The sequence below is a fragment of the Rhipicephalus microplus genome, chromosome 5 (assembly GCF_043290135.1).
Source record: "Rhipicephalus microplus isolate Deutch F79 chromosome 5, USDA_Rmic, whole genome shotgun sequence".
NCBI classification, from domain to species: Eukaryota; Metazoa; Arthropoda; class Arachnida; order Ixodida; family Ixodidae; genus Rhipicephalus; species Rhipicephalus microplus.
In genome coordinates this window covers 24,550,321-24,694,499 of record NC_134704.1, presented here as the reverse complement: position 1 = coordinate 24,694,499, position 144,179 = coordinate 24,550,321, and the positions used below count along the sequence as shown (strand labels likewise).

Genomic DNA, 144,179 nt, shown 5'->3' with positions numbered 1-144,179 from the left:
TGTCTTTCCGAATAAACACGGTGAGGTTTATAGCGGTGTATCTACGTGATAACACACGCAATAAAGATTAGAAGAGCTTTTGGCGAGGGTGTATTGCACATAGAATATCTATTTAGCAATCTCGACGTGAGCACGTGTGGTGAAGGTTCGTCAGAACGTGTGTCACAAGAAACATTTTGCAAGAAAAGTTAAATGAACAATTTTAATGGTCTAAATCAGGAACTCTTGCATGCAATCGCCTGACGTTCGGCTTTCTTTCTTTCTTTCTTTCTTTCTTTCTTTCTTTCTTTCTTTCTTTCTTTCTTTCTTTCTTTCTTTCTTTCTTTCTTTCTTTCTTTCTGTCTTTCTTTCTTTCTTTCTTTCTTTCTGTCTTTTTCTCTTTCTTTCCTTCTTTCAGTTTCCTACCTTTCTTTTTCTTTCTCTCTTTCTTTTCTGCTTATTTCTTCCTCGTTCCTTTCCTCTTTTTTTCTTCCTTTCTCTTTCCTCTTTTTTTCTTCCTTTCCTACTTTTGTAGCGTAGTGCCCAATGTTGCTCCTTAACTGTTTGCATACTCATTCACGTGCTTAGCGACGCCACACCACTTCAGTTGCGCCCCGCCGTGGTGGTCTAGTGGCTATAAGGTACTCGGCTGCTGACCCGCAGGTCGTGGGATCGAATCGTGGCTGTGGCGGCTGCATTTCCGATGGAGGCGGAAATGCTGTAGGCCCGTGTGCTCATATTTGGGTGCACGAAAGAACCCCAGGGGGTCGCGATTTCCGGAGCCCTCCACTACAGCGTCTCTCATAATCATATGGCGGTTTTGGGACGTTAAACCCCACATATAAATCAATCAACCACTTCAGTTGCTACAAGCAACAACGACGTTCACGCGTTCATATCCGCGTAACAACGAAATGTGGCGATGCGAATTGACAAGTTACCTTTGTAGAAATATCAGGGTGCCATACCAGAGACGGCTGATTGCCGACAAGCCCTTGATTGTTAGAGCATCAGTTATTGGAAACGACGCATACCACTGCGCTTGTAGCCGGTTCACCTTTGAAGACCTTATTTCTCCACTCTGGCCAGCGCTGGGCTTTCCTTGTATACGACGCTATCACTGTAATCTAAAGGACAGAACTATAGTGCCTACGGGACTTCTCGGCCTCTTAACGGCCCACGGGAGGGCTTACGCTCTCCCATAGTAGAGTACCTCATGCTCTAAATCATTAGCAACTTTTTCTAAACACAGATAGTGAACTATAGCGCCAGAACAGTCAAAGGAATGATAGCGTATGGCATAGTGTCGCGAGTGTCATTGGTGCCGACCTTTTGACCTGAAAGGCTTTTATGAGACGAGGCCATCCGGATGCCATTTGCTTTATCTTTCATTCTTTGTTCCGCGTCGTCGGTGGCTCTTCGCGAGAACTTGGCCAGCTCGTCTCTGTTTGTGCAGCGACGGCTCTTTCTTTTTATCCGATAGCGGGGCAGTCTCGACAAAATGGATCGTTACGTTTCGAAAACGTCTGGCCGTTCCTGCATGCATACGGTGATCCCCCAGTACCCGAATGTCTGGCACGGAGCAGATTGCACTCTCGGATGCTAACGCGCATCTTCGAGAGTTTTTGTGCCGCAAGAGAAACATATCTGCATTTTAAGTTTTGACGTAAAACGCACATCGACCTGGCTGAGGCCATTTAAAATACGGAACAGCCGCTGCTGCTGATCTGCGTACGCGAATGGGGTCGCGTGGGCTTTGGTAGTTTTTGAAGTATTTATGAAGCAATTTTGATAGTTTTGAAGTCACCTTGTTAACTCCTGTTAACGTAACCTTGCTGATTGTCATTTTTGGACGCAGTGCTTCCCGTGAAGATAACTGTAAACGTAAAAGTAGGATGGACTCGCGAAGTGAGGACAAATTGATGAAAGTCTTTAGAACCAATGTTTCTATTAATATTACGCGTTAAACGATTCTGCCCACGCTCGATATTGCGAAGTCGGGAAGGGGTGTGGAAGCGGAGGGCAAGTGGCAGAAATTTCGCCTCATCTGCAGCCATATCTTATGTGACCCGACTGCGCGGGAACAACTTAAAATACTGTGACGTCGCACTGCGTTTCTTATGCTCCACGTGTATACATCCTTAGAACCGGCTTTATAAGATACCATGACTCTGCAGGGCATTTCACGAGTACCACTTCACTGGACGGCGTTGTGCTGTCGCGAATGTTGGCGCGCGTCACATTCGCCATCATACACTGGGCTCTTTTGACGCAACACTCTTATTTGTACCATTTTCGCAATGCCCTACGCGATCACTGCAGACAATCATTGCGTGAGTGAAATCGGGAAACGCGCGAAGCTTGTCTCACCTATCTGCCCCATCCACGCTTCAGTGCGGTCATTATCCTTCTATCTCTCACTTGGAAGCACCTTCAGCGATTCGAGTGGTTTTCGCGATCGTGTGCTCTTCCCGAGACATTTTCACACTCTCTTTCGCCTGACAGCTTTGTCCTTTTACCTTCCGACCGGCGACGTGTGCTGCGACTCGGTGCAAAGCCGTCGGGGTGGCGTTAGGGGCTACGAACTGGCGCTTCCGAAACCGAACCCACGACGACGCGGGTTAGAGTCCCAGTCACTGCAGCAGCATTTAGACGGGACTGTAGTGACCGGATATCCTGTTGCGTAGATGGAAACTTGCGTACGTAAAGTTAAGTGCACGTAAAAGACCCCAGGCGACTAAAGATAATTTGTTACATTCCGAAAACTTCCATAATTTTTGTTTTCCGGTTTACCTTTCCGCATCACATGTCCCTCTCTCCCTTAAAGGGCCAGTCAACTGGCTGCAACATTTCTTACACCCTCTAGACAAGCTCGCGCATTTTTCCTGCGCGTGACCAACCTTCTTCCTCGCGCAGGGATGCCAACTCTGCGATCGGCGACGTAGACTTCATTACTGTTTCAGGCAATTCGCCGTGCTCCCGACCGGGTTGCAGAAATTAGGCGCCTTCTCTCATCTTCTAACCACTACCACCACCATTACTGTTTGTTGAGACCTGGTTTAGACCAATGGACGAGCTGCGTCACGTCACTGATCGCCGAGTTGACGTCACTGCGCGCGAGGAAGAAGGTTGGTCACGTGCAGGAATAATGCGCGAGCTTTTGCTGCGCGTTTCAGAGCCTGTTGACTTGCCTTTTAACCTGTGTGCATAATATGCGTGGCTCATGAGAACAATTGCCTTCTAAAGAAATGAGTTGTGCGATAAAAAAAGTGCCCAAGTTCTTTGGGAGCTGGGAAGTGATTAGCAAGGACGCTGACTGAAAGAAAGAAAAAGATCAAAGGAAGAAGGGATGTAAAGAAGCAAGCTGCTTTAGAGCACACGGTGCAAGTTGAGTAGCTTCACCGCTTGAAGCAATGCAGAGAAGAAAAAGACGGTAAGAATTCTTCGGCACGCATACTTATAAAGACAGTGTGTGTTGAAAGGAAGGCAGGGTAACCGAAAATAGTTCCGGTTGACTGTCCATGATGGGGAGGAAGTAAAACCAGAGAAGGAGCGTGGAAAAGTGGGACAGACATGGAGATGAACAGAAAACAAGTTGCTGTTCGTCCTCTAGTGACTGTGATTTACCAGACTACCATTTATTGATGCCACTTTGATGTTTCCAAAACAAATGTTTTTTGTAAACAGTTGTTTTGTACTGGTCATGCGCCTACTGTAGTACGCATTCATGTACGTAGTGTTTTGTAAATATGATTACTTTGATTTATTTTAATTTTCCTTTGACTTGTAACATTCGGATAACCAGTGGTCAATTAGATTTGGCTGCTCATTTGTCAGATTAACATTTGTCTTCACTTGATTTCGATGTATCGTTTCTGTATGTATAAGTGTACAATAAACTTCCCTTTTTCAATCCACGTGGACTCTATGTTCGGCGGGACATTGCCCACGGGCCGGCTTTCAGCTCTCCCAATGTAGAGTACCAAGTACGTCAATTCGTGAAACAATTTTTCTAAACATGCTACGCATTCGCTTCGCCGCTATATTCAGTTACTTGATCTTTTACGGGGACGGCTTTCTAACTTTATAGCTTGCCCATGGTAAGAGGGCGGTGGTCTGTCTTCACTTTCTTTACACGCGACGCGCCACGAAGTCACCTTGCACTACCGCCTCTCTCACCTCACCTTCCACACGCCACTCAAATATCTTTCTCAGCATCATCAACATTTGTGGCGCCGACTTGACGTCCACAACTTTCTTACGTCCGCACGTCTTGCGCTCTTCCATCCGCAGAATTCAACAGCCTACCGCTTATGTGGCAGCTTCATTACAAACTAGGACCTAAAGTTCTTCCTCATGCCAGGAACACTTGCCACTTGCGTCTTGGCACCTGAGAAATCCGCAGCTGTGGGAGACTGCTTTGTATAGCCGAATATCCATGCCGAATATACCATGCCGAATATCCAACTACGGTTGGCAACCTGGGTTGAGGACTTAAGTACACCGACCAGGCACGGCCTGTACCTCGCAAAAGGCAGTCAGAAAGCCGTGTGAAACACTGCGTTCGAGTTTTTTCTTTTTCTTCCTCAGACCACCACCGAGTGCTAATATCCTCTTCGGCATTTTCGCAATTCTCTTGGGCCTTGGATTTACAGCTGTCAGAGGACTGAGCGAGGGGGAGGGCAAGAAAGTTGGGGGGTGTACTCACGAGGTAGATGATGTAGGGCATGCAGATGCTGAACGCCGACGAGAATGCCGAGGATGCGCCCAGCGCGAATGACCGCAGCGGCGTGGGCATCACTTCAGCCGCCTGCTGGTACATGATCATGAAGGAGGCGGAGCACGCGAACTTGGCCACCAGAGATGCTGTGACGCCGGCAACGGCCGCCTCTGTAACAGAGGGGGGTATTATGATAATGCTCTCTTTTGTTTTGGTGAAAACGAATAAACAAATAAATAAATACATCAAAAATAAGAAAAGAGCAAGCTAGCGGGGGGAAATGAAGTATGGAAGGATTTCAACATCCACTGATCTAAGATTGTTCGGTGTATGTAGAAGAAAACGGCAGTGTTTCGGCGCGCAATCACACATACGCGGCATTACTGGCTGTGATATTACTCCCGTATATCTTCAACACGCTTCTCAAACCTTATGAAGTAACGTGCTCATACAAACAGGTGTAAGTTACGATCTTACTAGCGTTAAGTTTCTCTCGCTTTATGTAAACTCGTTGAGGCAGCACCACGGTTTTCGTGGGGCACGTTGAATCATTGGGCGCAAAGGAAGTGCACCACACGCATAAATAGCCGTAGGAAACCCGGTAGGCTAAGATCACGTGACAAAAACATGAATCGCTCCTGAAAATTATCATTGTAGGATCTGTATTGCTTGTATGAAAGTGTGTTGTTGTAGGAGCTTAGCTACAAAGGAAATCGCCTTCAATATAGATCACTAAAGCTCTATCCTCGAATAAGCTATATTACAAATATACACTAGCATAAAGGACAATAAATTTGTTACCCAATAAAGTTGTTACCAACTAGCATAAAGGTGACCACCTGACAGTGTATTTCACTGGGTAAAATGACGAAATAGTTAAAGGGACTTTAAATGTGCCCGTGTTATAAGGGTTTTAATTTATATGAAGGAAACGAAAGAATCCACTGTTGGACGAGCTTGTAGTTCATGATGGTTAAAGTTATTTGTGACAAGCGTATACAGAGAAATAAGGTATAGACACCTCGGGACTGGTCATGTTTAATCTAGTGCAGTGTTTAATCTAGTGCAGTTACATTTCCAGTTCAAGGTACTAAAAATGTAACTTAGAAAAACATATACTGTTTGGCGAGCAGGTAGCTAAATTGTATTTATTGATGCGCTATGTCTCGCGTAAGTTGTCGCATATAACTCTTCCAGAGAAACCTGACCCAGACATAGACTCAAAGTAGTTGAATTTCATTCCACTAACAGCGTATGTTGTTTCTCATTTTTTTTGCCACTGTAGCAGTCATAGACCGAGTTTTTTTGGTGAACTCATTGTTGTAAATAGCAGAACTGTTCATAGAACTCATAGAAGGAGCTGTTTGATGCGGGCAAATGACACTCTGCTGTTCTTTTTTTTTCCCCTCTTTCGCTCTTGCTGTACACTGTTTGTGGAAATGATGAGTTGTGAGCAGCTATTATAAGTTTTTGTCTTGATATGTAAACTTCGTCTTTCCATATTGGTTAACATTAGTCTGTTTGTAGTGAATATTAGCAGTGTGAAAATATTGCAAATGTCTTTCTAGACGTGTAAATTTTTTACACGTGGAGCCTGTATTTCGTTCGCATTACTTCTTATTTGTATTTATTGTATATGGATATGCACCCACCCTTGTAATGATCCCTGTGAGGAATTGGCAGTACTTAAAATAAAAAAATAAATAAAATTCATAATGATGAAAAATGACGCAAAACATGATGACGAATAAGGCCACAAAACAGGCACACTATTTCGCACTCATTTTAATAAATTAGGAACAGAAAGCGTTGGGAAGATGCTCACCCGTAGGTATGAAGCAGGATGCCAAGCAGGCGACGCTGACGAGTAGCTGCAGAGCCACGTTGCTCCATCGGCGGCCAAAGTACTCCATAGTCCACCAGCCCACAACAGAGGCCGGAAACTCGACCAGGCCCAGCAGGAAGAAGTTCAGGAACTCGTTGCCGCTCATGTTGGTTACGTTAATGTGCAATCCGTAGTAGGCGCAACTGTTGGCCACCCTGAGTGCGCGCAAGTGAGAGGAAAATTTGAACGTGCGAATGGTACACGAGGACACAGTAACGAAAAAGCATGGAAAACAATTCCAGCGTTTTTTTTCCTTTGAAAGTCCTTGCGTACACCATGCCATGTGTACACCATGCCATGCGTACACCATGACAGCATGCCACTTGACCTTTCAAGTATGAAACAACTTGCGCGGAGACAAGTTTAGTTGAACCAGTGAGTGTTTCCTTTGTTATGGCAAGTTGTTAAGCTTGCAAAGTGAAGGAAGGTTTATTAAAGAAAATGCCACCAGAAAAAAAAAATGTCATCCTCTCGTTTTTTTTAGCAAAGTTATCAGAAAAAACAACATAGTTGTCCAAGAGTAATTCATTCGCGTCCCTGATTCGAACCAGAGACCCTGCAACGCCTTTTTTGGGACATGGTGGTACCACCGGAACTTATCACGCGGCTCTCAGATATCTGCGCTATAGGGCTTTCATAATGCCTCCAAGGGGCAATATTTCTTAAAAAAAATAAATGCTTTGAGGTAGCTTGAAGGGTTGAGTAACGGTGCGAAAATTGTTTTGGTATAACAGCTCTAAAGATATATTTGAGATCAAATACAGTGGTAACAATAAAGAACCGCTTACCAGCTCACTGTGATGATGAGAATGTTTCTACGAATACGAGGCTTCAGAAAAAGGTCAAAAGTCCTCGCGGCTGCGATTTCCTTCTCTTCGGCAATCTTTTTTTGTACTTTCTTGAAAGGAAGAAAAAAAAACGAACATTCCGGTGAGCAAGACATTGCGAGGAAATGGAAGGAACAGAACAAAGCTGCATAGCTTTATGTTTTAGGAAGGCGATTGAAGTTTTAAATTTTTATTGCGATAGGAATTATACGAACGCTCGAAGCTAATTTTGTCGTCACTATCAATTTCAGTGTACACTCCAAGTCAATGACGTCACCTCACGCGTAGTATGTGCTATGTGGGAGCGAATTCATGCGGAGGCTGCACACGGCCGCGTCTTAAGCGGCAGGCCCATAGCAAGGGAGGGGCTCTTGGGGGCCCGAGCTCCCCTCGATGATTTGATGGAAGGCGTGTTTCACCGAAAATGAGCAATCCAAACAGATGTTTTTTTTTGAAGTAAAGGTCATCAGCAATTGCCTCCCCCTTTTCTTTCACCCGAAAAATTCCTGACTATGGGCCTATCAAGCAGCGACAAAACTCGGCAGCTACCTTCGTCAGGCGAAGGAGCATAAACGGGTGCCGTTGAGGAGGGGAAGGGGGATGCGTCGTTGGGGCAGAAAGTGGGAACTTTCATCAAAGGGGCGGGGTATATAGCGTGCAAAGATGCGGGTGCAAGCTCTGCAGACATCAGTAGGTGGCTCCTACTCTTGTACTATCGTGTGCAATATGCGCTCGAACAATAGCCACGAACTCTACATCGGCTGATTCGTAGAGGCCGCTTTCAAAAACAAAGCGGAAAGGTTGGTGCACTTCCCCTTGCTGTTGACACTCCCGCCTCAATGTTGGTGATGATTGGTGCTGCGAAATGCAGCTTATAGCAGGTCTTGGGCTGCTAGCGGTCACATGACCTCACATGAACGCGCACAGCCACAACCAATAAGGCTATGCGGCTACGAAGATATTGGCTGCGACGTAGCCTGCCATGATGCACCGGCCATGCTTTTATTGCATCGAGATAGTGTTCGCTGAACATATTGATGGGCATCTTTCACTATTTTTTTCTTGGCGCACTTTCTTTAAGTGTTATCATTGCTAGCGGCCGATGGCACGCGATCAGCTGCTGTTTCACAGCAACAAAAATTGCCCGCAGCTTCCCTCGGGGGAACACTGAGGAGGATGCGGAGCATATAATTGGTTAACGGGGTGTTAAAGTGCGACTTACTTGGGTCGATGGCTAAATTGGTTAACGTGGTTGTGAAATGGGGTGTTAAATTGCGACTTACTTGGGTCGATGGCTAAATTGGTTAACGTGGTTGTAGGAGGGGGTGTTAAATGAGTGAACACGTACACACGTATGCGAAAGGACGGCGCTGGTCGAAGGGACGTCGATCATTGTGTTTGTGGATTCGTTGGAATTCATTTCACCGTGACCTTGGACGTCGACGCGCCGTACAAACCAACCGACGAGCGGCAACTGAGCGAGCGAGCGCCGACCTTGAGTATATATACAGCGCGACGGCGCATGCACTGTCAGCTGTTGAATGTTCTCGAAGGAGAAGCGCGCGCGCGGCACAGATGGCGACGGCGCGACGGCGCATGCGCTGTCAGCTGTCGAATGTTCTCGAAGGAGAAGCGCGCGCGGCACAGATAGTGGGCGACGGCGCGACGGCGCATGCGCGCGCGTCAGCTGTCGAATGTTCGAGAAGCGGTGCCGACGGCGCGGACGGCGCGGACGGCGCACTACAAGGCGCGAGTATAAGATGCTTCCGCATCTAATAATGCGGGAGTGCCAACAGAGAAAGAGCGCCCTCCTTTCCCCCTACTGTTCCGGCAGCGCCATCCAAGCATCGCGTTATTTCGGTTTTGAGGACTTTAGCCACGCGCTCACATGGTCGAGCTCATATTGATCACGATAGTGCGTCCTTCACTTTCACCACTTGGTTGTCGTTGAGGCGAGAGACAGCACGAAAACGGCTTCTCTGCATGGAGAGGCCGTGTTCCCTTACGTGACGTCAGAATCTGACGGAGTCAATTGCTAGGCTTACTTCGTATAATATTCGAATCAGATGCTAACGCAATAATTGTTTCACTCTTACGATGAAGCTTGTTTTTCTTTGTTGGAAGCTTTACTTCTCACAAAATGGCGCGGCTTGTTCCAGCGGTTAGCACTTCGAATGCACAAGTGGTGGAGATTTTAGTATAATGTCTCGGATAACTAACCACGAGATCCGACGCGAGATCTTCGGGGACTTCCACGCCATTGGTTTTCGCGATCCGCTTGAGAATTGTTGTTGTCTCCTTGATTTTGTTTTGAGATAAAAGCCACCGTGGTGATTCGGGGATGAGTCTGGCAAGAGAAATAAAGATCGCGGTGAGTACTAAAACAACTGTAAATGGTAAAGTGTGTTTGAACGACTGCAGATGTAAGTAAGCGCCAAAGTTCTTCAATCAAATACGTCATTGCGAAGTCAGGAAAAGCCCGTGAAGAATTTGCGAAAGCTTGCAAACTGCCACACCATGAAGAAGGCACATTACATCACCTCGATCACTGCAGTTCTCGCTGTCCTTGCGCTATCTACGGCTGCAAGAGAGAACTAGAAGTACTTTTAAGAACGGCCGAATACTTATTTTGGTTGTATCTTCCGCAAAACATAGGCTGCAATTAAGGTGGTGCCATATAAGCTGTTCGCTTCATAAATACGGCGTAATTACCGCAACGCCCCAAAATTGCAACGCACCACCCCGAAATTTCATTTATCAGCTTATTTTACGGTCTACAGCAGACCTAGTGATTCAGCAGAGCTCCCGATTTCGACCAATGGAGACAGTAAAGAGCAGCAAACGTACAGGCATAACGAAGTAAAAAAACAAAACAATAGTCGATGTTTAACGTCCCAAAACCGCGATATGATTGAGAGGCGCCGTTGTGGAGCGCTCCAGAAGTTTTGACAGTCAGGCGTTCCGCACAACTCAATCCGGATACACGCTACTATATCACTTCGCCTCCATCGAAATGCAGCTGCCGCGGCTGGTATGCTATCCAGCGACCATCGGGTTGCCAACTGAGTACTATAGCCACCAGAGCACGCGGGAGGGTAGCGTAAAAAAGGCAACTAGCACAAGAGAGAGACAGAGAGCGGAAAACAAAATATGATACGTATCTATAGGGTTTCACGTGCCAAAACCAGGGCATAATTATGAGGCATGCTGGAGTGGAGGGCACCTGACATTTGGCCTTCTGGTGTTCTTTAACTGCTCAAAATCCCGCTGTACACGGGCATCTATAGAATTTTGGCTCCATCTAAATGCAACCGCAGAGGCTGGCATCGAACCCGCAAGCTCTGGATCAGCAGCTGAGAACCATAAACGCTACACTATCGCGTTGGACATAACGGAAGAAAAAACTGCGCCCATCTTCCTTTCTTGTGTTGTGTTTTCATGATGGGGAAATAACTCTCGAAAGCAACATACAGATTTGCTCGACGTAGGTGGCGAAGGGGATTCGGCATCCTCACTTGTAATAGAACAGGTTCGGTATGGCGCACGAGGAACAGATGATGCCCAGCAGGATCCATGAGCGCGACAGGTACGCGACGAGTGGCAGTATGCACAGGCCCACGGTCCACGAGATGCAGCAGACACCGAGCATCAGGGTGCGTTGTGCGGGACCCACAAGCTCCAGCACTGCGCATGCGCGTGTCGTGAATGATTGATTGTGCAGGTCATCAATGCCCAGCATGCGCGGATTTTATTTCGCTGTCATATGAGAGTGAGACATTATGTAACGCTCTTGAATTCTGGATGTTGTACAAATATTCTTAACGTAAAACTATCGAACACTGGGCGAGTTGACAGGAGTCATTCATGTAGAGCATTGAACAACAACAACAACAACAACAACAACAACAACAACAACAACAACAACAACAACAACAACAACAACAACAACAACAACAACAACAACAACAACAACAACAACAACAACAACAACAACAACAACAACAACAACAACAACAACAACAACAACAACAACAACAACAACAACAACAACAACAACAACAACAACAACAACAACAACAACAACAACAACAACAATAACAACAACAATAACAACAATAACAATAACAACAATAACAATAACTACAATAACAATAACAATAACAATAACAATAACAATAACAATAACAATAACAACAATAACAACAACAACAACAACAACAACAACAACAACAACAACAACAACAACGACGACGACGACGACGACGACGACGACGACGACGACGACGACGACGACGGGAAGGAGAAGGGGAAGGGGAAGCACAACGAGAAGGGGAAGGGGAAGGGGAAGCACAACGAGAAGGAGAAGGGGAAGGGGAAGCACAACAACGAGAATGAATTCTACATGCTTAAATCTCTCACAACAACATTCGTTTTGGGTGCGCCGAATAATTTCCATAATTAAGTCTTACCAACTCGGCCAGTTTTATATACGTTTACAGACGAGGTGTGAACAAAAAAGGAATGCATATTTCATCAATGTGTTGCGTAATGCTGCACCTGCAGTTGTACACCGTCGAAACAAAAAAAAAATTCAGTAACAGAAGGAAAACTTCTGTTTGGGGTGATTTTGCTGAAGTGGCTCGTTAACGAAGGTGTACGTGAAAGCGCGGGCAGACCATCCGTATTTTTTCCTCTTAGTCTTATACGCGCCTATCACAGGTATGCTAGGAGGCAAAATAGAACTCACGGATGATGTAGGGCAGCTGGAATATCTGCGGCATGACGCTTGCGTTCATGAAACGTAGCATGGCGAAGGCAATAAAGTTTGTCACCAGGATGGAAGAGAGTCCAAACACGGTCGCGATGAACACTGTCAGGATAAAAACTGGCTTCCGACCAATTCTGAAAAAAAAAAGAACCACTGTGGTACACCAGTTTTCAATGTTTGATTAGGTTGGGTTGTTGTATGAAACCTACGTATCACTAAGTCCAAACCGTCACTATAGGTACAATGCGCTTCACTAGCAGCCACACAAAGAGGTATAACATGCACACCGGTCACTTATACGACAAGGCAGGGATAATAGAGTACCTTAAGTAATGCATTCAGTGTACTGGCTCAAGTTACCTTGTAGTTTATCACTTGCTGTTTCCCTAGACACAAATACTAGTGTCTCCTCTAGTAACGTCGTTAGAAAATGAATGAATGCAACACGTTTCTTTCGCACCTCATTGCATGCTCGCCCAACATTGCTTCAAAAAGCCGCAGCGTTTTCTCTTTGTGGCGCAGCGCTTTCACCCCGCATCGTTCTAGCCATTTCAATCTCTATAAGTCCAGCTTCGCGTTAGACCACATCAGCAATATAGAAAACTAACCAAAGCCACTACGCTGATAAACCGTTCAGTACTGCTTTATTTTATCGCAGAAAAGTCCAAGCTCTCTGACGGTGGATCCCAAACTCCCAGCCAAGCCTTCATTACCCTTTCTCAGTCTGAGTCCCTTGGAATTTCGGATTATTAAATAAGATTATGCCAGGTCATAGCTGCATTGATATTTTTGGGTTACAAGCTGGGGTGCTACAGTCTATACAATAGGGCCCCCCCCTTTTTTTTTCGCGCGCGTCTATTCCCCTCTTCGCTTTCTTTCCAATCTTTCTTCCCCATCCCCCCTTCCCCTAGTGCAGGGTAGCAAACCGGATGCTCCATTTTCTGGTTAACCTCCCTGCCTTTCCCTCATTTTATTCTCTCTATCTTGGGTTACGAGATTGTGCATCCTTTACCTCACGCGATAGCTACATTTTATTACAGGCTGTTTTCTAGGGATCGTATGGCCGTTTTCTTTTTGCTTGCCAAGCCAACAAACTAAAGATGTCGTATAAAAGAAAAGCAGAAGGACATCGCGGTATGTCGAATGCCGCACATGTCCAGCTGGCAAGGAAAGAAAAAAAAAATCAGCATATTTGAAGAAAACTGAGACCAAGGACTGACTTTGCATAAGGATTTGATTTGCATGAGCTCCCATGTTCGGGGCTCTTAGACTGCGGGGTGGATTATTAAAGAATGTCCTGGTTCCCCCATCGATTGGTATTTGCATGCATTTCGGGAAGCCAGAGACCCCGTCGTTTGAAATGCGAAGGAGGGAATTTGAATAATTTCGTCCCGGCGCAGTTTTGAGACCCCATTCGAGGTCGCGCCCGGTGAACTTCCCTGGTTCCTTTTAGCAGAACGAGCAAGACTAAAAGTAAAAGGAGAAAAGGTACAGCGCGACTCGAAGACGGCCGAAGATTCTCGCATCATTACACGCGCTGCCGTTTACAAGAGCCCGTGTTGCAGCAAGGATGGGAGACTATATGACCGCGCACTAGCTTGAGTGCGCAGCGTAGCAGTTACGAATGGTGGTGAAAATGTACTAATGTACTCGGATTGCACCAATTTTCTGGATAATTGATTCAACACTTAATAATAACGTTAAACTTGATCGCACTCAGCCGCTTGACCAGGCGCTTCCCTTCTCGAAATGTTTCCTGCATCGCATAGCCAAGTACTACCAGAGTCCTTTGGTACTGTCACACGCACTCAAACACGCTAAATTTCTTCACTTCGCGATGATCGTAGAGAAAATTAGCTCTTATAATATACAAAATATTAAAGTTAAACGATCTGATAAGCCCTTATTAGGAACGTGATGGAGAGGCGAGTGTTCCATCTAACGGAAAATTGATAGAGGTTTTCTGATACGTCTACTTTGGTGGTCGCGGGAAGCCAACCGTTTTCAGTTGCAGTTATGTTGGGTCCACAAATTTACTTCGTGACCCTTTGAGCATACTTAGAAAAACTTGTTTTAATACGCAAGTATAAGGTGAAGGACATTGTTTAATAATTAATTGTTTAATAGAATTGTTTAATAATTATTTTTTTTTGCTTTTTTCTTGATTTTTCGGTCACGCAAGGATGACTATTTTTTAATCATAATCAACCACGCCGACATTGACAGGGATGGGAGAATTTCTGTGAAACGAGCACTTTAACGCTGTCTTGTTAAGAAAGAATATCTGTGCAAACCAACCTGTCGGATAGCGTGCCTAAGAGAACGGTTCCTATGGCGCTGCCAACGCTTCCAAGCGTGAAGACGAGACTTGGGAGATGGCCTCGATCGCACACCAAGTCCCACTGGAAACCAAAAGCGTTTGATGTCGAATGAAATTGCAAAGGGAAGGACAGTAAATTTGTTGGGCCTTGCAGAAACACAATCAAATTGCCATCAAAAAGGAAGAGCTATATTGAATCCCCTCCACTCATGAAATCTGATGAGAGAAAGATACTCTTTATTAGAAAAATAGATTTTTGCCAGCGTGTATATATTGCGTGCATTTTACTACGCATAGGGATGGGGACTAAACGATTTCAGAAGACAACATGCATTTTGATAGAATGCCTTGATAATCAAGGAAAAAAAATGCTCAATAGGCAGGGATGCCAACCGGCAGTACGTAGTCTACTGCTCTGCACTGGGTAAAGGGATGTAGGAAACTTCAGTAAAACAAGGGTGTTATTAGCACGAACTTCGTGCACAATTGATATAGTGCCCTGAATGTTCATGCGATTGACGAGTTATCATTGCCAGCAACTGCAGCAACTCTTTCGTTGCTTCCTGCGCCAACTAAGCCCACAGCCATGGCCTCACAACATTCGCTTTTCAGAATGGCCCCGGAAGCAGCTGCGTTAAGACATCGACAGAATGGTAGAGATTATAAAGCTCGTCAAAGCGTAGAGGTGGGTAAGTTGTTACTGGTTCCTAATGTGTACAACACCACAAAATGATAAGGGGTGGTAGAAAAAAACAGGACAAGCGTTGGCTCGCAACTAACTTTAATCATATAGGATGTGACAATAGATACAATGAAACAAAAACTCTGCAGAAAGCAATGCAAAAATAAAACAAACACAAGATCAGAATGTGAGGCACATTAAACATGCTTAAATCTCTCCCGTCGTCCCACTGTGCTTTCTAAATAGGCTTGTTCCTTCTCAGCGCAAGAGAGCGTGCAGTTGGAAGCCCTGGTGATTTTGTTAACCTTTATGCTTGCACCACAGTAGGGGCGACGATAGTGTGCAATAACTTCGGAACGTTCAAGGCCAGCAGAAGATCAAATAACTTTATCAAGGGCTATACGAATCAGTGGGATGGGCTTGGATTCTGCCAAGGCTTCGGTCATGGCTTTCGCGCCCTTGGCGGCTTCCTCGGCTCGCTTGACGGCCCACAGTTGGTGCAGATGCAAGGCGGAAGAAATATTAGGATTCAGGCCATGTTTGTACTAGTTTGCTAGTCCTGGATGCTTTTAACTCTACAAATGGGCAGATCCTACGTACAGTGGGAATCGATGATATGCGAAGCACGAATAAGAAGGGTCACTTCATCATCAGCACAACGTTACGAGGTGGAGGTAAATGATACCGTACATGGAGTGCCGTGTCATGATTATCATGTTTGAATGCGTCATTTACCTTCATCTATTCACGTCACGTGATACCAAATTTTGTATATGTGGAGTTAGCGAAACGGCCGCGAGCACGCTATGAGCGTTGTAAGTTGTCATGTTCGTACATGACACGCGTGTCAGGATTATGATGCTTGCACCAGTCATATATTTCGTCATGCATTGGCGTCACGTAACACGAAATTTGGTGTATGTGAAGCTAGCAAAACGTCTGCGAGTGCGTCATTAAGGTCTCGATGTACGTCAACGTAACGTTGACGCGCGCGCACGCTGGGCACAGCGATGGACGCTAGGCGCGACCGGAGCGACCAGCGTCCTTCGGCGCGGCCCGAGGGCAACCGGCGCGAAATACGACATGCTATACGTTTCACGCCGATGCGTTACCCAGACTACAGTGCCTAGTATATTCTAGGCACTATACCCAGGGAACACTGCGTGTCCCTGTTTTCGTGACGGAGGGACGCCGGACGCGCTGAAACGCGCATGCGTCAAAGCAACGTATATAGCGCGGCGCGTGCCTGCAAGTATATGGCAGGACCGGCGCCTGGAGTGGCAACGCCGGCCCGACGCGACGGAATAAACGCCGGCGAGCACGTGCACCGCGTCACGTCGAAATCTATGGGCGCCTTGACTGTGGCATGTGATCATGTTCTCACAAGACACGCATCTCATGATTATCATGTTTCCACCAGTCACATACCTTCGTCATTCATTGACGTCACGTAATACAAAATTTGGCATATATGTGAAACCAGCGAAACGACCGCGAGTGCATCATGAGTGTGGCATGTAGTCATGATGTTACATGACACGCATGTCGTGATTATCATGTTTGGGTGTGTCATTTACCTATGTCGTCCGTTCGCGTCGCGTAATACCGAGTTTGGTACATGTGAAGCTAGCGAAACGGCCGCGAGCGCATCATGAGCGTAGCATGTAGTCATGTTGTTACATGACACGCACCTGATGATTATCATGTTTGTACCAGTCACATACCTCTGTCATCCATTCACGTCCCGTAATACCAAACCTAGTATATGTGAAGCGAGGGAAACGGCCACGAGCGCATCATGAGAGGGGAATGTAGTGATGTTGTTACATGACACGCATCTCATGATTATCATGTTTGCACCAGTCACATACCTTCATCAATCATTAATGTACCCTAATACCAAATTTCGTATGTGTGACGCTAGCGAAACGGCCGTGAGTGCATCATGAGCTTGACATGTAGTCATGTAGTTACATGACATGCATGTCATGATTTTCATGTTATGGTCTGTTGCTTGTATTCGCCATGCAATAATGTCATACCATACCAGTTTTGCAACATGCCATGTAAACGAAATCACCGCAAGAGCTGCAGGACCATGAAATGTAAATCATGACATTCGTGACATAAATGTCATGATTTTCATGTTATGACTAGTCAAATATGTTCTAAATACAGTCATGTTATGTCATACCAAGTTTGGTATTGATACCATTATCGAAACGGTTAGGAGAGCTAAAAGTCGTAGGCGGCTAGATAGATAGATAGATAGATAGATAGATAGATAGATAGATAGATACGCTCAATGTCACCGAAGTTCACTAAGAAATGCTTCGCATTTAATAACCACGTTGTGTAGCACAAGCAATTCAAGCCTATATTGTATGTAGCTCTTTATAAGGGTATCTCAGAAAGTTGCTGGACTATATTGGCTTGCGGCTTTATAGTGACATAAAAAGACACTTAGGTGCATGAATGGGGTAGGCATTAGAATACCGCAGGGTTGAACATTATAATGCCGCACAAAAGATACAGAGGTTGCCAAAATGAGGAACTCCGTAATCATGTTGAGAATAGGTGGATAGCGAAATCGTGGCTCAAGCAATGGTGGAGGGCTACGGCGCCCGTCTGCACCGACTTCCGTTTCGAGACGCTGTGACGTCGTGCTGGCATTCTTGCCAGCGCTGGCGTTTTTTGCGTGTTCCACCTTGCACTTGCGGTGCCCTTTTCTTTTAAATTGCTGCATAATACTTTGGATTGCTAAGCAGCTTAGTAGGGTAACACAAATGCAATATCTGGGAAATGGTTATAATGGTGCGAGCGTTCATTTTTTCATTGAAGCGGCATGCTTGTTTTGCAGCAAATCCTATTATCGTGCATGTTTTTCGCATACAAATATTTTCTGCACACCATAGGATCACGAAATATCCGTTCATTTGTTTTCATGTTGCACACGTAGCTGTAACATTTTATATTTACTTTTCAGTTCAAAGATACCATCCCGGGTTCGATACAGTGAATGGCCATAGTTAAGTGTCGTACGCTAAAAATGAAATGCGCTCGTAGTTTTGTATTTTTTACACCTCTCAATATCCCCTTACAAGAAATGTCGTCCCTCATAGACTGGAACTTTGTTTTTCAATGCATGCAAAAGTCTCCACAGTCACAATACAGATGTGTAACATAGCCTTTAAGGCTATGAGTCGGTATATAACACAACCTATCGGCACATAACGCTTGTAAGTCTCACCTAGTGGAGACCCAATACCCTGCTACTCGTTGCTTCAAAAGCGATTTTGATCGTTTTACGTTCCTTTATACCGTTATTTGAGTGGCCGTTTTGTCCTTTGGGCCTTTCAGGCTCTCAGCTGTTTCCATAAATTTGACACAGTTGGCGACAATAGGCAAATTGAAATCTACTATATCAGCATACTTGATCAGGCAGGGTATGCGTACTTATCATGTCATCGTACGTGTGTTGACATTTGACAGCATGTGCAAATATGTGTGAGCGATTCTGAAATGGTCATCATATGCGTATGTGCTCGAAAATACTAAATTGAGGTGATTCTGCAAAAGTATACTGCATGTCTCAAAGGGTAACCGCATTCTGTGCTTGACACTTGCCTCTCAACGTTCCTCATCGTTTCCCATTCACACGCTTCGCTTTGTTACCTGAAATGCGCCAAATATTATTCGTTCATTCGCAAAAAGAATTGAAGGGCACGATCCCGAAACAAGCGGCACCAAAAGCGTCACAGAATCGGAAATGTTTCCTCCCCGATTACACAGCGCAACAAGCACTTGAAGCAGCGAAAGAATAGGCCTCGAACCGGAAGTACTGTAGCAGACGACGCGCCTATTTGCTATCCAGCTATTGCGCACGAAGCGTAGTGTTGGAAAGATCGAGCTTGTCGAATGCTGTATATGGAATTCGATGAGCCTTACCTGCGTGGACGCTGTGCTTTCGTAGTTGGTGTCGTCATAGGCAAACTCCGTGCAGGCCATTTTTTCCACACCATGAAGCAAACGTGTGACGTTAGCGCCACCGTCAAGTGCGCTCGCCACCGAGAGGAGACCCCGCGCCAGGCTCTCGTTGATGGAGTCCAGGGCGTACATGCTGCACTCGTCGTCCGTGACTAGGAACTTGCGAAGGATATCCGGCTGGGGGGCGTCCGTCAAGTTGAACGTCACTGCCAGGTCGGGTAGCACGCAGGAGTGCTTGGGCACGGATAGCATGAAGATCTGGTTCATGAAGTAGCCCGGCATCAAGAGGGACGCCGGTGCCAGGTAGACCCAGACGAGTAGCCGCTGGAAGCGGCCGTAGCCTCCGAGCTTGTCGATGACGTCTTCGAATTCCATGGTCCACCGAAGCTAAGCTCGGGGTCAAACACGAGGGCCACCCCGGAATGTCGAAGAGGAGCACAATTTTTCAGCCCGGAAATTTGTTATTTCGTGGTGTCACGCCCAGTGGCAACAGCGGCGCCAGAGAAGTGTGCACTCAAGTGGCGGCACTCTTGGAAGAGGCCTGCGGGAGACAGCGGCTTGTGTGGAGTCGCCGTGTTGCGGCGGTACCATGCGCAGGAGGTGTTCGGAAGGGCTGGAAACAGATAAGCCATTTGAACTCGGAAGGCGCCCAAAGCTGCGAAAGATGACATTAACGGGAGGACGGGATGTTTTAGATAACCCTTTGATTAGTTGCGGCGAGCTTCCAAAAGCGAGCCTTTACTGAAAAACATGAGCCGAACAGAAGGAGGAGATTGAGCGTTGAGCTTGCGTCTCGTACACGTGCGACTAGCACGTGCGAAAATATTCTTGTTTTGTGAAGAGCGAGTGTGAGGGTGAGAGAATAGAAAAATGGAAAGAACAAGGTCACTGATTCGTGAATGACTCTTTGAAGGTTCAGAAAGGCAGCTCTTCCCTTCCTTGCACCGACGCTGTAGCTACAGCTTTAAGGGCATCTCTGGGGCGCCAATGTATGACGCGACCTGGAAACACAGATGCATCAACAGCGCATGTACCAAATGCGAGAAAAATAATGCATACTTGCCACCGCCAAGTGTAAGGTGCGTCTCGGTGACATTCATTAGCGATCGCGAAAAGGGTGCCGCAGTGCCTTCGCGACTCGCATCGTAAACAGAGCTTGGCTGCGCTGTGCTCCGGGCCCGTTATCGTTCGTATATTGACGCGTATGCCATCGCAGCGCTCGTATCTGGATGATTACAGCGAGCTCGCTGAGATTAGCTCAGAAGGAGCGAACCACTTGAGGTCTGCGGAGCTCTTTCTGCTTCTCCTAGAAGTTTCCCGTGAGAGGTGGTCGCCGAAAGCCGCGTTAGAGTCAACAAAAAGATCGCTCTGTCTAGGTCTATAGATACGAACACCCCGGTCTCTAAACATACCGTTCACCGAAGAGCGCTGCCTATACTTATCAATAAATAGAGAGTGGGAAAGAACAGATTTCCCGAAAGGCATTCCATCGCCGATAGATCTTTGTGTGCAAGTTCAAATGTCAAAGGTTTGTGCCGGGAAACGAGGTCATCGCGCATATGTCATAAGGTATTCAAGTTCTCCGGAGTGAATGGATGCCACACGGGCACTGCGTATGGAGTCTTCTGATGAAGCACTTGTGGGTAATCTCACTGAAATGCTGGCAGACTAGATACACTTTAAATGCGATGTTTATTATGTAGCCATTGGACCTTAATACATGAACAAACACTGCAACTCTTTTTTTAGCGAAATGGTGTAATAACATTATCAGTAAGTCAAAGCAAACTGGCGGAAGCATGAGATCACGGTGGTTTTTTGTACTTATTAGTGCTGTGTTTAACTATCTCGCGAATGATATGTATTCATGTCAGCTTAAGTGGACAGCTGAGCCATTAAGGAGGAGGAAAAAAGGGCAGGGTGTCTATTCGCGCATCGTTCTGCTGACCTGCGAAGCATACAGAACCGATAATATTCTCGTCCGAAAAATGTATATCTTTCAATTTGTTCAGCTCGTCGCGTAGAACGTTGCTTACGGTCACAAAGCAGTCACAAAAACACACTGTGTTCTATTGTGTGGTCACTGTTGTTGCGAAACCACCTCCGTGATCCCACCGCTGACCTCCACTGTTGCGAAAGACGGTGACGCCAACACGGTCCCGAAGGCGCCACTGCTTTCAACTCCGCCAGGAAGGTCACCAGCCGTTTGGTAGCGTATGTTTCTCAGCTCGCGACTGCTTCTGCGCAGAGCTGATAAGACGAGCGGACGAGACGACGGTGAGTTAAACAAGGTTTATGTACAGCATATATACAGAGGCGTTACAATTTCGGCACTGGGGCCGACAGAGACTCGAAGAGCCGAGCTCTCCTCTCTAACACATAGGTCAGCTTTTCGCCTAAGATCGCCGATTCACACACATGTCGGCTCTCCGACACGGGGACGCCTCTCACATAGGACCGCCGATCGCGACACGCCGCAGGGCTTCTTTTATATGCACCGGGTCCAACCAAAATGTCCAATCAGAAGCGCCGCTGGTCGTCAGGGCAGATTCCTCCAATGGGGTCGCCGCTGGGCCACGTCAGACCCCCAGACACGAAGACGCCGGCTCGCTGTCACGTGCGCAGCTGACTCACTGCACGTGGGCCAGAGATGCGACGCGCGTGTTTACGCCGTTGAGTTGTTCGCGTCAGGCGGACTGCGGGCTGGCCTTGACCCAGATTGCCTTTTTCAGAGGCACGGACGTTTGACGAGGACTCGCTGGCATAACAGCACCCCCGCCGCCAGACAATGGACCGGAAAGACGAGCTGCTTCCACGGGGCTCGGATGTCAGGTGCGCTCGTTCGCCAGGTCCCTCCAGGTTCGCCTCCAGGGCCATGGGGAGAATACAGCTCCAGACCGTTCCGGGAACACATCCCATTCTTGACGACGGATCCCAGCTCCACTGGCTTGTCGCCACAACTTGCTGGCCAACTTCGCTCGTCTCTTCTGACCATCTTCGGTTTCAGCACTTGTCGATGGTTCTGCAACTTGCTAAGAACGGTTCGACAACAAACAACACACGACACAAGCAAGTGCCCTCGGTCACCCGACAGAACACCAGACAAAGTATAGTACAACATATACCTATCTACGTGTCTATCGGAATTTTGTTCCCTCTACATCAAGAGACACATGTGGGACACAAGACTCTTAAAGTAAGAACTTGAATTTTTCACACTTACAACAACGCAACAAATTAGAATACCACATAAAGTTGGCCCCTTGAGATCACTCTGAACGAGAGCGCTCAGCTCAGGTCGTGATGAGGTCAAAATTTTCCCCCGAGTCGCCAGCGAGAAACCGAAAGGTTGAGAAGGTACTAGCTAGAACGCACTGCTCAATGCACCTGCATTAGCGTTTACCTTTCCTTTATTTTTTTTGATAGCGAACGTCAAAGTTGCGCTGTGGAGCAACATGCTCCACTTCAGTAACCGGCCACTTTTAGGCGACGATACCTATGCGGCACCAAGAGCGGCTCACACTTTCGACGTTGCACAGGGGAACAACGATACGGCTTGCTACGGATTGACTTCTCACCGCTTAGCTCGATATCGTGTTCGATCACCCTCGTGTTTCCGGGGCGGTCCGAAAACACGTCTCCAAACTCGGAACCAATCTTTCTCAGGTCCTCTTTCTCAGGTCCTCCTTCACTTAAGCTAGGCTCTAGGTTTATCTGCTCCCGGATTACTTTCGATCCCCCTTCAATTACCTCACTAGAACTCAAAATTTCTGCTTCCTCTTCCTCTGAAGCATTCAACAACAGATTTACGACCGCTTGATGTTGAACGTATGGTTTCATCAAGTTGTAAATTTTGTCCGGCCGCCTTCCTAATTTCACTTCATAATTTGTATCGCAAGGCTTCGATAATACTTTGGCGGGCCCTTCCCAATCAACCTCAAGCTTGTTCTTTTTGAACGGCTGCAGCAGCATTACCTGACTCCCTACTTCAAAAGCACGCTTCTTCACCGATTTCTCGTAGTGCTCCTTCGACAGCACTTGTGCCGCGTTTTTGTGGCTTTCCACTAGCGCTTCAATCGAGAGGTCCTCACGCTGCTCTCGAACGAGCGTCTCTCGATCAACTCTCGGCAGCTCGCTCCAACTTTCCGCTACGGGCGAGAGTGTTGCAGCCCTCTCGCTCTGATTCAATGGCGCCATGTCGTCTCCCCTTTCTACGGAAACCGCGCCGGTCGGTTCGGCGACGGGCCGCTCGCGTGACTGCTCACATGACTCATGCGGAAACTTTCCTTTCTGGGGTTCCGTCGACCCGCCGACAAGGTCACTTGAGAGTTCACCGCATTGAACCAGATCAAGCTGCCGCGATAGCTTCCGCGCTTGCGATCGCGTGAGGGCCATGCACGCAAAGTTGGGGAAGAACGATTTGCCCTGCTCTTTGAGAAGCTGCTCTGAGTTGTTGGAGAATAGATAAGGAAAACGATCGTTTAGCGCGGCAGACACAGCTGCTTCGGTGCGTAGCTCACCGAACGGGCCTTCAATGACAACCATGGCGATTGGTAAGCGAACACTCTGCTCCTCGGCGACTTGCCTGATCCACGCGCATTCTCCTGTAAAGTCATCCGGAGACACCAGTGAAGGATGGACAACGTCCATGGTTGCCGCTGAGTCTCTAAGTGCTCGGCACGTTTTCTCATTCACCCTAATTTCTTGGAGATACGGCTCCAACAACCGCATGTTTTTTTCTGATTCTCGGATCGTTGCGAAGGCAAACTTTTCCTGACAGTTTCTCGCGATGTGCCCTTCCTTTTTGCAGTTGTAGCAGATTAGCGGCTTCCGTTTGTTTTCCGATTCAAATGCCTGTGTGGTAGAAACCTCACTCGATTTCTCCGCTTCTGTTTGCCCTTCCCCTACACTGTCCTTCGTAAGAGACGGGTCCTTCTTGAAATTACGGTGCGGAACGGGTTTCCGTTGATCAGGTTTCTTTGAAAAGCCCTGTTTTCTCTCATCCTTTTCAACGCGCACTGCCCTGCTGTGCAACTTTCGGCGAGTATAATACTCCTCAGCTAACTCGGCTGCCTTGTTTAGCTGTACTTCACCAAGCCTGTCCTGCAGCCAAAGTCTGACATTATCCTCGATGCAGCGGTAGAATTGCTCCAATGCAACGCATTCCACCACTTTATCGCGGTCGTCATAAACACCTTCGCCCTTGAGCCATTCAATTAAATCGGCTTTAAGACGAAACGCGAAGTCAACGTGTGACTCATTCCCCTTTTCAGCATACCGGAACCTTTGCCTGAAAGCCTCGGGTGACAACTTATAACGTCTCAAAAGCACTTCCTTAACCTCGTCATAGCTCTCAAACGCTTCCCTCGACAAGCAAGTTATCGCGTCGGACACTTCGCCGGGAAGAAGAGCTAACAGGTTCTGCGCCCAAAGAGACCGCTCCAAAACGTTTCGCTCACAGACGTGTTCAAACTTGACGAGGTACTTCGCCATGTCCTCGCCTACTACGAACGGTGGCAGTTGGTCTCGAATTCTAAAACCGCTGACCTGAATCGTCGGAGAAGCTACGCTAGGCGCCTGCGAACACTGTAGGATTGCCAATTCTAGTCGTTTCATCTCAAGGCGCTCCTGTCTCTCGGCCTCCTCGCGCTCGCGACGTTCACGCCTTTCAGCTTCCTCACGTTCGCGAGCTTCGCGCCTTTCAGCTTCTTCGCGAGCTTCGCGCCTTTCAGCTTCTTCGCGAGCTTCGCGCCTTTCAGCTTCTTCGCGAGCTTCTACTTCTCGCCTTTCAGCCTCCTCACGGCGTGCTTTAATATTTACCCAGGCCTCATCGACTTCCTCCGCCGACACTCCCTCATCCTTCATGATCTCAAGGATCGCTTGCTTTCGTTTCGCACGGCCCAAAGTAATGCCGAGTTCCTCACAAATTTCGATGAGTTCCTTCACCTTAAGGTTCTCCATCGTTCACACTAGCCTCTTGCTGTTTGCCCCTGTTAACAATTTACTTGCCGTACCCACTATAAGTCAACAAGCAAGACGCGCAAGCAATTTTTCACTCTCCCGTGTTTACCCCCTCCGCATTAGCTTTGGTTTCAAAGCACTTCGACTTTGCTTGAAACGATCAAAGCTCACTCTAATGCTTCACACAGCCCTTCTCTAAACTACTACAACCTGAGCTAGAGTAGTCTGGTGAACTGAGGGGAAAACATCAGGCACTCACCGCATCGATGTCGCTGACGCCGGCCGATCCCGCAGCTGCCAACCACTGTTGCGAAGCCACCTCCGAAATCCCACCGCTGCCACCACTGTTGCGAAACCACCTCCGTGATCCCACCGCTGACCTCCACTGTTGCGAAAGACGGCGACGCCAACACGGTCCCGAAGGCGCCACTGCTTTCAACTCCGCCGGGAAGGTCACCAGCCGTTTGGTAGCGTATGTTTCTCAGCTCGCGACTGCTTCTGCGCAGAGCTGATAAGACGAGCGGACGAGACGACGGTGAGTTAAACAAGGTTTATGTACAGCATATATACAGAGGCGTTACAATTTCGGCACTGGGGCCGACAGAGACTCGAAGAGCCGAGCTCTCCTCTCTAACACATAGGTCAGCTTTTCGCCTAAGATCGCCGATTCACACACATGTCGGCTCTACGACACGGGGACGCCTCTCACATAGGACCGCCGATCGCGACACGCCGCAGGGCTTCTTTTATATGCACCGGGTCCAACCATAATGTCCAATCAGAAGCGCCGCTGGTCGTCAGGGCAGATTCCTCCAATGGGGTCGCCGCTGGGCCACGTCAGACCCCCAGACACGAAGACGCCGGCTCGCTGTCACGTGCGCTGCTGACTCACTGCACGTGGGCCAGAGATGCGACGCGCGTGTTTACGCCGTTGAGTTGTTCGCGTCAGGCGGACTATGCTGGTCTCACAGCTCGCATTTGACGGGTCAAAGCGTCCGCTATCCAGCCAGTTAACGGTCGAACACTCGTGAACATTTAAACAAAAGTAACTTTAATTTACAGGAATTGGGGTCACATTTCAACAAACATTCACAAGCACTCAGTAAGTCCCCCCGTAAAAAAGCGGTGCTGTTGCTCGGGCAGGTAGGGTGAGTCAGCCCGCCGCTTGGAATTTCTTCTTCCGTCGACGACCGGTGTTTGCACTCTCTCCGTGAGCTGACAGAGAAGATGACAAATGACGCTCTGAAGGTCGTTTGCGGCGCCCGTTTAAAGTGGCCATAACAAAGGAAAATGGGGTTTCAAGACGTGGAAGTAGCCCCTATTAAGGGATTAAGCGTCTCTCCCGACTTCCTTTGGCGGCACTTGAAAGGCAAACACGGCTCCTGGCCGCTCTCTTCGAGAGGGGACGGCACACTCCCCGTCTGGTGTCTGCTTGTTAGACGCCACAGTTTGTTGATGGCGAAAACAAGGGCACCACTTCTGACATCGGTCGGCAGAGTTTCCTTATTGCACCATTCCTTGCAATCTTCACCTCCACCTTGCGCACCATTCCGTCCGCACTGGGCAGGCTTTGGGTGACAACGCCGATGGGCCAATCGTTGCGATTTGCTTCTTTGTCCCTGATGAGCACGACGTCGCCTTCTTTTATATACTTTCATGATGTGCACGAAGCGCTCTTTTGTCTCAGGGTTTTTTCGCAACGTGCGTCGCAGCGAGTACAGGCGAGAGAGAGCCTGTTCTCGGTTATTCGGAAGCCGTCTTCTTGTTGAGCGGAAAGGTAGAGGGGCAACCCAGTTGATTGACCTGTCTTTGTATAATTCCCTATCCATGATATTGAGGAAGGCTCTATCTTCTATAGACAGGGAACGCTCGTTTTCTTCTCGCGTTGTCTCGAACAGGTTGGGTGCCAAGGTGTCATCTGATGCTGTTATTGATGAGAAATCATTCTTGACCTGATGCCTGTCCGCAGTGTAGAGAACCGGCGCTTCCATGACCATGAAATGTTTTGTAGATGGGGTGAAAAGGGATGGTCTTCCGTTGCCCAGAATGTGTGTTTTTAACACATTTATGGAGCCTGTTTTTCGCGTACGACCCAGGCAGACGTTTCCGACAATGACCCATCCGAGATCGAGCCTCTGTGCATAAGGAGCGTCAAGCGGCCCGTTAATGGTCTGGCGAACTTTGTGGACTCTGAGAATGTCTCGACCGAGGAGGAGCAATATTCTTGCCTCTTCGAGAGGTGGAATGTGAGCGGCAATGGCCCTCAAGTGCGAGTAGTTCCGTGCTGCGTCTGCCGTTGGAATTTCTTCCCTGTTGTCCGGAATCTCATCGCACTCAAGAAGAGGCGGAAGGAAGAGCTTGACATTGCCCGATACGCTCCGCACAAGGAAGCCGTTTGCGACCCTGCCGACAACCTCAGTACTGCCGGAACAAGTGCGTAATGTGTACTGGGTAGGTGTGCCCTCCACACTGAACTCTTCGAGAAGTTCTGGCCGAACCAACGAACGATTACTCTGTTCATCGAGTATCGCGTATGCTCTTAATATCTTGTCAGGCTGAGATTGGTGAGTCACATCCACGAGACAGATTTTAGCGCACGATCTGTAGTTGTCGTTCACGTTTGCCACCTCGGTACGCGTAGATGTGACTCTTTCATCCAAATTCTGAGCAGAGTTGTTATCGCGTTCAATAGGCTTCGGCGATTCTGAGCACGTAGTTGATGGGTGAAGCGCTGTTGCATGATTACCGCTGCTGCATATGTAGCATTTTACGACCGCTTTGCATTGCCACTGCGTGTGATTTGAGGATAAACAACATCGTAGACATATTCCTTGCGCTTTAAGAAAGGTCATCCGTTCTTCCAGTGTTCTTTCACGGAAAACGCGACACCTTGCAAGAGGATGAGGCTTCTCGTGATGCGGGCACCATTTTTCGAAGCTCTTCGATTCAAGTAGCTGCTTTGGTGTGGTTTCCTGAACCTGCTCGAAGGCGTGATCTACGTTTGTTTTCCTTGCTGACACAGATGACTTGTGCAGCGGCGTCTTGGTGGTCGTTCCTTCTTTTCGCTGTGTGATCGTAGGCGAGACATATTGTGGTTGCAGGATGAAGCTGGGATCGTTCCTCATGTTTGCCTGGTCTTGAACGAACTTTGAAAAAACCGCAAAGGGTGGGAACGCAGTGTTGTTCTGTTTTTTGTATTTAGTCCCCACTGACATCCAATTTTCTTGAAGTCCAGATGGTAACTTGGAAACAATTTTGTTTATTCCTCTTGCGCTATCCAAATAGTTAAGACCGGCGAGGTAGGGATCAGATTTGGCAGCTTCGAGTTCCAGCAGGAGGTCTCCGAGCTCTTGCAATTTGGCATTATCCCGGTACGATATTCTTGGGAACTCCTCCAACTTCCTCAGCAGCGCATCCTCAATTGCCTCAGGACGTCCGAAGGTGTCGTCGAGCCGTTTCCACACGATGTTCAAGCCCTTCGAGAAGTCATCCACATGAACAGATTTCAACCTTCGCACTTGATTCGATGACTCAGGACCAAGCCATTTGATTAGAAGGTCGAGCTCTTCCTGCGCAGAAAGGTCTACATCTCTGATGACGCCTTTGAAAGATGACTTCCAAGCTCGAAAGTTCTCAGGTCGATCATCAAACCTCGTAAGTCCTGTAGAGACAAGGTCCTTGCGGCACAAGAATTTAAGGACGCCGGCAAGCTCTGAGCTTGAACTGTTAGGTGCTGGCGTGTACGCAGGCGGCTGATGATAGTCACGCAAGTCCGTGAGGTGGTTGGCTACTTCAGCATGCTCCAAGCTCTGGCTTCTCGGATGAACAACAGGCGCCCGAAGAGACGCAAGCTCGGCATCACGTATGGCGGCTTGCTCAGTGATGTAGCTCTAAACCCGTAGTGTCCGGTCTAAAGGTGGGTGTGGGCGCACACACTCCCCGCCATCCTGTTCCACAGCTGCCTCGAGTGCACTTGCCTGCGCGTCTGCAGCAGCTGCCTCTTTTTCATGTTCTAATACCTCAAGCTCGGCCTCAATTCTTGCCTTTTCTAAGCGCATTGCGGCCTCTTTACGCCCAAACTGAGCTCTTGCTTTGACGGCCTCTGCTTTCGCGCGGGCCTGCGCAGCAGCCAGGCTAATCGTGGAGGAGCCCGATCGTCGTGATCGCGAGGAAGCTCTCGAGTGAGCCGATAGAGAGAACTGCGATGCTGTTTCATGCGCCTTGTCGCGTTCTTGTGGCGTAGCCTCTTGTAACTTTTCGCTCACGATCGCCTCACGGTCTTCATCGATTGCCTGTTGGAGCTGTAATTCGTGCCTGGCCTCAGGCGTCTTCGCCTTCTCGAGAAAGGCTGAGTATCTTGCGGTAGCATGTTCGTAGCACTCGTAACTTGCACGAAGCTGCGTTTTGGCGCCGGTAAACTGTTCTCCTTTAGCGCGTGACAGTGCCTGAAGAGCGCTCTCCACGTTTTTCCAAACAGAATCTAGTTTGCGGCAGTGCTCCTCGTGGCTCGTTTGGTACATTTCTTTAGCCCTCGTCGATAGGGTTGTTTTTCTTTGCGGCCGAACGTTTGATGCGGAAGCTTCATCTTGTGGTATGACATTTGGACACTCATGCGTCAGCTCGTCCTGGTCCATTCTTGCTTGCACGTTTTGTCTCGGAGCGGACGTATGTGAAACAATGGTGCTAAGCTGCGCGTTGAGCGTTGAAAGATGAAATGAGCCCACCTTGTTGCTGCCCTTCTGCTGTCAGCTGCTCAACTCCTTGGCGATGATATCCTTGCAATGGGCGTGTGTCTGGGTTCAACCGGGGGTCTTGCCGTGGCGACGTATCCCATTGCCGGCGGACGTTGAGTTGGCGGCCGATGGCAGTTGAAGCGCTTTTTTACTGTGCTGAGCTGCGCGTTGAGCGTCGAAAGATGAAATGAGCCCACCTTGTTGCTGCCCTTCTGCTGTCAGCTGCTCAACTCCTTGGCGATGAAATCCTTGCAATGGGCGTGTGTCTGGGTTCAACCGGAGGTCTTGCCGTGGCGACGTATCCCATTGCCGGCGGACGTTGAGTTGGCGGCCGATGGCAGTTGAAGCGCTTTTTTACTATGCTGCTTCTCACAGCTCGCATTTGACGGGTCAAAGCGTCCGCTATCCAGCCAGTTAACGGTCGAACACTCGTGAACATTTAAACAAAAGTAACTTTAATTTACAGGAATTGGGGTCACATTTCAACAAACATTCACAAGCACTCAGTAAGTCCCCCCGTAAAAAAGCGGTGCTGTTGCTCGGGCAGGTAGGGTGAGTCAGCCCGCCGCTTGGAATTTCTTCTTCCGTCGACGACCGGTGTTTGCACTCTCTCCGTGAGCTGACAGAGAAGATGACAAATGACGCTCTGAAGGTCGTTTGCGGCGCCCTTTTAAAGTGGCCATAACAAAGGAAAATGGGGTTTCAAGACGTGGAAGTAGCCCCTATTAAGGGATTAAGCGTCTCTCCCGACTTCCTTTGGCGGCACTTGAAAGGCAAACACGGCTCCTGGCCGCTCTCTTCGAGAGGGGACGGCACACGGACTGCGGGCTGGCCTTGACCCAGATTGCCTTTTTCAGAGGCACGGACGTTTGACGAGGACTCGCTGGCATAACACTGTTAAACTAATCACATCTGGATGTGTTTGATATTGCTATGCGAAAAGAGTACGGATTCGAGAAGGTGTACCACAGGCGGCTTACCACAGGCGGCTTACCACAGGCGGCTTACCACAGGCGGCTTACCACAGGCGGCTTACCACAGGTGGCTTACCACAGGCAGCTTACCACAGGCTGCTTACCACAGGCAACAGCTTTAGTTGTGTCACGCCGGCACAGGTGCGGTTTAACTTGCAGCTTCCTCGATGTGTCTGACTGATGAAGACGACTGTTCCAGTGAGGTTTTAGACTACGCTAAAGCGCGCCGGTTAGTAGGTGGCTGACGCTGCAGCTCGCTCTATTCACCATAGGTCGGCAGAACTTGTGAAGGTCACCCAGACTCACTCATGAAATAAAGTTTGAAATTTGAGCTCACTCGGGCTCAGGCTCACGAAAATTTTCTCTAGCTGGACTCAGACTCAAATTCACAAAAATGTTGCTCACCCAGACTCACTCACTCACTCAGACTCACGGCTTGATCTGAGCCTGAGTAAGTCTGAGCGAGTCGACTCACGAGCCTGTAAGCCTAGAGTTAGCTTGTTTGATCGTAGTGTCAATGCCTTTTTACATTTATCTCACGCAACGAGTGCTGTTCTTGGTGCAGTTTTGACATAGCACCTGCGAAAACCGAGTTCTGAGTGCTACTGAACCAGTACGATCATTTTGTTTGAAGATATGACATCGTAAAATATAATTATCAAGAAAATTTTTGGAAGAGTTAGTAGAGAGAAGCCAAGGCACCCCCCTACACAATTCACATCTCTACATCATTCCCTACATTTCTTCCTACATCATTTCAATAAACATTGAAATGACGTAGAAACGACACTGCTTTGAAACATGCCCCGCTGTGGTGGTCTAGTGGCTAAGGTATATTCGGCTGCTGACCCACAGGTCGCGGGATTGAATCCCGGCGTCGGCGCGGGATTTCCGATGGAGGCGGAAATGTTGTAGGCCCGTGTGCTCAGATTTAGGTGCGCGGTAAAGCACCCCAGGTGGTCGGAATTTCCGGAGCCCTCCACTATGGCGTCTCTCATAATCATATGGTTGTTTTGGGATGTTAAATCCCACATATCAATCAATGAATCTGCTTTGGAATACCTGTTATAGTAGACATGAGTATAAATGTGAATCCAGGTTAGGCTGATAGTATTGCTGAAGCTAACTAGATAGGAACTTAGGTCGGAAAAAGAAAATGAAACTCACTCAGACTAACTCAAGAAATACATATTGTCCTTTGGACTCACTCGAATTCAGACTCGACAAAAGTTTTCTGAGCCGAACTCCCTAGAACTATGCTATTCACGGGGCTCAACGTCTCAAATGAACGCTTACAGGGCTGTGAAGTAGGTTTTGCAGTTTGGGTGTACAGATATCGATCTCACCCACTTTTATTGGACGTGGACTTAAGTCCTTAAGAATAGACTAGGCAAAAAATTGTATGATAGAAATAATTTATGTACATCAACTGCAACTGATATTCCTCTTCCTTCATCGGGATGCGAACATACTGGTAGGTAATATAGCCTTGTGCGTAAAAGAAAAATGTCACAATCAGAGCCCCACTGTGGCTGGTACATGTTATTGCGAGTCAGGGCACGCTATTAACTAGTCAAGGCATGCTAATCGGGATATGAAATGCCCATGCCGCTTGAAATTCTGCTGATTGCTATACTTTTGTCGAGTGTGCGGAGGCGAATTTCAAACTTACTGCGGGAATACTACGGTGTGCTCTGAAATATTTCCACGTTTGACTACTGAAAAAGCGTTGAAAGAAATCCCACATTAAAAGACGCAATAATGTCGCCCTGCCACTAGCCTAAACATTGATGATAGAGCTGTGGGACGAATGAAACGTCCTTAAATAAGAGGGAAGTTTACACCTTAGCGCCAACAAAACGCAGTGATTGCGTGTATTCAATTCGTACTCTCCGTTTTCTCGTCGCCTTCGCAGCATAGCTTGCAATTGTCCAATGACTTATCTCCTGTTGACTTTTCGCGTTGTTGCCATGTCACCGTATAATCACACCATACCTGCGACGACATATTCACGTGAAATAAAGTTTTGTTTGTGGGAGTGTATTACGGGAACGTACAACGTATAGGCTTGAGGCAGCACTCAAAATCAGAAGTCTACGTTAGTTCTTAAATCTCCCCAAACAATTCGTTAATCTTAGTATAATTACGTAAATGACAAAGTAAGCACTTTGCGACAGCGGGAAAGCGTATTCAATAATGAAGCTGCCAGTTCATAAAAAGGAAAAAAAGGAAGCTGATGTAATGTGCCAGAAGGCCGGAAACATGTTCTGTGTGAATACGGGTGATGCGCATCAGAGAAACGGTCTCTGAAGGCGGCTTTACACCTTGAACGGGACTCGTATTTGGAAGTAGAACTATTGCATATTCTGGGCTCACGGCAAAGCCGCGCCTATGCCACGCTCGCTTGTTCTATAGAAAACGAGCTAACGCCTTATCAGTGAATTGTACACTTTCGTATAGAACACGAGGCCAGAAAAATAAAAATTGCTGGTGTTTTACGTTCCAAAACTGCATAATAACTACGAATAACTGCGGCTTCTCCCCAAACTGCATAATTTTGAGAGAAGCAGCATGGTAAAGGGTTCTGGAAATTCAGAAAGCCTGGTTTTCTTCAACGTACACCTGTTGGAAGCACAAGAACATCTAAAATGTCGCATCCATCTATTTGTTGCCCGGATACGAAACGGCGATCATTCGGGCCAGCAGTAAAACATCATAACCTCTATGCCAGTGACGTTCAACCATACTTCACGTGTCTCCGTGCGTACGTTTGTGTGTGTTCGTGCATATATACATCTGCAAACTTGAAGAAAGAAACATGAGGGAAGTTGAGACTCCGGTTTCCACCTCAAGGCGCTAGAGCACCACGGCGGGTCATAGAGCAAAGGAAAACTTACTTGTCGGGTCACTGAAGTGTCTATCCAAAAAAACGTCGGATCAGGCGGACCCGACGTTCAGCCAGGGTTTCCAATATCGCTCCACGATTGCATCACCGGACGCAGCTCCAATGTGCGGTATAGAAACAAAGAAAGGACCGCGGCAACGCCGTCTCGGGAACGCATGCACGTACGCCTCCGGGCCAAACTGCGCCCGAGTCGTGGCCGATTGGCTCTCCTCCCCACTTGTGCCGTTCGAATAAGGAAATTGCGTGTTCGCCAGCCTTCTCTTGCTGACGTCGACCTGTGATCTAGTTCGTGTGGTGCAGCCTTTCTACTTGACACGGACGGTCACTACACGTTTCCCAAGCGTAACATCGTTGTCGTGGCGCTTTTGTGTCTCACACGTGCGTTCACTTAGTGACGTCGTGTCGCGTGGCGGCATGGCACCAGACCATCACGCTGCTGTTACGGGCGTGCCAGCTGTTTTTCTCGGAGGCGTTGTCCCTGCTGCACAACAGCATTGCGCATTCGAGCCTATTAAGCAGGCGTCCGCTCTGTGTCAATAGCCAGGACTTAGCAAACAGAAATGGTATTTTAGATGATTCTAGAAAGAGAGAGACAGAAGAAAATTACAGCATATCCACGTAGTAAATGATGATGACTGGGGTGAAGAGTCCATCTGTTCCTCCGTCAATCAGTCCGTCCGTCCGTCCGTCCGTCCGTCTGTCCGTCTGTTTGTCTGTTTGTCTGTACCTAAAACTAGCAACATCTAGTTACATTATACGCAACTATATATAAAGAGATCGACAAATATATGTCATCTATTGAACACTTTGTAAAACTACAGGTGACAACGTACATCAACATTGGAGGAAGGACTGACCTACACCCTAAGAAGCTTCGCCCCTAAAAAATCAGTGACTAGCAATGTCATATGAACCATAGTTTTGACAGGGTGAGTTAACTTCCTTCTCTTCGACTAGCTCCTACACTAGCTAAGGAGGGAAGATGTTTGAGGTTCGGAATGGGTCCCTCGATGACTCGAGTGCACGGTGGCAGCTCGAAGGAAGAGCCGTAGTCCAGTGAAGAGACGCTTTATTGCAGCCTCAGGCGTCTGCCCGAGTCCAAGCCCGAACATTCCTCTCTATTTCACATTCAAACAACATTTTTTCAACCCTCGGTTGAATAAAGGGTCTCCACACAAGCCAATCACACGTGTGGGCTCGCATCGCCACAGCCAATCGCAAAAACACTTGCATAGCAGGCACTGCATTGATAAAGATCACGTCACAAAATACAACACGAAAGGGGATATGTTATCCCATGCCAGGCCATGTATCAGCCGACCTCCATCGGTAGCCGTTGTCCTGCTCGAGCTCCATAGTTTTCTCATTAAATGTCGCTTCGTAGAAGCTTCCTTAAGAGCGGTGAGTACACCGTCAAACCCAGTGCACTGACCAGGTGTGCATGCAACAGCGAGGCGCCCCGCCATCCCAACAACTTAAAAGACTTAGAAGTGTGGCAGCTTGGGCTAGTTGGTATGGCATGACGATAGTTATAGCGCGAGAACAAAACGACGACACAGATACAAGAAGGACACGAAGGACACGAGCGTTAACTTCCAACTGAGTTTATTGCGCAGAGCACGAAAATAAATAGAGGAGACAGTATTCATGTGACAAAAACCATATGGCACAAAGAGCAAAACATGAGTAAGAGAAAAAAAACAAAGGCATAGAAAAAGGTAAAGAAAAGCATATAAGGAAACGAAATAGAAAAGTAAAGGTATTTTAACTACTTGCGTGTACCAAAACCTTCGAGGAACCTTGGTTCCTTCTCGGACAGAGACACGGAGGGCTTGCTAATGCTAGACACCTGTTCGCAAGCCATCTGCACGGCCTCGACGATGACTCGGGTGCGCTCATCCTTGTGCTTGTACAGCGTCGCTGTGTACTTGAAAAGGGACACAGTTGCACTCAGAGCAGTGCTGAACAAAAAAACCATCTTTCCCGTTTCTAACATTGTTAGCGTGTTCTCACATAACAAGCACCGCATGAAAGGGGGGTCCTATAGACAACTTCCCGGAAGCATGCCGCATAGCTGTTTCTATGCTGAACTCTGCATTCCGTTGATGACTGCGTTTTCAGGGTGTTTGTAGATTTGGTGAGGCTGATTATTTTGAATGGTGCAGAGAACAGGAGACGAACTGCAACTCGTTTCCCGATTTTTTTTTGAGCCTGTGTGATATCTGGTGTTTGTATGGAACCACGGCCATCCTTTCACGCTCTGTATCCGCGTTGCTCAGATTCTGTCGCTGTCTCTGCTCTGCCTTATTAGTCCGCAGGATAGTCTCAGCAACGGAAGCGATAAACGCCTCAGAGAAACCCGAAGCCTTAAGCCGGGAAACTTGAGCTTTGAAGCTCGCAGAGATGTTGTGGGCGCACGACCTATTTAAGGCATTCTCAAGACAGGTTCGTGCTATGCCTCGCTTAACTAACTTGCTGTGAGCGGAAGAAAAAGGAAGAAAGGAAGAAAGGAAGAAAAAGAAGTCGTGTCCTTCGTCTCCTTCTTGTCTCTGTGTCGTCGTTTTGTTCTCACGCTATAACTATCGTCATTCCATACCAACCAGCCAAAGCTGCCATACTTCTAAGGAACTAAGGTTCCTCGAAGGTTTTGGTGCGTGCAAGTAGTTACATTACCTTTACTTTTCTGTTTCGTTTCCTTATACACTTTTCTTTGCCTTTTTCTGTGCTTTTGTTTTATTTTTTGTTTTTTGTTTGGTTTTTTTTCTTACTCATCTTTTGATCTTTGTGCCACATGATTTTTTTCACGTGGTTACTGTCTCCTATATATATTTTTGCGCTCTGCGCAATAAACTCAGTTGGAAGTTAGCGCTCGTGTCCTTCGTGTCCTTCTTGTCTCTGAATTGTCGTTTTGTTCTCGCGCTGTAACTATCGTCATCTTAACAACACTCGGTAATGACGTATTGCGGGGAAGGACCGGTTGTGCCCCCGTGATCTTCGACGACAGCGTAGCTGTGGCCTACTGAACTTGCCCTACGCTCTCTTCTGACGCTGAAAAGAGCTCTCGCCTGTGGTGCCCCGTCCTCGGTCTCCTGCGACCGTGTCCATCTTTCCTATCTCCTCCGTCGTTTTCCGTCATTCGCTCTCTCTGCACCTCTCTCTCTCTCTCCTTCCTGTCTATCTCTTTACCTTTTAATCCTATCCTTTTAATCCCCCCCCCCTCGTGAGCTACTGTTGAGGTGTCCTCCCACTGAGAGACAGTTACAGGGCTCACTTTTCGCTTCTTTCCATTTAAAATCACTCACAATAAGCTCATCTCCGTGCCGCAACCATGCATGGTCAGGCACTGCGCCGTGCTCCCGATCGGGTTGCAGAAATTAAGTGCCTTTCTCATCTTCTAACTACTACCACCACCATCATTGTGAGCCCAGTGGTCGAGTCCCTGCGGCATTCTCAGTGGCACACGGGCATGCCAACAATGACTTAAACTCAGACGACCACGCTTGACGTGTTTCCTGCCAGGCACGCTTCCGAGTAAGCTTTCCCCTTCTAGTCTCAGACGGGGTGACCTTGACGGCTATGCCAGTGAACCATGTGAACGAAGGAGTCTCCTTTCTTTCCATGCGCGGGACTTCCGCGTTCACCTTCGTGGAATTGATCGGCTATGTTAGTTGACGGGTGGGGAACTGGATCCTCTCTGCATCAGCCGCATTAATTGCGCTACCCACAACACGCCGCTAATGATTGCCTCATACTCACTGGGTGTCTGCAGTTTCCAAATGCTGTCTGAAGAATTCAAGGTTCCTTGTCAACACGTTGACTTCAACGGTATTTCTTGTTCGGCTTTTCATAGTTTTGACGTATTGTGTTCCTCAGAACTTGTTCTTTTTTTAGCATTTATAGCGCGTAGTGACAGTAGAACAGTCTATTGCAATGAACATTGGATCGCATTACATCTGATTTATTTTATTATATAGGGGATGCAAAAAGAGTTCCTTAATTCGGAAAATTGGACAACTCGGATGTGTTGTCTGGTCTCGGCCAGAGGCATTGTTGAATGGCATGAAGCTCTCATTAATTAGGTCGCCCTTCATAACCCGGTCAATTCGGATGATCCCTCGGAGCGCATCGATTGCGAAGCGTGAAAATGTGTGACGCGAAAGAGCGAGAACAGCGTTATCGTTTAACCGAAATGAGGTGGCGTTCCACATCGCTATCTTTATCAGTTAGTGACCTTGATTTTGTCCGCACGTGTATCCGGCACTCTGCGGCTTTGTTACGTTCTAGCTTCATTTTAGATTCATGCAGTGCGCGCGCAATGTCACAAAACATGGCGGAAGCTGTTGAACTTGAAATACTTTCAGCAGTAGTTGGCATGCTGCATAAAACTGGTTTGCTGCATAGCGATGGATGTGATATGGATTGATTTTCCGGCCATTTTGCTTGCGAAAGAACTGTACTCACATGGGTGTAGGGTTGGGGAGGGGGATACATAATAAACGAGGGGTGCAGAAATCGTTTGGTGTTAATAAAGCACTAGTGCCTGGCGTCGTGGTTGCAATTAGGGCGAAGTAGCAGGGTGACGAAAATTGGTACTTGTACACTGCTTTTAAGCAAAATAAATAGAGTTTACTTATTCATCAAGGAAATGAAATTGTACTGATGTGTCAGAAATTTGTTTATTGTTTCATATATAATTTCGATCATTGGGCCTTTCGTTTATTCAAACATATTTTTTTTTCGGTCCCATGATAAACGAGTTAACGAGCTTCCACTGTATATATCATTTCATAAAGCAGAGGCATTCAAGCATCAGAGTCTAAATTGGTGGCGCAGCTCGGTTTCAGCCTTAAGGTGACGTCATGCCCGAGAGCGAAGATGCAAGCGTGTTTATAACCATGTGCAAATTGCAGTGTGAACTTGAACACTTCAATTGGTGGCATCACGTGTGTAGGCAGACTGCCTTCGCATTTGTGGCAAAATTAAAAGGTGACATGTGGTTTCAAGGGGGTCACCACCTACTTAGAACACCTCTTTCTTTTTCACTTGTTTGGGTACACCTCAGGCTCAACATCAAATTGCTACGCACGTTTGTCGTTTAGGTTTAGCGGTTTCAGTTCATACGGGGCCCAAAAAGGCTGTTTGGCCAAAAGTTCGGTCAAATAAACAGTTTCATCTGGGACATATTCTGCTGTCTTCAATGTCGCGAGCACGTGACAATCTTACAAGAAGACAGCCCTTGATTTCTAGGCCTATTTTGCGCAGGCAACAGCTATACCGTCATTCTTGGGCATTTTGGAACACCAATCTTGCAACGATATGCGGTGGTCTTAGCATTATTATGGATATGTATTACTAGTACTGCATAAGCTACGCGTTGTACAGCAGCCCTGTAGTTAGCATATCGTCATTAAAAAGTCAGTGCCCTAGCTCTCCGTACAGATGGCTGGCCAGCGAAGCTTAAACATGTAGCCACAGGTGGTTTCAGACGCGCAGCCGAATCCACAGTGCCACTAGAAAAACTCCCGTTGACAGTGAGCGTTGGCCCCGGAGGACTCGTTTCCGCCATATTGCCACGTTGACGCTACTCTGCCCGCAACGCCGCTTCCTCGGCTCGTCGTTGTCGCTTGCGTTCGGCTCAGGATGTGGCTGGATCCTCGGTCAACAGTTGCTGCTTGTGCTTCACCACCCGGGCCTGTTATTGTTCCCGGCGAACTTGAATTATTTAGAGGGTCAGGGGTCGATGCTGTTCTTGGGCGTTCGTAAGTTGCACCTTCCTGCGACGCTAAACACTTCACGTGACCGTTAGCCCGTCACGTGATGTTTGTTTACATCACTCTGCCTGACGACCGGCTTGATGGCATTACTTGGCTGCATGAGAGTCGACGCACATGCGCGCGGGCAGGTGGGGCCGGATTACCTCCTTTCCCAACCTTTTTAATTTTCTCCTGCTGTCTTTTCTCACTCACTTCATGTTCCTGCGCAGCAGCTTTTGAGGTGACCTCCACTTAGAGAGAAAGTTAACGTTGCTACCCTTTTTTTTTCTTGATCAAGACCATTCGGTTGAAACGGTTACACGTGGTCTCGGCGGCACAGCTGCGAAAGAATGAACGACACCGATGACGGCCCTCCCAATGGCGCGTGCATTTCGGTGTGACGCAGAGAACGACGTAACTTACAGATCAGCCAATTGTGACTTTTATCGTTTCTCGCGGCGAACGGTTTTTCGTTCCGCCTAGCCATATACAGATTTCGCTGTATAATGGCGAATCGCGCTTTTCTGATGTGGCCGCAGTAAATTTTATTTTCCTCGCGATTCACCGTGAAACGAAAGTCATAGGTAAAATAGAAAAATCTTCATTTTCACTATTACTGTATGGCCTGAAGCCAAAGCAGCATTTTCTTGAATGGTGTATCAGCTTATTCATGCCATTTGTTTTTTTTATGAATTTCTCGCATTTCAAACGAAGACTGAAAAATATTAGCAGCAGAATTATCTAAATCCGACGTTCCTAAGAAACGCTAAGACTTTGGTATTTTCTTTTGAACTTCAACATTTAAATGTATTCCACTGTTTAAACATTTACAAATTTTCGTCAAGTTACACAGCTTCACGGACTGAAAAAAAAAACTGTATGATGTGCTCCACATGGCTCAACAACATCGGCACAATGTGATAATACTTACACAAGTCTTACTTTTAAAACGTGAATATAACCACGAGGAAAGCCGTTTGGAGCGCTCCGGTAATGCTTGACCATCTGGTGTTCTTTAACGTGTTCCTAAATTCATGTACTCGGGCGTACAGCACTTTCACCTCCATCGAAAATTCGGCTGCCACCGCCGGGGTTTGATCCCAACCATCGGGGCGACAGTCGAAAACCATAACCGATATACCAACGTGACGAGCGGGGCAAGTTTGTATCGCGCATGTTTGTTGTTTTAATGCTTGGCGTAATTCAGCTGAGACACCCCGCGTATAAACGTGTGAGCCTGATGGTGTGCCTTTTTAGGGGCGAAGCTCCTTATGGCGTGGCTTGTGCGTCCCTCGTAGTACGAAACCACCAGTGGCACATACTCGAAATAGCGGTCCTTACAATTTTGACCTCCGAGGTGGTTCCGGTAAGAGATTTCTTCTGTGCGTTGTTGAACAATAAAAGGTAGTGCTCAATGCACATGTTAATGGCTGCTAAGGGAGAATGAGAGACAGGAGCATTCGGCCTTTAGGTAACGCGCACGCTGCAATCCCCATTAGCAGCTATTGGCATGTACATTTGAGCACGATCTGACAAGAAAGGGTTGCTACGTTATACTCGCTGGGTGTAACCTCCTTGGTTTTAGAAAGGTTTAGCGAGCTTTGGGCCGCATAGCCATGAATACAGTAAACTAGTATATACCATGAACTCTAGGTGGTTAAAGGTGGGAAGTAAACCCGAAGCGCAAGCCGTAAGAAAGTGTGCATGTGCCACCTCCCGTTTAGTCCTTAAAATGTCCGCTGGATGGCAGTGCTTCTATATGGAGAATATATGATGAAAAGATGCGAGATGATGGTACTTGGAGTGCTGAATAGATGGACGAACGGACACACTGACAGATGCATGGATGGGCGCATGAACGGACGCAGGCGCGGATGCATGGACGAACGCAGGGACGGACGCACGAACAGACGCACGTACGGACGGGTGGATGGACGCATGGACGGTTACACAGACGTACGCAGGAACGGACGGAAGCAAGAACGAATGGACGGACGAAGGCTTCGCCCCACTCCCCATCATTCACTCCGTGGATATGCTGCCATTTTTTTTGAAAGGGCCTTCTAATTCAAGAAGTAATCCTCTGCCACTCTAGCGGCTATATTTACCTTTCTCCGTACGCACTTGTCTCGTATAGGGGCCATATGGGTCATGCAACGTGACGTGCCCCGCGTAAAAGCTCGCCATTTGTCCTTGCTCGCCATTCTGGCCTCTCTGTCAACACGTCTTGGCACCGTCCTACCGCTCTATACTTGCCTATCACTCTCCCTTCCTGTCGCGCTCAATCAAGTCATTATCTCACCGTTGCGGACGATAAACCTCGCGTTTCGCGCACTTCACGCGTGCTCAGCAACAGTGTGTTGCCGGGAAAGCGCAAGGTTTGGATTAGTGCATGCAAATCAACAGTAAAATTTTCGTGGTCACAGTAACACCCAAGTTGCATTTGATACCGTTGTGGTGTTCCACACTATCCCCTGGAAAAAGAAAAGTGAGACGAGGGAAGCAGAGACGAGAGGAATTTATTTCAGCTTGAGAGGATTTTAGCTTGATTTGGCATGGTTTGGTGTGGGCTTAGGATCTTCGTTATAATTAATGTACGAAAAATAAATGGGCTAGAATTCGTAACTCATATGAGAATGAGAGAACTTTCTTAGTCGGGACTGGAGGTAATAAGCTGGACGGCGACCAACGGAGCTAAAGAGATGTAGTCCCTTTGATACACTCGGCACTATTCTCCGGCTGTCTAGCACATGACGTCAGTACGGAATGTACGTGCATTGGTGGATGCTTGTGGGCGCCCGCCCTGTAGGAGCATACGCCTAAGACTACTTAAGCGGCACCTGACTATAGAACCAGTTGTTTATCACTCGGGCAACGCTTGTTGTCATTCTCATCTGAACGCAACCCAAGAGGTCACGAATAAATAATCTTAGCGTTTTCTTTGAAAATATTTACTTTTAACGTAAAATGTATTCGCATATTTTGCCGAAACCTCAATATTTGTGAAGAGTGGAAACTTGGCCAAGTGTGTAGGTGTTACAAGCTGCCACTCTAGCGTCGCCAGCGCGAAGTCGGCGACGGGAATGACAGCAGGTCGGTTCGTTCCGTACGCAAGCAGAGACAGTGAAGAGATCAGAGACGTGAGAAAACAAAACAACTTTACTCTAGTGATATTGCAACACATGGGATCTACTACAACACTTCAATACAACTAACAAAATACATCGACACTTGATACAACTAAAGAAATATATAACAGAAACAATAAATCAGCTTACGAGAGAGACTATTGCAAACTACACAAACTAACAAGAATAGAACGACGGAGGAGAAAGTTCGAAGGTATAAACAGGTGAAGGCATACGTGTGATGACCGGCAGCGTTGTGTCCCCGACGATCGGATGCGAGAAGTCGAAGAGAGTTCTGGCACGACTGCGATGTCGGCGGTGTTGCAACGCTGGTGGCTCCGGGAGGCTAGTGCTTGCAGGTGACTTCGAGCAGGTTGAGCTAACTCGAGGCGAAGTCCCGATGTCTACGTTGCAGACGTTAATATCGCGTCACAACTAGACGAACGGCTAAGTTTAGGTGGCCAGCCGATACAGAGCCACACTAAAAACTTCTAGAAGAGATGCTTGTTGATCTGTTTCTACACCATGTTGGTCAGCGACTAGTCTGCCTAGCAGGGCAAATACCTGCGCTTAAATCCCCCTCGTGTCTCCTCGCTCTCTTCCTTGGGGACAAGAGACCTCTACATGGGTCCAATCATGCGCGTTTATTTGAGGGAAACTCCGCCCCAAAAATATTTTGACCCCACCCCTTTTTCATTGGGAGAGGGCCCTCAACTAGCGAGAGTGACAACCTGTCGGGTTGTTGTCATACGGCTTGGCCACCAGAGCGTTTCCCACGCTTTTCCCCGTGGGAACCGTCAACCACTTAGCTCTCAGCCGGGGCGTCTCGTAGTCTAATCCTTGTTCGGGGTATACCGTGGCCTTCTACGACCTTGCAGACGCCGCCACAGTTACAAAAGGATTAACTGTCGGCGGCGACGTTTTAAGAAGAGCACCCCATTTTGCACTGCTCGGCTCCCTTTCATGCGCCGCCGTTTCTCACGGTCAGTCGGGGAGTACGGCGCCCGTTAATTGCCGTGACGCGGTGTCGCCAAAAATAGCCGTCCGTGACATTGCCCCCCACTTTCAGAATGTTATTTATAACATTTGTTCACACGGAGGGGAATTTTTTCGTCTACAAGGAACGAAACACCACCATCAAGGGAGGCATGAGGACTGTCCCTCTCATACACAACATACATAGGCAGAGTGCATCAAAGTAACAACAAAAGGAAAAACAAACAATTGTTAAAGTACCAGCTTCATTTACACGCAACAATATCAATGCGCCATACAACCAAGAAGAGGGAATAGCCGTGTACGGCAGCCATCAATACAGAATACACTGCACGAATGTATACTACGAAACAAAACGGAACAGGTGCGCTCCTCTACTGTAGTGCAATCCTTCAATGATCATTACAGCAAGTAAAACAGCCAATGCACCAAGCAACAAGAAAATAACTCAAACCACACTTCTTATTCAATGAAATACGCACATACAAACAGAAAACAACCGACGGAAGGAAAAAAAAAACAACACGCTCATAGACCTCAAGAACAATATCCGGCTCAAGTAATCGGCTCCCACGTTTTCTCAATTAGATTCGCTTGAATCGCACACGATGGGGTCGCTTTCCCGGCGGCTTTCGAGCACGCCAGAGGTTACAAAAAGCATGAACGCCAGGCTGTGTCCTGCTGTCACGCCTCATTCTGCATTTCGGCCGGCTCCCTTCAGGAATGTGCAAGGGACGCCAGAAACAGGGGGGAAGCCTGGGTAATAGTGCCTTTGTGGTCGCCCCCACGCAGTACTTAGCCGTTGTGCCTTTTCGACTTTGAACATTTGGGCAAGGCCGCTTTCCCGAAGTCGTCGAAATGAACCGCGCGATTCGTTCGGGTGACGCACCTCTCTTTCCCCCTCCACACCTGGCTCGCCGCTTGTGCCTACATGAACGCCACCATTGACGTTTCTTGAAACGGATGAATGGCCTAGCCTTTCGTATTTCTCGAGATATAGTGGGATCTGCCCTAGGCTTACATAGTGCGGTGCGCTTCCGCTTCTTTCGTTTTCGGCGATGTTTGCTTGCCCCCTTTTTCTCGATGTCATCATCATGTCGCTTCGGGACCTCAGAAGTTGGGAAGCTCGTTGGAGCTGGCGCTAGGTCTTCCCTCCCGATAACGCTTTTTGAACCCTGCGTCACGACGGGCTGTCGGGCCAAATTAGCTTTGTCAACATTGATGAAGCCATTAACTGGGCCCTCTCCGACGGCATCGCTGCATTCCTGAAGCGTCGCGTCCTCGCTCTGATTCGCCACTGTGCTAATCATGCCTACGTTTGACGATGTCGAAGCGTACTCTTGAGGCACGAAGGAGGTTTCCAGCATCTTACTGGGCCCATTAGGGCTGCTGGCACTCTCCTCATCCACGCAAGGAGCGTCTTTCGACATCGTCTCTCCCTCCAGACCGGCCAAGGCCTCGTTCTTAGCATACTCTACCTTGATGCATTCTAGAATACGCGGACCCTTTTCTGGCGCGATCTTTGGTTCTAGCGCTTCCTGCCACACTTTAACGTCCATCGCTTTCCGACGCGCCTCGCAAGGCAGAACCGTTAGTAGCCCTTGGCACCATGTGTCTCGCTCAAATGACAGTTCCCGCCGGCATCGCCGTGCTCGCTGCTGGATCGGCTCACCCTGCTACTCTCACTGAGGCGAATCTTTAATTGCAGTAACTGCACTTCCCGTTCTCCGGCTTCCCTTGCCGCTTCTCGTTCTTTCGCCCTTTCTTGGCGCTCTCTCTCCCTTTCTTTTTCCCTTTTCTCCCGGGCCCGTGCCCGCTCTTCTCTGGCTAACGCCTGCGCCTGTTCCTGCTGCTCCTTAACACATTGTCTCAAGTCGGCGCCCTCGAGGCCTAACTGTTTACCGTACGCGATCCACTTATCAAAATCCATACACTCCATACTGCAACTGTCACTATAACGCCACTATAAAACAGCACAATCATATGCAGGATGCAACCGCTTCAACTGTGCGGCTCTATCACCACGCTGTCCGCACGGTTCTCGTTCACCTCTCACTGTCTTACTCTTGTACGGAACGTCCTGTCTCGCGGACGCCAGTTTTGTTACAAGCTGCCACTCTAGCGTCGCCAGCGCGAAGTCGGCGACGGGAATGACAGCAGGTCGGTTCGTTCCGTACGCAAGCAGAGACAGTGAAGAGATCAGAGACGTGAGAAAACAAAACAACTTTACTCTAGTGATATTGCAGCACACGGGATCTACTACAACACTTCAATACAACTAACAAAATACATCGACACTTGATACAACTAAAGAAATATATAACAGAAACAATAAATCAGCTTACGAGAGAGACTATTACAAACTACACAAACTAACAAGAATAGAACGACGGAGGAGAAAGTTCGAAGGTATAAACAGGTGAAGGCATACGTGTGATGACCGGCAGCGTTGTGTCCCCGACGATCGGATGCGAGAAGTCGAAGAGAGTTCTGGTACGACTGCGATGTCGGCGGTGTTGCAACGCTGGTGGCTCCGGGAGGCTAGTGCTTGCAGGTGACTTCGAGCAGGTTGAGCTAACTCGAGGCGAAGTCCCGATGTCTACGTTGCAGACGTTAATATCGCGTCACAACTAGACGAACGGCTAAGTTTAGGTGGCCAGCCGATACAGAGCCACACTAAAAACTTCTAGAAGAGATGCTTGTTGATCTGTTTCTACACCATGTTGGTCAGCGACTAGTCTGCCTAGCAGGGCAAATACCTGCGCTTAAATCCCCCTCGTGTCTCCTCGCTCTCTTCCTTGGGGACAAGAGACCTCTACATGGGTCCAATCATGCGCGTTTAATTGAGGGAAACTCCGCCCCAAAAATATTTTGACCCCACCCCTTTTTCATTGGGAGAGGGCCCTCAACTAGCGAGAGTGACAACCTGTCGGGTTGTTGTCATACGGCTTGGCCACCAGAGCGTTTCCCACGCTTTTCCCCGTGGAAACGGTCAACCACTTAGCTCTCAGCCGGGCCTTCTCGTATAGTCTAATCCTTGTTCGGGGTATACCGTGGCCTTCTACGACCTTGCAGACGCCGCCACAGTTACAAAAAGATTAACTGTCGGTGGCGACGTTCTAAGAAGAGCACCCCATTTTGCACTGCTCGGCTCCCTTTCATGCGCCGCCGTTTCTCACGGTCAGTCGGGGAGTACGGCGCCCGTTAATTGCCGTGACGCGGTGTCGCCAAAAATAGCCGTCCGTGACAGTAGGACATAACTGAATATACGAACAGCGCAACCTAGCAGTAGTTACAGCGTAGCTACGGAAGCAATAAGTTTTTTTTTATCATTGTTTGTTGCTTCCGCAGTTATGTTGTACCTATGCTTCTAGGATGCGCTGTTCGTATAAGCAATATTGGATGATATTTCGAACTTTAGTACATACTGCGTTTTGCAATCAGTGGATGTTATAACACTTCAAACCCTCGAATAAGTTGACAACTATCAGAATATTGTAACCCATTATGTAATCAACTTTTCTGCAAAGCGGTTTCAATGTTGGTACCTAGACGATGGTCGTTACCTCAACACATCACAATATGCTGGCCCGCTTTGACTGTACAAAAGCCGGTACATATGAGCGAAATAAGCAGAAATATTAGCAGCACTTTCACTGCTTCTTTTTAAATGTGAAGCATTTCTTAGCGAACTACGGTGCCTTTGAGCGTATCTATCTATCTATCTATCTATCTATCTATCTATCTATCTATCTATCTATCTATCTATCTATCTATCTATCTATCTATCTATCTATCTATCTATCTATCTATCTATCTATCTATCTATCTATCTATGCAGTTACGTTTGGGTGCTCTCGTGGTTCAGCCCTTAATGTGACGTGAACGAAAATTAGCATGGGAGGGTAAGATGGTTTGACGAATAAGATGCGCTGGTCAAGACATGAATAATATCACGATCCCGTCGCGTACGTCGTCAGACACTTCCCGCCAAACAGTGGCACATACCCAGGGGCGGGTATGTGGTGCTGGTAAGCGGGTATGTGCCACAGGTAACTGACACTTAATATCTACCCAGGAACGACGAGAACACACATAGAAAATTTTAACGCGCGAGCGTCAAGAAATACCCGACATTGGTAGCATCGACCCGATGAATGAAAAGAATAACTGTGAGGGTCCCAGCTGGAATCGAACCCAAACATTCTGCTTGGCAACGAAGCATTTTACCACAGAGCTACGCCAGGTCTTGGAACTACTTTTCAAATAGACGCCAATCTTCGTGAAACGTCAATAGTTGTTGCAGAGCTGCCCACCCAATTTTAGAAGCATTACATGTGTGCTCCTTTGATACAGCCGTCACGTTGGGTTAACGTGAATTGTGATTAGATACCATGTGCTATAGTTGGTTTATGTAGCAGTGTCCAGATCCAGCAATTTCATGAGAATCAGCGCCTCATATCAGCTTCTAGTGTTGCTAATATGCATATCCCAGTTGGCATCGTTGCGCAAGTGCAAACAACTCGTTATGTAAACATCTACAACTCTTCAACCTAGGTCTGTGCGTGCGAAATTTCTACATATATTTAGCGTCATTTCATGACGTGTTCCTCAATAAAAAAAATTGCAACAGAGTCACCGTCCTTCCACATGCTTCGCATAACGTTGATTTTCAGGTGCGTGGGATCTGCCGATTTTTTTTTAAAACGGTGTCATTATCTTTAGCCTCATTTCTGTAAGACGTTAGCAGCTTTTGCTTTTTACTATGACTTAACGATAATTTGGGTTTGCGTACATTTGTGAATCGATGCATCACTACCACCCTATACGTGATAAGGCATAGGTTTGACTGCGGTATTTCTGTGCCTGCTTTGTGCCGTATGGGTAACGACTCGCCGAGAGGCCTTTTAAATGCAGATCGCTTTAGAAGGCCTGCCTGTCGTATGGTGTAGTATGTCGTCATCATCACCGGGTGTAACGCTACATGTGTATCATATATAGCGTGCGCCCGCGCCAAGGAGAACTCTTCGTTCTGTTGTTCTGCGATTGATTATGATCACTCATCATAATAGACAAATAAAATGAACAACCATTTGGAGTCCACGCACGGGAACCCCCGCGTAAAGTAAAAAAAAAGGAATCACGCAAATCGCAAAAAGAGGAAAAGAAAGAGAGTAGGAAGGAAAAAACAAAACCGAAAAGAAACTGAAGGACTTATTTTTTTGTTTACGTCAAGATGATTCACTAGCAGTTAATATGAGTCAACAGTGCCCGAGTTCACGTTCACGACAGAACTTTGATTTAAGCCATATGGGTAGATGTATCCTGCGAAGCTTACAAGAACGCGGAATGGTATTAAGATGCTGCTTTTGTGGTATTTCATGGAAAAAGATATTGAACCTTGATCACGTGTGAGTTCTCGAAGAGAAAGTTGAATAGAAAAGGTGTTTAAGCAGTTCGGCAAGCCGAAGTAGCCACTCTGGTCCAAGGACTTCTAGCGGTCACCTGAGGCACCGCTTCAGGTGACTGTTTGGTGGGAGAAGAGGGTATTAGCACATGCCCCTTCTGACGGAGGGGGAAAAGGGACCCCACTTGCCCCACCTCGTCCGACGGTAACGGCTGGACTTTGAATAAAGTCTATTCATTCATTTATTCATTCAGCTGTTTCAAGAAGTTGCACCTTATGCAGTGTCACAAGGAAGAAATAGATGTTCTTACCTGGCGAATAAGACTTGAATTCGTGGAATGGGTGGGTGTCCTCTCGGGCATATTTAACTCTAATGAGCAGTATCTGTGAAAAACAAACTGGAATTTGCGAAGCAGTTCGTGCTGAAGTAGAGTGTCTGGATGGGCTAGTCGCACCTGCAATGGTCCTCGTCTCTTGTATCCGTGGTCAAAATTTTTGTTCTGAGCAGTTTAATAGCAGTTCGTGAGTTGGCTTAATAAACACTGGTTTCAAGGTTCAGATTAGAAGAAAAAAAAAGAACACAATAGTGATGTAAAATAGGAGACGCAAGCTGTCACGTAATCCTATGATTATTCGACAGCATTAACTTCCCGACTAATTAACTTTTTAAGGGTACTGCATTAAGAAGCGATTATGGTCTTTAGGAAATCTACACAAAGGCCTCGGATGCATTTCACCAGCCCTTCCTAATGTTGAGTGGCAGTAGATATTCTTATATCACAGACGTTTTAAGTCGCCTTGTTCTGGTCAAATTCTGCCTAATCTTGGCTGCTACTGGCTGCTGTTGGTCCAACGTAGGCTAACGCTGCCAGCGCATGGTGCGAGCAGCTAATACTTCGAACACACGGCTGGTCTCTTTGGAGAAAGGAATCGAAATCCTTGAATGTTTCAAGTATTTCAAGCATATTTTTCTTTCTCGTCAGTTGGCATTCGATTTAGAACAGCAAAGTGAAAGACAACCTCTCTTTAATCACAGAAACATGGGATCATACACAGCGGGGGTGGGGAAAGAAATGACATGAAAGTCATGGACACCATGGCACATGTTATGGACCTTATGAAATATTGTTTAATAGTGAATGTTGTTGGAGTTGACGTTTCAACAGGTGGACATGTATACGTGTAGCTGCTCTAATGAAGAGAAGTCGACTCTTCGAAACGCAAGCTGCAGCTACATTACACGCTCAGTCTTTTGTCACCTCCGGTCTCCGTCTCCCCTGAACTTTTTTTTCTTACTTTTCTTGTTTGAAAGTTAGTACCTACAGTAGACGGACATCTGCACTCACTCTGCTTACAAATCAGCGTCTTTATGATGCTTTCTTGGAAAAGCAGTGGTACTGTGCCGTTGGATTCTAATATTCACAGAGAACATCTCGAAGATGCGCAGATCTTTCGGACTTCGCAGTCGAACTTATTAGACAAGTTTTATAGCTGATTCGGGCTCGTAAGATTTTTTTACGGCTTGCCTGTTAAAACGAAAAATTGTTCATTATACAATAGAAACATTCGTTTGACCAGCAACTGTTATTTATAATCATCAGCGCATTCGTTTCACCATTGTTCGCAATCTGGCGTTCAACACTTTTACTGCGCTCTAGCAGCTGCAAGTTAACTGGCTAATTTGAATACCATACTCTTATTATTATTGTGCGTTGGTTTCAATTTCTTTTGCATAGCATCGAACAATAATAAAACGTCAACTAAAGAAAAAAACATATATTACCAGCAGTAGATATCTAAGGGGTGATTATACCGATGTCGTTGTGTTTTGCTAGGTGTTACGTACCTTTACCAGCCAGTTACGTACTAAGTCAACACAGATGCCTTAATCTATGGAAACCGCTTGCCGAGGATGAATAATGCCTATGCAGCATAATTATGTGAATTAAACCGATTTTTCCTGTCTTTCAAGCCAGACGCTTATCACTAACATGCATACGCGGATGATGCCTCATGAATTCACCAATAAAGACAATTAAACTCGGTATTGAACGCTATAAACAGTGGCTGGACGTCAGAGTGTCAGATCAAGGAGCTGAAATGTTGACCGTTCCAGTTCACGGCGCTGGTAGCTTAGAAAAAAAAAAACACATCGGCTCTGAACTTGTAGTATCACTTCTAAAGAGCTCTTCAAGGACGACGACCGTTTGAGATCAGGCTCATCTCTTTCTCGTTTAGTTGGGGGTCTAGACTAGGCTGCTGCTCCTTGGGCCTCCTGCGGTGAAAAACAAACCAACCCGACGGCAGTGTTTAGGCATCTCCAAGATATCACATACTAAAATATTTTGTAAAATAGTAAAAATAGTAAAAATACTAAAACTGCTGAAAGCTCTATTATAGACACGCGAGTGAAGGCATAGTGTTCCGTGATCAATTTTCAAGATAAATATAAATGTTTGAGTTCATGCTTTGCAAACAGACTGAAGCGAAACATTGGTAAATCAGGCGATAAAATGCCGTAAAATTAATACAATGCATACGAATGTCTTTGTTTCAAGTTTACGCCAAGGTGTGATTTCTCTGAATGTTTTCATATGGAACGTCTACATTTCGTGCACGGCATAGCTTTCAGGCTACGACGAAATGAGAAAAGCAATTCTCGTGATTTCTTAACACCAGACGCAGAAGCAGCGATGCCAGGACCATCAATTCAGAGCGATGTTTAATGTTTTGTGCTGAGAAATAAGAGAAGGTGCAATGTAGGGAGAATCGTAAGAACATCGTTTTATACAATAACCTAGAGAGGAAATTGGTGCTGCGAGCTTTGTACCACCATGCAAATGATGGAAAGTACAGGCTTCGGTGCCGAAGTTAACTATCGAGCTTCTACGAATGATTTTCTACAGTCTATTGTTTCAGTCATCATGTAGTTTATTCGCACACTTTGCAATATTTTGAAATGTTCAGCCAGCATTAATGAATATCTTTATAGTTGCGTGTGTCATCAGAGGCACACAAAACGTTTGGGTAAGAAAGTAACTGTTACTTTGAATGAAGCCTGAAGGAGCCCCTAGTATTGCGCCAAAATACAGTGACCTTATTTACGTATATGTCCTGACCTGACTGGAGGAGCTCAACTGCTAATGCAGATTTTCGTAGTATTAAGTGCTATTGAAAAGACTTGCGCAAGAAAAATTGAAAGTAGCAGAATCCACTCGAGCGCTGCGACAAAATATCGGGAACAAAATGAAATACCGACAAGAAAATGAACCCTCCTTTCTGAATATCTTACAAAAGGAAGAAAAACTCTGGCAGCATGTTACTCTCTGTGACACTTGAAGGCGCAAAGTTGCTGTGCTTCTTAATGCATAATGTTATGAAGTGGGGAGCAGACAACCTGCAGGATGTGTAGTGAGTCGCAGTGCGGGAAGCACGCAATAAATTGCACTGACGTTATCCGTCCATTCATATGTTCCTAATCCTCCAACCGAAGTTTTCTGCACATCTCAGGGTGCTGCATTACCGCCGGAATTAGCCAGTAACAAATCATGACGTCCTCGCATGACGTCAATGCGTGTTGTCATGATGATGTCGCCATGTTGTGCCACTGTGCGACTTCCTTATGAAGTCACAAGCTTTGGCAATTTCTCAAATAGTGATGACGTCACCACTATCTCAAATGTCACGGGGTGTTACGGACGGGGCCTTGCTAGAACTTGCGAGAATTGCATGGGGACATTGCTAGACGTTCCGAGGCTTGGTGCCTGAACACTTTAGTTGTTCTCCCATAGCGACACGAACAGATATGCCAGTTTCTGGTCTTTGTGCCTCTCCCGAGCTGTTAATGTAGCTTACTAGCCTTGCAAGACTTTTCAATGTCGTGTAGGCTCTCGTGGATGGGATCGCCAGCATATCCATTTAAGGCTTTAGTAATAACTATTGGTTTGGGCACATTCCTGTAAGCTGAAGCATTAGTCTCACGGCCGGCGTCTTTGTTGTTCAGTTTCTCGCTCGCTGCTCTAGCATGCATGATCTTATGCACATACAACGCGCACCTGTTGAAAGAGAAAAACTTCTGGTTCGCAGAAAACTTCTGTGCGTCCTCCATGTTCTGGTACAGAGGGTAACCCCGGGTTTCAGGCAGCCAGGCAGAAAATCCTCCTCCCAGAGCTGCGAGGGTGGCTATGACTGAAAACGGGATCCAGGTTCCATATTTTCCCTACGAGAAGAGATCGAGGGATAACACGGTGTTACTTATCGCGCGTAAATGCGCGGCACGTCAGGACACCAGTCCTGGATCTGAACACGCGAAAGTGTGCGAAGAAGAGCAAGAAACTCTGAGAATCAGCACGTTTTTTGTGGTTCTGATCTCCTAATACACGGATCTTGGTAGAATAAATAAATAAATAAATAAATGAATAAATGAGTAAATAAATAAATAAATACACCAGTAACTTTGTTAAACGGTTGCTAAAAATTTACCGAGAAAACTAAAAACTGCTCCACGGTAGTAGTAAATTGCCACAAAAAGTGACAGGGCGACGGAGACCTATAAAAACTTCCCAGAATTCACTCGTCTTACAATGTGTTTCATGTTTTCATGGCACTGTTAATAGGAAGATTTCAAAGAATGCACGCGAAGGCTCGTTTTTGGCGTTTGTAGCCACTGTGCATGCGTTACACGCATGTGCATGTGCCATGACTACCCCTGTTATATTTTGAAACACCAACGTTATCGCCGTGTAGATTATTATAAAACTGCCCAATGAAGGAGACAACTTTTAGGTCAGTTATTTGGATCACAAAGCTATAAATAAATTAGTGAGAACTTCCAGTTTAGCGTGCCAAATGAATTGATGGTACTTCTTATCTCTTATGAAGTTTCTTTGCGTACTTCGAGGGTTTCCGCCTAACTGATTTGCGAATTCAGGTGCTGACATTGTTTTTGTATTATAAGAAAGAAATGATTGAGCAGTTTAGCCGAACGTACAAGGTAGATGATGTAAGGCATACAGATGGTGATCGTCGAAGCCACCGACGAAGACGCTCCCAGAGCAAAGGAGCGCACTGGAGTGGGCATCACTTCGGACGCCTGCTGGTACATGACCATGGCTGACGCCGTGCAAAAGAACTTGGCGAGCATCACGAGGACGATACCGGTGATGAGGGCATCTGTAAGAAGAAGCGAAATCGTAGTCCAGCTACTGAAACGAATGTCCTTAATGTTACACCATTTACGCTTGCAGACAAACTTGAAATGTTTGAATGCCGGAAAAAGTTCTTGCAACGCGACATTCGCAAAAACGTTGCAGTCTTGCAAAAAAAAGAAACAGATTACATGATTGAAACACATTTTAATAGCTACTCAAAGAACAGTTCCCTATTTTCATTGGTCCTTTGTATCACAATAAGCATCTCACTCGACCGCGAAGACAAAATTTCACACCTCTGTTATGACTAGAGGCACACGCAGAGAAGATTCTTTTACACTACCATGTGTTGCCATCTGCCGTTATAAAAGAATTCTCGTAGGAGCCGGGTCAATCGGTGTTGCCAGAACAAATGCCCCCAAGACGAGATGTTTCACGACTTTTTAACTAGGGGAAGGACGCATGTGCTGAAGCATCATGAAAGGTCAGAGCAGGATGATCGCACGACGTTGTATAAAGAAGTCAACGAATTGATGCTCGCATTGAGGGCAACGCTTCGTATGCTGAACACACCTGATGTTACCGACTGCTTTAGACGACGAAACATGGCAACGGTGCCCGTGGCAAACACCGTTAACGCATAACGAACGCTCTATTGCCGTGTGGCGTCTCAACCAATTGCGTCAAGGTGCGACACTTACCTTCGGGCGCGAGGCAGAAGGCGATGCACGACGCGCTGACCATGCACTGGAAGAGGACGTTCATCCATCGGCGTCCCAGTTTCTCCATGGCCCACCAGGCGATCACGCAGGCCGGAAACTCGACCAGGCCCAGCAGGAAGAAGTTGACGAACTCGTTGCCGCTCATGTTGGTCACGTTGATGCTCATGCCGTAGTACGCGCTCGCGTTGGCGACCCTTGATGGCAGGACGAAAGCATGACTGACTCAGTGGTTGGGAGCTGAGACGGCTCTCGTCTGCGTGATTAATGAGATTGTGGACTTTTATACATTTTGTTTCGTTTCTTTATTCACTCCGTGAGTGTAAAAGTCTGGTATGGTGGAGAAGGCCAAAGCTTTTTTTTTCACTGTCACTGATTCAACAGTGTATATTCAGAGGTAACTAAAGACATTTTGGTGACAGGTTCAATGCGCTTTTGTATAGTGCTCTGAGGATCATACAAAACAGAAATTAAACAGTAGATTTAGTTTGTGATGGTTATACTAGTAGTACACAATGATGATAGAAACTTTTGTACATCGTTATTCTCGACACACTACTCTGAAGGCTGTTCTATGCCACATTTGTAGCATGACCAGAACGCCCCTGCAAGACAACCCGAACATACCAAAAGTAACACGTGCGGCAAGCATTATTGAAAGCTGATAAAAACTTGCTCGACGTGATTTTTTGACCACATCAATGTGGCACCGTTCACTAACAAATTATCTTATTTGGGCTGAACATACTTCCTTCCCTTGTACGGGTGATTGTATGTGCGTGTGATCATCAAAAATCGAAGTTAGGAGAGGAGAGCTTCTGGTGTGGCCTTCCGACTGTTTTTTCCGCTAGTCTCTTTCGACTTGAATAATGGCCAGCCCTAAAGATACTCGACAAGACCTGAATCTCAGAAAATAAGTGTGGCTCTGCCTGTCAGCCTCTATGAAACTGTACTCTACGCAAATTACTTACCAGCTCAGCGTGATGATGAGAAAGTTACTTCGGACTTTCGATATCCGTATGAGGTCAACAGTGGACGACTTAGCCACCTTTTCTTCCTCGGCGAGTTTCCTCTGGACTCGCTAGCGAGAGAAAATAATAGACCATTAGGCAGTTGATGCTGAAGACATGTTTGTGGCAGACGAAGAACGAATACATCTCGTCTTCGACGTTTGTCACACACACACAAAAAAATGAAGAACGATTTATTTTCTTTATTTCTGAGTTGATGAAAGTAACAGTTGTCGCGTATTGTCTCTCTTTTGAAGTGTTTGCTCTTACTTCCCCGTCATAGCTATCCCAAGACGGCTGGTTCTTGAACCATGCCTCTTTGCTTTCGGGAAGTGGCCTCTGTTTTTCACTCGCTACCCTCGGTCGCAGTTGGGAAACACGAGTTTTTCCTGTGCCATGCGTACAATTACAGCTCCCGCTTTTAGTGACCAAAGGGCTAACTTTGTTTCGCGACTGCACCGTAAGCAGGTCGCCCGCATAACTACTTTTCGCCTGCGGAACTGCTTCTCTCTTACCCTCCTTGTTCCCGCTCTTTTTGATCAACACGAACATCACATCCCGCAGGGCCAACTGGGCGGGCATTATCAGGTTTTCAGTCAATAACAGAGTCAGCGAAGAGCCTTTCGATAACAAAGAAGCGTGTAAATAAAAATGCTCAAATAGATAGAGAGAAGCACAGATATGAGAGAGGCGCTGAGGCACGCTCGATTAGCCAATTACCTCCAAGTCAATGGCGAGGTTTTTGGGTGGGCAAACGCCGTTTGTCCTGGCGATGCGCTTCAGCACGTCGGTGGCTTCGCTGAAACGGTTCCGCGATAAAAGCCAGCGCGGAGACTCTGGCAGCAGCCTGGTCAACAAAGGACAGAGAACACGTGTGACGACGTGAACCGAGGTCACGTGGATACAATGCTGAACCCTTTCAGTATCATCCACCCAAACAAAGCAGTAGGTCGTACTGAAGAAGTAAACACTAAACATGAGTTAACGAACGTTGAGAACTTCGTTAGGCGGCTTTTCTTTTTTTTACTGTGCCTTAGGTTGTTCATGCAAAGCGGGTATAGAGACATTAACACGTGACATTTAGACCAACAGGATGGGCGCCAAGGGGAGGAAAGGCGTAGCTGCTCATGGCACGTGGTGTGAGTACACGAGGAAATGATTAGGCGTAAATCGGAATAAGCTGAACCACGCAAGAGTTACCTTTCTTTCGTCTGGTGGCTGTCTGCTGCACCCATTTACAATTTCTTTATTGACTTAAATGGGCGTTGCGGTCGCCGAACGAGGTGATGCATGACCCGAAAGTGTGTGTGTGTTTGCGTGTTGGACAGACATGCCCAAATTCACATAGATGAATATGCAGAGGGAACGCTATAAGACTCCGCCCTTAGAAGAAAAGACCCATTACTTCCAGTAGACCGCGTTGAGTGCGGCTGCTGCCGAGCACAGAAGCCCGAGGACCGTCCAGTCGCGAGTCAGGTAGGCCACCAGCGGCAGCAGGCACAGACCAGCGGTCCACGACATCCAGCCGACGGCCAGCATAGCCGTGCGTTGTTTCGGCCCCACTAGCTCCAGTACTGCGTGCTCGATCAATCAATCAATCAATCAATCAATCACTCAATCAATCAATCAATCAATCAATCAATCAATGCAGATATTTTGGGCTCCCATATGTCATACGCGAGAATCACATACGGGAGCTAGAATATCTGCGTCCATTGATTGATTATGAGATACGTATCACACGAGGGCGAACGAGATGCGGAATAAATGTATGAATGAATGAATGTATGGATGTATGGATGAATGGACGTACGGATAGATGGATGAATAAATATACGAATGGATGGATGAATAGATGTATTAATTGACTGATGAGTATGTATGTAAAGATGGATGAATGGATGAATGCATGAATCAGTCAGTGTAGCGTTTAAACAAACATGGAACATTTAAAATAAATGTGGACGTGTAAAGAAACGTGGACCAGATACTTTTACTGAATCAAGGCTGCGCCGCATAGTGAGAATGGTGAAGGACGGCATACCTAATGCTGGTATGTAATTAAAGTAGAGGAATTTAGTGCTTTGTCATCATACTTTCACCGTCAACACGTGTTACGATATGTTGGCTGTGACCTTGCTTATTGTGGTGATATGGTAGGGCCTTTGAAATTTGTAACATGTATATACAAACAGTAAACGCAGGCCAATCGCCTCCGCAGTTGAAAATAGAACATGCATGTTTTCGTGAAATAAAGACTAGTGTACGTAACTCCTTCGATAAGTGGTGTTATTGGAAGAGCTTATGCTCATTCGGTTGGTGCGTCAGTAGATTGACAACACAGAGCCTATCAGCACGAAATGTAGTGGATACTCACGTATCACATATGGGAGCTGGAATATCTGTGGCATGATGGTGGCGTTGAAGAACCTCAGGACGACGAAAGCCACGAAGTTGGTCACGAGGATGGACGAGATGCCGAATACGGTAGCTACCACCACAGTGATGAAGAAGGCGAACCGACGACCGATCCTGAAGAATAGCCACCCACAAACTTATTAAATTTATTGGTTGGGTTTACTACCGGTATTTGGATAATCATCATGTGCAACATGGTAATCCAACGTGCTCCATCGCTCTTGCGAGCTACGCAAGCATGACACGCTTTTCTAGTAAAATCAAGTCGCATGGATTTGAAGAATAACGTCCAGACCATCTTGAACGTTTCCACATTAAACCAAAACGCATGGCCATTCTTACGTTTCACCATCTTTGAAATACTGCTGCCATGGCTGAGTTTACAATCTGCGCCTCCGTTTTGAGCAGCACAACGCTCTAGAGGCAACGCCGTTACAAAGTGGACGAGGAAATAGCCGCCGTAGTAGCTCAGTTGGTAGAGCATCGGACTCGTTATTCGATGGCCGCAGTTTCGGTCACTGCCCACGGCAAGTCATGCTTTTGTCCACGTTCCATTGTTGTTCAATTTTGCATTACAATTACTTCTAATGACTTCTATATACTTTCCTCGACGTGATTGTCTATAGATCTCATTATTATTGCATAGAACAAAGAGAAAGAGCCCTTAAACGTGCACTTATTTACTTCGCTATGTATAGCCCCAGCTCGGTACTCTAGTGGCCAAAGTACTCGGCTGCTGACCCGCAGGTCGCGGGATCGCATCCCAACTGCGGCGGCTGCATTTTCGATGGAGGCGAAAATGCTTTAGGCACGTGAGTTCAGATTTGTGTGCACTATAAAGAACCCCAGGTGGTCGGAATTTCCGGAGCCCGCCTCTACGGTGCCTCTCGTAATCATATGGTGGTTTTAGGACGCTAAAGCACACATATCAATCAATCAATCAATCAATCAATCAATCAATCAATCAATCTGAGAGTCACGCTTCTGATTGGAAATGCAGTTAAAATAATTTCCTCTGCTTGAAAATACAATGAACGCTCACGCTTTACAAGCACATGCGTCTTGTATATAGGCTTTACAATAAAACATACAATGTCGCATTAATATCGCATTGCCATAGAGCGTCGAAACATGTGATTATCAAAGCGGCTTTGCGGTTGAAAACGTGTTACCCATTACACAGAATGCAGCCATATTCGAGAGCTTTACTGACACAAGCCGTTTTTAACTTTGTCGAGAATCAATAATCTAAACTTCTCGAGTAACATCATGGAAACAAACGCAGGCACTAAGTGGTTGAAGTGCACAATAGGAAAGGGATATCGCTATCACCTTCAACTCTTCAAGGCGAAGCTTTAGGATCCCAGAATTTCTAAGCTAAAGATTACGAATAAACTAGCGTTACGCAGCTTCAAATTCTCGAAGCTACTGCATTTTAAAGGTACTATTCGTTCGCTGTAACCTTTGGATGTCTGATATGAACAGCTCCTAGTTCATTAAGTAGCGTATGATATAACGTGCAGTTCTTACTTATCTGATAGGGCACCGAAAAAAATAGTTCCTATGGCGCTTCCGATACTTGTGATTGTGAATACTAGACTTGGAAGGTGACCTCGTTCGCAGACTAGGTCCCACTGCAAGGCAATAGAAAAATAAAAGACGTTGTAAGCCACCACTACTCCTTTTTCAAATTACTTTCCCATCAACTCCATTAGAAAAGCTTTGCTTCTATTTGACTCATGGATATATTTGACGAGGTCTATTATAGTTAAAAAAGGTAACTATAATTTCTTAGATGCTTCTTTAGAGAACAGGCCGTGATGCAGCCATCCTTACAACTTATTACCAGTTACCAGTGATAATTATATAACATAGATTCTTTTATTGTACCAGTACAGCTGCCTGTTATAACACTGAGAGCACTGTGACGTACATTTGATGTTCAGGCAAAATGTCGAATAAGGAAATGTCGGATATTGTCACGTTTAGCTAAAACACAGTTAATTGCTTAATATAATTGCTGCCAGTACGTCGCCGCCGTGCTTTGGTAGTCCAATTTACGTTATTTCTGCAGTTTCCATTCATACTTATACCCGATGTTTTACAATAAGCAGTCACCAGATGTACGATATTTGGGTGGTCTGATACAAGAACTCAAATCGCTATATTGTTTCATAAGGAACTGATTGTCAGAGCTTCCCACTCGGAAAGTGGGTTCGAGAAACTACGCCAGAGCTGCGATTATCAGCTTTAGTTATCAGTTTAATTTTATCAGCTTAAGTCAGTTTCACAATTGCACACTCAAACTGTGCTCTTCGCAGACTGATGGTAATAATTTATTTAACGCTCACGTTGCCTAGAAAGCCGAATTACTACGCAGTTACAGAACACAATGCACCGCACTTGTACAAATGACAAATGCAAATCAATGAACCCGGCAATATAAGATAATCACGTCCTTATTGAACTTTTCCTTTCTTTCATTCAATAAATGTACCTCCCAGACAAGCTTAGAAACTACAATGTTCATAAACGTACTGCACACTCTAGACAACAACAGTTTTAAAACGCTCGCATAATATACGAGTCATTACAGCATGGCTATTTTGCACTCGCCCACAATTTCATGCCGTTGGGCCCGGAAGTCCAGCATGCACTGACAAGATACATAGTTCATTAAGCCGTAAGCGTGAACGAGATGTTACCATGTTTCTGTGCTAAGATCTCGTTAATCTTCCGGTTTTCCTCTTCGCCTATCTCTACTATGTTCCTGTGTATCAGCTCCTTTCGGAGCGATCTGAATAGCTGAGGCGTACTCCTCAGCGTCCTAGAAATTCCACACACCATAGGAGGGTCATTACGGTCAATGAGAGGCCAGACTAACCACTGTATTCTATTGGCGCTCTAGTGAAGTGAACAGAGGAAACTTTAATCAGGTGTAACATTGGTCTTACCGAAGTCTACATAGCCTGTCTAGGCATAGTACACCGTACAATTAGGCGAGTACAGATAAAAGAAAATTTAGAATGCATCTTTCTTGTACCCTTCCCTAATCCCCCTGTGTAGGGTAGCCAACCGGATCACTTTCTGGTTAACCTCCCTGCCTTCTCTCTTTTGTTGCTTCTTTCCTTCCTTTCAAGTATGCATCTGTTTAGCACTGGAAGGTGTTTGGTTCATGGTTACGATGATTGATTGCTTGAACTTGATTTCGCTGGGACCTGTCAGGATTAGACGGAAATGTTCATGAATACGTTTGATGGCGTACAAACCATCATGAGTAGAGCAACCTAACAAGACGCACATAAAGGAAACAGAGGAGCCCAGACGTACTGCTCGTGTGTCCTGTTTGGTTGCACTATACTCACGATGGTTTAATGTGAAAATACCAACTTGCGGAAAACGGTCAACTCTTTTAAAGTTTAATGGTCTGCTTCATGCAGCGGGAGATTTGCATATCACATTTCTAGCTTCTCAATTTTCGCTGAATGGAAATCAGACTCCAGCCGCTTTGACTGAGCACGCGAATAACCTTGCCAATATGCCATGCTTTAAACTTATAATTGTCAAATTTGCTCATTTCACTAATCTAGCAGCCCTAACTCTAGAAGAGGTTAAATTAAATGCATCTAAACGGGGCGCTTACAGGGCCATTTCTGCGAAAAAGATGTGATCGCGCTTTTAGATATTTAACGTTTATACATTGCAAGCAGCGATGAAAGCCAACACAGGGCAATGTAGACCTGTAAAAATAATAAAAATATAATGAAAAACGGTATTCAGACGTGGATGAAAACGTTGCTCTTCTGCGCTGAACGACAAGGGAATTAGCCGGCCCCCACGAGTAACGCGAGCGTTAAATTGAACGCAGCTCTCAGTGAGGCTGCATGAAAATACGTTACGGATGGAAGCAATTTGTTCAACCCACGCGCGGCACACCAGTGATATATATGTTAAAAAGTGTGATTCCTGTGAGACGGCATAACGAAGTTGGCTACCATTTTTTTCTTTTTTTTAAATACTGGTCCTACTATGAAAGTTCAACGGCTTTGGTAAAATAATCTATTGTTTCCAACTCGCGAAAAGTTCACCAAAGTCTCAACTGCTTTGCTTTTGTAAATGTCCCCCTGGCAGAATAAAAGAAATATAAAGTTGTCTGCATAATTTTCTCGGTTACTTGAGTTCGCGCGTCAAAAGCTTTTTCTGCTTTACTCAAATGTAAACTATAAATATATTTTTCTTCAATAGGAAAACTGCAAGACTGGTTGGCCACTGAAGTGCCTGGAATACTCTCCGCACTGAAAGAGCTCTCCACAAAAATCTGTGACATTCTCGTTGTATTGAGTGAATGAATTAATGAATGAATGCTAAGTAGCTGGTATTTCCGCCTCCCTACTTGGCTTTTCTTTAACAGCCGTGAACTGATTTCGAATATAATTTCCCTCCCTTCACCTTGCCACCTTTTTTTTTCGCTGCACAACTTTTAAAAATGCATTAGTTGACGTAATGTATTTACTTCGACTCCGCAACTTCTGCGCTACAAGACAGTTATAATAACTACAAAAGGTAGCAGATTTCATTGCAGAATGTATATCATGCGAAGTTTTCTGATTGTCCACGGTGCGTTGATAAAGACGAAGCTGACAAAGATCACACGTATTCGACAAGGTAAGCAGAACGAAATTGACCACTTTGTGCCACCGAAGCGAAACTTTACACTGGCCTTGGGCTGTGTTATCTATAACACTTTGTATCATTTCGTTCCGGTTGCAGCTTCCTCGCAAAGTAATCATGAGTTCGTCGAAATATAGAGAAAGGCACACCGCGTACATAATGTTAGCGCACTTGCTTACGCCCGCATAGTGAATATTATTATACTGAAAAATTGTTATTAACGTGGGGAAACACTCAAGCATAGAATAAGATTGCGCGCCCGAATTGAGTAACTTTGGCGCTAGCACGAGCCCCAGCGACAACGCTGGATTTCATATATAAAGGTCAACATTTTTCGTGGTAGATCAAATTAACGATGCCCGATGAGTCTGATCTCCGCTATCAGTGTACAGAGCGTATTGCTTGTACTTTGAGTTGGTTTTTGTGGCACAGACTCGCCTAATAGATTTTCGTCTGGACCAGTGTGACCGCACCCTTCTTCAACGTCACCACCATGTGGCAATATACCTGAGTCGAAGCGGTGCTGTCGTAATATGTCTTGTCGTAGTCAAACATCTCGCACGGTTCCCACAGCAAGTCGCCAGTCCCAAGCCACGACGACCTGTTTGCACCGTTCAGTATTTGTGTCACTAAACTCGAGTTGAGGGCAGAGAGCGGAAACATCCTGCAGTTGTCTTCGCTGACCAGGGCAGTCCTCAGTTGCAGCGTTTCGGATGCCGTTAGGTTGTAGGTGTCGCGCACAAGGCCCGGTAGGGGGCAAGTGTGCTTAGGCGTGGACAGCAGGAAGATCTGGCTCATGAAGTATCCGGGCATGAGGATGGAAGCGGGCGCCAGGTATCCCCAGACCAGCATTTTCTGGAACTTTCCGTAGCCCCCGAGTTTTTCGAGCACGTCTTCGAACTCCATGATTTAGTGTTTTCAGGTGAGGTTGCCACCTGAAAGAGAAAAAATGAGGGATTCATTAAGCGCATATTTTGAAAACATCTGGAGCAAATTTTCTTATTTGGCATTGTTGCTTTTAAGTCGCTACGTTTCAGTGCGGTGGCCCAGAAATGCAAACTGGACAAAGTGAAACAGAACACCTTTTACAAATCAGAACTGGATTGATGATTTCACATTTGCAAGTATTCCATATGGTCTCTAAATGGACATACTACATGAGCAAAAGCAAAACATAGGCTCAATGCTTAACGTTTCTGTTCCAAAATTGTTTGTAGAAAAAAAAATTGGAGCAACGTGGTTTTGTTTAATCTGAATTATTTCCATATGTCCATGATATGAAATTGCTCCCTTCCCTTTAACATTGGGTTTTGCACTTTTTGATTCTATGTCTGCCTCACCCATTAGTTATTGTTCGACAAGCCTATTCTACGTCCTATTCTACGTTCTACAATCTATTATTTCACGGAGAAGATCCACCAAAAGTCAGCCTTCTACACGTTCGCTTTAAAAGCTATGACGTGCTTACTTACCGGAATAGTTAAGAAAGGCCCGCATTGCTAGTTGTAGGCGCTATCTAGCGTTTAAATTTAGAAATTCATATAACCGAATATTTTTATGTGATATATTCAAAAGTATAGAAATGTAATTACGTATAACTTTGGGAATCTGCCGGCAAGGCAGCAAAAAGCTATAAGCTCTGCTGAAGCCCGCACGCAAGCAAGTACGTGTACACATGCACACACAAATAAACATTTGCCTGCGGGCGTATTCCACGGAGGCTCGAACATTAGGGATGCAAGAACCGTATCTCGGCAGATGAGGGCCGTGGAAATGTGCTGCATGTCCAAGTATCACCATTGCACAGCTGCACGGCACCGCAGGAAATGATTGGTGTCCATAAACGTGAGCATTCCTCTTCGGGAGGGGGGGAGGCTAAGTCAATATACAGGACTGACTTCGCCCCCCCTGCCGAGTTGAGGTGCCCCCTCCCTAACAATCAATGTAGGCTAATTTTGCACCCCCCTCCTCTTTGATAACCAGGGGGGGGGGAGCCAACCCTCCTGACTCCCCCCCCCGTATGCACAAGCCTATGAAGGTGTCTTGTCAGTTGCAAATGAAGGCGCTCATCATGTAAGCTCAGTTTTATAAAGAAAGCACAACTGGGACATGCCTCGGTCGATTCTGCGGTTTCCCTCGCCATACGATACTATGGAAAGCGTACTGTTCTTTAAGCCATGTGCGCTTGCCGCGTTCCCACGACATCGCTGACGTTTTCGTCCCCGGGGAAATTTCGAACTGCGCAAAAGTTATTACTACGTTGGCAAAAAAAAAATGCGAATTCCCGCCCGGTGACTGAAAGTCGACAAACTTTGAATCATCGCGCCTATATAGCAAACTTTTTTTAATATACCAAAATAACAAGGACAAAAATTAACAAAGGCGGTCTATTAGTTTGGTCTTCTTTATCAACGTAAACGTTCCTGTGGCCTTAAATCCGTGACAACACGGCGATGCACTGAACCAGAGCGGCCTATGTGTGCGAGATGATTGACCATGCCTGTGATGGTGCTTCAGTAGCTCCTCAGGATCGATTAAAAGTTCACTGTCTGTCTGTCTGTCTGTCTGTCTGTCTGTCTGTCTGTCTGTCTGTCTGTCTGTCTGTCTGTCTGTCCGTCCGTCCGTCCGTCCGTCTGTCCGTCCGTCCGTCCATCCGTCCGTCCGTCCGTCCGTCTCTCTGTCTGTCTGTCTGTCTGTCTGTCTGTCTGTCTGTCTGTCTGTCTGTCTGTCTGTCTGTCTGTCTGTCCGTCCGTCCGTCTGTCCGTCCGTCCGTCCATCTGTCCGTCTGTCCGTCCGTCTGTCCGTCCGTCCGTCCGTCCGTCTGTCCGTCCGTCTGTCCGTCCGTCCGTCCGTCTGTCCGTCTGTCTGTCAGTCTGTCTGTCAGTCTGTCTGTCTGTCTGTCTGTCTGTCTGTCCGTCCGTCTGTCTGTCTGTCTGTCTGTCCGTCCGTCTGTCTGTCTGTCTGTCTGTCTGTCTGTCTGTCTGTCTGTCTGTCTGTCTGTCTGTCTGTCTGTCTGTCCGTCCGTCCGTCCGTCCGTCTCTCTGCCCGTCCGTCCGTCCGTCCGTCCTATAAACGCATCATCAAGCTTGAAAGCTGACAATCGACGTCAACAGAACTGATTTAAAAAATCTTCACGTGATGATGTCACCGTATGACGCCCCGTACATATAGCCCAAGTTTGTGACGCCACCTTAATGCCGTGGCGTCACGCTACGTGCCGCCACGTGATGACGTAATCAAATGACATCGTTGATTGGTCAGTGGTGGACCAGTCACGGAGACAATGCGGAAACACTGTGAGGCGCATAATGCTGCAATGCCTCGGATCTGCAGGTTGTGCGGAACCACGTTGTGTGTAAACACCTTTAGCAGTGGTGCGGGAGTCAGTGCACCGACTGAGAAGACGAAAAAATTGTGGTTGACTATTCTGTCATAGAAGTCGGTACAATATAAAACTGAAGCGTGCCTTCAAAGAAGTAGTTGATTGTTTACTATACATTGACACACGAGAGTTTGTGCGATGGCAGCTACAGCCCCGTTCGATGTGGATTCATCTACGTTGACGAATAGCGGCACATCTCTATCTAGATGACTAAAATTTTGGGTAGCTCAACTAGTTAACATACGTCTAGACACGGCATATTGGTGATACTACGCTAAGGTGGCATCGATAAGCACATAATAAAAATTGGCTGTGGCTTATCTCAGTTATGTCTGGGTGCGCTTAGCGAGAGGTACAATTAGTAAAACAAGTTTGGCAGATCTCACGCACTTCGGGAATCGATGTTATGTGACAGCATGCGAAGAAAAGGTGTCCATGTTGTAATTTTTATTGAGCGTCAGGTCATGAAATGACGCTAAATATATGTACAAATGTTGCACGCACAGTAATTGGATGAAGAGTTGCAGATGTTTATATAACAAGTTTGCACTCGCGTAACGATGCCAACAGTAGCGTTAGTATTAGCAACACCATAGGCAATAAGCTTCTATGAAGCGCTGCTGCTTTCGAGGAGCCCTGGACGTTGCTTCATAATTAGACTCCAGCACACGGTGCTTAACTGAACTTCACGTTAACTTGACATGACGGCTGTATTAAAAGAGTACTTATGCCACGTTCCTTCCCCCAAGTTTTGTTATCACCCCGTTACACTACGTTCCGCGCAAACCGCGTCTAAGATGTTCGAGAGGCTTCGAGGCTGTAGTGGATAGTTTTGTTAAGATTACGCCCACATCGTGAACAATACAGATTATTCGAGAACCTACGTCACCGCTAGCGATAACGCTTAATTATTCGATGGAAAGGATATAAATGCCGACACGCTTCGCCGCTTGTCAGTTGATCGGCGGCCGACGCTCTGCTCGCCGCTACCTGTGCAAATGTCTCGCTGCAATCTAGCTTTCCTTTTACGTGACCACAAGGTAGGCCCGAAAAAACAGTTTATTATTCGACCTACTGCCTGCTCTTTTCATCCACGTCACGACTCCGTGACAATACGTAAGCTTCATAAAATCAGATGGTCAGCACTGCAACCACAAAATACATTTCATGAACTTTAGGGTCTACAACAAAATTTACAACAACTCCCTTCTGCGTTCACTATTAATAACCCCACCGTCATACATTTCAACTCGCACTGACCATGCGCAGAAAGTCGCTGTTCCTCGCTTCAAGACATCAACATATTCCCACTCATTCCTGCCTAAAATTTGCAAGGATTGGAACTACCTCCCACAATCAGTTGCATCCATCACCTCGCCTTGCAGTTTTAAAACATCGCTCGATAACATACTTGGTGTTTGAAATGTAAACGTTTGATTTTGTTGTTAGTTTTCTTGTATAATCTACTGGCTGTATAAAATAGTTGCAGTTGATAATAGTTGCTTTCCAGTGTTTAATAATGTTCTAGTGTCTTGTCTAAGCATTCTTTTCTTTAACATTGTTCGTCAGTGCCCGCTGCCCCCTGCAATGCTGTAAAGCCCTGAGGGTACAATAAATAAATAAATAAATAAATAAATAAATAAATAAATAAATAAATAAATAAATAAATAAATAAATAAATAAATAAATACTGGAAAAGCAGTTCCGAGGTCTGGCGTGGCTCTGTAGTAGAATGCCTGATCGCCACGCAGATTGCTGGTGTTCTATTCCTGCTGGGACCATCGCATTAATTTTTTGTATGTGCGTTGTCCCCATTCCTGGGTAGATACCGAGTTCCAATCACCTGTTGATTGATATGTGGGGTTTAACGTTCCATAACCGCCATATGATTATGAGAGACGCCGTAGTGGGGGGCTCTGGGAATTTTGACCACCTGGGGTTATTTAACGTTCACCGAAATCTGAGCACACGGGCCTACAACATTTCCGCCTTCATCGGAAATGCAGCCGCCGCAGCCGGGATTCAAACCCGCGACCTGCGGGTCAGCAGACGAGTACCGTAGCCACTAGATCACCGCGGCGGGGCTCTAATAACCTGTGGCTCATACCCACATTCCAGTGACACATACCCGTCAGCGGGTATGTGACACTGCTCAGCGGGAAGTGTTTGAGGATGTACGCAACGGGATCGTGGAATTATTCAAGCATCGACTAGCGTGTCATATTCGTAAAACCATCTTAACCTCTCATACTAATTTTAGTTCATGACAAGTTAAGGGGGTGATCAGGAGAGCACACATTCATAAGCGGCTTTAAATATATATATATATATATATATATATATATATATATATATATATATATATATATATATATATATTGTTACGTCTGCGAGGGGTTTATTCGAAGCAGACGTAACGGTCGACTCGACGGTATACCGCAGTGAACGCGAAGCAGCGAGCTCTTGCCACCAACCGAACGTCCTCTTCTTCTGCTACCACCATGTTCCCCGCTACACAGGTGGGCATACCTAAATTACACATGTGGTAACAATATATATATATATATATATATATATATATATATATATATATATAAGGGAAAGAAGTGTGTACCTAAGGGCTGGTTTTTCCGTGTTTTAACACAATATTAATGAGACCTAACAGACAGTAATGCCAAGGAATGTACAGGGGAAGTTATTGGAACCAACGGAATGTAAATAAGAAGAAAGAAAAGTGGAAGAAAAAATAACCAGTCGCGAGCAGGAATCGAACCTACGACCTTCGAATAACGCGTTCGATCGCCAGGAGCATCGAACGCGTTATTTGAAGGTTGTAGGTTCGATTCCTGCTCACGGCTGGTTATTTTTTCATCCACTTTTCTTTCTTCTTATTTACATTCCATTGGTTCCAATAACTTCCCCTGTACATTCCTTGGCATTACTGCCTGTTAGATCTCATATATATATATATATATATATATATATATATATATATACGCAGTAGATGCCAAAAGTGTGATTGATGTACGCAAAGAAATGCTTCGCGATGAAAACGAGGCACGTTTATCGCATTATTTCCTAGTGGTAAAGGCGCCATTTCGTACTGCCAATATTGTTTAAAGCAATACCCGTGAGGTCTCTATGACTATAAAGCCAGTTTTCAGAGAAACGCGAAACTTATACGGCAGGCAGTCAAACTAGTAGAAAGTATGGGCGCGCAACCATCGTCTAGCCACTGTTGCCACGCAGAAGAAGGCATGCTCGTATTTCTGACACTGTGGTGCTGTTACCACGATGTCGTCATTAATTGGTGTAATCATTCGTATTTGGCGACTATATGCTTAGAAAATATACCACTATTGCGCCAACTTGACATTCCTTCCACGCTAAAGTAAATCTCTGTGCTTTTAACTAGTCCTTTCAAATATTTCTGAAAATTTTCACAGTGCCTCTTGTTAAACTTAATGTCATAGCTGGCGTAGTCGTTTATCAATTTACGATTAAAACTGGTTCTCATCGCAATCGATATGCAATCCACTTCACCCTGAATGGTTCTTTCCGTGGTTAACGTTTTATTTAGGGTAAAGAGTTAAAAATAAAGACAAGTTTCACGCAAGAATGCTCGCAAGTGTCGCTTTTTTTTGGAGCTTTTTTGAAAACTACAGGAATGTAGAAACAAAACTTCTATTAACCAGGAACGCTGCGGTAGCCATATATAGCATAAAATGAGTGACTGAGTGAAAAGTTCAGTGTGGTTATGCACAGATATAGAACAAACTGCCATTTAGACCACTCACCACTATCAGAGCAAACTGCACTGGGCTTTAAATTGTTCTGTGTCTTGTGAATACGGTTAATAACCAGAGAATAAATTTCACCACAGCCAACAGCGTCACTCTTTCACACAGAAATAATTTACATATACACAACATTGAATGGCACTTTCTCATATCCGGGGCTTCGAGCACCTTCGTGAGTGCAAGGTAGGTGATTTTACCAATCGACACGTGTTTGTGTGGCGGGTTCTCGGTCTGAAACCTGAATTCCTGGCAAGAGTCGGCAAATAATCGGGCATGACTGCTCAGACGAACACTATCAAGTGATGGGCAACGAACCTTCACAAAGTGTATTAGCTCCGAATTCTTAAAGGCGAATCACATTAGCGACCCAGGCTGTCATATGGTATCATTGCTAGGCGCAACGCAAGCAATACCACGCATAAATATTTGAGAGAGGAAGAAAACGAAAAAATAAATTAAGATTAGTGAAGAAAAGAATAGGAAGAGAACTACAAATACACAGAAATAAAGAAAGAGAGAAGGACAAAAAACTGCGAAACGGTAAAAAATAAAGAGAGGAGCAAAGGAAGATAAAATCGAAAAGAAACAAGCGAGGGTGGCCAGGTCTTCACCAAAGCAAAGGTGCCTTTTCTAAACAGGCCTTGTAGTTAGTGCCACTCTGTCGCCAATTAAAACGGCTTACCCCTTTACCATTGTAGCGTATACTATACTCCTAATCACCAACCCTTCCTCGAAAGTCTATTGTATAGTTTCACACAGTTGTCCTACAGTAGAGTACGTACTGCTCTAAGTCGTCCACTGCCAGAGTGAAGTTGCCATGCTCGAGGTGTGCCATTTGTTGTAGATCGAAAGGGATCATCATGAAAAGGCTCGCGCTCAACTATACTGTTCAAGCACCCTGTGCAGGCTGTTAACAAAAGAAGCTGCAAGGTGCGCCCCTTAATCGTTGTCTGCCGCCCGTGCTGCAGCCGAGTTGCTAAAGCTTAAGGCTCTCGCGTGTCGCAGGTGTAAAAAGCTAGACATAAACAGAAAGAGAGAAAGAGACAGAAAGAAGGGGGAGATGGGCTCAAACAGATAGAATTCAAAAGGGTGACTTCAGAGAGAGAGAGAGAGAGTGAGAGAGAGAGAGAGAGAAATACAGTGAAAGAAAGAGAGAACTTAATTTGAGCGAGTTGGGTCATCGTGGTTGTGTTGTAGTAAGAGCCCTACAACTGTAGGAAGAGACAAAATGGACTGGAAAGAGCACTGTAGAGAGCGCTCTTTTCGGTCCATTTTGTCTCTTCTTACAGTAGTTCCGCTGTCAATACAATGCGATCGGTGAGGCGGGGGGGGGGGGGATACGTCAGCAGTGCCAACTCTTGGCTACACCCCTAAAACGAGGAGACAATAGCACATTCCAGATAAAGAACACTTGAACAGCTGAGCAGGCTATCAGATCATAAGTAATCCGCTCTATAAAATGAAATTCTGCTAGTTGCTTTCGTAGGGCTAAATATAAGACGTGAACGCAGACAGAATTATAATGTAATGCAAGATATAAAAAAGATTGAAAAATGTTTAGATGCATAGAATCTATAATAACGTTCGGATTGACCTTGTGCTTTAAGGTACGAGCTTGCCGAGGTATTTCTTGATTTTTGCATGATGTTGAAATTTACTGCAGTTTGCGTAACAGAGGGGTGATGTACAGTACACAGCAAGTCAAGTTTTTTTTTTGCCACCATATTTTCAGTCGCTTCCTAGAAAAGCATCCCGTCGTCTTCTTCCTTCTAGCGCTACCCCGCTATCGCCATTGCAGCAGAAAACACTGCAGCAGCCTAACGCTGGTGAGCCAGCCAAGGTTTGATAACGACGCTGATAAAACATACCGAGAACACATCACTCGTTTACCTGGCAGTAACCGTTTACTCGCTTTCTTACAGTGAAATGGTGGTACCTTTCAAGGATGCAGTCCTAGTAGATGAAGCAGCCGAAAAATTTCCAAGACACTGGCGGTCAAAGCAAAAGTAGACGAGGGGCAGGCGCAAGGGCAGCAGAAGCGACGGCTTGCAGGAGCGGCCACTCCTGGCTATCTCACAAGAGGCTCGTCGAACGGCTTCGAGTCTCTCGTCGTGAGCGCAGACACGCGGCTCGTGTGATTGAGGTTTCCTGATTATGACAGCAGCTGCGAAGACGCCCTGGCGTATAGAAGTGCTCGCAACGTGCGATCGCTTTATTGAAGATGGAAGATGTCGTCTGTGCGTTCAATAACCTGGCAGCTCTGCTCGCTTGCGCAGAACGTGCGATACAGAGTCTCACCCGTCACAGCCACTCAACACGCGGTGACACGCACGTGAACCGGATCGAGGCGGTATACGATAGGCATGCACCGATTAGGTGGATGCATCTTAAAGGGAGCAGTTTTTTTTTCCTCTTCGAGGACTTTGGTTAATCTCAAAGTAGGCAGTGTAAGGGACAAAAGTGGCGTGAGATCGTTATATAGATTGCGAAAGCTACCTTGCGGTGATGGGGTGTTACGAAATGGTTCACTGCATGGGTGAAACTATAAGCTTATCTTTTTGGAGGCTTGGACCTGCAGGGTATTTACCGTTGTGCCGTTATCGCTCTCGAAATGACATAGCCCGAACGACGTTATGTGCGCCATGATGCAATAATACGCCGATGCCCTTGTAGAAAAGGAAAGGGTGGAGGAAGGATAAGGCAAAGAATGTGTTAAGAAAATCGTAACAACGATGACGTCTTCGTTCTTGCTTTTGCGGAGTACTTTATGCACGCAGCTAGACAGAAAGGTAGAACGGAACTTTGTCGCAAATGTTCCAAGGCGGAGGTCGTAAAAATAGAAAAAAGAAAAATCGCACATACCAAGTAATAATCCTAGCTCCTCTTAGAGTAGTCCTCTTGACTGACTGTACAAAATTGCCAAAGTTTCTGGAGGTCTTGGAAGTAAGCATAGAATATGTAAATGCGACGCTCGAATGCTTCGGGAATCTCTATACGTTCACTAAACTCCTTTTGCAACTCGGAAACACGGCTTTTTCAAAGTTCCCTGTCCGCATATGCTTGCTTTATTATTTTCCCACGTTTTGTCTGGGGTTTTCCTTAGCCTTATATACCCAACGTAATAGAGACGTAGACTTGTGCATGTGGGCAATTAAGTCTACCACTTTAGCGCGCTGTTAAGGCGGATGACTGGAGAGTGACGATACGGATACAGCGCTAATGTTCACTCTTTTTTCCTGGTGATCACTCTCCGCTCACAATCAGTATTTATCGCGTCAACCTAACTGACGCGTCAAGAACCCGCACAATGGGGTGCTAAGCACAGCTCTGCCGTTTAGTGAATTTGCCAAGAAACATGGTCAGGGTTATATCAAGGAAGAACGTGTACTAGGTAACATAAAAGCATTTATTTTTTTTTTTCGTGTAGTGAGCTCATGAATAAAAGAAAAGACGGTTGTACGGGAACTCTTGTGACGAAGTTTGAAATCCTATCAGAGTAGCCTAAACTAAAACATACTAAAAAATGACGCCTAGGATCTTGCAACCTTGAAATGGTTGCTGTACGCGTCGGCATTAGTTTCAGCGTGAAATTTTGTGGGATCCTACGCGCATTTGCATGACTGCCACATGGTCAGTATTAAGTGGATGTAACTTGCAGGTACCCTACCGTTGATGTGTTATATGTGTGATCATGCGTGCTTCAGGACGCCACCGAAACAGTTGGTGTTGAGTACATAACGTTGCCACAAGGCCCGTGCACCTCGGCAATGTTCGTGGGCTGTCTTTGGCCGATATCCTGCCGATGTTAAACCATCCTGTAAAGGCTTGTTTACGACAGCGCTAACTTAATCTGGTGATGATTTGTGCATCCTCCTCAGTGTTATTGCACATGGTGTGATATAAAAATTCAAGCATGACATTGTTTATTGCTTATTTATAGATGTCGAAATGGTGTAGATGATTGACTGCTTGGTTTGTGTGTTGTTTTCTTTAAAAGGTGAGAACACGGCACAGCATGTGTAGTAACACGAGGGCTTTGCATGCCAATAATAATATGGAAATAAACAAAATATATAAACTAACAACAGACGTTCAAATAAACTTAAAGTTAACAACAGCTACAAGGAAAGTCTCAATTCTGGAGAAAGACTAAATTACTATATTTTAACTAAATGCGCCCCGAACATCCCTGGCAAAATCATACGACAGCGCTATCTAGCCATTTTTATGGTAAATAGAACATATGATGATTTAAAGTTCCTAAATCAACTATGGCTGGCTCGCTTGATACAAATACAGCCTGTTTCGTGCGAATGGTGCTAGGAATGAGGAAGTCCTTCTTCCTGAAGCTTTACTTGTCGTAGGGCTTGGCTTTTTTTTTTTTGCTTTGGTAGCGAGAAAGAACCCGAATGCGCGTTTGTAGTATAATTTGTGGGTGACCTTATATTACTGGAATGTCATCCACGAAAAATAAGTGTTACTTAATGCAAGCGGGTCTTTCTTAAGCGACACTTTCGGTGATTTTCTTTTTGTTCCAGTTGCAATATTCAACACTTGAATTGTACGTTTCTTTATTTTTGCAAATAAAAGCTGTTTTCAGTCTTCTTCAGACACCTTCTCGTTCGGTTTTTGTTTCACGCGTGTCAACTCTTAATTGTTCATTCATAATGAATAAATGTTGAAGTACTGCCAGCCTCTGCTTATACGCTTTAAAAAACGACAAATAAATTTTTAAACGAGAATAGTGTAAAACTCAAGTGGCAGAGTCAGAAAAAAAACCTATATTATAAAGCATCAGTGTTATTTTCCCGTAAGTTTATGTTAGCAAGTTGCTAGCGACACCACTACATGCACATGTTTTGTTGTAGCGTGAAAATAAGATGACACGTTGAAGGAGAGGCTCACGAGCAGTTAGCCTGCGTGGCGCTTTGTAGCCTGTGGGGCATGCGAGTATCTGTGTTTATGTAAATAATTTTTTTTATGACGCGTCTTGTCTTCAACGACGCTGCGAGGACAACGCTTTGCAATTAAAACTGAAGTGTAACCACTAGATATCAACATTTCAAACATGACGTTTTTGTTTAGTGAGCTAATTTTCTTTTATGTAGTAAGGCATTTGTATTTCTGCTGTGTCTCAAGTCATGTTGAGATACCTGGAAACGACAAGGCAGACGATCGCACCTCTTCGTAAGAACAGCAGTAATTTACCTTAAGGAGACTCTAAAAAGCAACACATTTTCTCGCGTATTAATAAATATAATTTCACACTCCCGAAAGCATCACTTTTACCACGACACGACGCTTAGTAAGCGAGAAAAGGCGCAAAAAAAAGAAAACACGCCACTTTCAGATTTCCGTGCCAAACACCATGACGTAAGAAAATTTGAAGGCGTCTACTGAGTCCTACGTACCTTCCCAGCGATAAAATTAGGCAATTTGTAATCTGTGGGTGCCATAAACAAAGCAAATGAAGTTAAAAAAGTTTCGTCGGGTCAATGACACAAAAATACCGAAAATACATTTTGAAATTTATTACGTCCCGCGCGATGATTTTGGCGCGAAATTCAGAAAACAGAAATTCTACCGTGATTTTCTCTTGTAATAATGAACTTACGATAGTGAAACATATGTCATTAGAGTCCTGAGCATGCAGTTTGTCCAGGTAAACCATGTCATTGTTCGTCTTCAGTGTCTCTTTAAAATGCTCAAAAAACAATTTGTCTGGCAGTGTTAGCAACAGCGGGATTCATGCTCAAGTAATAACCTCTATCTGGTGAAGTCCATACTTGGCTAATGAAAGAACTGCCCTTGAAAAAATAGTTTATTGGAGTTATATAATGTTGACTCTGCATCGGGCACACATAGACACTTGACATACAACTTTGTACTCAAAAATGAAGAACAACCAACATGCGACAAATGCCAAGAACCGTTGACACTTACGCACAACCCTTATGCATGCCGCTATGTGGCAACGCAGAGACAAAAGTATTTCAGTGCATTATACAAACGCGTTTTTATTTGAACACACCGCGGGTTCCTCACAGTTCGTGTAGGAGCGGGTAAATGAATTCATGCAACACATGCACTGTCAAGAATTCATGGTGACAATTCAATATACTGAATGAAGTTCACGAATGAATCCAACTTATGTTGTAACACACAATATATTTGGATAAGGTATTCCAGTGGGAAATAGCCGACGGCAAAAAGGAATGTTCTGAGCGTTGACATGACTTATTGGTTGGTGGTTTGCTTTAATATGATTTAGTTGCATGCAGCTCTCGTTTTGGCGGATATTTCAGGTAATGAAAACATGATATGCGGAAGTGAGCCTGATATGATTGGTCAGAAAAGTTTAGTCCTGAAGAAGTTTATTTTTTCCTTGTATCAGGGGCATAGTAAGAATTTTTTTTGACGGTGGGGGGGGGGGGCACCTTTCGGATCTGAAGTGGCGACTGGGCAGACAAATGGTCATTTTGCACTCTATATATCAAGGCGAAAAATTGTTTTTGAGGGTGAGGCACGGGGTAGATGTGCCACCTCTGGCTATGCCACTGCCCTGTAACTCTTCTGTACCTCTTCTATCATTTTCTTGCGTCCTTGCCTGACTTTCCCAGCTCTCACCACCCCCTCCCCCCACAAAAAGTGCTTTTAAAAATGAGCTTTGAAACTGAATCTTTTCAATGTTCATTAGTGAAGGCCTTGTACCTGGCGCAGCATAAATTTATCAGCTGTTTCTCTGCCACAAAAGCCAAATAACTAGCAAACAATGATGTCGGCACTCTCGGTAGATACGTACACGGTACAACAAACTCTATGAGACAGCTGGTGGCTTTACAGCAATGAGTCATCACCGATGGAACACTTTAGCTGCGTGTCACTCCAGCAAGTAGGGGATTAGAGCTACCCTGAAGAAGGATCTGTGCCACATTCATAATGTTGTACACACATTATGCCTCAGCGTGGGTGATGGGTAGCAGATGCGGCATTTTCAAGTTTACCTTTCAAGTTTATTATTTCAAGGGGCCATTTCAAAGCTTTAGACGCCTCATCAGTTGCGAAAAATTACCGTTGGCATGGTACCGACACTAACGATGAAAAAAAAGCCACAAAAAATTTTGTCATGATAGCTGATGCCTTCATCACGTCATTACGTCATGCATGACAAACAGCCGATATCGTGAGAGATAACATGCCGTCACGTTTCACCATATTATATCGTCGCTTGATCGTAGACGGCACCAGATGAATCTGAGAGTGCGAAAGAAGGTTAGAGAGAAAAGTGAAAAAAAAATTCAGGGAACACTGAAAATACAGATCGTAAACAAAGCTCACGTTCGAGAGCCGAAACGTTTTTTTATGAACATACTTTATTTTAATCGGTGCTGTGTCTTTCAAAGTCCAAAGACCAAAGGGCAGCCAATCAGAGGACATCTCCGAGTAGCTAACCTGTTCCAGGAAAGGGGAAGATGGTCATGGTAAATCGAAATAGTAGTAGTTGTAATCGTACTTCAAGATTATGAAAACCATCAACATGATCATCAGCAGCAGCCTGACTACGCCCACTGCAGGGCAAAGGTATCATCCACGCTCTTTTAATGAACCCGGTTCTGTGGTTGTTGCTGCGATGTTACACTTGCAAACTTAGTCAAATCTGCCCGCCTGATTTTCTGTCTCCCTCTCACGTCTTTTCCTTCTCTTTGAATGCAGTCAGTTGCCCTATTGACCAACATTGTCTGAGACCCATCACAGTGTGTCGTATACTGCAGCTTCTTGAAGAAACTGATGAAACGGCCTCAAAGCAGCTCGCATTGAAGTCCGCGTAGGCCAGTGTCGTTGAATTTTGTGTTATGACAAAAAGCGGTTGTCAAGCTAACCTGGTGCCTTAGGAGAGCTGTTTTTTTAAGTCAGGGAGATTTTCCTCGCACAGAAGGTGCGTGATATTTTAGTGATGAAGACGGGGCGAAACCACAGCATAGTGCAGAAAAATTTAACAAGCAAAAATCTGCAGAATCAACTAAGAAGAAACGGGGCTATTGCTTTGATTGTCTTAGACAAATGCGTCAAGTGCTGTGAGTGTTTCGTTAACACTCGTAGATTGAAGTTGTATTAGCGAGGCCGGAAAAAACTAGGCGACATTGAAGTGATAACGGGACAGGCAAAAAACAATGATGGTGTCACTTGGTGTGGGCGTCAGAAATTAGAAATTGTAGGAGTGTCGTACTAGGTCGTCTGCGAAATCCTCAACAGATATGCGATGCAATGTAGTACAGCAAATGCGCGTAGTAAGGAAGTCACTGAAAGGTATCGCTCTGAAAACAGACGACGTGGTTGGAGATACGCCTAAGAAGTGTCAGTAAAAAAAGCAGCGCTGGTGACAAGCACATTTTTGTCACCAACCCCTTCTTTCATCTGCTTTATTGCGACCCTCACAAGCTATTTCTCGACGATGTTTACACTGTTTAGAAATGTATCTGCAGAACGCCCCACCGCGGTGGTCTAGTGGCTAAGGTACTCGGGTACTGACCCGCAGGTCACGGGATCGAATCCCGGCTGCGGCAGCTGCATTTCCGCTGGAGGTGGAAATGCAGTTGTAGGCCCGTGTGATCAGATTTGGGTGCACGTTAAGAACCCCAGGTGGTCGAAATTTCCGGAGCCCTCCACTACGGCGTCTCTCATAATCATATGTTGGTTTTGGGAAGTTAAACCCCACATACCAATCAACCAATGTCTCTGCAGAACAACATGAAGCATTTTTAAGATCTCTATAAGCTGCCGAGTGATACGCACTATGCATTATGGACTCCTCAGGTGGTCGTTGGCGGCTCACTTGAACATGTTGTAAGTGGTGCTCTGTTTCACTGCACTGCTGCATGTGATATAATAGGAAAGAATCAGGAAACACACATATTCTACGTCGAGCTCGATTTCCCACTAACGGGAAAGCATTGAGGCACGGGGACAGAGAGATGTTTTTTTTGTTATTTAGAGAGAGCATCATCACACTCCCGTACTGTTCCATCAGTTGACACCAACACCTTTTTCGTTGAATACAGCATGGAGCGCACGCGGCAGTCAGTCATGTCTCGGTGTGCAGCGGTTGAAGTTCAACAGTCGTCTTCTTGTCGTTTTCTTTGACATGCCTTGATCTCTTCGAAGATTCCTCTGCCCTGTTCACAAAACAGATGTACGCAAAGCTTGTTAGATTGTGCATCAATCAAACTGGTTGTCGCATCATGACAGTAGGCTTTAAATGTGTTCTGGTACGGTAATGAATGGACAGCCCAAACCTGTTTCACTAAGGTACACTTCTGTCTAGCTTGGAGAGGATATTATGTCTTTCATAGAAGGTGTACAAGATTTTTCATCAGAGCAAGGGGGAGAGGAGGGGCTGATACAGACAGCTCTCCCCTCTCTCTATTGGTCGTGCCCGAAGGAAAAAGAGCTGCTAACGGGGGCAAAAATGAAAGATGAAGCCAGGACATTTTTCCCAGAAAGGCCTGCCTTTGGTCCGTGGCATTATGGGAAAAAGTGGATAAAGGTATTTGAGTGCAACATCAGGGGTACGTGCTCACCATTATTGTAAAAAAAACATTTAAAAAGAACATGCGTAGCCATAACCCTGCGTATTAAAAAAAAAAGAAGTGAAAGGTCCAATTGAGAGAACGTATGTGGCGGAATGGGTGCCTCCATTTATGCCATTTTCGTTACCCACCGCCCTGCCTTTCATTGATGACAGGATGGTGGGTGCAAAAAAGCTTACTTTTACTATATATATATATATATATATATATATATATATATATATATATATATATATATATATATATATATTTGATTGTTGTCAGGTTGAGCGGAATGAATTTTTTTATTAACCACTCATTAGTTGTCAGGACTTATTATATTGTGTGATCGGTGATTATTATCTATGGCCCGTGTTGTGGTATAGTGTTAGAGCCTGCTCAGAATGCCTTCGCACACGTGTACTTTTGCGTTTACGTAGTTATTGAATGTATGTAGTGTATGGCGAGTGTATGTGGTCTTTCTTGTATTTATTGTTTTTAGCAACAAATTGTGAGTATTAGAACTGACGGCTCACTCCGACGTAGCCACCTTTGCATGGAAGTAAATAGGTTTGCGTGGCAGTACTCATTAGCCCAGCTTTGTCTACAATTTGCACGTTGTTCCTCACCTGTTAAAGGAGAAGAATTTTTGATCGTGGCCGAATCTATCGGCGTCTTCAACCGTCTGGCAGAGAGGGTAGTCCTTCGTTTCGGGTAACCAGGCCGCCGCGATACCAGCCGTCGTCGTCAGCAGGGCGAGGAAAAGAAAGGGAATCCATGAGCCATACCTTCCCTGCATTAAAGAGAGCGCACAAAATGTTGACAGAACGCGCGAATGTGCTTTACAATTGTTACGCCACAATGACGACAGACGCTGTAGGGTTTCAGCGAAGAGTAAGAAAGATAATCCACTGGTTTATTTCAAAAATCGAACATATTGTAACGAACTAATACAACGCCGTAAGCTAGGCGTTTACTTATGGCGAACTTGTGCCCGTTAATTAAATGCACAAAGGTTGTCTTGAGCTCCCTAGAGAAAACTTCGTCTTTTGCGTCTCGCCTCGTGCCGCTCCTTCGAAAAACCGCCAGCCTTCTTTTTCCAGCGCGTGGTGTGGTGACACGTGCAGCCAGCGTTGCATGGCGCGTTTATAGCTTGGCGCGTTTGGCTTGTCAGTTGGTCTGGCAGAATTCGTAGGAACAGGAAGCGGCGCAAGACTTCAGAAGGTGCCTGACAACATGCGGCAACATTAGCTAAAAGTTTTTGAAAATCAAGTTTTCAGAGAATAGTTAACCGTCTCGTAAGCCACTTAACTGTATTAGTTATTGCATTAGAACGAACTTTAACGGCAAAAATGTGTTTGAAAATGCTCTGAATCGATTAAAACGTGGTGGATTCGCTAGACAACGTGTGAAGTTGGGTAGTTATTTTTCAGACGTGAAATTATACCAATATGCAGCGTCCGCAAAAACCGCACGCTGTTTCATAATCGACAAATTGCTTGTAAGAAACGGCTGTGTAGTGGTTATGGTACTCGGCTGTCAACCCGAAGGTCGCAGGTTGGATCCCAGTCACGGCAGTCGAATTCCGATAGAGGCGCAATGGTGAAGGTCCGTGTACTGTGTGATGCCATTGCGTGCTAAAGAACATCAGTCCAAAATGGGCGCCTTCAACAGGGCTGCTATGGGCACGACGACGTACCTAGGTGAAGTTGGATGCTTCACGCGTGCGTTTCAGTGCCGGCGAGTGAGTTCAGCCTCATGGAATGAACGCCGTCTAGATGAAGCCCGCTCAGGTCGTTGTTCAAACCTGCAGGATTTCTGAACTCGGGCTCGATTGTTTTATTGTGTTGAACCCACAAGCTGCAAGGCAGTCGCTGTAGAGTGCTTCGTTTATTTCTTTTTTTAGCGCGAAATCAATACCACGCGTGGTACATGCTCATTATGGTCTTCCCCGTCAGAACATACTGCGGTGCCACACACAAAGAAGAAAGAAATGCACTCAGCGCCACGACGTTTCGAAAGAGCAAAGAGCGCACGCTGCCAAATACTGTTATTAAAACCACATTATCGCCAATGAAGGCTGATAGGTTGGTATCGTACAATGTTTAGTACAAAATATCAGCCTAGTTCCCAACGCAACAGTGAAATCGGCAGGCTGCCCGACGATGTGACCAGCGCGCACCACTTTCGCAGACGATGTGGTTTAACAGTATACGACTCTCAAACGCCTTCACGCGACTGCAGCGATCGTGATACCATGCGCTCCAAGATTTCCCCTATGTTTGAAACTGACTGTACATATTTAACTATTTACACAGTTTTATTAAGGCTGTTGTTCGGAAAGAACGCCAACAGCGCTGCTTCGCCATGGGTTAATGCCGTGGTCGTGGCTCACCATGTAGACGACGTAGGGCACTCCCGCAGTGAAGACAGCGGTCAGAGCGGTGAGCACTTCCACAGAGAAGGAACGCAGGGGAGTAGGGAAGAGCTCGTCTGACTGCTGGTACATCATCATGTACGCCGCCGTGGTGGAGAATTTGGCCAGGACTGAGGCAACGATGGCCACCGTGCCGGCTGCGTCCAAGCAAGACAGACAATAGAGAATAGGGAAAAGTAGGGAACATAGAATAGGCGTTCGTCTTACAACATGTTCATGACAACCAACACAGCTTAAAAGACAGTTTCACTGTGAGCGCGAAGAAACGATTGCGATAGCGTCAATTTTGAATGTTGTAGAAGACTAGCACCTCCCTCATTTAGCATCGCACCTTGTGCAACTGAACAAATTGCCTGTGGAACGACCACCTTGCTCTATTCAAGTGAGTGGTGGGCGTTCCACAGGTACGCTAACCGGAAATGGATGGTTGCCAACTCGAGCCAGAGTTGAAGTTTAGTTTGGTTTGTGGTCATACATGGGCAATTACTGGGCAAGCATGTCAAGGAGAGTGAGTTAGGGATCAGCATCATCTCGTTTTTTATAGCATAAGCAGTGTAATAAATATGTTGAAGCTTTACATAACGTGCCAAACTTAGGAGAACTACGGCGGAACTATAGCAAAACAATCGAATAACAGAAAAAAGACACAGTTTCGGTGCAAGGCCGAAGAAATGACTGCGATAGAAACACAACCGGCTGTTCTACGAAACAAAGCTAAGAGACTATGAGCCATACGAAATGTACTGAATATGGTCGATTGTGCTTGAATTGAGATTGATGCTTGAACAACAGTATCTGAAGAGATTAGCACTGACAGTTGGACGAGTTGGTGTGTGCTTATAAATATGAACGGCGCAAAAAAAAAAAAACACGCGGGACACTGATGAAGAAAAACCGGTGCCCGTGTATGTGTGGTTTTTCTTCATTTGTGTCCCGCATGTTTTCTTGCGCAGTTCATAACTAGAATCTAAAGAGATTTTCTCGTGAATACTTGACTGCGTGACGTCCGACAGAAGGCAAAGTCCAAGTTTGGCATCGAGAAACGTGTCAAGCCGCTGGTTTTCACGTCGAAGTACGTTAACGTTGAAGTCTCCAGTGACCACCATCGGCACATCCTGGAGACACGCCGCACGGAAGTTGAGCAGCAAGAAGTACATGATGTTAGACCCGAAGGTTGCTGGTGTGATTTACACCGTGGCGACGACAAATCCGTGCGATGTTTTAATGGCGCAAGTGTCACCGAAACTCATCTGGAGCAGCGAGTTGAGTTTGTCCGTCTAAAGCGATAATGGCGGTGCCCATTTCAAGGGGAACCTAACTCAAAAAGTCGCTGGAGTTGATGCGAGCGATTTTCCTTGTTGCTTCAGAGTGAAAGTGGAGCCAGAGACATTTTGGAATACCCATTTTTATCCCACTGTATGCGATTCAGTGAACCCACTCCTCCTTTGATCAAGCCATCGCACACGTCACTGTTTATGGAAAGCATGTATGGCTTGTCCAAACAAAGTACATGCTTTGGTCAAAGACATTTCTTTTAATTCCATTGACAGTAAGCCAGTAGCAAATGGTGTATATACATAACTCGCCGTTAGTGCGAGGAACTGTATGAGCGGCGTGGTCATCTTGGTTAATGTAGCGTGCTGAAGAGCGAGGGGTCACTGGTTTCAATCTCCGGTTGATCGCTTAAAATTTTTTCTCCTAATTTGTTTTTCTATGTGCCTTTTATAGATGTCTTGATCACTAATAGACAAAAAGTCAAATAAATAATCAGGCAAACAAGCTCACACATGGGTGCGATGACGGGTGCCCAGCAGGCAGTAGCCGTGAGAAGCATGAAAAATACGTTTGTCCAACGCCTGCCGAAGCGGTCCATGCTCCACCAGCCTATTGCGTTTGCTGGAAACTCCACCAGGGCCAGGTAGAAGAAGTTCAGGAACTCGTTGCCGCTCAAGTGTGTCACGTTGATGTGCAGGCCGCCGTAAGCGCAACCATTTGCAGACCTAAGACACAACCGAACACGAAAGAGCTTGTCAACCGATCTCGGTTCATAACTTTGTACGTGTTATCTGCATTGAAGTGAGAGGCAGCACAAAGATCACTTCAGTTGTTCGCTGCAGCGGACACATTTTCTTACGCCGGCGTTTCGCTGAATTATGTCATCACCATCATCAGCAGCCTGGCTACGCCCACTGCAGGACAAAGGCCTCTTTTTTGTTCCGACAATCATGCCGCGGTGTGGTGCTTTCTGTGGCTATAAGATACCCACGCTAACTTCTTAGTCTCATCCACAAAAAGAAGTCTCACTTTTTTTTCTCGTGCATTTTCCGTCTCTTGGGGTCCGGTCTGTTACTTTTAACGATCAGCGGTTATCTTGCCTATGTGCTACCTACCCTGCCTACGCACATTTCTTCTTGATTTCGGCTAAGGTGTCCTTAAGAACCGGTTGTTCCCCCAGCCCAGTTTTCGCTCCCTTAAGGTGGTCCCTTTATAAGAGGTGTTAGGGAGTTATGTAAGGGAGTTACGTAAGGGGTGTTAAAGAAATTACCTGATAGCCTTAGCAAGGGTTGATTTAGTGACTCTCTTTAGGAGGTAGGGCGTGGTCGCTGGATAACACTGAGAGGGCTTGTTATTTTTAGCAGCATAAACACCTTATCGTAGCATGAATACTGTCAGCATGTGCTCGCAATGGCCTCACTCATTTGACCCAATTGGTGATAGGAGGTGCGCCCAGAAACGAACTTTCAATATTCTTACATAGACTTGACAATCATTCACTGTTTGTGAAAAGGGTCTTGCGACACTGGCCGTGTTCGTTCTCAGCACAGACGGCTTGGGGAAGTGTCGTATCACTTCTTGCGAGAAATTACTGTTAGAGACAAACTTTTAACAGTGTGATAGTATTCTCACTTGCTCTGTTCCCCCCCCTCCCACTTTTTTCTTTTCTTTTTTTTCTTTGTCCCCTCATACTTTTTAACAGCAACACGCAGCCAGCCAGTCTGAAAGCTGGCTAACATCTGTCATTTGTCTATTTACCCCCTTTTCCCCCTGTCTTCTTTTGATCCTTGCAATTTGATATACAGACATATAGATATCTCTGTGCTGATTCCACGCCTCAGGCCACACCGTACTGCTTTGGTGGTTGCAAACAAAACGTGACTCCGCAGTTGTCACGGGACAGTGCGAAACCTCGCCTCGCGACACGCACGCAAAACATCATCGCTTCGCTATTATCGTGCAGACCACGGCGCGATAAGTCCCTCGACTCTCCAGCATTACGCCATCTAAGAAGGCGCTTATGCCTGAAACGTGTGACGCCGTGCGTTTGACCTTTGCTTTGAGCCCTTTTCTTGTCAGAAAGACAGGACGACTGGCCTAGCACTATTTTTACGAAGGTGATTGCCTGTTGTCGGGGTCTGACTGCGCATAGACTCGTTTGTTGTAGCGTCGAGAAAATAAACGTTAGCGGCTTCATGTGTCCAATAGAACGACAATGTGATTACGAGGCACGCCATTCTGCTTGTGAAAAGCAGAATGTGATGTTGGGCTAGTTTGATCATACCTGAAACGGATTATTAGTGCAAGAAACTACTAAAAAAAGGATTTATGTGCTCCCTCATAATTGCGTGTAGTTTGTTGCATTAATACATTGTTTATATTAGAACCATTGTTAACCAGTTGCTGGTGTTAACATAAAAAGAAGCTAAATTTTGCCATTTATTTGTGCCAAAATACAGATTTCATTACGAGACACGTGGCAGTGCTAAACTAGGAAGCAATTTTGCTACCAGGCTGGTCTGTTTTGTTCTAACAGCGAAGATCAAATTTATATCACCTCGAGTGCTCCATTTCTATTGGGTTTGGTTATCTACAGCACCCTCACATGTGCGTGAAGCTTTAATTGCATTGTGAACTCCTGCCACAAGGGTCTCTTTTTAATGTGTAACTAAGTATAAGTAAACGAAGTTTGTTTTATTTTATCCCACTTATATGTGCCCGTGGATGCCACGAGAACCGAAATCGTGATCTTACGCTTAGCAGTACAACTCCTGTAGCTGCTTAGCCGTCATAGCGGCTGATTAATTACATTACCCCGTTGGTGACAATAAGATTTTTTTCAGGCTACTTTCTGCGATTGGTGCGTCATTACGAAATGTTCAATTGGGCCTAGATTCTCACGAACATAGGGGTTAAGAACACCTACCATATCAGGCTGAGTATCAGCAAGTTTTTTCGTATCCTCGGCTTCCTGACCAAGTCTAGCATGGAGCCCGATCCCTCCGATTCCTCTTCAGCACTTGTGCTTTGCTGAACTTCCTGCAAGAAAAGAGCTCATAAGGTTTCTCTCATTGTCACCCAGGAAGGGAAGACTCACAAAAGAAAGTCAGTCGGTATGGCTAAAACACGTTTGCGAGCTAATCATTCATGATAGTGAGCAAGCGAAGGACGCTAGAAAGAAAACCACTGACTCAGAGCTGCTTTAATAATAATAATAATAATAATAATAATATTAATAATAATAATAATAATAATAATAATAATAATAATAATAATAATAATAATAATAATAATAATAATAATAATAATAATAATAGTAATAATAATAATAATAATAATAATAATAATAATAATAATAATAATAATAATAATAATAATAATCAGTCTGACTACGTCCACTGCAGGACAAAGGCCTCTACCATGTTCCGCCAGTTAACCCGGTCCTGTGCTTGCTGCTGCCAATTTATACCCGCAAACTTCTTAGTCTCATCTCCCCACCTAACCTTCTGTCTCCCCCTAACCCGCTTGCCTTCTTTGGGAATCCAGTTAGTTACCCTTAATGGCCTGCGGTTATCCTGTCTACGCGCTACATGCCCAGCCCATGTCCATTTCCTCTTCTTGATTTTAACTATGATATCCTTAACCCCCGTTTGTTCCCTAACCCACTCTGCTCTCTTCTTGTCTCTTAAGGTTACACCTACAATTTTCTTTTCCATTGCTCACTGCGTCGTCCTCAATTTAAGCTGAACCTTCTTTGTAAGTCTCCAGGTTTTCGCTCCATACCTAAGTACCGGTGTATACCGAGTTGCTTTCAGCGTGTTCTGTGTACATTTATTGGTTCGTGCAGAAATAGTCAGCCTCGGCGGATCGGTGGTGACGGTGGTCGATCGGTTGTTTACCCGAAGGTCGCGGGTTTGATGCTGGCCACACATTTCGATGGAGTCCGATTGCCAGAGGCCCGTGTATACTGTGCAATGTTAAACAACACCCGATTGTCACCCGATGGAACACCCGACGTTAAAAAAAAAACACCAGATGGTCGTAATTTCCGGAGTTCTCCACCGCGGCGTCTCCGACGTAAAAATCCAAATTTATTATTATCCGGCAAAAATAAAATATGCCTTGTTAGGCATGGCGTGTGGAGCAGAAAACGGTCTCCTACTCGAATAATATTGTTTTATTGTTTCGCGGTGTGACATGTGAGTAGCTCTCGGTGCATTCTCAGTCGGGTCGTTGCCATTTGTAAGAGCGCTCCTGTCACCGACTCGAGTCACGTTTAGAAGGAATGCCGCTTTTGATGTTTCTTTATTAACACGAACGCCGTGAGGCTAAATTGAAGTGACCAAGTAGTCACATGGTCACGTGGTTTTTTTTTATGTTGACTGATGTTTTTCGCGTCACTCGCTGCACCTAATTTTTCAAGGTCAAGTGCGCCTAGGACGTACAAGGCTTTCGTATTTACGAAGCTTGTTAGAAGTGTGAAATTTTCGTGAAGTACATGCCCGGGTTGTTTAGCTGGTACAGTCCTCGACTAGCGGGTATGGTAGATCCGCTTCACATAAGCGTTATGTGTTCGACGTCAAAAAATGTTCACGAATGCAGTTGTTTGGGGTGCCTATAAACATTTTCTTCTGTGTGTGACAGCTATGGTTGTGGTCGCAGCTTAGGTTGCCTTTAGGTTGTCACCGACTGCAGGTCGCAGTATTGCATGCTTTCGCTAAGCTTGCGTGAATAGATGATAAATTTGGACAAAAAGGCCGGAACGTTGGCTACTACGTATAGGTGGACGGAAGCATCAGTCAATAGACAGAAAGCAAATAACACCGCATATCAATATCATAAGAGGCTCGCAAAGACAGTGCTTGTTTTCACAACGGAAGTTTTATTAGTCAGAAAAGCGGTACTTAAAGCGGATGCATGGTTCTTCGCACATGTGAAACAGAGCAGGGAGCAGCGAAAAAGCACTCGTGTGAGGATTACAATATGTTTTGTGTTATTTGTCATTTCTTATATTTTGCAAGCACTATAGTGTCTACATACGTGCAGTACATATCGTGCAGTACATATCGTGCAGTACAATCATGGCTTGGCTAACCCAGTCATGTCCCCTCTTTCGGATAAGGTATGATTCTTCTATCTGACGAGTCAGCTGAGTCTTATGTTGAAATACTATTCCTGTTTATTTAAACACGGAGTAATATCCACAGTTTTTACAGTAATCTGCAAGATGAGTGTCGCTTGATGCCTTAACAGATGTGTGGTGTTCCCTAAGGCGGTCATTCACGCACGTTCCTGACTGTACGATGTTAGACTTTACTACAAGAAAAAAGAATCATATATACTGCCCCATTTACGCATTTCATGAACATGTTTCGGTGTTTTTGATTGATTTGTGGGGTTTAACGTCCCAAAACCACTTCTGATTATGAGAGACGCCGTAGTGGAGGGCTCCGGAAATTTTGACCACCTGGGGTTCTTTAACGTGCACCCAAATCTGAGTACACGGGCCTATGTTTCGGTGTTTTTGAGAGCAAGCTTTCGAACCTATGAGCCTATTGATGCGTGGACGCAGGGTTGCTAGTTTGGTTTTTGCCAAAAATTTCACGTCTATGTTGTATCTTTTTCCAACGTGTTTTAAGTTGTGTGCCCCTTTGCGTACGTATTGAATGACAGGCATTTTTATTCGCTTTTTTGTCTCTGAACTGGCTTTTTGTTTTTCGGCCTTCATTTCGCTGGCTAAGACCATGCACACTGATTAAATTAACTGCGTCGGCTAACCTGCCTTCTGGACCACTCACCTTTAGCTTCAGGTCGAGGTCGATTGGGGGCTCGACACCATTTCGAAGGGCAATGCGGCGTAGAACGGCCGATGCCTCAGGCAGCCGGTTCTGCGACAAGAGCCACCTCGGGGATTCGGGGACGACGCTACAACGAACGTGCAGGGGACCGTCATAGACAGAAGCCAAAAGAAAGGCGGTTTTGCAAATTTTTGTGTACGTACATCTCTTGAAGTAAACGGCTGCGCGAGCTAAGTCTTGGGATCAGGAACGGACGGATGGATGAACGGACGAACAAACATGTGGGTGGATAGGTAGGAGTTCGCAAAGAAAATATTCGCATTTAAAAGGACTTTACCAGGGAGCCGTTGCCGACAACAATTATAACCTCAAAGGGAATACTAGACATGCGCATTTGATGCCGTAACATTGGTCCACTGGGAGGCGTGGTTGAGGGGTTCAAACTTTTTTTGAAAATTTCCAATTTCGCATGTGTATCAACAACTCAGACTCGCTACTAGACCGCACTGTATTTGAATAGTAGGCTCATTAAAAAGACTTGTTAATGTATTGGACCAAGCTACATTGAGCAGTAAATGTATGTGCCAAAACAAATAATTTTGTCTACTGCTGGTTTGTGAAAATTGTGCTATTTTTGAGATATACTTCCACAAAAGTTCGTGCAGGGAGCTTAGCTTAGAACTTGTGTCCGACCATACAATCACCGGCTTTATTGACAATACCAGTCGCTGCTGTGTACTGCGGGATTTTTTTGCGTAATCATGCTGTCCCAGCATACGAGTATCTCGGTTCTGTTTTTTGACTGCCGCAACAGTTCGTGTTGAAAACGTTGCCCCAATTAAAGAGGACTGACACTTTTCTGAGACATCGAGAAAGGGAAATTTTATGCTTCATTGGCACGCAGTGTTAACGCTCTCCACATGCCGGATTCAGACTAGTCGTGTAAAATATTCATTTTTGACAATGAAATTTTCGTCTGTGAACATCAGCAAGCTAGTATCATCACAATGGACATTAGCCCGATGAGTTTAGACAGTTACACCGAGTTTGTAAATTTCGCAACCTGCATGCAGAGAATCACACAAATCATTTTCGGGATTAGTGGACAACGGTTCTCGCATTGTTGTTTACGCGCCCCACGAGCAGATGGGAGATATGCCGCTATTACGCCACGAGTTCATGTCACTCCGTGGTCTCACACTCTCATGACACGTCACTGAGAAGCCATGCCCTTGATATCCAAAGTGTCATTTCAAAGTAGCGGTAATGAAAGATATTCGGTGCCTCCCCAGTCACCACAACACTCGTTTTAGGTTTCTCGCCACCAGTATTTCAACAGTCCGAAAACATTTAAAATTCGTGTCAGTGGGCTACTCCTTTAGGTATAAAACCCTGCATCACCACAACGTACCTTTCGGCACGTTGAAAAGCGGCACCCTGCCAAGTCGGCGAATTGGCTCCTTATCTGTTAAAGGAACACTACAGAGAAACAATAAATCAAGTTAAATACATTTTGCTCGAAAAGGTCGTAACTGAAGCCATCGTAACATTAATAGTAAACAGGTGAAAAACCAAGGCAAAAAAAAAGTACCTTGTATAAATTTTGCGCCAATGTCTTCCCATGTGACTTCACGGATTTTGAAGCGCCTTTTTTGTATTTTGGTGTCATTGGCCTCACTAAACTTCCCCCAAACTGGCTATGTTAACTCTGTGACTCCGTCAGACGACTACGTGCTTCATTTTCACCGATTATAAAGACGTACGTCGCAGTGGCTGTAATCAACATTTTTGACGTCATGGCGATTGGCAGGGGAACTTGAGCGTGGCTTCACCACCCGCATTTTCTTTTCGCGCGTTTAGTGGCTTACAAAGCGTCTTATCATGGTGAGCGTGGAGATTCTTGTATTGTGTATTCTTGATTTACTATATAATGCGAGGAAAATCAGTTTTTCTGTTCAGTGAACCTTTAACGCCACCTCAGTGCGTGCCCCGCCGTGGTGGTCTAGTGGCTAAGGTACTCGGCTACTGACCCGCAGGTCGCGGGTTCGAATCCCGGCTGCGGCGGCTGCATTTCCGATGGAGGCGGCAATGTTGTAGGCCCGTGTGCTCAGATTTGGGTGCACGTTAAAGAACCCCAGGTGGTCAAAATTTCCGGAGCCCTCCACTACGGCGTCTTTCGAAATCATAAGGTGGTTTTGGGACGTTAAACCCCACATATCAATCAAACCTCAGTGCGTGGTCGCTCACCAGATGTAGCAGAAGACAGGCACCGCGCAGGAGGCGCACACTGTTGCCAGCAGCACCCACGTGCGGCTCAGGTACGCCACCAGAGGCAGCAGGCACATGCCCAGCGTCCAGCCCATGGACGTCACGCCCAACAACAGAGTGCGCTGCTTGGCACCAACCAGTTCGAACACTGTGCCCGAAAAATAGAATGTGCCCGAATTATAGAATGTGCAGTTAGTTTGCGATTGATGCATCGGGATCGTCGGATAAAAAAGAAGATGGTTGAGACAGTAATAGTTCCGCCTCATCTCAAGTTATTTTATGTTCCTCTACTCCAAACATGGCAGCGAGAAAGAGGGCGTTCTGAATCCTTTCATTTTGTTTCTTATATTATTTATTTTGTCATTAGCTGTATTAGGCTGTATTAGTGAAGACAGGGAAGCCATGGATTCTTGTTTTTTTGCATGCTAAATTGTACTCTAAGCAATTTCAAGCAGGCTGAACGAACTTTTAGGCTCCTTGCGGAAAACACCCACTGGACATCTCTGATCTTGCAGTTACGGAAAGCGCTTAGGCTGTTAACTTAGCAGAACTTGTGTATAGATGCTTAAGCATCACCAGTAGTATGAATCCCTAGGAAGTACCTGTTTTCTTGTTCGTATTTCTGCTGGTGGTGCTTAGGCGTGCAAGTCTTTTGCGACGATTAAATTGGCTTTGTCCATCACACAGAGCGATTACAGGCCATAGCGTCACATTGAGCGCGATGCAAACGCCGGACGCACCGTATGAGACTCACTGATGAGGTATGGCAGCTGGTCCATCTGTGGGTCCAGCAAGGCGTTGACGAAGCGTATGGCGACGAGCATGGCATAGTTGAAGGAGAGTACAGTGCCGAAGCCCGAGAAAACGGCCAACGACACGAGGGCGAAGAACAGTGGCTTACGGCCGTACCTGCGATATGAAGCGCACCGCTATGTTGATTTGCTGAGGCGAAAACCATATGTGTAACACGGCAGGTGAATGAAGTGGTATAAGAATTCTCAGGACATAAATCAGTAATGATGTCACATTATGGTGGACGTAAAATTGGTGTCAGAGGTCTTCAAATTAGTGATGTCACCCGATGACATTCATATTGTGACGTCAACAACTGACATCGTCAGCGCCAGCACGCGATCTTACAAAAGTGTCACTGATCACACATGATCCCACAAAGATGTCATTACATAGCGTCAGATGATTTCGAAGCAAGACATCGTCGCTTTGTCGAAGTTGAGCCAATATCGAAGCGTGCAGGACCACGTGAGACGTAGAAAGCTTTCAGTGCCTCAGATTTCGGAGACAGTGCAATATCACGTTAGATGTAGAAAGATGTAGGGGTAGGATGAGTATAATTGACTGAAAAAAATTAACGAGGGATTGTAAGAAGGGGCGGGCTTTCGCCCTGGAGCTGTCTTGAACGTATACATAAAGGAGTGTGCGACTTGACCCTTCTCTCATAGCAATAACATTCAAGAAGGTAGATTTGGACGGCGAACAGTCCGTAGTACCATGGACGTCAGCAGCGCAGAGAGTTTTTAAAACGAAAAAAAAAATGAGTGAAGTGACGGTATTGTACTATGCAGTATACTTACTTGTCAGCCAGTGCACCAATGATGAGAGTTCCAACGATGCTCCCAACTGTCGTTATGGAGTACAATAGGCTGATTAGCTGACCGCGAGAACAGACCAAATCCCACTGCATGATTAAGGAGAAGAACATTGAGAGAACGGCTGTCTGATAGCATGAGAATTGTATTGTTTATATTTAGATATATTTTATGTCTTTGTCGGAGCACTGGGGGCAATAGAGAAAGTACCTTAAGAAATGATGCGAAATAAAAAAAAGTACCCTTTAGAAGTAAACACGTGCCTCAAATTAAATACTTTTTTTGGACAAAAGATGGACGTGCAAACGGTCACTTCAGTTAGCAGTCAGTGTTTTAAATGAACACATCTAGAAGATCACGCAAAATACATATCCTCGTTGCAAGGGCGAATAATTTAGAGCATTGTTTTTGTTTATGTAATAAAATTTTGGTGCTGAGAACATAGTGAAGACGCAAGGATGAGCGCGCGGTTTTTTTTCTGTTATTGGAGGTCGCTTTGTGATAGAAACAGCTCTTTGCACTATTTATACGCAAAATCAGAATTTAGAAACTTTGAGAGGGAATAATAGCATGCAACACATAGAAAACGATGTTATGAGATGTTTAGGTTTTCTGGGCCAGTTGTTGGTACATGTTGACATAGTGAAGGGTTTCAGCACGTCCTTCTCGTGCTCACAATTTATGTTCCACAACCCTTCACTTTGTCAACCTGTGAGGAGTTGCATACTTGAAAAGCAATGACCTTAACTCAGAAATAATATCGAAGTTGAATTGAATATAAGTGTGGCTTTAAAAGCGTCTATATAAAATTTTCAAAATAATCGCAGATGATGAAATTGCATGATTCAACAGCAGACCAGTTGTTAAATTTCTATCTATCTATCTATCTATCTATCTATCTATCTATCTATCTATCTATCTATCTATCTATCTATCTATCTATCTATCTATCTATCTATCTATCTATCTATCTATCTATCTATCTATCTATCTATCTATCTATCTATCTATCTATCTATCTATCTATCTATCTATCTATCTATCTATCTATCTATCTATCTATCTATCTATCTATCTATCTATCTATCTATCTATCTATCTATCTATCTATCTATCTATCTATCTATCTATCTATCTATCTTGTCTGTCTGTCTGTCTGTCTGTCTGTCTGTCTGGTATATATATATATATATATATATATATATATATATATATATATATATATATATATATATATATATATATATATATATATATATATATATATAAGGGGAAAGAAGTGGATACCCAAGCGCTCGTTTTTCCGTGTTTTGACACAATAATAATGAGATCTAAGATAGAAACCAACCCCCCTCCCCCCCCCCCCCAAAAAAAAGTGGATGGAGGAAAGGCTGCTGTGACAGCTCAGTGGTTAGAGCATCGAAAGCGTTATTCGAAGGTCGCAAGTTCGATTCCGGCTCACGGCTGGTTATTTTTTCACCCACTTTTCTTTCTTCTTATTTACATTCCATGTGTTCTAATAACTTCCCCTATACATTCCTTGGCATTACTGTCTGTTAGATCTCATATATATATATATATATATATATATATATATATATATATATATATATATATATATATGTATATATATAGACAGGCATGGTGGTTGAGTGGCCGTAGCGTTGTATATAGTCCAGTAGATCCTCCGTGAGCGGTCACAACGTGGTTTATTTCGACGTTTCGGCCAGACTCTAGGCCGAAACGTTGAAATAAACCACGTTGTGACCGCTCACGGAGGATCTACTGGACTCTAGGCCGAAACGTCGAAATAAACCACGTTGTGACCGCTCACGGAGGATCTACTGGACTATATATATATATATATATATATATATATATATATATATATATATATATATATATATATATATATATATATATATATATATATGTATATATATATATATAATGTGGAAATCAAATTATTGAGAAAACGAAATGAATGCTATAGGCATGCACATCTGTTGTACTAATATTATGGGAAGTTTATGAAAAAAAAATGCAGCGAAGAAAGAAAAAGAAGGAAAGGCGGAACAAAGAATTTAGGCCTGCTCACTGGGCTTTGTATTCCTGATTGCATTATACGGTGAAGCAGTGAAGATGCATGTCAAGAGCACAGTAGATTTGAGGGCATAAACGAAGCACTTTGATGCGTCAACTTTTTGCTAATCCCAACTTACGCCACTCATTTTCTAGCTATGTTTCACCGAATAGACCAACAGCGAATGCAAATAGACGGGTATTGGACTAAATAAAGGCGTAAAAAGCGATGATAAGATTATTTTAAAGCTGCTTTCACCTTCGAACTGTATTGTTACATCCATGTCATAGCTATTTTCAGTATAGTATATGTAAAAAAAAATGTCACTAGCGCAGTCGGGGTACCCATACCTATGCTCATGACTTAAAAAAAATCTACGGTTAAATAGATATTTAATGAACACACACTTACCTTTGTAGGAACGGTCTCGTCGTAGTATAGGTCGTCATAGCGAAACGACTCGCAGGGATGCCTGGTCGCACTTTCATTCACGAACCACGACGCGTTCCACGGCGTCACGGCAAATTCTCCCGCAAAACGCGTCGAGTTGAGAGGTCGCATCGGCGACACCTCGCACTCATCCCCGCTGACGAGCAGTTTGCGAATCTCCGAGACCCGAGATTCGTTCAGTGCGAGTGCATCCAGTTGCGGCACCACGCACTCGTGGCGGGGTTCGGACAGCAGGAATATCATGTTCATCGAGATGAGCGAAAACAGTATCTCCGAAGGCAGAAGGAAGCCCCAGAGAAGGAACTTCTGGAACTTGCCGAATCCTCCGAGCTCTTCGATCACGTCCTCGAACTCCATGGTAACTTTTGCTTGACTCCGTGATGATGGAGAAGTGGTCTTTGAGAAATAAAACAACAAAAAACAAGAGAAAAAACGTCGCTACATTCTGCTGCCGTTGCTGGTGCACTGCACAGTGCCAGTAAGATATCCCTCCTGTTAACGTGCAGGGCAACGCCTCCTCTCCCTTGTGAAGATTAAAAGTAACAAGATTACGAACACACAAGCTTCGTATGGTTCATATTGCTTATCCAAACGTGGAAGCGGAGCCGAGCTTAATAGAGTTCCTGCGGGTGCTTGCTGCAGCTATCTGTGCGACCAGCCAGGCTCGCGTGAACTACAGAGAGAACGAGAAATCGAGAGATGGCGAGAGACGCGAAGAAACCCTTGTACACGATGTTTGTGCCAAACGTGGCGTGTTAGAGTTGAGAGAGAGAGACGTGCCTGCCGTGCGGTGTTGCTCGTTATGTTTGCTGTGTTTTTGTTTCCCTTCTATTACTTCCTACTGTCGTCATCGCCTCAGACGATACATTCGACCTTGCAAAGTAGGTCACGCTGTACGCAGCTGCGAATAATGCATCCGCGTTGGCCAAATTGGCAGCTGTTGGGCGCTGTGCGGTGACATGCTTGGTCGCGATGAAGTCTCGCCAAACACAGTGTTGGCATGTTTTGAAGTGTGGCAAAACCTTGGAACTGTGTAAGCGCTTTTAAGTGGTGTCCTAATATGGGTGGTTCGACTGGCTGGTGGCAGGTGACGCGAATCGAGGCGGCTGCACACAATCGCATTAACGCTCCACGTGTCCGATGTAGCCACATTAAAAACAAGTTGGCTGTCACATGTGCGCCATTGGGTCGCTGGGGCAGGGTCGACCCATCACAAAGGACGTGATTAAAGGGGCGGTGGCTGATAAAACTTCATTGTGGGCTGCATTCGTGGCCTGTGCATGACGTGGGTAGCCGGTGCACTGTGTTCAAAGGACTGTGGTCTAGCAGCGGCTTCGGTGTAACTGTGTGAGGCAACCGCACAATTGTTGTGGCGTCTTGTATCAACTTGAGCGTAACTGAATGGTGCAGGAGCCGGAAGGGGCTGGTAGAACTCAGGCATGAACTCCGCGATTTCCTTCTCAATTATGCGGTCGAGAGCGAGCAAAAGTGTGGTGGATGGCTGTCGAACGGACTGCGAGTAAGCAAAGTCCAGCATAAAGAACTGGCACGCGATTTCCTCGTGCACGAATGACTTCTGCTCTGCGAGCAACGAGGACTAATCAGATAGGGTTGAAAAGCCATTGACCTCGGCATCGCAACATGGAGAGTGACGTGTCGTCGTTTGCAGCCGGCGCAGTTCTTCATTGCTTTGGCACAGCGTTATGACCTCGGCACTGTGCTGGAGTTTTAGGCGAGCAGCATGCTCAAGGCGTCATCGTCGATGACTTTCGTAATGTGTCTGATCTTGTCTGATTATGACATGGTGGCGTTGGCCTCCGGACACAAGTCAAGGACATTTTCGATGCAGCTGCTGAAGGGGAATCCTCAAGCCTGCCGAGCTCGTTCACGCAAATGCTGTTCGGCCTGCAGCTGACGATCATCCGGGTGGTCAAACACGTTGATAATGGTAGTCTAGAAGTCGAACCACGTCAAATATGACATGTTGTTGCACCCCAAATCTGCCACACCCGCGAGGTAGAAAACGAAGTTGGTCAGTTTGTCTGCATCGTCATATTTATTGGGAACTCTCACACACTCGTAAAACGCGAGCCAGTCCTACACGTCGGTACCATCCGCACGAAGGCGTTTGCTGGATGGTGTCCTGAGCCATGATATAGGGCAGGATACGGGATCCTAGTGCCATAGGCATCGAATGAGGAGCGAAATTGTGAGGGCACAGCACTCGCCTTCAATCCGATAAGGTGTTTATTTCACTATAGAGCGTACTAGTACCCTCTTACTTGAAGTCACTCAGTGACAATGCGTAACGGCGACAATCAAGGTAAAAGCACGAAGTCTCAGTGCGAGCAGCGCTATTTCGGAGGAGAAGAGGAAGATCCACTTGCAGGTTGTGCAGAGCACTACCTAATAGACAGTTCGGAGGCTTCCCAAGAGACGATTCATGTGATTTAAAGCCGCTTTGACAAGGGTACTGAATAAAACTTTCGGTCCCGTGATACTCAGTTCATTTGAAAGATTGGATGCTAAGATGGGTTGAAGCCAGTAGAACGATACATTTGACGCGTTCTCACAATGTGGCGCTCCTGGCGCCCGTGCCACGAACTTGATGAGGCGATGTTTATATCACTGGAAACGGGCGTGTTATCCATGCTTCCTACAGACGTCCACAGTCATCTTTGGCGCCTACGAAACCACTCCGTTCAAATATTGCAAGACAGCACTCAACTATGAACGCTACCGGCAGCGAACAATGCTCGCGGGCAATGGCATGTGTGAACACCCTTGAGAAAGGGGAAGGGTGGATGGGGAAAAAAGAGGGGAGAAAAGGAAATATAGCTGGACAGAAAAGCGCAGCGTCGGGCCGTCTTTGTCTCTACTGCTTTCGCCGTCGATACACATGAACACGCCAAACGCGCCGTCGCCCGCTCACAATGCTGCAAAAATACAGCCGTCTGCTAAAAAAAAATAGCGAAATAATAACGGTTTGCGTTTTACGCCCCGAAACCAAGACACCATTATGAGGGGAATTAGTGTGGGGAGCTCCGGAAATTTTGACTACCCAGGGTTTTCCATCGTGCGCCTACATCTAAGTGCGTGGATCTCAATCATTTCACCTCCGTCGCAATGCAGCCGTCGTGGCGAAGAGCCATTCGCGCTAATCTCTGTTCAGCAGTTGAGCACTATAACCACTAGACCACCGTGATGGGCAAATATGAGAGAAAGAAAATCAACACATAATTCATCGCAAAGGTGATCAGGATCTTTTGTATTTCGATGCTGCCGTAAAATTATTTATATTTTTTTAGGGGCGAAGCTTTTAGGCTGTGGGAAGTTCCATCGTTGTAGTAGTACTACATTGTTGTAGTAGCCACTTCTAGTTAGCTTTAAGAATCGCACCCTAGATGGCGTTGTGTGTATATGTCCTTAGAAGTAGTATCACTAGCTGACGCTAGTGTTTTTTGTATAATACGAAATTCACAGGATATCCACGGAGTGATTGATGAAGAGTGGGGCCAAGTATCCGTCCGTACGTCCATCCGATGCGTGCTCTAGTGTGATTGGAGCGGACGGACAGATGGACAGACAGATGAACGGACGGACGGACGCACACTTCGCTCTACTCATTCAATGCTCGGATATGCTGTGAATTAAAAAAAACATTCTCTTCCAATGTCTCTTTCAGGAGTGAGGTTGGGTTGCACGGGCTATCTCCGTTACTGAGCTGTAGGGAACTGCGTCAGCACCTGTACCCTTCATTTGTCGTCACGTAATGGAAATACGAGGAATCAACGGCAGCTAGACCATAACTACAAGCTTTGGTCATACGAATCGACCTTTGGAACGATCTTTTTAACCATCGACCAACACGAATATAGTATCCGTGTGGAATACACATAAACGCAAACACTAATATATGTTCGCTTGCTACAGCAGTCGCCATTGAGGGACATCACTCAAACGTGGTTTGGCTAAGAAACTTCGAGAAAGAGGTGTTGAGCGACAGTGAGAGAAACGACATTTATTTGTCCCGTAAGAACCATTGGTGTCATGCCTCCTTGCCTAGCATGCTCACAATAATATTAAGAGGAATAAAAATAAGATGGGGCTTGGTGTCCCAGAACCACTAAATGATTGAGAGACATCGCATAGTGGAGGGCTCCAGAAATTTTGACCTCCTGGGGTTCTTTATTTGCCCGCTTGAATCCAAGTACGCGGGAATCGAGCATTCTGGCCTCCATAGAAAATGCGGCCGCAGTGTGTGGTATTCGATTTCTCTGTACTTACGGGTCAGAAGTCGAGCGCAATAGCCACGTGACCACCGTGGCAGGTCTCCAGAAGGTTCTCGATGATCTGTCACTCTCACGAACTTTAGGAATCAGCAAGCATAGCGCCGCTGTTGTGTTCACACGTAATTGAAAAAAAAAACATAAAGTGTCACGTTTCTTTTAGACATAATCAATAGACCCTCCTCCACCAAATGTATGAAAGATGTTTTATAAGCATAATTTATCAGCGTGAGATAACTTAGCGGTGCTAATTAGCCTCTATGCACCACAGTCTCATGACGTCCTACGTGTCAGTGGGGCCCCTGCGTTATCCTTACAGCACTTTCATCTACGGCTATATGCAAGAACAGGCAAGTGCTGGCTTCGGCGAACAGATTCCTGCCACGTGATTCATGCCATGCAATGCTTGCTGTCTCGCAATATCTTCCGCCATGAGTGATTTCTTATTAGGTAATTGGTTGCCTCGTTGCCATACCTTTATGGTAACTGTTGGAAAGTACTAATGAATTGCCACATCCACTGAAAATGTTTCCTAGCACCCGCTACGGTGATCTAGTGGCTAAGGCGCTCGGCTGCTGACCCGCAGGTCGCTGGATCCAATCCCGGCCGCGGTGAAATATTTGAGGCGCATGTGCTTAGATTTAGGTGCAAGTTAAGGAGCCTCAGGTGGTCGAAATTTCCGGTGCCCTCCACTACGGCGTCTCTCATAATCATATGGTGGTTTTGGGACGTTAAAACCGAAGAACAAAAGTTAGCTAGCAAAAGAATAGTACAGTGTTAGTGGTGTAATCTTTTGAACACGGGCCTACATATCGCACAATTTACAGGTAAAGCATGACCAGAAATTAGCTGCTTCTGTTTCCATGTTTAAGTGAGGGTGCTAAGTTGAACCAACTGTTTTACTCATGCCCGGAGAAAAGTAAAAAAAAAAACATTTTCGAAAAGGAAGAACACTGGATCCAATAGGGGCAAGCGCTAACTAAAAAGAAGTTTTGTCCTGAGAACAATCGTCTGTTTCGCTATTCTCTTACAAAGTTTAGCACTCATTGCATGACTCTGTGTACAATAAGCATTATCAGGAGGTCGTCAATTATCGAGTCATACGTGTTCTCACGCATTGACTAGCGAGATGGTCGTAGTGGGTTAACCCCAAAACATTGCGAAACGAGCTCTGTGCTTTGCTACAATGTTGCTCAGGAATGCATGGGACGGCGCGTCAGCGTTGAAGCACGTGTAATGAGTCATCATGTTTCGCCACGTCAAAACAACGTCACCACAATGCCGTTTTGTCACAAGTCACAGATGGCTCTTTCTCGTCGAAATTGACAAGAAGCACGGTGAAGCAGTGGGCGAATCGGTCATGCTTCCACTTGCAGTGGTTGCAGTTCGACTGTCCTCTCGCCATTTTCGTCGACACGTCTTGTACTCTTCGAAGATTTCTTTATCCTGTTCACAAAACAGGAATAGAAAGATGTCGTCAGTTTACGCATCGGAGACACTGCTCGTCACAACATGTTACACACTATCTATTCTTGTGCACTGCTGCGGTTATCAAAGGCGTGCACACGATTCTCCATTGAAGCAGAGGTGAGGAAGGGGGAGAAGGAGGGGTGAAGTCTCGTCACCGACTCAGTCGTTATGCTGTCAGTGTTTTGTGATGCTTGATTGTTTTACTTTTCTACCGCGCTGCATTACATATGTTCACGCGATTTTCTTGCCCCGTCATGACGCTTGTATAGGGTTTTTTTACGAACGAATTTCAAGCAAGGGCGTGGCTCGGCAGTAGTGTACTTGCCTGCCACGTAAGTTGCCTCAATTAAAGTCCCGCTTGGTTTGAACATTCTTTTTTTTTTCAAATTTCGCGTAAAAGATGCTACGGACGACGGCGGGGGCAGATGACACACACGGCACCAAAATCGGCTGTTATGATCTCGTAACAGCTTTCGCTGTGAATGAAATGACGCCATGACGTGCTTCTCAATACGACCTGCCTTTGGTTCTTCTTTTTGCGGGAGTAAATGTGGAAAAGTAAACGGTTTTCTCAACGTGACGTTTGAGGTCCTCGGTCATCATTGTGGTCAAAAACCTGCCTCACGATAACGCTGCAAATTTAAACAACGAAGGGACAGGCCAGACACTTGGCGCCTTCCTTGAATGACGGGTGGGGGGGGGGGTGATGGTACTTTTTTACTTGTTCACACGTCAGTGGTGGTATGACATTTTTTTTAAGATCAATTTATTTGACTTGCTTCATTCATGAAACCAAGCTTTTGCGAAGCTCCGAGAGGGCATGTTGGAGAAAGGTTCATGGAAGTAAAGAAATACGGTCGATATATATATATATATATATATATATATATATATATATATATATATATATATATATATATATATATATATATATATATAAACTAGAGAAACTAGAACGTTTCTCTAGTTTTCACAGAGTTTAATGATTAACCTCGTGCTTTGCATGGTCGTTCATTGTTTACGCATATATAATGATATGATGCCCTCCGTACCTCGTCCGTTGTGTCACATACCAATCGAGTGCAACTGGGCCTTCACTGGGTTATTTTCTCATAGTAAATTCAATACGAAAAAAAAGTTGGGACAGCTACACAGGAAGCAGCTATACTATATACTATACATAGCTATGATAGGCTTCACCCATATATATTTCGTTTCACTCTTCTTCCCCTCTTCTACACCTTCACATCATTCCTCCTCACTGTAACTTACCTTTCCCACCTCCTTACATACTGTACATGGTTTTACTAATCTTCTATTCTTCTTTTCCTCTTCTTCCTACTCGTCACTCTTGATATTTTTTTTTGGTATACTGTCTATGAGTGGCTATGGTAGGCCTTATTTCTCTAGCTTTTTTTTCTCTATATCTCTTTCTATCTCTATCTTTTCATTTTTTTTCTTTAGTTCTCTTTCTTGCTGTCTATTTTTTGTCTCTATTTGTGTGTCTGCTTCTTTCTCTTTCTTTTCCTGTAACATTTTTCTCGATTCATCCATTTTTTCCCGTGTTTCTTCCTTAGTCATTTTTTCTATCTGTTTCTGTTTTTCTATGTACTCTTTTTTTCTCGCCCATCCGAGTTATTGCATTCCACGCCGGTCCAATCGGCGTACGTGTTTGGGGAGCGGGGCGAAAAATAAAGAAGAGGACGAGGAAAGGGCGTGACGGCCGAGTTAATGCAATCGTGATGATGATAGCTTTTGTTCACACCTAACGGAATTTTTCGTTATCAAATGCAAGGCTCTTAAAATGGGCTTCTCGACTGATCGTCCAAACCCATAGATATACTAAAGTGCTTATTTGGGCCGGTTGGTTTTTTTTTTTCACTTTTTTTCACTTCGTTGACCATAGATATACGTTTTGCCCCGATGCCAGACGGATGCCGGAATTGTTCTTTATGGTTTTATTGCAGTAACTACATGGTAAACTTACACATAACAATGTCTAGCGCTTGTTTTTGTTTTTATTAGGCTCGTACTATGACCACCTAGTTTTAATGTAAGAACATAAACGGTTACTTGTACGCTCGGTTTTTTTAGTGGCCCTAGGGCTCGAAAACACTTTTTTTGTACTGTAGAGTTCTGTACGGTACGTCGGAATGTTTAATTTCATTTTTATATCTTTTTTTCGCTAGTTATTAATATATCTGTAGTATTGGAAAAGTGGTCTCTGTGGAAGCCGACCTTTCCACGTTATTTTTCTTCCTATTAACGACGAAATAATTGGTAGTGCATCGGACGCGCTGTCCGAAGATAGTACGTTCATTCCCTAGCGTCGGAAAACTTGATTTTTGTCCACTCCAACAACTATGCATTTACGGGATAATTGCTACTACAGCTAAAGATTACAAATAATGTCCCCCATAAACTTCTTGGATTCATTGTCTATATCCGTCGTTAGGTTGCGCTTAACAAAGAAACGAGCTTGTGGTTCATTCCCATTTCGTCCAACAAGAGAAGCTTGAAGTGATACGCGTGGCATTAACACGCTTGTACTTGCACCCGTTAGCTTAACTTCGAGCCATTTTGTTTGCGATTTAGGCGTTGCTGCTCGCCTGTTGAACGAGAAGAATTTTTGGTCGTGACCAAATTTCTCGGCGTCTTCAACCGTCTGGCAGAGAGGGTAATCCTTCGTCTCAGGTAGCCAGGCCGCCGCAATTCCACCGGTTGTCGTCAGCACAGCCAGGAAAAGAAATGGAATCCATGAGCCATACCTACCCTGCATTGTGTGGAGCGTTAGTCACACTCAATATTAAAAGGGATGATTACAACGGCAGTTCAAGTGAGACAGTGACCTCACGCAGTGAAAAGTACAAATAATCATATAATACGTCGTTTGGAGTTGAGAGAACTGGAAACTCGGAGAAAGGAAGAGAACAGATTTACTTCAAGTGGGGACGTCAGAGTGACGTGTGAACGCTGGGTACGATGACGAATTTCGATCACATTTTATTTTTTAGTGAACATTATATTACTAAAGAATTCTCGGAAACATACTTTGCACACAATGCACGAATAGTCTCGCAACTACCTAAATTGTGGTTTTACTTCACCGCAAGTAAAATTGAAGAATCCGAGAGACGCAATTTTCGATCACAACCTGTGTTATGTGCGCTGATTCAAGTGCGTTCACAAACTAGCTGGCATAATTTCAGCCATAGCCTCCTATATTTTTTTGTGCCCGCGCATTAGCGCTAAATACATACGCGCCATCCGTCCCTTATAGTTTTGGCGCTCGCCGCCAGATGCCGCACCGATCCCATAATAACAGCAGACGACGCGGCCTATGCACGCTTGCGTTTATGCGAAGTTCAGAAAAAGTGGGCGGAGAAACTTCACGAGCACAACCTCCAAAAGTTTCTTATGATGTCCCGGGGTCGAGCACTTGAGTTTGTCACGTTTCTGTAGTATTTGCGCGGCGTTGTCAACGGCAGCCTTCAGTGGCTGATTCATCTTTCTCGCTCTTGCGAGGAAAACTTCCGCGTAATTCTTTAGAGAATTTAGAACCATTACGAGCTCAGTTGACGGATACAGGAGTACACCTGGGTGGATATCTCCACATTCAATCAGAACATGCTCCGCCGTTTCCTTATCTTTCCCGCAGCATGTGCATTGTTCTTCTTCTTTACTGAATCTTGCTTTATAACTACGCGTTCTAAGGCAACCCGATCTCGCTTCAAACAGTAAAGCGCTTCCCCTTGAATTATCGTAAAATGCCTCCCTCCTTATTTCATTTTTGCCCTTTCGGTAGTTACTCAAAGCCGGTTTTTTCTCCATAGCTGCCATCCATTCTCTCGTTTTGCGCCTCGGCGCTCCGCCAGGAGCGCTCGCATCCCATAATAGCTCGGGGGACGGCGCTGAGGGACCGACCGCTCGGGCACAAAGTTATAGAGGAGGCTATGTTTCAGCTCATTTGGTCAAGCACCTATTTTGTAATCGAAAGCTTTTATTAACATGAGCCAGACAACAATTGCGCACTCGGGACTAATGACGTAATGACCTGTTTGCTACATCAGCGTCTGTGTGCCGGTGAATCATTGATTCTGTTCTGTGGTCGTCTGCGCGTTTCGTCGAGCTGTTCTAGCTTTGTTCGGCTCGGCATTGAACTTGAATGATCTGCAGTGGCTTAAACTGTAGAACAACACGAGGGTTCCGCTCCATGCACCACATGACGCCATACACATGTACCATGCAAAAATGATGGTCGCTGGCGGTTGGTGGGTGTTATAGCAGTTGCCTTTATAGGGCTAGTTTTGCACTTAAATATTCTTGTACAGTCAAGCTTTTTTTTTTTCTATTTACAGGAACAACATGCTCTCTACTTCAATATTACGCTGAAAACCACCAGTTTCTGGTTGATTGTGTAATGGCCTCTATAGGAAAGTAACGTGAAACTGAAATGCAACGAGTACTCACAAGGTAGACGACGTAGGGTACCGACGCAGTGAATACCGCGGCCAGAGCCGTGAGTACTCCGACCGAAAAGGAACGTAGTGGTGTGGGGAAGAGCTCGGCCGACTGCTGGTACATCATCATGTACGCCGCCGTGGTAGAGAACTTGGCCACCACGGAGGATACGATTCCCGCCGTGCCGGCTGCGTCGTAAGCAGGGCAGACAGCTTAATCACAGATAAGCGAAATGGATATGTATAGCACGTCATAGGTTTTTTTATTTACTTTATTCGCATTATTTAAACGCTTTATTCCGCCAGAAATGGGCTAAATCACATTGATCATGATATAAACACATGACGAAGATGTACATCATTGGATCATGATATGTGATATGTAAAGAGAATAAAGAGCCATTCACCTGTTGTGATATATATATATATATATATATATATATATATATATATATATATATATATATGGTATCAATATATAAATATACTAGAGAGAACTCTGGCGCTAGTGTCTATGGGAGCTGCAATGCACGGCGCTTCAGCGAGCATGGGAATGACGTTAGTACATGCACAAATTAGTCTAATCTTCGCACTTTTGGCTCCATTCGGTTTCGCGTGGCCTGAAGCTGCTTTGTCTCGAAACGACAACGGGCAAACTTTCAGCAGTCACACTTCACCACCTTAGTGTTTTAGGCTCACGAATTGAAATGGAGTCACGAAGTTCACAATTATCTGTTCTTTTATTCGAAACAAATGCAAAACGCAGCAATTACCAAAGCCGCAAGCGCGTTTCAAGTCCGCAAGCCTGATGCATATTTGTGTACTAATAGCCATTATTTTCACGGTGTCTGAACGATCGCAGTGCCAGTGTCCCGCCTAGTTAAATTTAGGAAAGACTATCGTATTTAAAGTTCACTTTATATGTATGTATATATCTAGAGGAAGCCTGCAATGGTCTTGCTAAGTTGGAATTAAAGCTCTGGTCCTAGCAAGGTGAACCTGTTTGTTAGCCTATTGATTTATGCAGACAGGATTACGTAATCTCGGTACTTTTGCATTAGCGCAGAACTTTACTTCCACGTCTTCTTTAATTTTTATATTTTCTGTCTTCATAGAACGCTTCATGCAGAAGTTATGGAGAATTTTTTTTTCCCTAGACGAACGCCATACGCTTTGCATTGAACTCTGTTCTACCAGAAAGCTTCGACTATGTGAAAGCACTGGTGAAACGCAGCGTAGACATGGCTTTTTAGATTTTACGCTAGCCGAGGGCAGCACAAGTTTTCTCGGGTTTGACTGAGCATTCAACCGGGATGGCCGAGTTTTAGAGAGAGAGAGAGAAATAAAAAAAAAGTATTGTCCTCAAATGTTCGCGTTGTTCAGCTACGCGAAAAGTTTGGCAACCGTCATTAGCACTTCTAAAGACATTATGGCGCACAAAACTACAAAGAAAACCAACAGAATTTTGCAGTTTCTGTGAGAGCGTTTGAATGGAGAATATCCTTTGAGGCAGAAGTACTGACGGGTGTTGCGCTTGGAGTGGGAAGTCATTAACATTATTTTTTTTCTCAATAATTTTCTTTTCAAGCCATGTGAAACGAAGAGTGAAAAAAAAAGACTAACTGCAGCGTACTTTTGCGTACGCCTACACATGTGCTGCCGAGTTTATCGCTTGCTGTTTCTGTGATAGGGCAAGGTTGAAAGCAAAGCGTTGAAAAGGGTCACTGTAGAATTCTATGCTTTGAAAGCAAAACGTTGAGAAGGGCCAATGTAGATTTCCATGCTAACTTCCTGTAACGTCGAATAAAGCCTAATGAAGTTTTGATATTGTGCGGTCATTGGACGGGTTCCGGAGTCTAGAGTAATTACCTATGAAAATAATCCACATTGTATATAAATCGCGTTGGAGATTTTATTATGCCAGATGCAGCTGATCGGTATGTTTGAATGAATTCAGAACTTTGAAAAGTAGCACGCAAAAGGGGCAGGAGTGCCGAATATGCGTACTAAATATAAATTTATGCAACCTGTTCCTCTTTAAAAAAGCAAGTTAACAGTATGGTGATTTGAAGCAGTATTGGTTATGTTACACTCACGGAAATAGAAATAACTTTGTTTTCTATCAGCGCAGTTTTGTGCTATAGAAAGGAACAGCTGGTAAAGACATTGCCCTCAAACTTTAGTACCAGGTGCCTCTGATGTTCTTGTCTTTTTTTTTTGCATCGCCTCCGAGAGGCACATAGCTGTTCGTAGGAACAAAACATCTATGTATTTCCTGTCGCGTGGAAACCTCACGCGGAGTTTTTGTACGCGTTCGGCTCTCGAAAAGAAAAAGTATTTAATAAAACATCTTCGAATTAGGTTTTCCAAGCCTGAAAGAAGTGCGGAGCTGGGCGGCCTTTGTTTTTCTTCGGTTTCCTATTTAGTAAGAAATAATCTATGACTAGAATTTGTGTGGAGTCTGTCTGTCTGTCTATCCGTCCGTCCGCCCGTCCGTCCGTCCGCCCGCCCGCCCGTCCGCCCGTCCGCCCGTCCGTCCGTCCGTCCGTCCGCCCGTCCGTCCGTCCGTCCGTCCGTCTGTCTGTCTGTCTGTCTGTCTGTCTGTCTGTCTGTCTGTCTGTCTGTCCGTTTGTCTGTTTGTTTGTTTGTTTATAGTTTGTTTGTTTGTTTGTTTATAGTTTGTTTGTTTGCTTATAGTTTGTTTGTTTGTTCGTTTATAGTTTGTTTGTTTGTTTGTTTGTTTATAGTTTGTTTGTTTCTTTGTTTATAGTTTCTTGTTTGAACTCACACGTTGGTGCGACGACAGGTGCCCAGCAGGCGGTAGCCGTGAGAAGCACGAAGAAGACGTTTGTCCAACGCCTGCCGAACCGGTCCATGCTCCACCAGCCAATTGCGTTTGCAGGAAACTCCACCAGGGCGAGGTAGAGAAAGTTGAGGAATTCGTTGCCGCTCAAGTGAGTCACGTTGATGTGCAGGCCGCTGTATGCGCAGCCGTTTGCTGACCTGGGGTGCAGGGACGGACACAAAAATTGCATGATGAACAACGTCGAGACCGAGACGTCGGATATCACAGTGCGCAACATATCTGCCAGAGGAGCAAAAATATCAGGGCATTCATTTCTATGTTTCATCGCTAAGTTGTATTTCACAGTGAAGCTGTATTTGCAAACCTTTCCGTGTTTCGCTGCTGCTGGGAGCTGCTGCCAAATAAAATAGGTCCCAGTTGAACTTCTTAGGCCTGAAAGTTTGTTAAGCAATGTACTCTATATATAATTTTAAATGATTTTTGTCGGCACTTTCGACGAGTCTTTGCCGTCGGCCGTGGCAGTGCGGCTGAAGCCTAGATGAAAGGAATCGGCCATCTTTGTCACACGGATGGCGAACCCGATAAAATCATCCCATAAGCAAAACCTGCCGTCGATTGCTTCTCAAGCAGAGAGAAATATGTCCCGCCAACCTTTCGTCCGGAGAAGAGCGTGAATGGAGCCGCAGTTGGGGAAGGGGTCGCGTTGCTTGAGCAGCAACTGCGAACTTTGACCATTAGGCGTGGTCGCTAAATCGGTCTCGCGCACTATCTCGGCAAGCATCAGCAGACGGCCCGCTTACGTCACGTTCAGACTACGTCAAGAAAACTGCTTGGCTTCTCGGAACGGGCACATCCTCTTACACCAGTGTTTTCTAGAGCTACGTGGGATATATCCAAGAAAGCTATAGCCTATGCATGTAACATTCCAATTCGTTCGTATAGCACTCACTGCGTCGACATTGCGGAGAAGCTAGACTTTTCTATTTGTAAGGTGTATTTATTATTGAATCAAAGATAACAATAAAGTAGTTCTTGCGACATGCTGCAGACACATCAAGGAACACTGACGATACTATGCGTGTTACTCATGACGTAAAGCACGCCATAGTTTTATTGTTTTCTCTTTTTTCAGCCACCATATTCCTTTGTAGATGTCTTCGAAGGCCGGAGATTCTGATCTTGTGGTATTCCGTTTGCACCCAGGATATATTTGTATGACTTATACTGATATGGTAACATATACGTATGCCTATCTCGTATTCACCGTGTCGGGGAGCGTGACACACAATAAGTAGCGGTAAACAATGCTTGACGCCGCTACTGTCACGAAACAATGCCGAACCTTGACAGACGCCGGGGCATACGCCACACATCGCTTTTGATATCGTCGAGTGGACGCGGAAAAATAAGGGGTTCGGTTTTCGCGCAGTGCACCATTGAAAGTGCGACGTATACCTGTAACATGCGACATTTGTTCTTGCTTCTGTGTTTGTTGTTGTTGTTGTTGGGTAGCCAAGAAGACGTGCTAAAAGCCATCTTTACAAAAGTGATTGCACGATGTTGACGCCTCGTTGTGTGTTCGGTAATGTATCGCAGTTATGACAGAAAACTTCGTCTAAAATTTCGAAGGCTTTATGGTATGGGCCAAAATCGCTAGAAGATCATGAGGAACACCGTATATAGTCGGTGGACCCTGCACTGATTTTGACCACCTACTGTATCTAAGTGCACGAAAGTTTAGTACGAAGGGGCATTCCAACATTTTGTTTCATAGAACTGTGCCTTCTGCGTGGGGGAATTTAATACGCGTCCGTTCAAGCTTACTTAGCATTATACCGCAAGTCTTGCACAGCTTTGCTACCATGTCGCGTATTAAGTTTAGACATATGCGTGCGCAACATGAAGAGCTGGATAAAGAAGGTGATTCAAACGGGTTGTTCGCATCGTGAGCTTCATAATGGAAGTGTAATTGAGTTTGACATATGATTTCTGCCAAAATGTAGGTACAGCTGTAAAGCACATGGTCGCAGAAAAATTGCGAGAATAACTGAATTTCGCCCAATTAAATAGGAGCGCGAGAGTCCCGAGAACCGAACCAGTGACTTTGCGGCTACAAGCACTATACGCCATAGATGCTAAGGCACCACGCTGGTAATGAAAAAAAAATGTAACCTTCTCGGTGAATAAGTTCTTCATTATTCTATTTGTTAAGAGCTTGTCAATGCGAAACACCCATTTGGACAGATTTTTTTTATTATTAAAGTCTTGTTGTGCAGACTTACCATATCAGCGTCAGTATCAGCAAGTTTTTTCGTATTTTGGGCTTGGTGACCAAGTCTAGAATGGAACCCGATTTCTCTGCTTCCTCTTCGGCATTGATGCTTCGTTGAACTTTCTGAAGGGAAAAGAAACATCTTGATAGAAGCAGAATGCAATCCCTAGGTGGCTAGGTAGATTGCAAAATAAGTAGATTGATCCGGCTGAGTATGTATGCATGCAGACAAGTTCCTGACAGAGTGAGTTTGATTCGCTAGCATACATTTGATTACACACACAAGCTTCTGACCGCCGAACAACATTTATTCGTGCTTATTACCGTTCGCAGGTCTGGTGTTCACAGTTCAGGAATCATGTAGCTGGTGACGAAATTGGCCGCAAAAAATATTTACGTGTCTTCTGCCTCTTAAGCTACGAATTATCAGCAGCACTAACACTAGCTACGTTGTTCTTGGTACACAAAATACTCGAGAAACTAAACTTGTTTTCAGTGTGTTGACTTCTAGTGCGGGTTGTTATTAAACTATTTTAAAAGGCCTTATAAATGATCACTCTCTCCGAGGCGCACTATAGAGTGCCTGAGGCCTTTTCAGAAAGATCGGGTCTTTCTTCTTGCATATAATAATAATAATAATAATAATAATAATAATAATAATAATAATAATAATAATAATAATAATAATAATAATAATAATAATAATAATAATAATAATAATAATAATAATAATAATAATAATAATAATAATAATAATAATAGAATTCTGTGGCATGTTTATTGAGTGGGAGAAAGAACTGACCTTTTGTATTCGTGTTCCCAGTGCGAAGTATAATACAGGCGTTAATATAACCTTTAATATTCACACATCTCACGTGGGGTTGATGGGGGTGATGTTGCTACGTATTTTTTTATTTATAGTGGTACTTGGGTCTATGAAGCTAGCGTTTTTTTTTTTACATTGAAAGGAAGAGCAACTCCAGCATCGTGTACGATTGGACGTGGATGCTACGCCGCTGATACGGTCGGGTACCTGATTAGCCAAGGTATTCGCTGTTGACGCAACAATATAATTTCTCAGGAAGGGCAATTCAAACTGCAGTGTGCGTGTGATTGCACGTATTCAGAATTAACCAAGACGTTCTAATAAAATGTCGGGCTTCAGGTCGGTCGTACGTCATTAGCGCGCCAGAACGTCTGCCAGCTCTCGCGCTACAGCCGCTTCACACAGACTATAGTCTTCAAGCAGATTAACATGTGCACACGGTCACGCCATTTTCGCGCCGCGAATGAACGACCGACAATCGGTTTCCCGCAGGGGCATTACTCTATATTGTTCGAGCTTTCGAAACCTCGCTCTATCGCAAATGTCAGGTGGTCGTGGCGCTTGGCCGCGCGTAGCGTCATTTTTTAGAGCCCCGTATAACCGGACGGGAGTCTGCGTATTCTCGAAACCACCATCCCATTCCGATCCTGTTGGCGATGTACGTGCACTTGGACCGCTGGAATTTTCACCTGCTCGACGCTTTATTGCAATCCATAAATTGGTGTGTGGTCAACCATGACATCATGGAGAAGAAGTGACCCATGAGATCCGGAGCTTTGAATATTGCATCCATGCCTTTTTGATTTTGATTCTCTTGATGAAATAAATCTATTTCGTTCAGTAATTTCTACGTCATTATGAATTCCACCGAACTTAGTGGTTGCTGTATGGCTAAAAAGTAAGATATCATAGGTTGAAAAAAAAAAAACCTATGCGGCCATTAGGTTAGGGATATATGCCGTTTGCACGGCAGACATGGTTGTATAACAAAAGTAACACTTTAGTATTGGTAAAAACTACCCACTAAACGAGATGGAATGCTTGCCACTGGAATCGAGCATTTCAGTTGAATTTAGAAATATTCGTGCCGTCTAAGAAATGGTCGAGCTTGTCGATGATTCACCTCACCAATGCTCTGCAGTGTCGTGAAACAGGTGGCTCGTGTCCGTGAATCAGCTAATAGAAATAAATGGTTCTATCTTTTTTTCTGAACTACGAATAAGTTCTTAGGGTCAACGAAGTGTAGCCTTCTCTAAGAGTTCGGTCACTTGCTTATGCTGACAGAGGTTAAAAGATGTATCTGTAATAGGCGTGCGCAGGGGAGGGGAAGGGTGAAGGTTTGCTGTAGCGCCCCTCTCTTTCTTAAGTGCTGGGGAAGAAGAATCTGCCCCCTTACCCCCCCCCCCCCCCGTGCACACGTATATGGTTTCTGTGCAAACACATATTCAATAAAAGTGGTTGGTTTCATGGGCTGTTCTTCGTCTGAGAGATGGATGGTCAGTCTTACTATCGGCCTGTTCTGGAAAAAAATATACAAGTTAAAAACTCACGGGGTCCATCATGCATTCCCCCAATATAGCTTGAAGGTGAGAGCCTCCTTCCTTTTCTTCTGATAGTAATGTATTTATCAGCCCAAATCCCAACCGTCCACTCATCAGGGCTTTCTGCATCCGACGGGTTTTTTATCTAGTGCTTCTGGGAACGGCGTACCTTTCACCAAGCTATGATGTCACGTGGGAACGTCATTCACGTCATGTTGGGGCGTTACGATATGATTTTTACATTACTGGTGTTAACGCCAACGGCCACATTTCGCGTTTGATCATGCATCGAAGACTTTCGCAGTAAAAGAAAGTGAATGCTGGTGATGGACAGGAGCAAGGACCTGAGGTCCATGATGTCTACGTTGAAGCCGCCGTACATAGTATAAAGGATGAATGGACGCAAGGACGGAGAGATGCATGGACGGATAAATAGACAAATATACACGAACGGACGGACAGATACACGAACGCATGCAAGCACGCACGCACGGGCGGATGGACAGATGCTCGCATGGATGAACGAATGGACAGATATATGGATGGATGTATGAACGGTCAGAGTATAGTTTATTTTAAACCTATATACGCACTAGAAACGCTGTATGTATGGTATATGTAACACCTGTGTTTCGGCTCGACGGCTACGACAACGGCTTCAACGAACAGTGTGAGAGCCTGAGAGCCTAGGGAGCTTCAACCCTTTAAAAAAAAAAAAAAACATGCGTTCTTGGTTTCTGACATTGGGTGTAGAAGTTCACAGAAAGCTAGAATCTTCGAGAGATGGAAAATACGCGGAACACGCCGTGCAACTACAACCTTGAAGAAGACACTCGGCTTGTCTAAACGTTGGCCCATCGACACCCGTTGTTCCAAGGACTTTTCATCGCCGCTTGCTGCATAGGTGGACGGAAGGCACTCACCTTGAGCTTCAGGTCGAGGTCGATCGGGGGCTCGACACCATTTCGGAAGGCGATGCGGCGCAGAACAGCCGATGCCTCAGAGAGCCGGTCCTGCGACAAGAGCCACCGTGGAGATTCGGGGATGACCCTATAACGAACATGCGTGGGTCCGTCAATGACGGAAGATAAAGTGCAGGCAAAACACCCGTGGCCGGTGCCTGTACACCTCTTGCAGTGGTGTATGCAAAAAGAAAAAGTTATCAGGAAGCCGTATTAGGCATAGAGTTTCCTAATATACACTAGAGGAAACTCTGGTGCTAGTGTTTATGGGAGCTGAAACGCACGGCGCTTCAGCGAGCACGGGAATGATGGGTAGTACACACATTTGTCTAATATTCGTACTTCTGGCCTGCTTTTGGCTCCGTGTGTGTTCGTGTGGTTTGGAGCTGTTTTCTCACGAAACAAATATTAGCAAATGTTCAGCGGTTGCGCTTCACCATCTTATTCTTTTAGACTTACCTTTCCAAATTGGGTCACTAAGTTCAAAAGGGTTGAATCTTTCTTTCAAACAAAACCGAAACACAGCGATAAATGAAGCCGCAAGTACGATTTGCCGTCCGCAAGTACGAAGACTATTGGCAAATGTGCGTACTACCCATCATTCCCAAGGTCGCCGAATGATCGCAGCACCAGAGTCCTCTCTAGTTAATTTTAGAAAACTCTATGGTATTAGGGAGGTATGAGGGAACAAACGGAAGTCAAGTGAACGCCTCCGGGGTTTCAGCCGACTGAGGACAAGACACTCGAACCTCGTACTATACAGCTTAACCTACTACCATATAGATAGAAACTGCTGGAAACTACAAAACAAATATAGCTTTCAAGTTGCGGTAATGATTTGGGGTATGCGGTTTATGCTTTTGCTTCTGAGCGTTATTTATTTATTTGTTTTTTTTTGCGGCAACGGCGTTTTTCGTTGACCCTTTGCTTTACGGTGTGCTGAACATGACGCTCGCCAGGGGGGGGGGGGGGGTGGCTTCGCCGGGCTGAGAGAGGTTAGACGGAAAGACTGAGCTTCTTGCCAGAAGTGACGAAGATGAGGCTCGGTGGAAAGGGCTAATCGGTGAGAAGCTCGCTAAGAGCGGTGAGGGTGATACTCGGAGGGAAGCGGGCCAGAACCCAGCTGTTAAAGGGAAGCGGGTCAGCTAGGGGAGTAGGCGGAAAGAGTCAAGTGGAAGGACAGGGAGGTTAGCCAGTTCTGAGACCGGCTGGCTACCCTGTGCCGGAGAAGCGGTTAACGGGGATAAAAGATTATACAAAGGAGGAGAGAGAAGACGAAACATAGCGAATGAACAAAAACAAAATAAAAGAGAGTACGGCACTAAGGTCTGTCCCTAAAGGCAGTTTCTCGCAAAAAAAAAACGTAATAAAGCTTTAAAAGCTTTTTGAGCTGAGGATGGACTCAGGCGTCATGTGTTATAAAGGGGGTGCCGATTTATCGGGAGTTAGATCTTCCAAAATGGCTAAAAGCGCCTATGCTTCCGAAGAAGAGGCCGAAGTGAGAGTCGGCGAGAGCTAAGAAAAGTCTTGCAAGACATATGTATATATATACCTTGCAAGTCTTTTCTTAGCTCTCGCTGACGTTTAGGCTCGTGCCCCCCTATCTTATGATTCTTCGTTACTATAGCTATAGTAACGAAGAATCATTAAAAAGGAGGCACGAGTCTAAACGTTTTGAAACCTTTGGCATTATCTTCATCGTTAGTCTGAAACAGCTCCCTGTAAGAACCCTCCGAAGGCTTGGTCACTCACCTGATGTAGCAGAAGAGAGGCACCGCGCACGAGGCGCACACTGTTGCCAGCAGCACCCACGTGCGGCTCAGGTATGCCACCAGAGGCAGCAGGCACATGCCCAGCGTCCAGCCCATGCACGCCACGCCCAGCATCAGGGTGCGCTGTTTGGCACCCACCAGTTCCAACACTGCGGCCAAACACAGTAAAGTAAGTCAAACTCAAATACAACGAAGTACTCGATGCAGCGACGTCGTAATAAAAATGAACGCCGATGTAGTAGCACAGACTGGAAAAGACCGAGTGCGCAGCTTCTGCTGACCTTTCATAGTGATCATGTATCGTGGCCAACAAACCTTGCTTACAAGGTTTACTTATTGCGCCTAAGCATCGACCTGCTATCGGCAGTAAGGCCTAGTTCACACTGAAACATCCGCTTTCTACAGCGACCGAAATTCCCCTGCCGCCGAAACATAGCGTCATTCGCACTGGACGCGGCCCGCGCCGCCGATTATGCCATCTACTACGGGGCGAACGCGGGATGGATGCGCTGTCACCCGGTTGTTGTCGAGGCTCGCAAACGCTACTACGCTATCCGGTGGTGCATACTTCGACGATTCTCGTACGCAAGAAGCAAGAAAAGACAGTACTGCTTACATTGCTGGCAAGTGGCTCTCTTGTAATGCACGAAGAGCAGAAAAACTACCGATGCCAGCGGCGTTGGTGGGTTCGTTTTGCTCTGCAAGACCGCAACAAGCTCGGTCACGCCAACAGCAAGCTCGGTCACCTCTTTCACAAAATACGGAGGCGAAGTAGGCACAGAGTAAGTTAAACTCCTGTTGGTTTCAACATTCAGTTACGTGCACTGCAGCATAACAAGTGAGTAGGGCTTGGCCGCCATTTTTCAAAATTCCTTGACTAGCGCTCCTATTGGTCCGCGGGGACCGATTCGGCGGCAGACGCCGCAAAAATCGGTCCGAGAGCGATCGGCGTGGAGAGGGCCCTTTCGGCGAATCTCGCCGCCGCCGAACCGGATTCGGAGCACTTTCGGCGGCCGGAATGCTCAGTGTGAACGCGGCCTAAAGGTTTGCGGGATCTGCAGCACGTGGCGGAGCGGCGGGAAACAGCAATGCTGCGCCGCCTACCATGACGAGGCATGGTGTTGAGGCTATATCGACTGCGGCCTCGGCGATTAGCAGGGGCGCTTTCAGACAATGCGGCGTTGCCGGATGTAATCTCGGAAGCCGTGACCGATATACTCGACACCATGTTACTTCACGGTAGGCGGCGCAGGTGTGCAGTTTTGCGCCACTCCGCCATTTACTGCAGATTCCGCAAACTTTTGCTCCGGACAGTACTTTCATCGCGATTTCATTTTGTCTGGATTTCATAGATGACTTCCGCATTGTTTGCACACTACTGAAGTCAACACATGGATGCAAAATATCATCACCTGAGTTTACAATCAATTGTACACTACATAACAATGAGTCGGGATTGTGTGATCAAAAAAAATTATTAGAATCATAGTTTCGTCTGATATCGTTCCTTTATGTTCCTCCGCCCAGAACACGGCAATAAAGCAGAAATCATGGTAGATCTTCGCATTTTTCTTGATTAGATAATTCAACCTTTTTTTACTTGCATTAGTGTAAAGAAGAAAATCCCCGGCTTTTTTTATTTCTTGTACGCCTTATGGTATTCCGTTGAAGCCTCGGCAGGCCGAGCAAACTGTAGGGTTTCTTGTTTGAAACATTCACGAGATAGGTACAACGTATCTTTTTGTTCCATAAAGTGCCTTTAACTGTCAACAGACTCTTAACAGAGACTTGTGACGCACATCTGTGTAGGACATCAAGCGCGCTCCAGAAGCCGAACGCACCGTATGGGACTCACTGATGATGTAGGGCACCTGGTCGATCTGCGGGTCCAACAGAGCATTGATAAAGCGCATGACGACGAACATGGTGAAGTTGGTAGACAGTACGGCGCCAAAGCCTGAGAACGCCGCTAGCGCCACGATTGCGAAGAAGGTTGGTTTGCGGCCGTACCTGCGGTAAAACGTGCACCACGGAGATTGAGTGTCGTCGTTAGAAACCACAGAAAAGATGCTAAAAGGTTCCCCGACATGAAGCTGGGTCAGCTCACACAAGATAGGGTAAGTTAGAGATCGCCGAGACAGGCCTTCGTCGTGCATTCGGTATAGGTTGTGCTGAGACGGAAGATTGAGATGTACAAATTCAACTCGGAAAAGACGTCGCATATGGCCAACTAATGTGGATCGAAAATTAAATTTCTGGTGTAGAGTGCTGTTCTGGCAGTGACGTAATCGCGGCACAGTAAACGCAACTGACCTGCTTTTATGTGTTTGCTAATGGGCTCAAAATAGGGTCCTATATTATAATAATTAACAATGTTATAGTACTGTGTGGCACTTAACTGTGGAAAGCAACAATGCTTCGCTGTGTGCTTTTGTTATCTATAGAACGCCATGCTGTGAACAATCTGACATGATCCAGAATGCGAAATTTTGGCGATTTATCGTTTATGTTTCTGTAATTTTGTTTGTATAGGAAGGTAGAGAAGGAAAGAAAAAATATGCAGTCAATAGTACCAAATATGTATGTGGCCCTTATAGTGCTCTTGGAAACAGGTAACTTGCAGTAACCAAGCAACTCTGCCGCAATCCTGTATAACAAGATAAGCGTAAAATTGCACACTATATCACTATGCAGTACTCACTTGTCAGCCACTGCACCAATGATGACAGTTCCAATGACGCTTCCTGCCGTGGCTATGGAGTACACCAGGCTTGGGAGGTGACCGTGAGAACAGACCAAATCCCACTGTCGGGAATCGGAAAAGAATAAAATTTGTCTCTGAAATTTCAGCACGACTGTCTTAAGGCATGGTAATTTTATCGTTTATATGTAGACACATCGCACGTCAGAGCTTCCGCCGTGGTGGAGCCATGATTACGTTGCTCGGCCTCTGACTTCAAGGTCGCTGGTTCGATCCTGGCCGAAGCAGTCACGTTTCGGAGGACGCGAAATTGTGGAGGCCCGTATTTATTGCGATGCTAGAGCACGTTAAAAAACATCAGATGAACGAAGTTAACGAAGTACTTCACTACGGTGTTTCTCACAATCATACTGTAATGTCCGTCAAAGTGTTCAGTCAAGGAGAAAAACCAAGTTCGTAACTAAGTTAAACGGGAAAAATTGCGCATTAGGAGCGAGAAAAAAATGTGTTTTGATGAAGGAGGATTGACGAACGAAGACCTAACCGAAACGTGGGAGGCGAAGCTCGCCCTCGAGGACCTGGCAGACCAACAACAACTCGTCGCCAGGGCCAAGAGGGCAGTAAAAGCCACAGGGTTCCTGGACTAAGGAGCCCTCCCACCTCAGGGTGACACCGTGCATCGCTCGGAGCTCTGTTTCAAAAAATAAACATTCACTTCTTTCTCTCCGGACATAAAATACAAGTAAAATGACCACGTCCCAGCTGCGGCTCTTTATTGCTTCTTAAGCACACACGCGCCAATGATTATGGGTAAAGTGTAACCCAAATATGATGTAAGCAATGGTACGACATGACATTTTGTCTACTTATCCTAATAGATACACGCGTGTTGAGACCTACAATTGCCGTGTTATTAACATGGTTGATTAAAAGAATTGGAAGGCTGTTCTCTGAGCAAACGCATATCCACTTTTGTAAGTGTTCTTTACAGCTCTGCAACCACTTTCATTGTGCAACTCATGACACGATGCTGCGGTTGCAATAATGCCAGCACCGTATAACATGTGTAAAATATCTGTTCTTGAGGAAAATGCTCGCAGCGCGATATATTCACAATCCTCTCGTCACATGAAATAAAAGTTTATTTAAGAAAAATGAGACCCCCTGGTTCAGGTTCACGCCTAGCTTGTTCTTGTAGCTTCCTTCTAGCGGCACAAGCGTACGAGTCGTAGGCGTCACGTACAAAGATGAGTTGGCTTTCTAAGAACCAGCGACAGGAACGCGGGCAATTACTTATTCGCTTGCGCGCTTTCAGCTAACGACGCTTGCAAGGAATACGAAATGCCTCGATGCCCCTTCGGAAGAGCGCAACCAAAGAACAGAAAAGAGTGAGAGTGACGTAAAAAGCAGGCGGAAAGTAACCTTGGTAGGATTCAAGGTCACTTGAAGAAAACACTTCAAGTTGGCAGCTTCGCGCCGCACCGTCATTCTCGCCAGGGAGCAGGGAGCTTTGATATTGTTGTGCGCGTTGCGTAAAATGTTAAAATGCATAAATACTGGTAGCCGCCTGCATCAACTTAAGGAGCACTCTAATAAAGTTTTAGTTATGGTGATTTATTGTGCCAAAACATTGATACGGCTATGAGGCATACAGTAAAGAGTTGGACTCTGTATTAATTATGCTCTGTATAAATTATTAATTAATATTAATTATTTGGACTCTGAAATAATTGTGCTAACATTCTCATATATATCTAAGCAAACAGTTTTTTTTTGCACCTACTCTCACCTAAATGATGCCATCACGACTGTAGTAAAACATGTGTCTTCGGCTTCAAAATCGGACCCTTAGGTGCTACGTTATTACGGTGAATATGAGCAAAACGTGCACGCAAATGCACATCAAGTGATGTTACGCGAAACTTCTTGCTTAATAACTTAGCCTATCAGAGTGGACGTTTGGCTGTATTGTATAACCTGCTGGCATGTGTAGTTAAAAACAAGTAAATATTAACAAGGAAGAAAATATAATAAATTTACGCTTCAGAATGGTCGTATAGAAATGCTTCACTCTACGTCTGCATGCTTGGTCGATGAATATTGTGCAAATTCAAGACTGAATGACAGATGGAGTGAAATTGAAATGCTCTATCTGTTAGCTAGACAGTTTCCTTTGTAAGTGCTTTTTATGGTAGCGAGTTGACATCGTAAACATTACACAGGTAAATGACGATGCCTTCCACTCCATTGACCTTTGACAGATAAAAACTGGAAGTGACCCCAATGATTGACTTGGGGATTTAGCAGCGGTGCCTGCACGTCGGCGTTCGTGTACCGTGGTGTTCTCCTTCGTTTAATTATATTGAACTAGAACCAAGATGTTGGTCTAGTTCACTATAGTTCAACCTTGCGTTTTGTCGCACTGCCGAAGGGCGTAGTGCTGCTCTGCCAGGTGCCACAACAATTCCATCTGCTCAAGGGAAACCATCTGCTATTGGAATAAACCCATTAAGTTAATTTTCATCAGATATTTTGTAAGTTAATAGGCACTTATCTGAAGTAAAGCTATGCCCCGCCGCGGTGGTCTAGTGGCTAAAGTACTCGGATGCTGACCCGCAGGTCGCGGGATCGAATCCCGGCTGCGGCAGCTGCATTTCCGATTGAGGCGGAAATGTTGTAGGCCCGTGTGCTCATATTTGGGTGCACGTTAAAGAACCCCAGGTGGTCGAAATTTCCGGAGCCCTCCACTACGGCGTCTCTCATAATCATATGGTGGTTTTGGGACGTTAAACCCCACATATCAATCTATAAAGTGAAGCTATTGTCCGACACCAAATGTATTCAGCATAACTCTTCACTTGAAAAAGCACCATCATTATTGCACTAGTTTTATTTTATAGTTGGACACTCTCGACGGCTTTTAGTCCTCACCGTAATGCTCCGAATAAAAGTTCAAATTGATAACACTCGCCCGCGCATCGCATGTTCTATCCGCGGGTACAAGCGCACGAGCTGGGATGATAAACGCGGATGAAGCAGCGATCAAACGAGCCTGTTCATCTTCGTCGCTCGTGAGGCGCATAACATCCTCCCGCGTGTTAGGCGTGCCATCGAATGCTGCTCGAGCATAGGGAAACCACCCTGCCCGTGTTGAGCAAGCATGAAGGGATCCAGGGGGTAGGTGTGGGGTGTCACCCGAGCAGCAACTGTGAACGATGATCCCGAAGGTGGGGTTGCGATCACGGAAGTTCACACTATCTCGGCAGGCGTCAGCGGGCGGATAGCATACCCTTTTACGGGCTGTGCTCTCAGGGCGAAGAGGCTGTGCGTAAACTACCTTTATTTCTTGAGTGGCTGGTGGCTGCATTTTCTTACACTATCGTTTTGTGAAGTTACGTGAGATCAAACCCGAAATTTTTCGCTGCCATCCATACTTGGTACAACATCTTAAGTTGTTGCTATCGCATTGATCGCTTCGCCCATGCGATGAACCTGTGCTTTTTAAACACGTTTGTAAAAATATTCAGAGAAGTGGAAGTTCCCGACAGGAAGCGCTTGCCAGAGAAACGAGAGTGTCATCCGTTAGTCGAGCGATTGCAAAGATAGCAAGTGAGCTCATGCAGTTAACCAAACAAAAATACTGGACCTTAAAAGCGCGATCATGTCACTGCTGATTGGCAGATGCCATGTACTGCAGCTGACATCTAAAACTGGAGCGAGGTCAGTGAACTCAAATAAACCTTTCAGTTACATGCAAAGTACAAGACAGATGTGACAGAGAAGAGATGGCCTTACAGCTGTAGCGAAATAAAAAGAAAATTTCTCATCTTCAACAAGAGGGTGCCCTTCGCGCACCTGTTGCTATTTGCCAAATTTGATGGAAACGTGGCTCTGCAAAATGTAATGCCTGCACTTTTTCCGCTTTTGACGACGCTATAGAACATGCAAGAGCTATGCTCGTGGAGATTCAAAAATGGCTGACGTCACGTGTTGTGGATTATCTATAAATAAACGCCGGAGTTATTTAGGCTGGGGCCCACGGCAATAAGTAAAATAGTGAGACGCATTAAGCCACGTCTCTTTACTTTTTTTTTCTTGTATGTTGTGGCAGAGTGCTTCACAGGTTTTGGATGTATGTTTTCTAATTACGGCTAACCGTTCGTTGGGTTATCGTCCTCAACTGCATGCGGATGTTGCAGAAAGCCGCCATGGACTGAATGTATACAACGTTGCTTCTTTGTCTGTTTAACAGGCGCAACGAAATTTACATTCAGCGGTGAAGGCAAGCACTGAGATGACGTTAAAATCATGATGCTATTTCAGTATATATCTGAGAAGTAAGTAATTGTATAACAAACTCTGCTGTTCAGTGCTAGATGGAACTGGTTTATAACATTGTACTAAATTTCTTCCCACGCAAAACAAAGGTGATATACAATGTTCATACCAAACCCAGGTGGTGAAACTGTTTGCTATATCCACAAACCAAGAGCTACGCTTCTAAGCGTGTTGCAGAACTTGTGAACAAATTCCGAATTTGTTGTAACCAAGTTGCTGTCTCTAAATGACGGATACATATGCATTGGTGCAATCAATGCAACCCGTCGTATGATATCCCGCCTATGTGTTTTCAATAAAATATTTTACACCAATCAGACCTTAAAACAATCCCTTTTTTCAGTTCCATCATACGTGTCATCCCGCATTGATCATCCGTTAAAAGTTGGTGTGCCAAACTCCCGAATAAACCTCTACCTGAACTCGTTTGTCCCAATGACCAGCGTGCAGTGGAATCGCCTTCCAGCCTCCATCGTCTCCATCAGCGACGCTGCGCACTTCAGGTCCACTGTCAGCAATCACTTTTTGTAACCACTCCGCTGTTGTCTTTTTCTCTTGATTGTTTAATATTGTACCCCTCCTCTCTGTAACGCCTTACGGCATTGAGAGTAAATAAATGAAATGAAATGAAATTGGAAACTCAGACGACAAGTTAATGAAAAAAACTATGGCAAAAAGAAGAGAAATGATTGAAGTAGGTTATTGTTTTTTCTGTTGCTAATTACCCTATATGCACACACTAAACGAGCAAATGTTTCTGCAAAATAAAGCGCATATAAGGGTACATAGATGAACGAGCTCGTTCCATTTCCACCGTTTGTGTATGTGTCAATTTGTGCACCTCATTTTATAACTACGTTTCACTAAATTGTCACAGAAAATGCTGACACATAAAAAAGAACGTGGACCGAATTTCAGAAGGACATAGAGAAATATGATAACACTTTCTCTAAAACACATTCACCTTCTAGAGGCATTGTCACGTTACAGCGAAAGCGATTTTCTACTGTACTGTGAAAATGCAGGCTGAATGATTCTTTTGTAGCAGCCCACAAAACAGAGAAAGCAGTCGGTGGCATGATTGCAATTTCGAACAGATTTTTCTGAAGTATTGCAAGAGAGCGTCAAAAGTCCGACTCCAGAATGGCTGATACAGACAACTGTGAATAACAGAAATCTGCGGCTCAAGGTCAACATGGGATTTCAGGTAAACTTAATTCCTGGCCCTTAGCTCAATAGTTAACAACGAGGCCGCCACTATGAACTTCACGAGAGCAGTGAGTAACTCTACAACTACAGTGATGAAGCAAACTGGCACAGTAATTCTGCTAATGACTCACTGAGGCATGACAGCGAACGTCATTTGTGGTAATGAAAAGATCTGCCCGGCTTTGGCTTGCACTAAGTGAGAGACTACCCCTCGCTTCTGCTTCTCCTTTGCCTGCATGTTTTCAGAGTGCACAAGGTTTGCCGAAAATTAAACGGGCCCTTTGACACTCCTTCATCTCACAACCTCGATCTCAGATGGGTCACTGCCGGAGCCATATGAATGAGTCATACATGCAAAACAGGGACCTAAAGTCTGTTTAAGGTGCACGTGCTAGACAACAAAAGACCCTCTTTCTTCAAACCATGCTCAAAACGTTTCATGACAAAAAAAAGCAACAGTTTTCTTTGCAAGAGATAGACAGTGGCAGTTAGAAACAATTGAGGATTACGCGGACTTAAGACGACCGTTCTCTTACCTTCGTCGGCACGGTCTCTTCGTAGTGCAGGTCATCGTAACGAAACAGTTCGCAAGGCTGCCTGGTCGCACTTTCATTCACATACCATGACGCGTTCCACGACGTCGCGCTAAAGTCGTCCGCGAAGAGCGTCGAGTTGAAACGACGCATCGGCAGCACCTCGCACTCGTCGTCACTGACGAGCAGTTTTCGAACATCCCGGGAGAGCGAATCGTTGAGTCCCAGGGCGTCCAGTTGCGGCACCACGCATTCGTGGTCCGGCTCCGACAGCAGAAATATCAGATTCATCGAGAAGAACGGAAACAGTATCTGCGAAGGCAACAGAAAGGCCCACAGAAGGAACTTCTGAAACTTGCCGAATCCTCCTAGCTCCTCGATGACGTCTTCGAATTCCATTGTCTATTTTGCTGTACTCCGGGACGATGGGGCTCCCGTAAACGTGCAGGGGTGTGCCTCTCTGAACCACGGAGACCAACGCGATCGAGAAACATAGAAAGGGATTCGATGCTTATAGAAACTAGTAGGTGGATTCGCGCTTAACTGAGTCCCTGCGCCTTCTCTACGTTACCATGTGCCCTCGCTGCTGCTATCGCGGCGAACAGCCAAGCTGCATGACCTAGCGAGGATTAATGAGAGAAGGGGAAATAGAGAGAAGGTGAGGGAACACGAGAAAACCTCCGATTCTATGATTGTGGCTAAACGCGGCGTACCGACGTGAGAGGCGAGAGAAAAGGAGGAGGGGCGGGGAGACGGAGAGAGACAGGTCTCATGCGCCGTGTTGCAACTTATGGTAGTTTCATTATTTTTGTTGCTCTTGCATTTCCTGTAGCCGACATCGGTACAGACTATAACGTTCACCCTTTCAAGGTAAGCCATGTTGTGTGCAGCTGTGAAGGATAATACATCCGTGCTGCTGGAACAGCTGTTTAGCCCTCTACAAAAGCCAGCATGTCCTCTCGCAACTTAATTGGCTCACCATGCACTGTGGCGGCATTATTTTGGACGAATAACGAGATTAAGATGGAAAGAACGCTTAAAAATATGCTTGAGCTTCGCCTTCAAGAGTAAAATGCGGTAGCGTGATTGGGCCTCTTGCAGATCGCCTTCTCAATCGCTAGCTTAGCTTGGGTTTCCGGTGCATGCCTCAACTGGGCCGTACGGAAATGAACGACTTCACACGTAACATTTCACCGTTTCACACTAACCTAGAATGCCTACTGCAAATAGTTTTTTTAAGTGCCGACAACACGAACCTACGCAGCTGCTCACTTTGTTGCTGCTTTTGCTGCTTATGACAAGGAAAAAATGTCTGAGCGCTTTGTGATGTGTGTGTGTGTGGGTCGTTAAAACACCCACTCGTTGCGGAAGTCATGTTTTGACGCCTGGTGTGATTCTACCCTTCGGCGACGCAATATTATACTCGTTGAGAAGTCTCCATTTCCGGCATCACATTCATGTAGTATTTATTTTTATTTTTTCTGAGCAGATTTAAAAATAGCGTGGCTCTGTGATAGAACACCTCCTTGCCCCTCAAAAGAGGCAGACTGGTGTCTCACTCGGACTAGAAGATTTTTATTATTTAGTTTATCTGCATCTTTTTTTTCCATTTTTCAATCAACGAAGCCTTCACTGACAAAGATAGCAAACTTTCTGTGAAACGAGCTATTTGCCGCTCTCGCGTTATAATCGCCGTTCAAGAATGGCGGTTCGTACGGGCTCTCTGTATGGCTTATATCGCCCCAGCACATTTGTCATTCACTTGCCCGTTCTAGATGAATGCGCGATGTGTCAGTGGCGGCTAGACAATGCAATGTTTGTCGGCCCTAAAAAGCACCTCACTTGAAATGATCTGTCTGACAAAGTGGTAACTAAGTTCACCCGAGGCTTCTTTAGCAGTAATCGACATATATAGAGTTATAGAGAGGGGCAACATTGTCAATCCTGGTATTACGTATGCAACTGCTTCGTGTGTTGTGTATGCTACCTGCATCAAATGAAACCCGGACAGCGGCAAGCATCGCGATGGTACAGTGAGCGCCGTCCACCTATCACCACGGACAGGCACGCACATGTGCGCTGAGCTGCCTAACAGGATTGCGCGCACCTGTCAATCGTGATAACTGGACGGCGCGCACTGTACCACCGTGAATGCTTGCCGCTGTTCGGGTTTTATTTGGCGCTGATACGCCTGACAGTGCCCTTGTATATGTCAAACCACTTCTTGCTATTGGCTGATAGACACCATACAAATTCACCTAACACATCACACAATGCTTACAGTAATAATAAAATAATATCTGGATTTTGAGCGCCAGAACCACAATACAATTATAAGAGGCGCTATAGTAAAGGGTTGCGGAAAGGTTGACGATCTGGCGTTCTTTAAGGCAACCGGGTATGCCATGTATTTTAGGCGAAGTTTATGTACACTTTTGTCCATAACCACAAGAGCTACAATAATTATTTTACTATCATAGTGTTCATGAGTCATTCCTCTTCTTACTGAAGCAGGTTTAGCACCGAAATTTGTAATGTTCATGTTTTGTAAATTTTTTACTTCAGGCATATAATTATCCCTCGATAATAGGTATTAGATATTGTGTTGCAGAGAAGCACTTCCCCTCAGAAGAATATTTCTCCTTCATCATATTCCCTATTGCGTTATCTAAATACTGGCCGAAATAAAGGATTCTAGATACTGTGGTTGCTAAAAAAACATAAGTACGAAAAAAGCATGTTTCGAAAAAGAATCGTACTAAGAAGAACAAATGACTGATCCGGGTTCAGAAACAGCTGCAGATTGCAAATAACGCAAAAAAAAAAGATTTCATATTTTTGCTTACCCTGTCCCTTTAACACACACTGACATCTCTCACTACACGGCCATTCAGCACTTTGCCTTCAACGAAGCTAGACCATCGCGGCCAGCATCGAACTCATGACCTAGGGGTCATGAGTTCGATGCTGGGGCTGAAGTGTAGCTGGGGCTGAAGTGCTGGGGCTGAAGTGACCTAGGGCTGAAGTGACCGAGGGCTGAAGTGTACCTGTTACGGTACTTAGCTACTGCAGTAGCTAAGTACCGTAACAGCTACACTTCAGCGGCGCACTAGGCAATGCTTGCAGAAGCGTTCATTATTTTACCGCTGCAACGCCCTGTAGACTATCACATAAGACCCCCATTTATACGTTTTTGAAGGGGCCGTAAGATATAAATGGAAGAATCGGGAAATGCAAGAGCTGAGAAACGAACCGGAAAAACAAAACAAAACATTTAGTGTATAAAAATATTGCTTCAATGCTCATGATTGAAGAAACCGTGACACCTTGCCTGGTGTGTTCGCTCATGAGCAAGCACAATGAAAAGTTTTTCGAGCAAGCACATTTAGTGCCATATCCTTTTAGTAAATCTGGTGCCACCACAGCCGACACCTGGAAAGCGGTCACTTTTTGGCGATGCCTACGCGAGGTGGTCTCGCTCACGGGATTCCGTGCCGACCGGCACGTGCCCTCGCTATCTCCGACGACACTGCAGCTCTGGCCGACTGGGCTGGTCCTACGCCACCTCCGGATACCGGTCCCCGACGACGACGACAGCGTAGCTCTGGCCGACTGGATTAGCCCTATGCCATCTCCTGTCGCCGACAAGACATCTCGCCAGTGCTGCCCCGTCCTCGGACTCCTGCAACTGTGTCCATCTTTCCTGTCTTCACCTCACTTCCGTCGCTCGCTGTCCCTGCGTCTCTCTCTCTCCTTTCTCTCTCTCTTTATCTCTCTACCTTTTAATCTTACCCTTTGAATCCCTTCTCTACCCCCACCCCTCGTATACTATTGAGGTGTCCTCCCCTTGAGAGACAGTTACGGGGCTCACTTTTCTCTTTTTTCATTTAAAATCACTCACCCCCCACCCGTGCGAGGTTGTAGAAGCGTCGGAGTGTCCGAGAAAGAATGGAGCAATGTTAGAGGGGTGTCGGACATCCATGATTCGTAGTAGATGGTCGAACGCCTCAAGAAAGTGAAAGTACCTTCGAGAGTGATCATCGAAGAAAAGGACACCTGCTCTGCAAAGATAAACTTACCAGCGCGCGTGCACACACACGCACACGTTGCCTAATTGACTGGTTTAATATTTCGAACGTAGGGCCTTTTTTGTAAGTACGCGTTGAAACAACAGAAATATAACATGAAAAGCGATGAAAACCTCGTGACAACTTCTTTCGACGTGTGCCTACGAAAATGCCCTAATCTCTCATGGCATGCGCACTCATGTTACATACGTAACTAAGAATGCCAATTGCACTCTTGGCTACCTATGAAGACACTTTTGAAGGGTTCCTTCAGCCCTTAAACTCAATCTACATAAAACCCTTGTTCGTCCTGAGCTCGAGTATGCAAGCGCTGTATGGGATCCCGGCACTAACACACTAGTTGAAAACTTAGAATCCATCCAAAATCGGAGTGCTCCTTTCATCCTCTCAGACTATGCACACACATCTAGTGTATCATCTATGAAAACAGTTTTGGGCCTTCCACTTCTTTGTTTGCACAGGAAAGTGTCCCGCCTTGTTCTTTTAATAAAAATTTCAACTATCCACAACTTAAACAAGACCTTCTTTCCAAACCACACTACATGTGACGCGACCATCCCCACACGTTACTTTTTCACATACCAAGTTTTTTCCCGATTCCTTTACTCATCGAACGAATGGAACCCTCCTGTATTGACCGATGTCACTGCTTTTTAGGCTGCTGTTGAATACGATGTTTACTCTTAGCAGCATTTTTCTTTGTCTTATTTTTCTTATTATGTATGCTCTTACCCACTCCCTTCTGTAATGCCTTCGGGCCCTGAAGATACTGAAATAAATAAATAAATAAATAAATAAATGAAACAGTTCATGACAATGCAACAGGGGTAACAAGCGCAAATTTCGAAGGCCTCACTTTCACGAGCGCTGAAATCAAACTTAAAACTGGTGTTGTCACACACGCCATCGTTGCAATACAAATCTAGAAAGCGCAAAAGTAAGTTATGCGTGTCGTTTGCACGATTATAGCTCCCATAAATACTGTAGAGGGAACTCTGGCGCTAGTGTCTATGGAACCTGCAACGAACCGCGCTTCAGCGAGCATGAGAATGAAGGATGGTAGACGAAGTTGTCTAATCTACGTACTTTTTGCTTCATTTGGCTGTGCGTGGCTTGGAGACTCTTTGCCACGAAACGACAATGAACAAACGTTCAGCAGTTGCTCTTCACCACCTTAACTTTTAGCAAGCACGCTATGAAATTAGCAAGCACGCTCTAAAAAAACGTGCACACATAACGTAAAGGTTAGCCAAGATGTCACGATCGATCGTAACCAATTGATCATAACTCACTTGCAAATTGTCTCTTACTGCAGCAGCTTGCCCCGCCGCGGTGGTCTAGTGGCTAAGGCACTCGGCTGCTGACCCGCAGGGCGCGGGTTCGAATCCCGGCTGCGGCGGCTGCATTTCCGATGGAGGCGGAAATGTTGTAGGCCCGTGTGCTCAGATTTGGGTGCACGTTAAAGAACCCCAGGTGGTCTAAATTTCCGGAGCCCTCCACTACGGCGTCTCTCATAATCATAGAGTGGTTTTGGGACGTTAAACCCCACATATCAATCAATTACTGCAGCAGCTATGTTCTCTCTTAAAACTCTGCAGAAGCACCAAAATACAAAACAAAACAAAAAATATACATACAACATTTTAGTATCGGCTTTACGTAGGGCAGTGCCCAAAATTTTCCCGGTAGTAGGTGTCGTTGCAAAATTCAGCGTGTTATGCAGTAGCGTGAGTTAGTGGTGGTCAGCTTCTCTTTATTGCGCCGTAATGCTTTCGACTGTCGAGTGGTGGCGCTGACGCAGAAAGAAAAGGTGTTTCATTCGTTACACGAACCTCCCCATGCGTAAACGACCTGTGACGAGAGCGAAGTTTATATCATACTGAAGAACGTAAAACAGAACACCCAACAAAGTGAAGCCTTGGGGACGCAGCAGATTTCAGCCTCTGAAAAAAATTGGAAGCGCCGTCGTGAAACATCGTGGTGTCCGCGTTCTCACTGCCCGTAATATGTGACATTAATAATTGGGCCCCCGCGACATGACGTAAAAGCTGCACAGCAGGCGAAAATCGATGGAATCGCAGCGGTTGAAACGGACGTACAAGGCTTGTCACGTGGGGTGCGAGGGTACCCGATTTCTCTGAAGATTTTTTTTTTGCGACGGCGACAAATTGGCTCCTTCGTCACGCGTAATAAGCTACACTGGAGGAATTTTCATTTGCCAGTGCTGTTCGGAGATGTCAGGTTCGTCGAGGAAGATCGCTTTTCGAGTGCCGCTATACCGTCTCGGCTGCCTGCGCTGCAAACGATCCGCTCTGAGACTCCGACGTCCTGATCGATGATTCATCGCTAATGCTCGTTTGCTAAGTTAGTGCTCGAGGCTCCAGGATGTGAAACTGCATTGGAGAAAAGATGGTACGAAGGGGTAATGGGGAGGGGGGGCATTGATTTTGAAGGATATTCCCTTTTCTTGAATGTGGAGCTGCATACGCTCGGAGAAACAACAGTTGTCGAGAACAAAAATTATCGTCCTAAACAGGCATGCACTGTCTTCATCCTCTACTTCCGGTTCGTCCTTTCCAGAAGCTTCTTCCCACGCAGAACACGTGAGATAGTTGGTCCGGCGTGGTATTCAGTAACTGATAGATTGATTGATTGATATGTGGGGTTTAACGTTCCAAAACCGCCATATGATTATGAGAGACGCCGTAGTGGAGGGCTCCGGAAATTTAGACCACATGGGGTTCTTTAACGTGCGCCCAAATCTGAGCACACGGGCCTACAACGTTTCCGCCTCCATCGGAAATGCAGCCGCCGCAGCCGGGATTTGAACCCGCGACCTCCGGGTCAGCAGCCGAGTACCTTAGCCACTAGACAACCACGGCGGGTCATTATTCAGCAACTGATGGGCAATAGAACGAGTACAGAGAAAGTGAAAAAGAGAAAGAGAAATATGGCGAAAAAAAAAAGACAGAAGCAATATTCATATAAGAAATAAACAGGGACAATAAAGGCACAGAAAAGACCTAGATGGCAATAAAAAAATAAAGCGAAACAAATGAAAGCCACATAGGTCTACCTTCCCTTCAGACTATAGGTGCCACTAGTGTGAAGCCTGCCTTAATTTTATTGTGTTAGCGTATACAGTGCAAGTGTGTGCGTAAGCTTAGCAAGTGAGTACGTAGGATTCCAAGCTATACCTCGCAAGGTGCTACGCATACGGCTCTTTGACGTGGCATCGCTGTTGCATCACACGTGAAACTCTTGGAGTGGTCGATCGGGTAAGTCGGTGGTTCGGGATAACTTAAATACGAGTGCGTAACTAAAGAGTTGTACGCAAGAAAACTGGGACGTGATTTAGTCTCTGTATTCTCTTGTATACTTACGCGCTCATAGTTCAGGTAATGTTACACGTTAAACATATACGTAGCGGAAAACTCTTAGTATATGGCTCGACGCAGGTAAGCCATCAGAACGTTCGCAGCGTATCTTGGTCGACCGCGCTCCATGCGGCTGAACTCACCGGTGGTTTGGCCAAGTGGATATGGCGCTCAACTGCTGACACGAAGGTCGCTGCATCAACTCCTGATTGTGGCGGACGCATTTCGAAGCAGGTGGAGTACTTTATAGCACCATGTACTTAAATTTAGGTTCGAAATAAAACCAGATAATCGACATTTTGAAGCCTTCCATTATGGCGTCCCTCATAATCATATCGTGGCTGTGGGACGTAAAAACCCATAATTATTATTATTGCTAATTCACCTCCCTGCCTTTGCCTTATGACACTGATCTGCCTCCCAGTTCAAGAATGATATCTCAAGCGAACTATTTAAAAGCACTGCAACATTGTAATTAGCTATATAACTTCGCGATTTCTTATAGCAGTAATTCTAACGCTTCTTGGTTTATTCGCTATAAAAGGTGGAATCGCTTCGCCAAGCAGCATGAGGATTTCAAACATGAGGTAGGACAAGTGAACGAAACAGATGATGCAGCCTCATCAATGGCAGGGTGAATAAGCTTTTTTTATTTTTACAGCAAGACGAATTTAGTTGTTGTGCATTAATCACTGTCGGTGCGTCAGGTATTATCAAAGATTATTAGTTCAACACATTCTCAAACAACTAGGTAAAGGAAGTTTTCTGTACAGCTAACGACAGCGCGATGGTATTTCTAGGTAGCATGGGCGAACAGCTCATACGCTGAAGCAGATTGTACAAAAGTCTAAAAATATCGAAAGTAAACTGTCCTCGACGAGATAGAAACACCAACGCCATCGAATCGATGATCCTCGACGGAACAATCTAAACAGGAGTGCAGCGAATTGCGCTTGTAATTAAATTAAGACGCGTTTCTCTGGTTCTCCGCACGTAACCGGCAGTTTGCCCTTGATACATCGGCGTATGAACTGCTATATTGGGATATAAAGAAGATGAAGTGCACGCATAGACGAACATAAGAGACTGTTGAGACGAGCTCGTTCCTGCAGATCCCTTAAAAAACATAGAGCTTAATGGGCAGGGGGGGGTGATAGATCCCCGATAGCGGACTTTTGACCCTCGCTGTACATACTTACCACACACACGAGACAGTGGACGTCCTCGTTCCTCTCTTGTGTCTTGTGTGTATGTGCTATTAGCGTAAAATGAAAGGCGAGCAGCGGCATGCCTTTTTAATAGTGTAGTTCGTGCCGTCCAGTTATCCCCATTGGCAGGTGCGCATCTTGTTCGGTAGCACTGCGCATAAATATGTGCTGGTCTATGGTGATCAGTGGATGGTGCGAACTATGCCATCCCTAAGACTTATCGCCTTTGGTGTTTCATTTGACGCTGATAGTTAGATTTGTGGGGTTTAACGTCCCAAAACCACCATATGATTATGAGAGACGCCGTAGTGAAGGGCTCCGGAAATTTTGACCACCTGGGGTTCTTTAACGTGCACCCAAATCTGAGTACACGGGCCTGCAACATTTCCGCCTCCATCGGAAATGCAGCCGCCGCAGCCGGGATTTGAACCCGCGACCTGCGGGTCAGCAGCCGAGTACCTTAGCCACTAGACCACCGCGGCGGGGCAACGCTGATAGTCCATTAAAGGGACACCTGAGAGCAATAATAACTTGGTTTAGATTGATGAACTGTTTTCTCACAACTTTAATGCCTTATTTACTTCTAGTTATACTTCTTACAACATCCCCTATATTTTACTTGCCCATATTGTCTGTTAGTCATCATTAATATTGTGTTCAACAAACAAAACGGGCTCTCAAACTTACAATTCTTTTCTTGATACCTGATAAAGTACATGTTTTCAAACGGTGCGTCTAGCGGCTGTTCTCGCGACACTCATAAGCCAGTTCTTGTGCCCGCCATTCGACAGTTGGTGTTCTTAAAGCTGAGCTATTGTACCGTGGGTTGTTGACATGACAATTTGTAATAAACACTACAGAACTTCTTCTTCCTGAATAATAGTAATATCTGGCGTTTCACGTCCCAAAAGCACCATTTGATCATGAGGGACACCGTAACAGGCCCATAGGCAGGCTCAGCGGCAGCGCAGCTATTTTAATTCCCTGTTGACGTATGGAAACAAAGCAAAACAGTAAAGCCACTTTTCGTGGTAAAGCCACTTTTCACAGCTGAAGATCATCGCTGCAGAGAAACGATCAGCAGGCAGATAAATTCATGCGGGTGGGAAAGTACTCAAGGATTCTTTCTTACCATCAGTTCTCCTACACGTAAGCAGCAGCCTCGGAAAGCGTGATAGAGACATACATAAACTAAGCTATATAGTTACTGCCTGCTTAATGCAGCGCGTTCATGCACTAAGCGTCCAACCAATGTGAAGAGCCCGTTTCCCGGGCAACCTAATGTAAGAGCGCGTAACTAATTACGTCGTTCAACTCCGCACATCAAGAACTGGCCAGTCGACGAGTCTAGTTTGCCACGCTGAGCTGCGGCGATAGTGCAGGACACGCCATGCGACGCACAGTGCTGCTAAAAAAGACAAGAAAAAAAAAGAGCCGGGAAAGAGGCCTGAAAGGTGCGACTCCCAGAGGAGATTTAAGGTGTGGGCGGCTGGTCTGTAACCTCGACTCTTTTAAGATTGTGTGCACACTTATAGCGCTTTACTTTCTGTTCTTCTGAGGCGCCATCTGCTGCGAAAGCCTATATCGACACGCAATAAGCCACAGCACGTGAGCTTTGTGCTAAGAACGTGTTTCTCTCTTCTATTGCTGCTTGCTTCCAGTTTTAATTACTGAAATCATAACAATTTCCGTCAATTTACGACCCCAAAACACAATATGATAATGACAGGCATTGCACAGGAGTGCTTCGGCAGTCGCGACCACTGGTGCTTCTTAACGTGAGACTGAACCTACAGACCTGACCACACGTAGGCGCTGCTGCGTATGAGCGTGTGGCTTTTTTGATGCGTCATCGCACCCTCTGCCTATGGGGAGAGAGTGTGCGTTGATACGTGATGCTGCACGCCCTTTCTCTCTACAGGGAGAGGGTGCGACGTCGCGTCAAGTATAGCCACGCACTGACGCGCTGCAGCGCATACGTGTGGTGAAGAAGCCTTTGGTGCCCCGTCCTCGAACTTCTGCGACCGTGTCCGTCTTTCATATCTTCTCCATACTTTCGTACATGGCTGTCCCTGCACCTCTCTCTCTTCCTGCTCCTTTCTCTATATATATACCTTTAATTCCTCCCTATCCTTTTCATTCCCCTTTTATCCCCATCTCCTGCACAGAACTGTGGAGGTGCCCTTCATTGAGGGAGAGGCAGTAACGGAACTGCGCTTATTTATTTCTTTTCCCCTGTCAAAAAAGTCACTTATTAAGTGCACGCGCCTCCAACATTTCGTTTTAATCGAAATGCGGTCGCCGAGGCCGGCATCGTAGATCCCACGACCTTTGGGCCAGCAGTCGAGGATTACATGCGTTGAAAGGAGACGTGCACACGTATGACTCTATTTGTTCCAGAAAATAGTGAAATCGTAAACAAAATCAGTTTTCGAGAATGCAAATTTATGCTGCTTCACAGGGATTCTCAGCTGGGCCTGTTGATTTATGAAAACTGATTCATTATAGTTCACGAACGGTCACCGTTGTGTTATCTGTCTTTAAGAGTTTTATATTTCGCATTGTTCTGACATAATGTTAGGTTATTCGCATCAGTAACTTGATGTTTAACGGCTGCTAAAGAGGCCATGGGTTCGAATTCCGGCCACGGTGGCCACATTTTAGGTTGGAGCTAGACTTAAGCTTGTGCATTTAAAGTTACGTGCCCGCCATGATCTCATGGTAAAAATTATCACCCCGCAAAGAATTCCTCGCAATCATAATATGGTTTAGGCAGGTAAATCCGGATAATCAATTGGACACCAAACAGAAATTATGCCAGTAACTCACACTTTCTCAATTACAAAATCAGTACACGCACTTGTTGCAAGAAGATGCTCGGTGAATGAGAAAGCGTGCAGGAAAGAAAATCCAAGCGGCGATGCCACCTTCATATTCCCACCGCAAACGTCCTGACGTAATAAATTTTGACGCCACTCGGGGACAGCTTTCTGTGGGAATGAAGGGAAAACTTCGGGAGCGAGCTAACTGCTTTGTGCTACTGCCCCAAAGTAGTCCACGACGAACTTGTTTCGGTTTCAATTTCGGCGCGACAAATGCGCATTTCCCCCAGTTGATTTCTTCGCATGTGCATCTTGGTTGCTTGCATTAAACCACAATTACCGAGCGTGCAGGCGCGTATTGGCGTTTCGTTCTATACGCTTAATTTGTCTGTGCCATTCTGTGTAGTCCAGAAAGAACGTGAATATTTTCAGCGCTGCAGTTTCTATAGGGCACGCATTGATACGTAAGCTCATCTAGAGGTGAAATATGACGCGTGTAACACGCTTACATAGCACGCGCGCAGTATACCGTAGAACAGCTCGCACATCTTGCGACGCGAAGCGAAATTCATTTTGCGTCGTGTCGAGTTACGCCGGCACCAAAGGTCATCGGTGACCCACTGCCCATGTGCTCCGCAGCTTAGAAAACGTTTAGCCGCTACCTCACGCCGCTGCAGAACCCACGAATCCTGTGCAAAACTGCGATTCGGCCTAGTTGAAACATATCCATCTTGAAATTTTTGCGCAAGCATACAGGGACTGTTGCGACCGGGGTTTCCAGACACCGGAGGTCCGGGATGAAGTTGTCGAGGCAGGAGGAAGCGAGACTTGAAGAGGGTTTATTTACAATATATACATTGCGAACTCCCTACACGGTGAGCCCTCAAACGTGGCAGGCCTCTACATGACTCCTAACATAGCGCTCCTTGGTGCTTGGTTCTACATGGTTCTGCTCGGTTCTGCCTCTCGAAAAAGCACACCGAATGAGCCGTGGGGGCTCATTATAAAGGGTCTGTCCTCCCCAGATCCCTAGATCGGGGACCGCGTACAGATGGCACCGTCCAATCACGGACCACACATTACCCGCGAGGGTGACGAGCACGCACGGTCCACGCGAACGTTCAAAACTGAAGCGTGATCACTGCACTCAAAGGTGGTGCCAGCAGGGCTCTTCCTCGTCGTGTGTGTCGCTGGTCGAGAGGTCCCACGCTCAGGACGGCATCCATCAAAGGGTCCGCCGAACTGTTTGCTCAATGAGCGGGGTGATTTGCGGGGGCCGCCGCGACCTCTTGTTCCCAGGAAGATGTCGCATTTGCTGTCGTCCCCCGAACGGCCCACTCCGTCGTGGCGACAGGACGTCTCACCCTCCTGCTAGGACGGACAATACAGGGCCGGCGTAGGCAGCCGGTCGTTCGGTTATTTGTTTGAAGACCAAAGGAGCGCCGCTCCCCCGCCAGCCCTGGCGCCGGCCATGACTGCATCCATTGAAAAGGCCGCCGTAAACAAGCTTCAAATGGTCGCCGAACGACTCGTTTAATTAGCGGGACGATTCCCGGCCGCCGCCGCCGCCGTCATCTTCCAAAGAAGAAGCTGCACTTGTGGTCTCCCGAACTGCTCACGGTGCCGTGGCGGCAAGACGCCGCACCCCCCCGGCCAGGTGGGAACAATACATGGCGGACACAGGCCGCCAACCCGTTTGGCGACCAAAAGGAATATCAAAAGGAACGCCGCTCCCTCGTCAGCTCTGGCGCCGGGCACAACAGCTCGTCCGCCAGCGGGAGAAGCGACCTGAGGGTGACCAGCTGCACAGGTTGCCCGAAGTGTCGCTGTGTAGTGCTGTCTTCCAGGCCACTGCTGATGACGCTCAGCCAAGGACTCTTTCCCTCTCGTTCCCTGTGGCTCCCCTCTGGGAAAAGCATTCATACACACCACCACAGGCACGGGAGAGCACCCTGCCCGCACTGAGACACGTCGAGTCCGACAAATTATCCAAAAGCAACCTTACTTAAGCAGTATTACCAAACACAAAGCAGCAATCGGGACGTTTCTCTGAGGTTTCACCAAAACTCCTAATCCCGATCCGATAATAATCTTTCCATCAAACGGCTTTCAAGAAAACTAACTGTCAAGTGATGCGCTCACCGTGGCATACCCGAGTGCTTGCGTGAGTAATCCGCCGTAACCCACCAGGTATCATACTCATAAAATAAAGCATTTTACTTCACGCTATCTTTTAGTTCCCGAAATTTAGTGCCGCCAAAGCCAGTCGTCAATTCCTTTTGAGAAGACGAAAGCATAACTGCCGTGCTGTACCTGCATCAGGAACATCTTTATTATACATCCGCAAACGCACATCACAGTGCTATAGTGCTCCTGCATGGATGAACCACTCATTAACTCTCGTGAGGTTACCACTCTACACTCAAGCTCATGAACTAAAACGTACACGTAAACCCACGAATACCTTTCCTTACTTCAACACCGGAGACATGCGAACAAAACAAAAAATAACAACAAAAAAACTTTCGCATGAATCCTGAAAACCTCGCAAGAATATCCTTGCGTCCGTGCGCTCACTCAAAATTCGTCTCTAACGTCGGTCCTACTTGACAAACGCCCCTAACGTGTCGTTATACTGCCGCAAAACGGTTACCTTTAAAACCAATACATACAAAGCTTAAACAATAAACAGCATGGTACCTGCTACGTAAACGCTATCTAGTAGCAGAAGTACAAAACACATTCCAAAAGGAAAACTGACCTAAACAGTCAAAACAGATATTCAAAACTAAAAAATACAAATCCGCGGGAGAGCCCTCCGAAACGCTTACCGCTGTCACTTAATTTTGAGACGAACGCGCGGCGTCGCGTCCTGTGGGTCTTTCTAGGCGAACGGGAATGGAACAATGGCAAAACCCATTCGCTTCGCCTCCGACCCCCGCAAAGCTCTGCGCTGACAACCTGCGTTCTTACTCTCGCTGAGTACCTCGCACTCCCGCAGTCCATCAAACATGCCGTCGATAGAGCGACGAAAGGGTCTGCCTTTCTACCCAACGTGCTTTTTTTTTTTTTTTCGTTTTGTCCGGCGGCTCGGACGCATACAAACCAACTCCGGTGCCGATGACAAACGCCTAATTCTGTACGCTCTAATGCGTGTCACTATCCTTCCAATAGATCTCCTTACAACGCATATCGGCAACTAAAACGATAGAGCGCTAACGAAAACAAAGTACAAACGAGTTATTTACAAAATCACTAAAACAAACAAAATGTTCCTTTCAACAGTCCCGAGTCGACGTTTTCTGAGAGGCTAACAGCTGTTCGCAACAACTCTGAGTCGAACTCGCGGTGGTCGCGCCCGGAACGATTTTCTCGAGAAGCGGGGTCTACAACACGCGTCAATCGCCCTGCTACCGAACCCCGCGACGTTCCTCGAAGCCGACTTGCTGTCGCTTCCTGCCCCTCGAAAACCACCGACTCTTTTGCCCCGCACCCCGTCCAATGCACCGCGAGAACAACGGAAGGGTCTCTTGCCCTTCGGCCACTTACGCACACAATGCGCTTCTCTTTTCTTTGTTCTCTGGCCGCTCGGACGCTTGCGATACGGCAACTTTCTTGAAATTTCGCTCCGCCATTTGAAGACATTCCTCAAACGCGTCGCGATTTTTGCCTCGTCTTTACGGCGCTTTCTCCGTTTGTCACGCTTCTTCGTGCCGTCTACGGAGCCTTTCGCCAACCTCTGATGCTCGTCAGCACCCACTTGCTTGTTAGCTTTCCCGCGCGCACTGTCTGAATGATTGCCTAGCAATTCATCCTTCCAACACTGCCGCGTACGATGCGCTTTTCTTTTCCGGCGGTTCGGACGCATACGATACAGACCCGTCAGAGAAGACAACGGCACTTTTCTCGCGATGTCACTCCGCCGTTTGAAAACCTTACTCGAACGCGTTGTGCTCATCGCGAGCTTTGCCTTACTGTTGCCCTTCGGACGCTTTCTCCCCTGTGCACGCTTCTTTGCGCGGACCTGGGAGCCTTTCGTCCTACTCTGACGTTCTTCATCACCGATATGCTCCTCCGCCGTCTCGCGCGCCCAGTCCTGATGATCACTTATCAGTTCATCGCTAGACCGCGGCCGCGTAGATTGCGCTTTTCTTTTCCTCACTCTCCGGCCGCTTAGACGCATGCGATTCGAGCCAGTCAGAGAAGACAACGGGCCTTTTCTCGCGAATCCGCCACGCCGTTTGAAGGTCCTCGTCAAACGCGCCGCGCTGATCGCGAGCCTTGCCGCGCTTCTGTTTTTCGGACGCTTTCTCCGTTTGGCACATTCCTTGGTGCCAAACCTGGAGCCTTTCGTCCGCCTCTGATGCTCATCAACATGGTCTACAGGGCTGCAAGGTTCGATGGAACACTCTGTTAATCTTAACTCCGTTTCCACCACCACGGAACCCTCACACCCTGCTGCGACCGCGAGCTCTTTTCCCTCAGAATGGGTTAAAACCTGTTCCATTCCCTTACAGGCACTAGCCTTTTCTTCGGCCTCAAACGGCACCGCCGCTATATCTACAGATATCAGACATGTAGCCTCCGCTTCAGTTGTAAACGGCACCGCCGTTACATCGCACCGTTCGTGCGCTACATCTACAACTTTCTGACCTGTAGCCTTCTCTTCAACCTTAAACGGCACCGCCGCTACCTTGCACCGCTCGTGCGCTACATCTACGGATTGACCACTCTGCTGCAATGCCACCCCTCTACGCCGAATCCTATCTATCTCTTCGTCTAATTCCTGCATCCTTTTCATATGTTCTTCATGCCTGCGCTCAGCTTCCAATTCCTCCTGGCGCCATCTTTCCTTTCTTTGCGCCCTTTGTACTTCCATATGTTCTTCATGCCTGCGCTCAGCTTCCAATTCCTCCTGGCGCCATCTTTCCTTTCTTTGCGCCCTTTTTACTTCCTCCTCCTGGTCCAATAAGTACATATTCCCGAAGTGCTCGATTTCCTCATTGTCACTATTGCTTTCGAGAATCACTTCGCGGAGTTTAGAAGCAGGCATATCATCATTAAAATCTAGCTCCAGATCCCAACACAGGTTCAGCAGGTTCTCTCTCGTCAATCTCGTAAGATCCATGGCGACTACTTTGCTTTGGCTCAGCTGTGACAAAACACAAACCCACCAGCGTTTCAATTCTGGGTCTAGAGAAATTGAAGCCTGGCAAATCTCACAGCGGAGACCACAAGCTTAAGCACCCAAGTAGCACTACGTGGCCAACATCCCTCTCTACTTTTTCTTGTTAATTTTTCACTCCTGCTTTTTACAACATCCTAAAATTTAACCCGCAACGTACCCTTAGAAATTTTGAAACATTACCACTTGTTCCTATTGAATCATCTAAGCTTTCCTGCTTTAGCGTACTTGCTCAGATAATCATCCAGTGCTGCCTTGTGCTGAGATAACAACCACAGTGGCCAGGCAGTTGTTGGTTATATCTATCTTTTAACGAATCTAGGCTAAAAGACTCGATATATCTCAAGCACAAAGCCAGGCACTCACCCCATTACGTGCGGTGGTGGTACGCTGCTTCGATCCCGCCGAGTTCCAGGGCTTTCGGCTGGCCTCCGGTACATGTCGCTCTCCGTCGCAGACTCGTATCCCACCGCTGCCAACCAGTTGTTGCGACCGGGGTTTCCAGACACCGGAGGTCCGGGATGAAGTTGTCGAGGCAGGAGGAAGCGAGACTTGAAGAGGGTTTATTTACAATATATACATTGCGAACTCCCTACACGGTGAGCCCTCAAACGTGGCAGGCCTCTACATGACTCCTAACATAGCGCTCCTTGGTGCTTGGTTCTACATGGTTCTGCTCGGTTCTGCCTCTCGAAAAAGCACACCGAATGAGCCGTGGGGGCTCATTATAAAGGGTCTGTCCTCCCCAGATCCCTAGATCGGGGACCGCGTACAGATGGCACCGTCCAATCACGGACCACACATTACCCGCGAGGGTGACGAGCACGCACGGTCCACGCGAACGTTCAAAACTGAAGCGTGATCACTGCACTCAAAGGTGGTGCCAGCAGGGCTCTTCCTCGTCGTGTGTGTCGCTGGTCGAGAGGTCCCACGCTCAGGACGGCATCCATCAAAGGGTCCGCCGAACTGTTTGCTCAATGAGCGGGGTGATTTGCGGGGGCCGCCGCGACCTCTTGTTCCCAGGAAGATGTCGCATTTGCTGTCGTCCCCCGAACGGCCCACTCCGTCGTGGCGACAGGACGTCTCACCCTCCTGCTAGGACGGACAATACAGGGCCGGCGTAGGCAGCCGGTCGTTCGGTTATTTGTTTGAAGACCAAAGGAGCGCCGCTCCCCCGCCAGCCCTGGCGCCGGCCATGACTGCATCCATTGAAAAGGCCGCCGTAAACAAGCTTCAAATGGTCGCCGAACGACTCGTTTAATTAGCGGGACGATTCCCGGCCGCCGCCGCCGCCGTCATCTTCCAAAGAAGAAGCTGCACTTGTGGTCTCCCGAACTGCTCACGGTGCCGTGGCGGCAAGACGCCGCACCCCCCCGGCCAGGTGGGAACAATACATGGCGGACACAGGCCGCCAACCCGTTTGGCGACCAAAAGGAATATCAAAAGGAACGCCGCTCCCTCGTCAGCTCTGGCGCCGGGCACAACAGGACTCAGAAAGGAAGACAAACGGGCGCAATCTAACAACTGGTTTATGTTTTTGAAAAAAAAAAATGTTGTCTTCATTATCCTCAGATTTGCGCTCTCTTGTCACAAAAAAATGCACTGCGCACATATCTATCACAGATAACGATAACAGGTTCATTGATTAACAGACATAAGCGAAAGCTCTTTCTCTAGTAAGGCTGCGTTGTTGCGCAAAAATTTCAAGATGAATCCTGTGCTCAATCTCAACTGCTGCCCTTGTTCGTGGCCTTCATTTAAAGTGGATGGGCATGCGGCTTTTTTACGCCTAGGGCACTTCAGGGTATCCTTTAAAACATCCGCTTTGAGTCGTGCGAGAGTGCGCTCGCTCACGCCGGCAAGCTGGCTTACCGGCGTGACACGCCTAACACGGAAGCTAAAGAGAGGGCCTCGTTGCGTCACTATTACTTAGGTGGATACGTTGCCAACCGTTTGCTTGGTTTGTTTCGACAGCTTTTTGTAACCGAGCTTCTTGAATATCCTGTACGGCGAGCGAATTGGCGAGTAACTCGATGGAGGAGGCACTGGCGAGGTGGAGGCCACTTTTTAGTTGTTTTTTTTTTCTGAAGAGAGATGATTCAACAGAGCCAATGCGATGGCAGTGGAGAACGCGGAAACTGAAAAAAAAGTGAAAGATCTATAATATAACAATATTTCGCATATTACTAATTGTTTTCTGGAATTATCAATTAGCAGCTAAATTTATAACTGCACATATTTGAATGATTAGGTTACGCAGAAAATGAACTTTTTTTTCTGCGAAACCACTTGTAGCTGCTCAGCGACACTGACGAAACGGCATAGTTTGGCTCTGTAACCTTGACTGTATTGTCGCAGATAGTTGCTTCCGAGTATAGGTCCTGCCTAGCTCCTAATCAACAAAAACGAAATGCATTACTCACTGCAATGGTCATAAACTTAAAATACTAAGTTTCAGAAAAATCGCTTAGCAAATGTTGCCGAAATACGAGAAGTATACTTTGAAATATGTGCCGCAACGTGTGGTAATTTCCGTACGATGGTTAAAGATGAATCTCCGACGTTGATTATATCTTTTACTAACACAGGATTGAGAAATCAATGTGGTAAGAGTCGTGAGAGTATAATTTACGAGTAATTACAGGGTCATAGTATCGCAGT

At 45.9% G+C, this 144,179-nt stretch overlaps 3 protein-coding genes across 6 annotated transcripts in view; all 3 read right to left on the bottom strand.

Moving 5' to 3' along the window:
* Positions 1-72,249, bottom strand: part of LOC119174878 (uncharacterized) — a 77,839-nt gene extending 5,590 nt beyond the window's left edge. The window contains exons 1-20 of the mRNA XM_075894276.1: positions 72,112-72,249; positions 63,501-63,928; positions 59,853-59,956; positions 58,282-58,436; positions 57,310-57,478; positions 56,625-56,751; positions 55,866-55,975; positions 54,877-55,091; positions 54,016-54,197; positions 53,081-53,244; positions 28,422-28,942; positions 27,358-27,617; positions 19,130-19,555; positions 14,478-14,581; positions 12,159-12,313; positions 10,927-11,095; positions 9,632-9,758; positions 7,373-7,482; positions 6,525-6,739; positions 4,688-4,869 (exon numbers count right to left, since the gene is read on the bottom strand). Coding sequence (XP_075750391.1) covers positions 4,688-4,869; positions 6,525-6,739; positions 7,373-7,482; positions 9,632-9,758; positions 10,927-11,095; positions 12,159-12,313; positions 14,478-14,581; positions 19,130-19,555; positions 27,358-27,617; positions 28,422-28,942; positions 53,081-53,244; positions 54,016-54,197; positions 54,877-55,091; positions 55,866-55,975; positions 56,625-56,751; positions 57,310-57,478; positions 58,282-58,436; positions 59,853-59,956; positions 63,501-63,899 — 3,894 coding nt within the window. The 5' untranslated portion in view covers positions 63,900-63,928; positions 72,112-72,249. The remainder of the gene's footprint in view (positions 1-4,687; positions 4,870-6,524; positions 6,740-7,372; positions 7,483-9,631; positions 9,759-10,926; positions 11,096-12,158; positions 12,314-14,477; positions 14,582-19,129; positions 19,556-27,357; positions 27,618-28,421; positions 28,943-53,080; positions 53,245-54,015; positions 54,198-54,876; positions 55,092-55,865; positions 55,976-56,624; positions 56,752-57,309; positions 57,479-58,281; positions 58,437-59,852; positions 59,957-63,500; positions 63,929-72,111) is intronic.
* A 3,734-nt stretch (positions 72,250-75,983) lies between these two features.
* Positions 75,984-96,414, bottom strand: LOC119173472 (beta-alanine transporter). 2 transcript variants are annotated; one of them, XM_075895018.1, is made up of 10 exons: positions 95,621-96,401; positions 93,112-93,215; positions 92,274-92,428; positions 91,499-91,667; positions 89,252-89,378; positions 86,380-86,492; positions 83,964-84,178; positions 82,137-82,315; positions 80,371-80,534; positions 75,984-79,348 (listed from the first exon to the last, which is right to left on the bottom strand). In XM_075895018.1, the coding sequence occupies exons 1-10, from the start codon at positions 96,014-96,016 to the stop codon at positions 79,258-79,260; spliced, it is 1,713 nt and encodes a 570-aa protein (XP_075751133.1). In that variant the 5' UTR covers positions 96,017-96,401; the 3' UTR covers positions 75,984-79,257. The 2 variants fall into 2 exon arrangements, with proteins under 2 accessions (XP_075751133.1, XP_075751134.1); XM_075895019.1 differs by lacking the exon at positions 82,137-82,315 and having other exon boundaries at positions 95,621-96,414.
* Positions 96,415-99,660: 3,246 nt separating this feature from the next.
* On the bottom strand, positions 99,661-125,418 carry LOC119173956 (carcinine transporter). 3 transcript variants are annotated; one of them, XM_075895016.1, is made up of 10 exons: positions 124,842-125,416; positions 118,759-118,862; positions 117,913-118,067; positions 116,038-116,206; positions 114,247-114,373; positions 110,967-111,079; positions 108,667-108,881; positions 105,889-106,067; positions 104,028-104,191; positions 99,661-101,394 (listed from the first exon to the last, which is right to left on the bottom strand). In XM_075895016.1, the coding sequence occupies exons 1-10, from the start codon at positions 125,235-125,237 to the stop codon at positions 101,307-101,309; spliced, it is 1,710 nt and encodes a 569-aa protein (XP_075751131.1). In that variant the 5' UTR covers positions 125,238-125,416; the 3' UTR covers positions 99,661-101,306. The 3 variants fall into 3 exon arrangements, with proteins under 3 accessions (XP_075751131.1, XP_037280634.2, XP_075751132.1); XM_037424737.2 differs by lacking the exon at positions 99,661-101,394 and having other exon boundaries at positions 103,362-104,191; positions 124,842-125,417; XM_075895017.1 differs by lacking the exons at positions 99,661-101,394; positions 117,913-118,067 and having other exon boundaries at positions 103,362-104,191; positions 114,247-114,336; positions 124,842-125,418.
* Positions 125,419-144,179: the final 18,761 nt, after the last annotated feature.

Bases quoted from the DNA above. Each gene is read 5' to 3' on its own strand.
- LOC119173472 (XM_075895018.1), bottom strand. From the start codon at position 96,016: ATGGAGTTCGAGGACGTGATCGAAGAGCTCGGAGGATTCGGCAAGTTC. The intron at 91,668-92,273 runs GTGAGTCTCATA...TTTCGGGCACAG, and splicing joins CCAGCTGCCATACCTCATCA to TGTTCGAACTGGTTGGTGCC. The intron at 89,379-91,498 runs GTGAGCGACCAC...CGTTCGTTGTAG, and splicing joins CCTGTCTTCTGCTACATCTG to CGTCGTCCCCGAATCCCCGA.
- LOC119173956 (XM_037424737.2), bottom strand. From the start codon at position 125,237: ATGGAATTCGAAGACGTCATCGAGGAGCTAGGAGGATTCGGCAAGTTT. The intron at 114,374-116,037 runs GTGAGTGACCAA...TGTTCGTTATAG, and splicing joins CCTCTCTTCTGCTACATCAG to GGTCATCCCCGAATCTCCAC. The intron at 111,080-114,246 runs GTGAGTGCCTTC...TTTTCCCTTCAG, and splicing joins ACCTCGACCTGAAGCTCAAG to AAAGTTCAACGAAGCATCAA.